This window comes from Ambystoma mexicanum, chromosome 2p (genome assembly GCF_040938575.1).
Source record: "Ambystoma mexicanum isolate Mex_15411 chromosome 2p, UKY_AmexF1_1, whole genome shotgun sequence".
In the NCBI taxonomy this organism is placed as follows: Eukaryota; Metazoa; Chordata; class Amphibia; order Caudata; family Ambystomatidae; genus Ambystoma; species Ambystoma mexicanum.
In genome coordinates this window covers 258924671-259068849 of record NC_090923.1, presented here as the reverse complement: position 1 = coordinate 259068849, position 144179 = coordinate 258924671, and positions in this window count along the sequence as shown.

The window sequence follows — 144179 nt, the reverse complement described above, 5'->3', positions numbered from 1 at the left end:
CCAGCCCGGTGGGGATCCCATCCCTGCCACAGTCGGGAGTCGGAGGTCCAGCAGGGGTGGACACCACAGCAACTGGATCCCAGCAGATGGAGGATGTGCCAGCATCATCGAGTGGGCACATGCACGACGGCGTCGGTGGATTCCATCAGCCTGGATGCCGTCGTGCTGGCAGAGGCAGGCTCAACGTGGGAGGCATCATGGCTCGGGGCCATCTGCATCAGAGGGGCAGGCATCGGCCGGAGGGCAGGAGGACCCTGGAATGGGAGTGTCTTCCGTGTGGCATCGGTTGGGCCAGCAGATAGATGTGGAGCGGCGGCGGGCGGAGGAGGCACGGCTTAAATGGTCAGGGCGGGGAACTCCATGCGCAGGGCGCTGAGGCGGGCTGAGTGCCTCGAGGGAATTCGCAGGGAGTTGGAGGTGGACATGGCGTTATCCCTGCGAGACCTCTGGGCCAGAGAACAGGCCCGCCTCCAAGACATTGAACAGGAGTTTGATGATGCCCTGGCCCATGACATCAACAAGTGAGCCATAATGCCTTCCACGTTGCCCGCCGCCATTGTATATAGTTCATTAGTGTTAAGTTTAATTTCTTTTTTCTTTCATTTTGGGCGCATGGACTATGCCCCACATTTTTGTATATAGTTAGTAATTAGGTAGGTTTCATTGTAGGTTTCATTTATGTAGTTGGGCACATGGACCCTGGATTTGCTATTTGTACATAGTTTTACAGTGGATTTGTCTCCTTCATCTTTATTTTTCTTCACCATGGAGCAATGGATATTACGCTTTTATTTCCCTTTGGATTTGCTTTGTTGGACGGTGACTTTGGACACATTTTCATTTGGATTAATTTGGATTCTCATTTTTTTTATTTATCATTTTTTGGGACATGCTGCATTTTGATTATTATTGGCATTATTGTGTGTTTTTATTTCATTCCCTTCAATTTGACTTGAATACAGTTTTGTTTCTTGCTTCAATGTGTGGTCTTCTCTCATTGGTTTCATGCATGTCACAATGTGGGTTTTCTCAGTCATTGTTGCCATTGTGTGGGTCTGACAGACTTGTACTCATGTGCATACTACTTATTTGTGATCTTTCATGTAGTGATGATTTCAATTTGGAGTGGATGTAAAGCTTGGTTGGGTGTTTGGACTGGGGTGCTGTGGGGTGGGATTTGTGTGGCCATAAGAGCCAGGGATCTGGATTATGATGAGGTGTTGGCTGGGGGACATGTGTCGGGGCCTGCTGGCAGGTGCCTGTTAATGATGGGGGGTGGGGGTGCAGGGGTTCATGAGTGGGACATGAGTGGGGGCCTGCTGGCAGGTGCCCTGCACTGCTGGGGGGTGGGGGTGCAGGGGGCCATGAGTGGGGGCCTGCTGGCAGGTGCCCTGCACTGCTGGGTGGTGGGGTCCAGGGGGTCATGAGTGGGACATGAGTGGGGGCCTGCTGGCAGGTGCCCTGCACTGCTGGGGGGTGGGGGTGCAGGGGGTCATGCGCTGTTGATCAGTAGTGCAAGGTGACATGTGGTTTGGCTGGGGGCATATGGTGGATGGGCTGCCTGCGGGACATGACCAGGGGTGGGGGGTAGTCCCCTGTGGTGTGGGCTGCCTGCAGGGTCCATGGAGGGTGTAGAGGGAACACCTGGGAGGACCCACACTGCACCCCTGAAATACACCTATCCTGCTGAAATTGCGTGTAAAACTTTCCGCACACCCCTGAAATACACGTATCCTGCTGAAATCGCATGTAAAACTTCCCACTCACCCCTGAAATAGACGTATCCTGATGAAATTGCGTGTAAAACTTCCCCGCACCCCTGAAATACACGTACCCCGCTCGTACAGGGGCAATATTCCTGGGGTGCGCGGGAAGTCTCACACGCCATTTCAGCAGGGTACATGTATTATGGGGTTCGCGGGAAGTCTCACATGCGAAAGGGCCCTGTGCGAGCGGGATACGTGTATTACTGGGAGCGCGGGAAGTTTTACAAGAGATTTCAGCAGGGTACGTGTATTACGGGGTGCGCAGGAAGTTTTACACGCAATTTCAGCAGGGTACGTGTATTTCAGGGGTGCGCGGGAAGTTTTACACGCGATTGAGCCTGGGAACGTGGGTTACAACTCACCGTCTGCCTTCCGTGTAGAAGAACGCGTAGCCAACACCCACCCGCTGTGAAGTAATAGTGCGTGAACCCCAACGCCTGGAAAACACAAGCACCGCACCCCACGAAAAGCACGTACAGAGCAATGGAAATCCACGTGGGATCTTCAAGCACTGCCAGGGCAACACCCGTGCGTGATACATCACAGACGCGCTTACGCGCTAAGGGCCTTTGGTCCAATGGAATAGCGTGCATGCACTGACGTGCTCACGTGCTAAGGGCCTTTCCTCGGAATTACACGCTGACGTGCAATTTTTTCACATGCCAAATCACTCCGTATCAAGCTGGCCACACGAAAACACATGGAAGACCACGCTCCTGCCTTGAAGGCCATTTTCCTGCCCCCAAGACCCCCGAGCACGCTCCCACCTGCCATCTGCTGCTGCCTGCCTGCTGCCCATGTGCCCTGCTATTAGCTTCCTGCACATCAGCCATCTGCAGGGGTGCAGTTGCTGTGACCACCCCTGCTGGAACTGAAGACTCCCGACTGGGATACCATCACTCCACAGCCCAGCCCCAGGACCCAGTTGCCCACCTACGCCTGCCTCTCAGGTTGCCATGTCAGGCACACCACCATCTGAGACCACTGGCAACCCCCAGCCAGAGAGGCAGAGGGCCACCAGCTTCACTGCCACCGAAGTTGGTGTCCTGGTGGAGCAAGTCCTGGGGCAGTATGATGCCCTCTTCGGAAGTTCACGCGCCGACAAGGAAGGAGGGACCAGGATCTGGACGGACACCGTGACTGCCATCAACGCGGAGGGGGTGGCAGTCCAAAAATTCCAACATGTCAAGAAGCGCTGGGAGGACTTCAGGTCCAGGACCCTCAACACGGCCCGGCGCCTCTTGAAGGCAGCGGCTGTTAAGGGGCGCCGGGGCCACCTGTCGGAACATCAAATGAGGGTCCTGGAACGAATATCCCCTGCGCTCCACGTCCAGGTCCTTGAGAGGCAGACCCGTCTGGAGTCGAGCGGTAAGTGCATACTAATTGTAAGATGTACGTGTGGTGGTGTGCCAGTAGTGTGCAGGTTGCACATGTGGTTTTGTAGGGCCATGTATGGATGTGTATGTACAGGGCCGTGAGGCTAACGCATGCGAGTCCTCTCATGTGTGAGACACATGGATGGTGCATGTGTGTGTAAGCTTGCATGCCAAATGCAGATATGTGAGCACACATGCTTGAATGACTGTGTATGTAAGTTGGCATGGTTGTGGTGTCACACATGGATGTCGGTTCCAGCTGCATGTATCTGCACCGTGTACATGTGCATATGTGTGTATTTCACAAGGGTGCAACAGTGATGCAACATGGATGCTTGGGAAACTGATATGTAGAAGACTGATTGCCAAATGTGACATGGATGCCGATCTCATCACTGCGACAGTTGGTGGAGGTGTACACATGCATGTAAGTGTGGTGGCGTGTGCGCATGTCTAGTGCACTCCCTGTGTTTCATGTGATGTCTGACCCACCTTTGGCTGCTCATGCTGTTGTATGTGTATGGATGGTGCTGGCTGTTGCCATATGGCTGTGGAATTGCTCAGGTGTGTGAGTTGACATGCCATGTGTGTTGGGGATTGTGATGCCATGTCTGAAGTTTGACACTGCCACTCATGTGCAACTGGCATGTGTTGTGTATCAGTCCATTGTACAGTGTCCTGATGCCTGTCTCCTATCTCTCCCTGTCTGCAGCGTCAACTGATGAAGAGGGCAGAGAGGGTGCTGTGGAGCACAGTGGTGGGGATCACACCACCAGCCAGAGATGCAAGGCCCGGCTCGAGTCCCAGGTTGTTATCTCGTCAGGGAGTGACGAGTCCGGTGCCGCTTCCCAGGCCGCAGCTGCCGAGGGTAGGTCCAAGAGGCAGAGGTCAGAGTTGGACTCCTCAGCAGCAGAAGGGGCAGCTGAGACCCCACAGGGTCCGACGAAGGAAGATGGCACGGAGTCATCCAGGTTTGTGGGGGTTTGGTTGGTGGAGGAGGAGGCCGCGCAAGGGACAGAGACGCTGTCTGGAGGTGGGGATTCCACTGGTGCCAGTGGTGCAGTGCAGGTGCAGGGACAGGAGGCAGCACAGGCCGCCACAGAGGTGCCTGTGTGTAATCCTGTCCCCGATCCTGTGACTGCATCATCCCGCACCAGCAGGGATGCCTACGTCCAGACCCGTTTTCAGGGAGGGGATCCGCTTACAACAACTGGTCTTCCTCTCCCTACGGACGTGGCTCTCTGGGGCTGGGTTGGGCCTATCCTGGGTGGGGTGGCGTTGTGTCAACGGGACATGCAAGGTGACCTGCAGTCTTTTTATGGGGAGACTGCACGTCATCCCGAATGGCTCGTTGACCATGTCAGCCTACTGGGACAGGTGTCATGATCTCTGCTTCCAAAAGCTCAGGGTTTTCCCAACTCCCTTGGAAGCAGATCCATAACCCAGGTTCCGAGTGCCAACCAGTCCCAATGGGGACCTTTTGGACCCAGTCCTGGCGCCAGTGGCACCAGGCTCATAAATATGCCCAGTCCCAGCGCTGGAAGCGCCGGGCTCATAATGCTTGGGTGGACTTACCTGCAGCAGACCATGCTGCTTACTTGCCTGCCAGTTGAGCCTCTGATCCTCTTCTGTTTGGAACTACTTTTCCTGTTGGGTGGGGCTGGAGCCACTCCCTAGATTCTGAACACTGGAACTCTTCTGGAAGGCAGGAACTCTTTTCTTACCAGGAACTCTTTTCTTACTTAGGCGTGGCTGTGGAAGGAGACACCTAAGCACTACAGGAGGCTATTTAAACCACACCCGGTGGATGAATCTTGCTTTGCGTTATTCTGCATCCTCTGCAGCAGAACGCTCATCGTGTCTTCTGCATCTGATCCTGGGCCTAAGGAAAAAGGTTTACCATCCTGAATCCAGTCTTCAGCAACACCTATAAAGACAAGAAAGAACAGGTTAGCATTCCGGCATCTGAAAGGCAAAGGCTTACCTACTCTTTGTGCGCTCTGGAGGTCTTCACACTGCATACCGGCATTTGAAAGACAAAAGCTTACCAACTCTTCGCACGCTCCGGAGGCCGTCGGCGCTGCATCCCGCATCTGAAAGACAAAACAAGGTGCGTTTAAAGACATTGGGGAACTTTAATACTCATGTGCCATTACTCCTTTCCACATCTAACCCAGTGGGTATCCCGGCACCCTGCAGCCGCTCCGAACTTGTACCTGCAAAATAAAAAGACAGTTAGAGCGCATTGTGAAGCTGGCAACAAGCGCTTACTTACGTGCTTCCAGGCGCTTCTATTCATCACACGGGCTCCATCTTCAAGGCACTTCAGCCCGTCATCCGCCATCGCCGGAACCCTGCAAAACAAGAGACATCATTATTAAAGACTTTAAAGACATTTGAGTTACTCGGCACTTACCGTTCGTGCAGTAAACGACGGACAGCAGTCCTCTGAAGTCAAGAGGCCTGCGCTACCTATCCGGTGAAGAAACTGGTTACAGCACCCTGCCCCGAGGCAGATGGAGAGCTCGGCATTCACTTACCTAAGGTGAGAGCGTTAACCTGTGGGGGTCTACAGGAGAGGAGAAGAGGAAAGAGATGGGGACACCCCAATAACCCCAGTTCATTAACCCCGTATTTTCTATCTGCAGACATCTTACTCTGCACGTCAGGCATACAGGGCACAGAGGTCCAGCCCAAAGAGCCAACCGGGTGCTGCACATCACCTTTGAAGATACGGTAGTCGCCCAGTCAAGACCGGCGCCTCTGCGAGAACCAGGTGAGCGTTACAGAACGCAAAGCCTACCGCAAAACTCTCGCCCAGGCGCTATGGAAACCTCGGATACTGACCACCTAGCCCGGTTACTTGGGGAACTAAGGGCAGAAGTGCATGCAGCTCGTCAGGAAACGAACGCTCTAAGAAGGGAACTAATTATTTCCAAGGAGAGAACAGATGATCTTGCTAGACAATTGCTACAGTCACAAGCCGGACAGACCCCGCTACCCGCATCAGGGGCAAATCTTCCTTCAACATCCTCTATGAATCCAGTGCAGATCAACCTACCTGGGAATGTACCTCTGGCTCCGCCCGAACGATTTTCTGGTGACCCAAAGAGGTTTGCGGTATTTATCAATCAGTGCCGGTTGCACTTCTTATGCCGGCCAGCAGCCTTTCCAACTGATCAAGCTAAAGTAGCTTTTGTACTTTCGTACCTTAGTGGCAATGCGGCAGACTGGTCGATCCCTCTAGTTAATCAAGATGATCCGGTTCTCCATGATTTTCAAGCCTTTCAGCTTAGTATGGAAAAACTGTTCGCAAGACATGCACAGGGGCAGGCCTTGGACAATGAGCTTCTTTCGTTGCGACAGGGTAATCAAGACCTTTTGGCTTATATTGCATCTTTCAATAGACTAATAGTGGAAACTCAATGGCCTGAGGACAAAAGGATTACGCTGTTTTATAGAGGTCTACGTGGAGAGCTCAAAGACGTTTTAGCCCAAGTAGTGAATCCCCCACAAGACTGTTCGGATTATATAGACTTGGTCGTTCAAATAGATCACAGACTGCAGAACAGGAAGGCCGATCGTTCCAAGTTTGATGCTCGAGTATTTTCCAAACCGCCAACTCCTTCCAAAGGAGTAGACTCCGGGGAACCCATGCAAATAGGGGGTCTGAAAGGTCCTCTAACACAAAGGGAGCGGGAAAGGAGAAAACAGTTGCAATTATGCCTATATTGCGGAAACTCAGGGCACTTTCTTCGAGACTGTCCGGTGAAACCTGCCAAGAAGGCAGTAGGAGCTGCAGTTACCACAGTTACAAACTCTGAGCAGGGAAACGACCTCGCCCGACAAGAATAGAGGTCCTCTTGCCGAGCGTGAAAACCAGTTCCGTGACCTCGCATTTCGTGATACCTATGGTCCTCATTAGCCCTGATAATCCGGATCGATTACATGCAATTGAAGCTTACGTCGACAGCGGTGCCATCGGCAATTATGTGGATCATGAAATGGTTTTGAGGATGAATCTAACTCTTTGTCCCAAGGCTGTAAAGGACGTCATTACTACGGTGGATGGTACGGAGATAGCCTCCGGGCCAGTAACGCATACCACTCAAGAGGTGACGCTAGTAAGTCAAGATGGACACCATGAGAAGATCGTGTTCGATGTGATCAAGGCCCCTCAGTTCCAGATTATTCTAGGAATACCTTGGTTAGAGAAACACAATCCTCTGATCGATTGGCGAGCAAGAACGGTCCAGTTTCCAGAATGTGTCTCTACTTGTCACCCTCCACCTGGTGTTGAACTGGCAGCAATTTCTTCAGAGACTCCCCAGTTACCTCCCGAATACCTAGAATACCAAGATGTTTTCCGGAAGGAGCAGGCTAACTCTCTACCTCCTCATAGGTCTTATGACTGCCAGATAGATCTGATACCTGGATCTACTCCTCCTTGTAGTAGAATTTATGCCCTCACCGAGCCTGAGAACCTTCACCTTCGACAATACCTGGATCAATACCTGGCAAATGGGTTTATTCGTCCTTCCAAGTCCCCTGCCTCTTCAGCTTTGTTCTTCGTTTCTTCGTTCCAAAAAAGGAAGTAGACCTTAGAACTTGTATCGATTATCGCTCCCTGAACCAGATCACCGTTAAGAATATATATCCGTTACCTTTGATCCCTGAACTCCTGGACCAAGTCAGAAAAGCATGCATATATACAAAGCTGGATCTTAGAGGAGCTTACCACTTGGTACGAGTAAAAGAGGGCGATGAATGGAAGACGGCCTTCCGCACCAAGTATGGGCTATTTGAATATCAGGTCATGCCCTTCGGACTTTGCAATGCCCCGGCCGCCTTTCAATATTTTATGAACGATGTCCTCAGAGAGCTCATAGATGTGTGTGTTGTTGTTTACATCGACGACATTCTCGTTTATTCTTCATCGGAATCTGAACATCGGAAACATGTGAAAATGGTCCTCGAAAGATTGCGTCAACACAAACTTTTCGCTAAGTTGGAAAAATGTGTTTTCAACGTGACTGAAGTTGAATTCTTGGGATTCATATTATCGCCTGACGGAGTGCGTATGGATTCAAAGAAGGTCGATGCAGTTCTCAAATGGCCATCACCATCTTCCGTAAAAGGTGTGCAAAGCATGTTAGGCTTCGCTAACTTTTACCGCAGGTTTATCCCTGAGTTCTCTCGAATAGTCCAGCCCATCACTGCCTTGTTAAAGAAAAACAAACGTTTTGAATGGTCTACCGAGGCGGAACAAGCTTTCCAGGATTTGAAGACTAAATTTATCTCTGCACCAATCTTAAAACACCCTCGCCCCGAACTCCCCTACATCGTGGAAACTGATGCTTCAAGCCTTGCCATGGGGGCAGTTCTATCACAAAAGGACCCGGTAACCAATCAGTTGCATCCCGTGGCATTTTGGTCCCGCAAATTCTCGCCTCCTGAAGTCAATTACACGATTACTGACAAGGAACTTCTGGCTATCAAGTCTGCCTTTAAGGCTTGGCGGCATTATCTGCTGGGGGCCCGACACACCGTTACTGTGATTACGGATCACCGAAACCTGCAATATTTGAAAACCGCAAAAGCCCAATCCTCTAGACAACTCCGTTGGGCATTATTCTTTGCCGAGTTTGACTTCATAATTACCTATCGACCTGGTACAAAGAACGGTAAAGCCGATGCCCTTTCTCGGATGGGAGTGGAAGAACACTTGATCAACCCTAAACCTGTACCAATCATTCCCGAACAAAGAATTCTGGGTGTAATCGCCACAGAATCCATAGAGGAAGTTAAGGATAAAGCCAGGCAACTTGTAACTCCAGCAGACATACAGAATTGGCATCTGCAGGGAAAGGACTTTGCAGTAAAGGACAACTTATTGTATTTCCAAGAACGATTATACCTACCCAGCACAGATTTACAGAAAAAAGTAATCTCTTGTTATCACGACTCTTTAATGGAAGGTCATCCCGGTATAGCCAAGACCTCAGAAAAGATCAAGCGCTACTTCTGGTGGCCGTCTTGGAAAAAAGATATCAGAGACTTTATAATGTCCTGTGGAGTATGCGCCCAAAACAAGAGTCAAAAGGAAAGACCAGCAGGCCTCTTACGCCCTATTGACATCCCACCTCGCCCTTGGCATATGCTTTCTATGGACTTCATCACCGATCTACCTCCATGCTCCGGATACAATACGATTCTAGTAATCGTGGACTTATTCTCCAAGATGGCGCATTTCATTCCGCTCAAAGGCTTACCAACAGCAGCAACTTTGGCCCGAGAATTTCTCGAAAACATCGTCCGACTGCACGGTTTTCCTTCGGTTCTAATTTCGGATCGAGGTAGTCAATTTATTTCTCATTTTTGGCGAAGTTGCTGTCGGTCGGCTCAAATTGATGTGAGACTATCGACCAGTCACCACCCTCAGACCGACGGACAAACCGAGAGGACCAATCAAACTCTGGAACAGTATTTACGCTGCATGCTGCAACAAACTGAAAAAACTTGGAAAGATATCCTTTGGATAGCCGAGTATGCCTACAATAACTCTGTCCATTCGGGAACTGGGAAAACCCCGTTTTTTCTTTTGTACGGCAGTCACCCTCGAACCTCGGAGTTGGATCCCCTCCAAGATCTTGAAACACCAGCAGTAGACTACCTGCATTCTACAATCACCCAAGCCTTTAAGGAAGCTGTTTCTCACCTTCAAAGGGCTAAAGAACAATACAAGAAAGGAGCAGATCAACATCGGAAGGAAGCCCCTCACTATCAAGTAGGGGATCAAGTCTGGTTATCCACCAAATATCTATCTCTAAAAGGGCCACGCACATTCAACCCAAGATACCTTGGTCCCTATTCCATCACTACCATAGTAAACCCAGTAGCGGTCAAGTTGGACTTGCCCCCGCACATGAAGATACATCCGGTCTTCCACGTCTCTCTATTAAAACCCGTGCAACCAAAAACCCGACTAACCAAATCTCCAAAACCTATCCTAGTTGATGGAGAACTCGAGTTTGAAGTCAAAAGCATTCTGGACTCCAAGATCTCCAAATCTAAACTATTCTACCTAATTGACTGGAAAGGCTACGGCCCCCAAGAGAGATCCTGGGAACCTGCTGAATATGTCCACGCTCCTCGCCTAATCAAAAGATTTCACCGAACATTTCCTGACAAGCCAAAACCCCCGGAGAAGCCCGGTTTGGGAGGGGCCTTGAGGGGGGGTACTGTCATGATCTCTGCTTCCAAAAGGTCAGGGTTTTCCCAACTCCCTTGGAAGCAGATCCATAACCCAGGTTCCGAGTGCCAACCAGTCCCAATGGGGACCTTTTGGACCCAGTCCTGGCGCCAGTGGCACCAGGCTCATAAATATGCCCAGTCCCAGCGCTGGAAGCGCCGGGCTCATAATGCTTGGGTGGACTTACCTGCAGCAGACCATGCTGCTTACTTGCCTGCCAGTTGAGCCTCTGATCCTCTTCTGTTTGGAACTACTTTTCCTGTTGGGTGGGGCTGGAGCCACTCCCTAGATTCTGAACACTGGAACTCTTCTGGAAGGCAGGAACTCTTTTCTTACCAGGAACTCTTTTCTTACTTAGGCGTGGCTGTGGAAGGAGACACCTAAGCACTACAGGAGGCTATTTAAACCACACCCGGTGGATGAATCTTGCTTTGCGTTATTCTGCATCCTCTGCAGCAGAACGCTCATCGTGTCTTCTGCATCTGATCCTGGGCCTAAGGAAAAAGGTTTACCATCCTGAATCCAGTCTTCAGCAACACCTATAAAGACAAGAAAGAACAGGTTAGCATTCCGGCATCTGAAAGGCAAAGGCTTACCTACTCTTCGTGCGCTCTGGAGGTCTTCACACTGCATACCGGCATTTGAAAGACAAAAGCTTACCAACTCTTCGCACGCTCCGGAGGCCGTCGGCGCTGCATCCCGCATCTGAAAGACAAAACAAGGTGCGTTTAAAGACATTGGGGAACTTTAATACTCACGTGCCATTACTCCTTTCCACATCTAACCCAGTGGGTATCCCGGCACCCTGCAGCCGCTCCAAACTTGTACCTGCAAAATAAAAAGACAGTTAGAGCGCATTGTGAAGCTGGCAACAAGCGCTTACTTACGTGCTTCCAGGCGCTTCTATTCATCACACGGGCTCCATCTTCAATGCACTTCAGCCCGTCATCCGCCATCGCTGGAACCCTGCAAAACAAGAGACATCATTATTAAAGACTTTAAAGACATTTGAGTTACTCGGCACTTACCGTTCGTGCAGTAAACGACGGACAGCAGTCCTCTGAAGTCAAGAGGCCTGCGCTACCTATCCGGTGAAGAAACTGGTTACAGCACCCTGCCCCGAGGCAGATGGAGAGCTCGGCATTCACTTACCTAAGGTGAGAGCGTTAACCTGTGGGGGTCTACAGGAGAGGAGAAGAGGAAAGAGATAGGGACACCCCAATAACCCCAGTTCATTAACCCCGTATTTTCTATCTGCAGACATCTTACTCTGCATGTCAGGCATACAGGGCACAGAGGTCCAGCCCAAAGAGCCAACCGGGTGCTGCACATCACCTTTGAAGATACGGTAGTCGCCCAGTCAAGACCGGCGCCTCTGCGAGAACCAGGTGAGCGTTACAACAGGTCACCCAGGCCGGATTCCTCCGTTTGCTGAACCTTGCTTCGACCCCCTCCTCACCTGAACCCCCTATGCGCCAGTCGTCCTCCGTGCCATCTTCCCACCCATGTATCACCTGGGTACCCTGTGGAGCTGCCTCTGACCGTGCGGCCAGGCTGGTGGAGGACACATCCCTGCCACAGTCGGGAGTCAGACGTTCAGCAGGGGTGGCCACCTCAACAACTGCACCCCAGCCGGAGGAGGATGTGCAGGCAGCGGGAGCCAGGGCACAGGCACAGCAGCAGCAGCAACAAGGTGGGAGCCATGATGGCTCGGGGCCTTCGACATCGGAGGGACAGGCATTGGCCGGAGGGCAGGAGGACCCAGGACGGGAAGTGTCTTCCGTGTGGCAGCGGTTAGGCCATGCTATATATGCGGAGCGGCAGCAGGCGTAAGAGGCACGGCTCACGATGGTCAGGGCAGAGAACTCCATGCAAAGGGCTCTGAGGCGGGCCGAGTGGCTCGAGGCAATTCGCAGGGACCTGGAGGTCCGGATGTCATCATCCCTGCAAACACTCGGGGCCTTAGAAGAGGACCGCCTCCGGGACATCGAGCAGGAGTTCGATGATGCCCTGGCCCGGGAAATCAGGAAGTGAACCGTCGGACTAGCCCGCTGCCATTGTATATAGTTAATTAGGTTTAGGTTTACTTTTGGTTTTCATTTCATTTGGGGCGCTTGGACAATGCCCCACCTTTTTGTATATAGTTGTTCATTAGGTAGGGTTTTTGTAGGTTTCCTTTCAATGGTTGGGCTCATGGACCCTGGATTTGTACTTTGTATATAGTTCTACACTGGATTTCACTTCATTTAAGTTTCTTTTTTTACCATGGATCAATGGATGTGTCTTATTTTTACACTTTGGATTTGGTTGGACGGACAGACTCGTTGGACCCATTTGCTTTTGGATTGATTTGGATTCTGCTTTCACACATTTTATTTGAATATTTTGGACATGCAGCTTTTTCTTCATTATTTCCATTATTGTGTGTGTTTTTTTTAAATTAATTTGGTTAATTATTGAATACACATTTATTATATACTTTACTGATGTGGTCTTATCTCTTTTGTTTTCTGCATGTCACAATGTTGATGTATTCACAGTCATGTGTCACCATTGCGTGGGTCTGAGGGACATTGATTCATGGCCATGCTGGTTATGTATTTTCTATCATGACTTTGAGAATTCAATGTGGGGTGTTTGGACTGGGGTTGGATTTGGGTGGCCATGAGGGGCATGGGTCTGGAGTGTGATGACCTGTCGGGGGGGACATGTGTGGGGGCCTGCTGGCAGGTGCCCCTGACTGCTGGGGGGTGGGGGTGCAGGGGGACATGTGTGGGACATGTGTGGGGGCCTGCTGGCAGGTGCCCCTGACTGCTGGGGGGTGGGGGACAGGGGGACATGTGTGGGAGATGAGTGAGGGCCTGCTGGCAGGTGCCCCTGACAGCTGGGGTGTGGGGGTGCATGGGACATGTGTGGGACATGAGTGGGGGCCTGCTGGCAGGTGCCCCTGACTGCTGGGGGGTGGGGGTGCAGGGGGACATGTGTGGGACATGAATGGGGGCCTGCTGGCAGGTGTCCCTGACTGCTGGGGGTAGGGGTGCTGGGGGTCATTTGTGTGGGGGCCTGCTGGCAGGTGCCCCTGACTGCTGGGGAGTGGGGGTGCAGGGGGACATGTGTGGGGGCCTGCTGGCAGATGCCCCTGACTGCTGGGGGGTGGAGGTTCAGGGGGACATGTGTGGGACATGAGTGGGGGCCTGCTGGCAGGTGCCCCTGACTGCTGGGGGGTGGGGCTGCAGGGGGACATGTGTGGGGGCCTGCTGGCAGGTGCCCCTGACTGCTGGGGGTGGGGGTGCTTTGGGACATGTGTGGGGGTCTGCTGGCAGGTGCCCCTGACTGCTGGGGGTGGGGGTGCTGGGGGACATGTGTGGGGGCCTGCTGGCAGGTGCCCCTAACTGCTGGGGGGTGGGGGTGCTGGGGGACATGTGTGGGGGCCTGCTGGCAGGTGCCCTGCACTGCTGGGGGGTAGGGGTGCTGGGGGACATGTGTGGGGGCCTGCTGGCAGGTACCCCTGACTGCTGGGGGTGGGGGTGCTGGTGGACATGTGTGGGGGGCCTGCTGGCAGGTGCCCCTGACTGCTGTGGGGTGAGGGTGCAGGGGGACATGTGTGGGACATGAGTGGGGGCCTGCTGGCATGTGCCACTGACTGCTGTGGGTGGGGGTGCAGGGGGACATGTGTGAGACATGAGTGGGGGCCTGCTGGCAGGTGCCCCTGACTGCTGGGGGGTGGGGGTGCTGGGGGACATGTGTGGGACATGAGTGGGGGCCTGCTGGCAGGTGCCCCTGAATGCTGGGGGGTGGGGATGCTGGGGGACATGTGTGGGGGCCTGCTGGCAGGTTCCCCTGACTGCTGGAGAGTGGGGGTGCAGGGGGACATGTGTGGGGGCCTGCTGGCAGGTGCCCCTGACTGCTGGGGGTGGGGGTGCAGGGGGACATGTGGGGGACATGAGTGGGGGCCTGCTGGCAGGTGCCCCTGACTGCTGGGGGGTGGGGTTGCAGGGGGACATGTATGGGGGCCTGCTGGCAGGTGCCCCTGACTGCTGGGGGGTGGGGGTGCTGGGGGACATGTGTGGGGGCCTGCTGGCAGGTGCCCTGCACTGCTGGGGGGTGGGGGTGCTGGGGGACATGTGTGGGGGCCTGCTGGCAGGTGCCCCTGACTGCTGGGGGGTGGGAGTGCTGGGGGAAATGTGCGGGGGCCTACTGGCAGGTGCCCTGCACTGCTGGGGGGTGGGGGTGCTGCTGGACATGTGTTAGGGCCTGCTGGCAGGTGCCCCTCACTGCTGGGGGGTGGGGGCGCAGGGGGACCTGTGTGAGACATGTGTGGCGGCCTGCTGGCAGGTGCCCCTGACTGCTGGGGGTTGGGGGTGCAGGGGGACATGTGTGGGACATAAGTGGGGGCCTGCTGGCAGGTGCCCCTGACTGCTGGGGGGTGGGGGTGCAGGGGGACATGTGTAGGACATGAGTGGGGGCCTGCTGGCAGGTGCCCCTGACTGCTGGGGGACGGGGGTGCAGGGGGACATGAGTGGGGGCCTGCTGGCAGGTGCCCCTCACTGCTGGGGGTTGGGGGTGCTGGGAGACATGAGTTGGTGATCATATTGCAACGTGACATGTGGCTTGGCTGGAGGGCATGCCCATGGTGGATTGGCTGCCTGCGGGACATGACCAGGGGTGCAGGGTAGTCCTCTGTGGTGTGGGCTGCCTGCAGGGGCCTTGGAGGGGGTAAAAGGGACACCTGGGAGGACCCACACTGCCAATTCACGTGTATGACTCCCCGTGCACCCCCGAAATACGCGTTCCCTGCTCTGACAGCAAAATTGCGTGTGAAACTTCATGCGCAGCCCAATAATACACGTACCCTACTCCAATCGCGTGTGAAACTTCCCGCGCACCCCTGAAATACACGTACCCAGCTCAATCGCATGTGAAACTTCCCGCGCACCCCTGAAATACACATACCCAGGCCAATCGCATGTGAAACTTCCCGCGCACCCCTGAAATACACATACCCAGGCCAATCCCATGTGAAACTTCCCACGCACCCCTGAAATGCACGTACCCAGCCCAATCGCATGTGAAACTTCCCGCGCACCCCGAAATACACGTACCCAGGCCAATCGCGTGTGAAATTTCCCGCACACCCCTGAAATACACGTACTCAGGCCAATTGCGTGTGACACTTCCCGCGCACCCCTGAAATACACATACCCAGGCCAATCGCGTGTGAAACTTCCCACGCACCCCTGTAATACACGTACCCCACTCGCACAGGACCTTTCGCGTGTGAAAGTTCCTGCGAACCCCGTAATACACGTACCCTGCTGAAATCGTGTGTGAAACTTCCCACAAACCCCAGTAATACACGTACCCCGCTTGGCGCCTGCTGTTTGGCAGCCCTGTAAACTGGTCCAGGGTTAGCGCAGCCCTTTGCGCTGAATTGGGAATTTTGATGGCTTTCCCTTGCACGAGGGCGTTCTTGGGGGCGTAACTGGCGCTGCTGCAGGGTCGCTGCACCACTCTGTGCCACGGCTGGTTTTGGAGGCTAAAATCCATGAATACGCTGAGCGCGGAAATCGATTTTAGCGCACGCGGCTGGCGCAGACATTCCCACGCGCACACTGTGCGCCAGCCGCGTGCACCACTTTTGTGCAAAATTCTATGAATTACCCTGAATATTAATCTATCCACAACAACTGGAATATGTCACTTAATAGAAGAAAAACTACTGGTCATATGGGTTAATATTATACTTCGCCATACTAATAGGTTTCATGCTGATACTGTCCAGGGTTTCAGTAAACAACTGTATGTTAATATTTAGTTACTCTAATGGACCTTTACAGGAGTGTGCATGAAGCTGCTCTCCAGTGTTCTATGAGCACATGTCTCCTGCAGCATGAATCTTACTTTGGAAATATTTACATTTTTCCTAAGAGCTGCTAGTTTATCAATAGACTGCACAGTAGTACGTATGTATAAGTGTCTACGTTATGGATATCAGTGATCCAAGTGCGTACTCCAAGGAAACATCGAGCAAAGAATGCTCACGCTAATACACACTAGTATTACATTTTAGGGACAGAACATTACATGAACGAGTAGGTAGTTTGGATGACCTAACCTTCAGTCCGACTCTTTGCAGAAAGAGCTACCGAAATTCAAAAAGAAATGGAAGAATTCACCTAGCATATGTCAATCCGTCATAGTGCCTCCTTCAATTCTCTTCCACTCTGCCTCTCCTCTCTGACATTTCATGTATTATTATTTTACCTGTTCTCTCTTTGCTCTCCCAACCATTTGGTCTCTCTTCACTCTTCCTTGCACTTGCTCTAGTTTTTCTCTCATACTATCTATTTTGTATCCAACCAATGACTCTCTCTCTTCTCTGTACAAGTCCCATGTGGTCTTTTGCCTTTTCCCATGTGGGCCTTTTGCCTCTACCTCCTATTTTGACGTTCTTTTCCCTCCACCCCAGGCTGTCTCCTTTTCTCAACTTTCCAGTCTTTCTAATTCTCTGCCCTGTTTTTCCTTTCTCTCCCTCTCATGCTGTTTCTTTACTCTACCTGCCATAGCCTATCTTTCCCTTCTGCCTATGTGTGTTTAACTCCCTTTTTTGTCTATCCTCCCTCTCTATTCCTTTCTCTCCTTTTTATTCTTTTTATTTCCATTTGGTTCCTTCCACTCCAACGTATTGGCCCTCATTACGAGTTTGGCGGTAGCCATGGAGCTATTAGCTCCATTGCTGCCACCAAACCGGCCTCATTTACCGGGTTCCTGCAATGGGGAATAACCGGGTCATTCCAACATTGGAGGACCCAGTAATTCCTCCTTGCAGGAACCATTCCCCATTCCCATTTGAGCCCCATCGGCTCAATGGGAATGGGGATGGAAGTAACAACAGGCACATTACGAGTGTCCCGTTGTTACCTCCCTTTTCCCGGGTCCCGCAATGGGAAGCTCGTAATCGGCTCTGACGGAATGAAGGGGGCCGGTCCCGTACCGGCCCCCTTCATTCCGTCAGCACCAGCCTCGTAATGCGGCCCATTATTGTCTTTCTCTCCACTCTCCTAATTTCTCTTCCTCCCTTTATCACACACTCTCTCTCTCAACCATGTGGTCTCTTCCTACTTCAGTCTATCCTCACTCTCCTCCATTTCCTTTTCTGAACTCGTTCTGATCTGTCTGATCTGTCTCTCCTCACAACCACTACATCTGTGTTCATCTGTCTTTAACCTCGACTGTGGGGGGTCGACATGGCCTGTAACTGATCACCAGCCTGAGACTAGATTGACCCAAGAGTACAGAGGATCACAGCAAGTGCTGGGTGTCATTAAAGTCTATTTCTGCCACGCACAGTAGGAGTGAAAGCCATTCACGCCCCGCGGTATATCCGGGGTGCAATGGTTTCTTTTTTTCTTGTGAGATTGTCTGCGCAATCGGCACCAATCTCCAGAAGAAAACCAAAAAAATAAGAAAGCCGCCACCACATGAACAAGGGACTAAGACCCTTTTTAAATTTCTATGGCAGCAGCGTTGAGTGGAAGGAGTGCCGGGACCAGAGCACTAAGCTCTGGTCCAACAGGTAAGTTGGGAGGGAGGGGGTGAGGACGGGGTTTGTTTTGTTTGTAGGGGATCAACAGGGAGATGCTCCCTGTTGCCCCTCCCCTCACATACAAAAAAAAAGGAAACGTTGCACCACCCGAGGAAGGGCCCTGAGTAACTAGAAATAAAGGGCAGAGAATGCTCTTGTTGACATGTTTCCTCTTTTTCTTGCATCCAGTGTGGTTCCAATTCACTTGCTCACTCTTTCAGGCAGTCTTTCCTCTCCCCTCCCACCACCCCCCCTTCTCTCACTCTAAAACACAGCCCATTTAATTTCTCTGCATGTTTGCCTGGTTTATCTCCCTTCCGTTATATCACCCCACTCTGATCATTCTGTCTTCTGCTGTTCGATCTTATTTTCGTCGTTTCTGTTCTCTGAACACATATTCACTCAATTCCCTTCTACAAAGGAGAGACTAGTAAATGATACCCTTTTCCATATATCTCCCCACCCCTCTGGAACATGCTTCCAGTTTGTATTCATGTCTTGGAACGTTTATCTCCCCGGGGCACAGTTACAGTAAGCAGTGAAGAAAATCTCATTTTAGTAGGGCTAATGCTTCATTCTTTATAACTTCCATTACTATTTTATATTAGTTGTTTTGCTGTTGGCAATGTGGTTACAATTTCTTCACATCTACATTGCTCCCTGTAGACTAAAAATGTGTATAGAAAATGTATGATTATTCTCTAGCTGTATATATAAGTTCACGTGGCGTGTTCACTATATTGGGTGGTAAGTAGAATGATTTTACTGGTCCCTGTTATTACAGCATTTAGGAACTGAATCAACTTATAAGACACAAGCAGGGAGACCGGTACATGCAGGGCGGGCGCTCCCTCAATATCAGCTCACTGGGGGAGATCACTGTTGCCCCAAGAAAGAAGGGAGGATATAGGAACATGGCATCTGAGATTAGAGGCTTCTCATAGACCACGTGGGGGCACAGGGAGTAAAGGGAATCTGATGGGTACACATGGACATTTCTGACAGACGAACAAACCATCAGGGAATTGTTGCCAGCTTCACATTGATCTATTATAGCTTACTGGGAGTTCACAGTACTCTGTTGGATATCAGTCCACTGGTCAGGCTATCATGTTACTTCATGGCTTGCAGACACATATGTATTGCAGCTGATGAGGAACGTGTTCCGTGGAGCTCCAGCCCAATCACCAGCCTGGACACTCCAGCTATGGCTAACATATGCCCGAGTCTTCCCTTACTTGTGTTATGTGTTGGAGGTTTCAAGAAGCCCCCAGTGCTACATGTGGAAAGAGCATGATGCATTAAAAACCACATGTAGCTGCTTGAGTTTTGTGCACGGCTGTGCCGAAATGGGGGTAGGTCCTTTATTCAACAGTACACCGTATGTACATCACCAGCAAACAGATTGACATTTGCCACACAAATGCCTCATGCCAAAAACTCCCTTTTCACACATGACAAATAATCTTACAAGCAGTACATCTTTTTTTGTAATATCATAAAATGTTGCCACCATGATCAGCAGTCTTCATGGTCTGGGTAGCTCTGTGCAGTAGTGGTGGGGGAGGCAGGGCGGAGGGAGTTGCACCGGTGTAATTTAGCCTTTTTCGTCCACCGGGTCTGCAGGATTATTACCTACCATGGGATAATCATTGGTTTGTTCCTCTGCAAATGCAGCATCATGACTCACATTAAAGACACCTTTATGACCTGCCAGGATATGCCTAATAATGTGCAGGTTCGTGCCGAGACTTCAAATCTAAGCCACTGGCACCTGAAAATACCTAATACCTAGATGTAAAAGAAGTGATTGGCCATGAGTCTGTATGCAACTGAACCTGATGATATCCCACATTGAGGATGTCTCCCTGCACATCCTCAATGATGTCATCTAGAGTGGTAGGGAGCCTGAATTCATGGATCCTGAGCTGCCAATCCCTTTAAACAGATAAATGTATTCCTGCAACAGCAACTCCACCCCGTCCTTGTGGATGCTGAATGCAAAGTGTACAAGGCTTGGCTATTTTGCTCATGGTGCAAGTCAGTAGAATGTAGTTTGCACCTGCAGTAGCACAATAGACTGCATGCAAAGTGCCTCTTCCAAGGAATACACTAGGAGAACCAAATGTGCACTACCATGTATGTAAAATTGTAATTTAGTATGTGCCAATTGAGGTTGTGATGTCAATTGCATAACTTTGTGAATGGTCATCAGATTAGTACACACTCTGTGTCCATGAGGAAAAGGAAAGTTTGTGAGTGTGTCTTTACGGGACATCTTGGTGGTCGGAGGTTTTCCTTTTGTTCTTGGCAGAGAGCTCAAAGGATGAAATGTCAGCAGGAGTTGCTTCCATGATTGTGCCACCTTGGCATGGCAGAATCCTGAGGGATTTGGAGACCTTCTCCGTGTGGATGGCTATGGTGCCCTGCCGACCTTTGAGAAATTATTTAGTTTTGCTTACTGCTACCTGCCTACCCAATGCCAGACAGCCTTGGGCATGGCCAGTGAGCCTTCACAGGTTTGGAAAATGAAAAATGATTAGAAATGGTGGGCACCAATGCGTGTCATGAAAGGTTAGGACAGTAAAGATAATATTCAGGAATGCCCTAGGCTTATCCAAGAGCCTTTGTAATCCACAACAGGGAACAATAATCTATATACAAATGCAGAACCTTCTGCAGTACTGGGGAAGTCTATGAGACTGAAGTCAATGCAGAGAAGACAAATAATTACAATATTAAACATTAACAAAACATAATTCTCATTTAGAAGAATATTTTAATGTGAATTACATAGGTCCAGAATCTTTCCAAGAGGAAACAATCAAACTTCCTTTTCATTCGAGATCTGCGATCATCATTATGGAAACAACAACTATAAACCATACACTCTATGTAAAATAAGCAACATACTGGGCCTCATTAGGAGTTTGGAGGTAGCCATGCTGTTTTTAGCGGCATGGCTGCCCCAAAACTGGGTACCGGGTCCGGGACCAAAAATAGGGAATTACCGGGCCATGCCAACTTTAGCGAGCCCGGTAATACCCATTCATGGGACCCAGACCTGGTACATCCCCATTCCTATTTGAGCCCCCATAGAGCTCAATGGGATGAGGAGGATGCTAACGGGCCCCTTGTTAGCATCCAGGTCTTTGTTCGGGTCCCGCTCTGCATGTCTGGTCTGGCCAGGCATATAGAGTGGGACCCGCTGCAGACCTCATAATGTGATGGGCCGGAATGAACAGTGCCAGTCCCTTACCGGCACCGTTCATTCCGCGGCCACCTACCTCCAATGAGGCCCATAGTATATATGTTGACAAGCATAAAAAAATGGTACCTGACACTTAATGGCTACTATCATCCATCTGGGTTTTTATGTATATATGGCTCAGCTTTCAAGATGTACAAATAAAGTGCGGGATCATGCATGATTTGTCACAAACTATATTTACAATTAGCCAACTATGCTCTGAACCATTGTAACAGAGAAACTCAAAATGCACAATTATAATTGAATGCAGACCATACTTTGTTAAATATTCCAGAAAACAAAAAATCTTTTTTCTGAGTGTGATGCTTATAATAAAGAAGAAGCCTTATCTTCAAAACAAAAGTGTAACCTGCTAGAAAGAAAAAAAAATGCCTGGAAGGGAAAAGATAAAACAAACAGTTATGGTAAAATGAACAACCTAATGTTCAAAAAAGGAGGAAACAAAATTCACTTTGTACGGCAAGTCCCACTTCAAGTAGTAAAAATCAATCCAAAAGAGACAAAAATGAATGCACTAGATACGAGGAAAACAAAAATGTATTAGAATAGAATAGGCAGAAATTATCCAAAAAGACATTCGAGTACAAAACATAAGATGGCCGGTTTTAAAGCAAATTACAGAAGAGAAAAGACAACAAGTGTTACGACGAATTCATATGTTCCAAGCTTCTGATTTCGCATTGTCATTTACACTATAGGAACTGACATAGCAAAAACAAAGAGGTGATGGCTGGAAGGTTTAGAATTAATCTTAACCACTGGCAATGCTCTGGGCAACCCTCAAGACCACTGTTCTTGGCAGGCGAAGAACGATGGTCTGAAGGGTTGCCCAGAGCAATGCCAGAGGTCAAGATTTATTCTAAGCCTTCCAGCCATCAACTCTTTTGTTTCACTATAGGGGCTTACATAAAAGTCCTAACTCTATTGGTTTATTCCAACCATGTGACTAAATTAAACTATCAAACTGTTAGCATTTGCATTGAGATCATCTCCTTTCACACATTTTATGATTGGATAACACTCTTTTAAACATGTATCATTCAAGCTTAACTTGTAATTGGTTGTTCCAGGAGGAGAATGTGTGGAGTGAATGACTGCATACATGTTGACCAATCCCTATTTGAGATGTGACAGTATAGCATTCAAACTATAACCCAACATCCTTTCTCATTGACCTAATCGGTTGGCACTGTCATACCATTCTCACCATTGTGAACTATTCATCGCTAGTCCACTTTAAAACGTGTTGTTGGAAACATTAATTGCTTGTCCCTTCTTTCTCATGATTTAATCTGTCCTGCCTTTAACCTTACGTACAAAGACTTAATTGTTTCAAAAACGTCACTGTCTTGCAATGATATGGCTTTATCTGTACAAATGTACCTAGGTGACTTGTGAATCAATACATTGGCTTGGGCTAGTATTATATATGTGCTATGAGGGTTATTCATGAATTTCATAAGAATCACAAATGACTAATGAATCCTACTTTATGGGTAATAGTGTTTTGCATGGCTTCCTCCTTAGCAGATTTGTTAGTGCAATATATCGTACAGAGGGCAGTGTTGCGCCACATTCATTCTGTCACAACAGGCAGGTTTTATCCGGCTTATTGTTTGGTTCCAACTGGTTTATAACCTTCATTATAATACATATTGATGTACTGCAAAGGAACATACATTTTTGTATCTCTTTTGAACACTGGCTTGGGAACTTGGCTAACCTATGTGATTTGCCCAATCAGTGTGCTGTGTCCTTTCCTTTAACTCTGGGGTCTGCTATCTCTCTTTGGTGCCTTTTCATGACCTCACTACCATAATTCAGTCCTAGGAAGTTTTTTGCCCCCCTTGACTTAACCAATCACACTGCAGTATTTGGTCTTTTGCTCTGGAAAGTTGTGAACTGGGATGTGTGTTTCTCTTTGCAAGGGTCTGGCTTATGTTTTCTGCTGGGTGCATGGGGGTTTTCATTCTTGTGTGGTGTCTAACTAAATCTTGAGGCCTACATGTACTGATTGTTCAGTTATTGTAAAGGGTTATGGTAATTAATTATCATTATGAAAACTGTTCCATATTTCCCTAACTAATGTTACATGCTGCTGTTTCTATTAAGGACACAGGGTTATGTTCAACTATAAAGTGAATACACTATGGCTCGCTCAAGCATGGTTACTGATGCTTTGTTGGGCCTACACAATGAAATCTCTCTGAACGGGGCTGCTGGCTTCCATGTTGTGCATCTATTGTGCAGGGACTTTCGCATCTTGTACTTTAGAGTACGTTTAGCGTGTTGGATGTATTCTCCAACATTACTGTACTCCCCAACAACACTCTCTCCTGAACTACAGATCAGTGACAGATGTAGTTCTGATTTTATTTAAGTTGCGAACAAATGTCACTCATCCCTGCCAACATCAAGGGCCCAGTGGTTGCCAGCGCGGTTATGGGCATTTTGGACTACTGCGATATCACCCTGCTGGATCAGCCCAAATTCCATCTTTAGAGACTGCATGTCGTTCAAAATACAGCAGCCCGGCTAGTGGAAGGCCTTCCAAAATCTTCCCAGCCCCCCCCCCCATTCTTAATAAACTCCATTGGCTCCTGGTGGAAGGCAGAGTGAAGTCCACAGCTTTGGTCTTATTCATCATGCATTACACCATTAGGGGCCTTGTACCTTCAAGAAAATGTATTTCGTTTGCCCCTGATTGTTAGGACAGTTTTTCTGAAGTCCAACTAAGGGCTTAGTAAAACCATTCAACTGATGCAGCACAAGGCTTCACTCTTAGTATAAGGTTGTGCCACCTGAGTTCAGGGTAGCGTAGACAGAGCAACCAGGCTTATCGTAGGAGGGAAAGAAGGCTGTAGAATTAGTGCAAATGAAATGGTAGTACAAATGGTCCAATGAAACACTGAAACACTATGTATTGTAAAAATAAATGGTTTATTTAAACACAAGTAGGCCCAGATAAATTCTGTGGGAAATAAGTACTGTCACAGATCATATAAACACATTGGCCCTCATTACAACACCGGCACTAAACCATGGCGCTATTAGCACCATGGTTGGTGCCGGTGTTGTAACAAGTCCGCCATGGTGAAACGGGGAAGTACCGTCCCATTCCAAGGTTGGCGGGGCTGTATTTCCCCATTTCTCCATAACCCTTCCCCATTCCCATTTTTGCCCCATACGGCTCAATGGGAATGGTGAAGGCGGCAATTACGGTACCGCAAATTGCGGTAACGTAATTGCTTGCGAGGTCCCTTTGCGGGTCCCTACTTTAACGGCTGGTCCAGACCAGCCGTTCAGGTCGGGTCCCGCAAAGGGACCTTGTAGTAAGGCGGTAAGTGGTTAACGGCGCCGCAGCCTTTTACGGTGCCATTAACCACTTAGCGCCAGTGTCGTAATGACCCCCATTATAGAAAAACAACACTATGCTTGAAGCTACACAGACCAAATCATATAGCCTTATTTGGAACACCTAACAGGAGTTCTATGGAAGTCAAAATCAATAGTTACTTTTAGATTAGTTTTGGTAATACCATGGTAGTAGACCTATCAGTTGTACCGTGACGCTCAGCAAGAGATCACACAGTAATATCAACTGGACGATATACTTTTCTGATCTTGAGAAATACAGATACGAGGAACAGTATAAACCTACAACTCTGATTCAGGATAACACAGTTATTCTAGTGGAGTTGGACCTTGGGGTGTAATATTCAGTTACAGTAGCATTTCAGTTCACAGACTAAGGGAAGCAATAACTCTAACTGTTTTATGATAACACAGTTATACTCAAGGTAAGTAAACCCTTTTGATGAAATATTCAATAAGAGTTGCTTTTCACTTCACAGACTAAGGGAAGCAATAACTCTAACTCAGTTGAGGATAACACAGTTACACTCTAGGTAAGTAAAAACATACACGTTTTACAAGGCAGACTTATTCAGTACAGGCTAACCGCTAGTCAGGGGAAGCAAGACCCAGTTGGGGACACTCATACAATTATCCTAACAGGAATAATAAAGTGAAACCAACAGCATTACTTTTGGGGAAGCGGCACATCCAATTTTAACTGTACTCTCAGAGTTACAGTTACCAACCGACTTATTTTACAAGTGTGTAACTTTTAAACACACATTCTCTTTTCTAGGCAAAAGGCCCAATCCTTTAAATGTCTTTCCCTTATTCTTAGAGCATGAGTGCTCTCAGTGGCAGAAGGGGAGTCACTAGGGTCTAGTGTCCAACCGGCAGGTCAGGATAGGATTTTAAGTAGCGTATGTCAGAATACCTAGAGAAGATTGTTAGAAAGAGTAAGTACTTTATTTTAGAGTTAGTTGAGGGTCCAGGGGCTTCACAGAAGACACCCTAGGAGGATTTCAGCAGGGGCCTGGGTGAACTGGACGAGAGGACTCCCAATCACAAAAACACCCAAAACTAGACAGTAATCACAAGAGACTTAAGGTAAGTAAGTACCCAAACCAGCAAGTAGCTCAGCACAGAAGAAGATTCTGCAACAGGAGAACTTCAGGATCTGAAGCCAAAAACCCAGTTGGTAGATATGTCCTTATCGTGGTGACCGAAAACAGGACCATGGAAGGGACTTTGCAGCAGGGATCAACGTGGAAGGCTCTAGGCAAGGTTTTACTCTTGGCTGAATGTGGCTCTGGGGATTTGGTGCCTTTTCAGGAGCACAGAAGAGGACAGAATAACACAGTCGGATTCTCATTGTTACAAAGGTCCAGCCCTCTTGTGAGGGGAGTTTTCAGACTTTCTTCGTGTCTCTGGAAATCCTGCAGGATGCCTACAAAGTTTCAGCGATATTCGGAATTCAGAAAACCTTGGACCACACAATGACTCGAGTTCTCAGGGTATTGGAGTATTGCACAGCATAGCGTGGGATTGCTCAAAATGCAGATTATCTTGAGTCTAGTCGGTCTCACTAAGCTCTAGGTCAGGGCTGTCATTTTCCAAGTCCTCATGTCGATTGGAAGGAAGAGCTACAGCAGACTCTGGTTACAAGGCAGGCTCTCCGGTTGCTGGAAATTGTCTCAGCTGTTTTTCCTTCATCTTCTTCTTTGGTTTTGGTTTCAGTAGTCCACTACCACTTCAGTTTCCAGGTTCTGACTTTTATGCCGAAACCCAGCCAATCAAACAGCCTTGCAACATTCAAACTTGGGGTTGGCAATCCTTTCAAGAAAGGCAGCCTTCCCATTTGAACTGGTATCTCACATTCAGGCTGGAGGACAAAGTGCTGCAGAGTTTTGGACTCCTCCCTTGCTTCCTGCCTTCACAGACACTCTAGAGCCTGGGATGGGAGTCCACAGGACTCCCACCAAAGATAAAAATCATACAAAGGAATTTCCCACCGCACATGTCAGGGGAAGTAACAAGAAGGGACACAGAACACTAACATGTCAAAAAAACAACACAGGAGGCATTTTGGTGAAATGGCCATCCATGGGTGCCTTTATCAGGGCTGTGCACACAGCCCGCGGTAAAGGTGCACCAAATTAATAAAAGATATCACTGACACCAGCCATTAAAGGTAAGCGTGTCCCTGTAACATAAGTGTTACAGTTCTAGTGTGAAAGAGGATACACTGTATCTCCCCAGTACTCCACATAAGGTGGGGTGGGCTGGTTTCACCAAATAACATGTAAAATGGATCTAAAGATCCTTTCCCCCCTTGGGAACTGTAGTTCTCTAAAGGATAGCCAGAGAAAGTTAAAAGGGGATCCCCTAAGGCAACCCAGCAACAATAGGCACTTATTGCAAAACATTTGTCAAAGAGGATACCTTTTAGAATACACTGTGGAGAGTCTTTAACATGACACCCATAAAAAGAGTAAACCATTCTGTGAGTGTGGAAAAAGATTCCCACTCACTAAGGTATAAGGACAAATAATCCACCAGTAAAATCAAAAGCTTCTAGGGTGGACACCGGTCAGGAAGATTTATCATTACTATGAAAATCTTACCTAACACTGGTAGGGCATTGCTCTCCGGCTGGACACAGACACCTATGTGTACCTGTGAGGGAGAATTCTCAGAAATCTGATAATTCCTCTCTACCTTAGAGACCCCCAGCAACTTTGCTGGATTTTGAGGACTTGCATTTTTAACCTGGAGTGAGACCCTTTTTCCCACTATAGCATGTATTTTAATGTGATTTTGAACACTGTGTTTCTTTTGGTTGACAAATTCCATAGGCATCCTCTTGTACATTATGTCACACAGCACATTCCGTGCAGTGACACAGGGAAGTCTTTCAGATTTCCCCAAGGTTTAAATACCTTCTCTTGGATAAACTACTGTTTTCAAGAACAGTAATGTGAAATTAACTTTACTTACATTTGTAACTTTCTAGACCCAGAACACACTATCTTCCAATAGGGTGATGGAGGGGTTACTTAGTATGCCCTTTGTCTAGCTTCTCATGTAACAATTATATGTTACCCTTTCCTCAATGAATGGCTGGTGCCACTGGTTTACCTTTTACTACTGTGGTGTACATTTACTGCGATCTTCTTTTTTCGCCATTTCTTTGTAGAAAGGTCCTTCTTGAGATCTGTGCGCCAAACCTTGTTTGTTTTGCCTTTGACAGGATACATGAGTGAAGCCCGCCTCTGGCTCCAGGGTGTCTGACGGGGGCAGGAAGTGAGGGAGGTGCCCCAAACTCCCTGTGCTTAGTCTGCTAGGAGACAGGAATGCAATCTTAGGTGATTGGCTGACTGGCTGTTCGGCAAGCACAGACACCCTGCTGGGTGACTGACAGCTGGGCTGGAATGAATGGGAGAATCCTGCATAAAAGGCAAGGCTTTTTGGCTTGGAAGGCAGAGTCAACCACTGGACGAAGGAATCTGAAGAAGAACTTGAAGAGGACACCTGCTGCAACTCCTGGACCATTGGTTTGCCCAGTGAAGCCCTGCTGCTGTGCTGAAAGTCCAAATTTGTATTGACAGAGAAGCCCCTGCAAGGACAACTTCTCCCTTTGAATTGGTGGGACCAATCAACTCCAAAATAAGCCACCTGGACATCCTCTAGGAGCTGGTTGAAATTCCACTGTAGTTGCAGCTGGTACCGAATAGCCGGGGAGAGGAACACCCTCTCGGCAAAATCAAAATAAACTTTGCAAAAACATTGGAATCTTTGTCTAAAATCGTTTTGAAAACTCGTGTGAAGATTTGCCATACACTACCAAATGTATAAGCTTTTCAAATATTTTCAACCCCCCCTCTTATTTAGCCCCCTGTTGGTAAAACACCACCACAATTTGCAGAAGCATTCAGGATCACGTTTAAAATACACATTTTCAAGCAGATTCTTTGAGTGGCACCAAAGTTATAAGCCATCCAAAATCTCCTTTTCACCGACCCTATTACACAGAAATATGAATGGACGCCCCGGCCATCTGAGATGTTCTCAGACATCTTAGAAAAAACACATGATTTCGGACTTTTTACAGCCATATCCCATCCCATCGTCATCACCCCTCACCTCCCCAGACATAGTTTCTTTGTTTTGACAAGTGCAATCTTGGCTTTTTTAATATATTTTTATTGTGATGTCCGCGGACACCAGCGGCTGTCCGTCGATCCAACATGGTGACAGTTTTAAAATTTTTTGACGCACCTCACATTTTTTATTAACCAATCAGAGGGGGTGTTCGATGTCCGTGGACCAATCAGGAGCCTGTCTTTGGATGAAACAGGGAAGTGAGTCCGCGGACCGAACCCAGATATCACTAATTTTATTTAACGTAATTTGTAGGCTGTTTAAAAAAATAAAACTACTGGACAGATTTACACCAAAAGTACAAAAGCACACTTTCGGGACCAAGCTGCTGCTACTGGCGCACATTTGGTGAAAATCCATCCAGCGGTTTAGGCTGAAGGCATGAGTAACATTTATTTCCACACATTTTGGGATCCCCTATAATTCCCCCCTGGATGAAACCTCACCAAACTTTGTAGAATCACTCTGAGGGGGCCATATGCGTTTATCTCAAAGATTGCTGAGAACTGGTGGGAAAAGTTAAAAGCCGCCAAAAAAGTTGTCATTGAGCAGCTTAAACATAACTACAGGGCTGCTACTGCAGGCCTTTAATGCCAGTAATGAAAGCATTACCAAACATGTCAATGATTTCTGCACGAAAATATGACCAATATCCCCAACTAAGAACACAAATGTTTGTTTTCCCTATAATGGCAGTAAATAATACTGCCATGTGACTGTAAAATAAGGGTAGTATCCTACCATACAAGCACTCCTCATGCTAAGTTTGCCCATAATCCAAGTAAAATTTAAATTGAATGCCACTATAATAAAACTGTTGTAATGTGCTTGTGAATGTAGGTAAAAGCTGGCGATATCATTTAGAATGTTATTGTGTAGATTAGAGAATGTTGGTGATGAGAGTTCCTAGCCCAGGAAGATAGAGAGAGCCCGGGCTGGTTGATGGGAGTCAGTGTCTGTTTTATGTGACCTATGTAACTGTAATTTAAGAACATGCTAATAAAGCCAAGAAGAACTTACCAAGAAGACTGGAAGGCTACTTTATTTCAAAAACATGTCAGAGCAGGCCACTATTCTAATTTAAGAACACATCATATTTGATGACTTCATCCATAAAGCCGATAAACAAAATATGCCAATATTCAAATTTGTGTTGTGGTGCCAGCATCTATACAAATCATCCCCCACGCAATAACCAACCCTCCTCCCACCAGCCGGCACAGGCATTCATTCACATTCACATGTCATTCACATAGTCACACCCAAATGCAACAGCATATATACTGTACTCTCATTCCTATTCACACATTCACCCATATACTTACATGACGCAATCTCTCGCATGTACTCATACATGCATATATAACGTTGTTTTTTCTCCACCTGATCAACGCCTCAGCACCTCCACAGCTCAGTTCTGCTATTGCCTCATGCATGCTGCAGTGAATAGCTCTCCACACATACCATACAGGCAGAAACTGGAAAGCAGGGGACGGTGTCAATCGAACACAACTAACTTCCTGTTTTTTTTAGATCAACGGCGGGGTCAGAGTGCCATTAATTCAGTGCAACAGTCCCTACATACGAGTGCAGATGGGATGGAGTGCCCCTAAAAACATTTTAGCACAGTTCCCAAACATGCAGGACCCTTGAAGTTAAACACACTCAGCCTTGCATCTTCTACTGAACTTTATCAGGTGAGGTACTTTTGCCAGCGAAAAACAGCTCCCTAATTGCAAATCCAGGGCAGTTTCATTCATTCTCCTGCTTGCAGTGGCTGAAAGAGCACTCTGTGTTTTCACTGGATTGGCTTGCCTCCTCCATAAAGGATTGGTGTTCTGACACCCATTTTTGATCAGCTACCACTGGATTTTAGATGTTTTTTTTTCCAGTACATGCAACAAAGAGAATTCCTTCTGCCCATCCAGGCCATGGCTGATGCATTTTCTGCTCTCCGGTGCTACTAACGCAGCATCATAATATATTCATAAGCTGACTTTGCTGCTCATGCAATGAAGAGAATGTCTGAAAAGAAGAATTGTTCAATTTAATATAAATGTTGCAAACGCTGCAGAGAACATTTATTAGCAAACAGTTTCCAAGACCTAAATTAGGGGGAAACGATCTCATTGCACCTTGATGCCACAACCTCTGCTGCTGAATGGTTCTGAGAAACGGGGTTACTTCTTTGCAATGACATACGATCTCCCCGATACCGTGACTGACACCTTTTTTTTTTATTTTTTTTATTATAAGTAAAAGTGTTTTTTCTTCTTGTCTTTGTTTGATGTTTTATTGTCGTGCTTGATCTGTGTTAAAGTTGTGGCGTGAATGAGATCTTTTTTTCATTAAATATTTGCCAGACTCTTTTATTTAGGTGAAGATAATACTGTAGTCATGTTGTAAAAAAAACTTCACAAAATGTTACAAATACAAAACGATTATATAGACTATCAGAGTGATCGTGATTTGGAGCTTGTGTACAAAGTGAACAAACAACGGACAATTGAATCATGAATAATGCAGATGTATTTTGAAACCAGAGAAATAAACATGTCCATATAGAATAATAAGGTACTCCGTAAACATTGGTAAACATGTCTTGCTTTATTCTTAGCTAAATAAATAGCTCAGACATTTTCAGAGTCAGGGAAAAAAATGAACGAACAAACAAATGAATACATGATATAATACGAATACATACATGGATGTGTCGAGTCTATCGTTACGAATATAATGGTTTTGAAGGGGTAACGTGGAAAAAATGTCTGAATAACATTTTTACAGATAATATTGACACCAAAAAGGTCGACATAAAAACATATTAAGCAGAGTGGAAATGGTTAAAGGTATACACACAAATAAACACATTTTGCTAGGGGTGGTGGGTAGGAGATGGACCAGATGTGTTGAAAGTGACCTAGTTGGGTGGATCTTACAATCAAAGATATTATTCAGGAAGACATTATATAGGTCTTATTACCAAAGATATTGTTCATGAACACATTTTCACATGAAACATTTAAAGGCACTTCCTGGTAAGAGGGCTGCCTTCCTAGTAGGAGGGATGGTATGATGACTTGATTGAACGTTTGAGCTCCTAGCTTTTTTGTATTTTTGTTTGGTTTTACTGCAGATTCTATTTTATTTATTATTTCATTTGTGACTGGTTTGTCAAAAAAAATACAGAAATACTAGATTAATAGAATAAGTTCCATATTTTCTATCGATGAAGGACAATTGGTTGGTTACATTTCTTACCTGTATGGCTTGAAACTAGGTCTTGGGGAGAAGTGGAAACCCATGTATGTCAGACTCAAAACCTCTTCTAATTCCTTTGACTGAAGCAGTCATTTACCTGGGTTGTATTTTCTAGACCTGGACAGCACCATCATTTTGTCTTCTGTGGATTAATCACTAGGGCGTTCTCTTTTGCATAGTTGGTAAATGCTAACAATAGCCTGCACATCCCAATCTTTGCTTGATCAATTAGCAAAAGAACATCTGTGTAGGCCATCCATGAATTTTTTAAAGTACCAAACTTAAGAGGAATTAGCGTGGCTGAGTTGAGGAACTCGCCAATGTCAGAAACATATAAGTTGAAAAGACAGGCATCTAACACAGAGCCATGTCTTAGGCCTTGATAAATTGTAATAGTACATTAGAGGTTTCCAGCTTGATTTAATCGAATACAGATTGATGTCTTGGAATATAGGCAAATAATTAATTGCAGGAGACCTTCGGGTACGCCCCATTTGGCTAATTTGCATTCCACTTTATCAAATGCGGCAGACAAGTCTATTGACGCGACGTAGGTTATTTTATTTTGAGTGCTCCAGGCTGATTATCATAGAACAGCTCCACTTATATGAGTGGGATGACTGCGGTGAAACCCAGTCTGGACGCAATCTAATCTGCACAGCTTCTTTGTGCATTTTTCCAGGTGACCTAGCAGGACACCTGCAAAAAACTTTACTTTCGACATCTAGTAGAGCAATCGAACTGTAGTTCAGAGGGTCGAACCTCTCACCTCTCTTGTAAATAGGAACAATGTGCAAGAATCAGGAACCACTGCTTTGTCAATAATGCTTTCAAATAGAACAGATAAAATAATGGACCAAACATATGGGACTTTTTCCAAATGAATAATGGAAAGACCAATGAGGATTTTGCTTTCTTAATTAATGTCGAGATCTCCTCAGCATCTGGTTTTGTGATGGACAGGCAGAGAACTAGGGCATCCTGCATCTCATAAAAGCATGTCATTACAAGAGTATTGCTAGTGTACATAGTCTCAAAGTGAGATACCCAGGAACATTCAGAGACAGCATTAGCAGGTAGCGAGATTGAGGGTTAGTCGCTGCATTCAAAGTTTCCTAAAAGTGACGAAAGTCTTTCCCCTTGTGTCCTCGATTTTCTGTGTGTTTCATGGTGTGTGTCTGTTGCTGTGTCTACCTTACACATTCTGTAACTTACATGGCATTCTCCAACATAGTTCTCAAAACCTGTCAAGCTCGTCTGTAACTTGAACCTAACAGTTCAGGATGTGAGTGTGGTTTGGATTTAGGAGTGAGAAATTAGTTGATTGAATGGAGTAAGTGAGTATGTGTATTGAACTTTGGGAAATGTTTGTATGAGAAAAAGTATGTTGGTTGCTTAGCTTACCATAACTGGCGAATTTCAATGGTTTTTCGATTTTACTTGTAACCATAGAGTCCCTTTAACAAAGGTGTTTCACTGAAATTCATAGGTTTTTTTTAATTAGTACAACATAACCATAATGTCTATTTAACAAACCTTTTTCACTGAATTTCATAGGTTTGTATTAGTGCAATGTAACCGTAACGTCCCTTTGACAAAGTTTTTTCAGTGAATTCCATAGGTATTTACCAGTGCAACTTAATCCGCTACAAGTTCTTTATATTATACTCACCCCTAATGTAGCAGCTGTAGAATTTGCACACAGTACGAAGGTTCGCAGACATCAGGTAACATTCAGAAAACCCAGAAGCACAGGGGAGAACAGAAAATATTCTACCCATCAACCAACAAACACGTATAGATAAAACCATGTTACTTATATTTACTGCAACCAAATATACATTTTTGTGCAAACGATTACTTCAAAATGTACAAATTATTTTTTATTTATAACACACAATATAATAGAATGCACCAAGCATAAACCAAAACTGTACACCTCATATTATAATTTTAATACAACAGTTCATAGAGACTAACATACACCAAGCGTTTGTATTTGTATTTTGTTTATTTGTATAGCGCGCTAGGCCCGAGGGCAACCAGGCGCATATCTTAGAGGCACAGGGTACAATACTGGCATTGATACAGTTACAGATTAATTTCACAGGAGTATAACTTAGGTCGCGAGGTACACATTAGGCATAAGAGCATAAAAGCAGGTGCAGGCAGAATTAACTATTCATGCAAACAATACCAGTAGTTCAAGGGTAGTGAAACATGTGGCTAGGCTGGTAGTGGGTGAGAAGTAGAGGATAGCCAGAGCTTGGCTTTGTGTTTGAAGAGCGTGGCGGACGGGATAGTTCTGATGGACAGTGGCACGGAGTTCCAAAGTTTGGAAGCGAGGACTGGGAAGCTAACGCCTCCAGCAGTCTGTAAGTTGTATTTAGGAATGGTGAGCGATTGTGCTTGGGCAGATCTTAGAGTCCGTGCAGGAATGTACTGAGAAAAGCGGGAAGTTAAGTAGATAGGGGCCTGATGGTTGACACATTTGTGGGTGAGAGTCAGTGATTTGAGCGATATTCTTTGGGCTACCGAGAGCCAATGTAAGCTCTTCCTAGTGTCGGATATGTGCGCTGACCTAGGAATATTGAGGGCTGCTCTGATAGCATTGTTTTGGGAGATCTGCAATTTGTTAAGGTTACGTTGGTTGGTGCCTTGATAAAGTGCGTTACAATAGTCGAGTTTTGACATCACCAGCGTTCTGGCAAGAGTGATGCAGTTCTGGGTAGAGAGGAATGGGCGACAGGCTGTAATCAACTTACAAGTGTAAGCCGAGGCTGCGGCGACTGCATTAGTTTGTCGATTTAGGGATAGGGTGGCATCAAAGTAGATACCTAAAGTTTTGGTCTCTTTAGCCACTTTTATGGAGTTACCATCAATGTTGAAGGTGCTGAAGGATGGGTCCAGTTTGCTAAGTTTTTGTTGGGTGCCAAGGATGAGGAGCTCTGTCTTGTCGTCATTAAGACAGAGCTCGTGGTGAGCCATCCAAGCTTGTACAACTTGGTATACGTCGTTCAGAGCTTTGGCATCTGCAATGTAGTCACCAGTGATGGGGATGAGTATCTGGGTGTCGTCCGCATAGTTGGTATAGGTGACACCCAGATAGTCAAGCACATCAAACAATGGTTTGGTGAAAACATTGTAGAGCGTAGGAGATACGCACGACCCTTGAGGGACTCCGCATGGGACCGGCGATGGGGTCGCAGATGCAGTGGGTGAGAATACTCTCATTAGTCTATTGTCCAGGAAGGATCTGATCCAGTTGGTGGCGTTTTCTGAAAAATGGGCAGCCGATTTCAGGTGTTGGCATAGGATCTGGTGATTGACCAGATGGAAGGCTGCAGAGAGGTCCAAGAGTAGTAGTAGGGCTAGTTTGCCATTATCTTTTAAGTCCTCTATTTAAGTTTTCAGATCTAATAGAGCTGTTTCTGTCCCCTGCCTGGGTCTGAAACCAGATTGTCTTGTGCCAAGTAAGTTGTTAGTGTCCAGATACATCTGTATCTGGAGGTAGGCCGTTCTATCTAAGATTTTTAGGAGGAACGGGACCGTGGTGATCGGTCTGAAGTTGGTCGGTATAGATGGATCAAGTGTGGGTTTCTTCAGCAGTGGGATGACCCATGCGTCCTTCAGATTGTTGGGAACAGTTCCGGATTGAAATGAAGAGTTGATGAATGTGGTAATGAAGGGAGCAAGGTCGTGTTCGGATTCCTTGATGATAGGTGCCGGAGTCCCCTTGGCAGTTGGAAGGTTTGAGATTACTGATTATTTTTTCAACCTCAGGGATAGTAAGAGGATGCAAGCTGAATGGAGGCTGGGAGAAAGTGGTGGACGTTTGAGGTGCAAGTGGTTTGGAGAGGAGAGAGTTTTGTTTGGCATTGATTTTGACTTGTAGGGTGGTTATTTTAGAGAGGAGAGCATTTTGGATACTATTGCACCAGGTGCTATCTTTGTTGCAGGTATCTGGTATATGTGAAGGGGATTCTAATTCTTTGAGAATTTTGAATAGCTCCTTCGTATTGGATTCAGATTGCGAGATACGCAGGTTGTAAGTTTCTTTTTTTGCCTGTATAATCGCTTCCTTGTAATTAAGGGATGTGATGAAGAGGTTATCTTTGTTAGAGGCACAAGGTAGACTTTTCCAGAGGGATTCCGCCTTACGTTTTTCTTTGCGCAGGGCTCTGAGGTGTGGAGTGAACCACGAGTTCAGGTGAGCTCGTTGTTTAGCTTTCCTGAGTTTAAGTGGGGCTATGGTGTCAATAGCTTTAAGCAGAGTTTGGTTAAACAAGTCCACTAAGACCATAGGGTCATTGTATGCTGTGGAGCAGTTGTTTAAAATAGGTAGGATGAGCGGGAGTAGCTTGTCCCTAGTGATGTCCTTTTTATTCCTAGTGGGAATAGAAGGGGCTATAGTAGGTTTAGAGCTGTGAGAGGTGGCTGGTAGCTGGAAAATAATGACATGGTGGTCGGACCAGTAAGTAAACTGTATTCATTTATTTATTTATTTATTATTAGCATACATGTATTATAAAGAAAAAGCACTATTTTTAATTTTGACAGAAATGGCAACACACACTAGAGTTGTTAGAGGAGAACCTACCAAAAGAAGAAATGAGTGACAATAACTTCTCTAATGGTATACAATACATATTTTGCTGTAAACAACTAATGTACAGACTTCATTAAAATAATAATTTATTTTTTCTTACAGTACATAGTTTTCTTGAACAAACCATGCCCCAATTTAATTATACACAATCCCAAGAATCACAAAGAGAATCCCTATCCCCAACAGTACATAATCAAATCATGAACTTGTCTGCAAAATTGGATGAACTAAGTAATGATTTTAAGGAACATTTACAATATGTGAACAATTATGTCATTAAAAATGTTCTCTATGAGGCCACCAGAGGGCATGCAAATGAACACAGCTGATCGAGCACCTCCGACCCCAATGGCCATAAAGGGGACAAGCCCCCACTGTACCCCCCCAGAAGGTGCCACTGCAGACCAGGCAGCCCCAGAAACAATGGAGTGAAACACACCGGGTGCCCAAGATAGCCGAGCTGCGTACGCCAGCGGGAAAGAAAAAAGTATTCCCGTAGGCGTGAAGCTTGAGGAAGACGGGGTTGGCAACAGCGGGTCTTCTGAGATCAGCCGGGAAACGAGGAGGCCCAGGGGAAACAGGCCCTAGTGCCTGCGGTGACCGGCACCCCCCGCACCCAGCAGAAGCACCTCCCGGAAGGTGGGAGGCAATGAGGAAAGGAGACGGATCTTGCACTGGGAGTGCGGGGAGCCCCGGTGGGTCCAAACAGGTGGAAATCTTGCCCACAGAGGGCCCTGACAAGAGGAAAGTGCAACCTGGGAGAGCTGACAGTGAGGGACATGACCCCATGCCCCACGGTGCAACAGTCACCCGTGAGGGTCCTGGATAAGGTGTTTGGCCCCAGATAAGAGCCTGCGACGAGTTCCTGCCAGGAAGAGGATTCCACCCCTGTCCCCAGCAGCAGAGAACCCAGAAGGGGAGTGGAACTGGGGACAAAATACTACACTTTGGGGAGCCCACAGTGGGGGACTTAGCCCCCCTGCCCTATGGTGCTCCAACCAAACCACAAGGAACAGAGAGAGTGTGAGGGCCCCCAGGTCAAAGCCTGGGGCATGTGCCCACCCAGAAGAAGATTCCCCCACAGCCACTAGAGAAACTGAAGTGGGTGCGGAGTTGGGGATAGAACACCACACTTCCCTAGAGAGATCAGCAAGCACAAAGGTGCATTCACCGAGGCCTGAGGAGACCTGGAACAGAACTGGCCCAGGAAGGGGGCCTCTCGACTGCTGGAAAACAAGTGGAAGAGGCATAGACACTCTGAAGGAGAGGAGGGGTGTGTGCCTACCCTACTCCACCCCCACCACTTAAAACCCTTGGCCTTGGGGCAAGAAACAACAGCAAGGAACCGTGATTAGGTGTAGGCCCCCTGGGTAGAACCCGTGGTGTGTGCCTGCCGGTGAGAAGGTCCTGAAGAGGAGCGAACATGCGGTAATGGTGCTCTGGGATAGGTGAAGAAACCAATTAAGGTCCCAACGTACAAAGAAAACAACAGACCACCCCCTGTGGTCCTGGGTGGAGATATCCCAGGAATCACGGGTGCAAGGCGGTCCGAGTTCACGGCCCCCACCTGGGCAATGGTGTAGGTTCAGAGGAGACATGGAGGGGCACAGTTAGTGACCGCAATGGCGCAGTGTGATGTAGGGCCTTGGGCACAAAGGCAAACCCCATCTACACTGTGGAGGGTCACCAGCGATCCCGGTAGAGGTGAATCAAGAACCCAGATTAGAGGGCCCCACCCGTGGGCCCCACCCACCCATGGACTGGAGGGAAAAACTGACAATTCGAAATCCAGAAGACAAAGTCAGAGAGTGACGAAAGAGACTCCAACATGTCAGAGGTGGGGGTGACATGATGTCCACTAAGAGAGATATTGCTGCCCTTCTGGAGGAGATAATGGGGATAAGGGCCAACATTGGAGGAAAAGTGGATATAAGAAAGGTCAGAATTGACAGAATGGATGAGAGACTCCAAGTAGCCGAGAACATCCAGGCCTCCCTCAAAACAATGTAGACTCAAATATACATGAGGTTGGCGGAGTTGGAGAGAAGAGAAGGAAAGGTGGCCCTGAAAATTGATGATTTTGAAAACCGTGCAAGAAAAAAACAACTTGAGATTTTTTGCAATCCCTGAGAAGGAAGAGGAAACAGAAAAAGACCTTAGAAGGACTATCCATGAGGCAGTGAAAGTGTTCGGAGACGTGAACATGGATGAACCTAAAATCAAAAGGGTGCACAGAGTGGGGGCAGCCAGCAGGAGACCACACTCAGTGCTTGCCCGGTTCCATAACTACCCGGATAGGCAAAAAATCCTGGAAAAGGCGAAGGGGCAGAGCTCAGTGAACCTGGGACATGTGAAAACAGTGTTCTATCAGGGTCTGTTCTCACTTACGCTAACAAAGAGGCACCAATGCTCCCCCCTAACGGACTGGCTCAATGACAAGGGGGTGAGATGTAGGTGGGGCTTCTCCTTTTCCATATCATTCGAAGTTGACAGCTATAACTACAAGCTGGTAATGGAGAACAACATACAAAGAATCACGAGAGAGCTGCTGGGGGGGTGTATCAAAAATGGAAGGAGAGGAGAAGAGCTGCGAGCATAGGTGTTGGTGCATAAAGGGACCAAACAGGTGCAAAGTCCCAGGTTTGAGGAAATTCATGAAACTCAACTATCCCCGGCTGGTCAGGCCTGGACTGGAAGATTTTGACCGGTCAGCTGGATAAGAGTTATAGTGTGTCCGACATGGGGGGGGGGGGGCAGTTTGGTTTGTTTATGCTGTGTGGAGAAAGATGGGGCAAAAAGAGGGGGGCTCGAGAAAAATAACTTAATTACTCTGGTCCTTGGTTTAGGAGGACCTTGGGTGATTTAATCACGTAAGAGGTGTGGGGATTGGATGCCGTTGGGGGGTGGCACTGGGGAGTTTATGGGGCCTGTTGTTGGTAACATTCAGGGGGTGTTTGTTCTCATAGGTTGGTACAAGGTAGGGGCCCAGTTAGCAGGGGCTCCACCATGGAACCATCTCGGAGGTGGGGGTGGTAATGTGAAGCCTCGGAAAAGGGGTGATGCCTGGCCTGGGTGAAATGATCATTGGCTCCTTCAACCTCAGGGGGCCTCAACTCACTGAGAAAACAATCATTGGTTCTCCGTGAGTTCAAGAGGGCCCAACTGGATTGGATGTGTATTCAGGAAACATATTGGCAGAAGGGTGTGGAACCAAGATTACACTCCCAAGAGGTGGGGGAAGTGATTGTGGCCTCTGATGTCAAGAAGAGGCATGGGTTTGCAGTTTTGTTCTCATCCCGACTGGGCTTCATGGTATAATCGGTATTAGCTGATCTGAATGTGAGGTATGTATTTGTAAAAGGTATTGCATGGTACCAGGCTGACGTTGGGCTCTGTGTATGCTCCATATGTGGGACAAAGTGAATTTTGTGAGCACAGGGACAAAATCATTGAATTTGCAGAAGGGAAACTGGTGATCAGGGGACACTTTAATATGGTGTTAGACCCAATAAGGGACCGTAAGAGGATGGGAGAGCGACAGGTAACCAGGGTAAATGTGGGTGACTCTGAACGCTTTAAATTGATAAATGATCTGTTGGGCTTGTGTGACTCTCATCCTCACTGAAGGGTGATATGCCATATACATTTTACTCTATGGTGCATGATTCCTTTTCACGTATAGACCTGGTCCTAGTGAACGCGACCTTAAAGGCACAGGGCTTGAACTCCCAAGTCGCTCCAATCCCATGGTCTGACCACAATATGGTGAGAGTTTCAATGGAAATGGGAGGTCACCGGGCTCCGGAGGGAGCTGGAGATGTAATGACTCCCAGTTAAAGGATAGGGTCTTGCAGCAGGAACTGCTGATGGGTATCAATGAGAATGGGAATCAATGAGTACTTCAATGAGTACTTCCTCGCATTATAAATACCATATCATATCATAACAATACTGGAGAAGTGGGGATTCAGTCAGTCTGGGAGGGCTTTTAGACAACTATCCGGGGTTCTAAGAAAAAAAAGTAAAAAACAGGGAAAAGTAGAAACGGAGAACTCGCTCTATCAGAAATTAGGATATGTTGTGAGATTGCACAGGAAATATCAGGCGATAATTTAAGTAGAAGTTATTGGATTGAAATGGGGAGAAGAAATGTATTTGTAATGCAGATTTATGGGCTTGGATTCTGGAGGGGATGGGTCGGAATGCACTATGTAGGGGGGTCATATACTCATGATGAATCTGGAATTTGGTTTCAGATTGTACAATGGTTTAGTATTTTTGAGGATTTATGTGTGTGCTTTTTTGTTTTTGTTGGTCTGCAGTTTTGTCTTTGTGTTTCGTTTACTGTAGGGAATCCTCGATATGGTATGGTGGTGGGTTGGAATTGTCAGTTCTTGGCAATTTATAACATTGCCTGGCTTTACTGCTTTCTTGTTTAGTAGATGGCACAGCACTATAGGATACTGTTTTGGGTTGTTGTTTGGAAATTGGACATTTGAATAGGTTACTATAATGTGATGGGTACACTAATGGCTTTGACTTGGAATTTCAAAGGACTGAGTTGCCCGCGTAAGCGAATGAAAGTTTTAGCGAGATTGTGGAGAGCAAAAGCAGATGTTGTGTTTTTGCAGGAGACACGTTTGGTGAGTGAGGACAGTCACTTTTTGCTTAATTCAAGATATCGTAAAGAAATTTTGAATTGTTATTTGTCTAAGTCGAGAGGAGTCAGCATTTTGTTTAGAAAAGGTTTACAATTCAGTGTTGATAAGGTGGTAATGGATGGGGAGGGTCGGATGATTTTTGTCGACATCCAATATAGTGGCAAGAAAGTCACGTTGGGGTGCATTCATGGCCCGTGCTCTCCGGGCAAGTTATTGTTTGATGCCATATATCGATTACTCAGTGAAATGCAAGGGGAGACGATTATTTTAGGGGGGGATTTTAACTGTGTTCGTGAATACAAAATTGATCGGACCAGTCGATATAGGTACACACATTTTGGTGTATGTAAGGAGTTTGATTTTTTCTTACAGAAGTTCAGCTTGGTGGATGTTTGGAGGGAACTTCATCTGTCTTCAAGAGAATATACATTTTATTGTCCAGTGCATGATACATTTTCTAGAATAGATTATGTTTTAGTCACTGATAGATTGTTTGATAAAACAGTTAATGTGAATATTAGGGAAAGAGAGATCTCGTATCATTCTCCTGTGGACTTACATGTGGTTATGGATAGGGAGGTTCCCACATTTATGAGGTGGTGTCTTAAAGTGAGGATTCTGGATGATGAGGGGGTTCAGGAAAGCATTCAGACATTAATGGAGAGGTATTTCAGGGAGAATGAGGGGTCGGCTGACTTTAGGTTGGTGTGGGATGGCTTTAAGGCTGTAGTGAGAGGGGAATTTATAAGTAAAACTGCATAATTGAGAAAGAAGCATTTATGTGAATTGAAATCAATGGAGGATAGGCTATCGTATTTGCAACAGAAATATGCACAGTAAGGTAGGGTTAAGGATAGATTAGAGATGTTACAAACTCGCAAATTGTTGGCAAGTAAGACTGACTTATTAGCTGAGAAAGGACTTTTCTATACGAAAAAAAATGTTTGGAGTATGGGGATAGGAGTGGGAAACTACTTTCTAGTAGATTGAATGGAATGACAGAGAAACCATTTTGTTCACAGTATTGTGATTGAACATGGGGATGTGGTGGTGAAAAATATTGATATTTGTGAATCTTTTAAGGGTTTTTATGAGAAATTGTATTCAGAGGATGTGTTTCCTTCTAAGGTGGAGTTGGAGGATTTCTTTGTGAATTTAGATATTCCTAGGTTGACATTGGAAGAAAGCAGGGAATTGGAAATGGAAATTAAGGTGGATGAGGTTTTGCGGGCTATTGAGCAGCTTGGGGTAGGTAAGTCTCCGGGGATAGATGGTATTCATGTGGAGTTTTATAGGAAATTTAAAACTTATTTAGTTCCTATTTTGTGTAGGTTGTTTAATATGTTCGTGTGTGAAGGTGATTGGTGTCAATCAATGTGTGAGGCGAAGATTACCTTGATACCGAAAGAGGGGAAGGATCATAAGAATTGTAGTAATTATAGGCCCATTTAATTGCTGAATGAGGATGTGCAGGTATTTGCGAAGGTCATGGTGAATAGGCTGGAAACATGTATAGGGAAATTGATTCATGAGTCTCAAGTGGGGTTTATGAAAAACAGGTTTGGGTATGATAACAGAAGAACTTTGGTTGACACAATGAGTTTGCAGCGGAAGGAATTATTGGATACAGCATTGGTTTTTATGGTTGCAGAGAAGGTGTTTGATAGGGTGAGTTGGAGAAATTTTAAGTTTGCAATGGAAAGGATGGGGTTTGGGAATAGGTTCCTGGGGATAATTAGTTGCCTTCAGGGTGGTGCTGAGGCAAGGATTTGGGTGAATAATGTATTGTCTGAGGCCTTTATCGCCCTAGTTGTTCAATCTCATTTTTGAGCCATTATTGGCATATATTCATGGGGAACAGGGTATTAGAGGTCTAATGTTTGGTCACATTAAAGTCCTTTCATATGCAGATGATATGGTGGTGGTTCTCGCGAATCCTGAACAGGGTAGTATAGTTCTAAAAAATATCTTTGATAAAGTGGGTAAATTGTCAGGGCATAAGATTAATTGGGGTAAAACTGAGGTGTTTCCGATTGCTAGGACTTTTCATTGGGGAGTGGGTCGGAACCCTTTTGGGTGCTAATTGAAAGGGGTAAAATGAATTGTTTTCAGTTGAATGCTATTACTTCCATGGGCAAGCTAACCTGGGAGAGATAATAAGCTACCTACTGTTAATGTAACTAGGGACATTTTGATTTGGTGGTTGAATATTTTTCAGAGGAATATATATCTCCATTACGGAGCCTCATTTGGCTTAATCCAAGCATGCAAAATGCCAATAAGCCTTTATACTGGAGGAGCTGGGTCTCAAAAGGGATTTTGTGTATTAGTGATGTGATACGGAATGGTCATATATTGACATTTGAGGAGTTGCAAAGGATGTTTCATTTAGCCTGGAGGGAAAAGAGTAGATTTGTGACATTGGAAGCGCTGTTGAGTGAGAGGTTGACAATGCTGGCGAGGCCATTGGACGAAGTGTCGTCGGGTAGTAAGATTCTTATGTCGTCTCCATGGATGGTAAACACTTATATTAACTTGATGCCAGAATTTTCTGCAGTTGCTGATTCTGGGAAGAAAGTGCTGGAGAAGGGGAAACAGGAATTAAGATGTGAAATTACAGAGAAGGAGTGGGAAAATATGTGGAGTGTGGGATATAGGAGTAAATTAGATCTCAAGTTGCGATTAATTCACTTGAAAATATTGGGACGTCTGTATTGGACTCTGTTCCAAATGTGTACATTAGGGCTAGCAGATGATGATTTGTGTTGGGGATGTGGGAAGGAGAAAGGGACTCTGATTCATATGTTGTTGGATTGTTCTCAGGTGTTGGACTTCTGGGTGGGAATATTGGATAGACTGGATGCAATTTTGTCCGTAAGTATTCCTAGGATGTCTATGCAGGTGTTGCTTTTATCAGGAAAGGGATGATGCGCGGTTGCTTGTAGATATGGGCAGTGGATTGATAAAGTGCTTTTGGTTGCGGTGAAGCAGGTGTTGATGGTGTGGAAGACGAGGAAAAAGCCTAGAGTGGAGAATTGGATTAATGATGTATTAATATTATCTGACTTTGCGGGTCATGTTTGTGAGGCAGGGCAAAAAAGATAGATATCTAGCTCTTTGGGCACCATTTACTGATTTGTATGGTGGTTGAGTATCTGGGTATTGGTTACATTTATAGGGCCCAATTGACTGGTAATGTGCATGAGTGTTGATTGAGGATTCCCCAGCCCCATTGCTGTTTTGTTTTGTTCAATCTGTGAAGCATCTTTGTATCTTTGTGTTGCTCTGTGTTGGAGTTTTATGTACAAGGAGTTCTGATTAGGTATTTATGCCTAGGAAGAAGTAAGAGTTGTTTCAGTTATCTACGATATGGTAGTGCTTCTTCAAGCTTTGCATTGCTTTTCATTTATTTGCCTATGTAATGCAGAGTGATGTGTTATGTATTCTGTTAAACTTATGGTAATGCATTGTTTAGATATTTGAATAGAACAGATACAGCCTGAGGGTTCCCAGGGGAAGATATAGGTCACCCGCAGAAGCGAAGGAACTTTGACACTATAAAATACAATTAGAGACCATCCTGCCCCAGGACATGGAAAAAAACCTCCTGTTCTGAAACAGAAATATCACGAGAAAGGGGATACGGTGGATAAAATCCTTGCCTGGAGATTGAGGGAAGTGAAAACACGGAGGACCATAGGATTATGAAGACTAAGTACTATAGTACCCTCTACATCTCGGAATGTACTGGGAACGAGGCACAGATAGATTAATTCTTGAGGGGCCTGCCCCTACGGGACTCCCCAGGGAAATAGCGGAAAGCCTAGAGAGCCCCATTACGGTAGAGGAGGTTCTGCGGGCCATCATTGTTAGCCCCATGTCTAGTCAAGGTGTTTAATGCATACCTGAGAGGAGAGGCCCTTCCCTCAACGATGCTGTTAGCAATGATCGTAGCAATCTCTAAGGAGGGGAAGGATCCTACCAGGTGCTCCTCTTACCACCCATCTCCTTCCTAAATGGGGATGTAAAGATCTTGGCGAATGTCTTGGGAACAAGATTGGAGATAGGATTACCACTTCTAATACATGGAGGCCAGGTGGGCTTTATCAGGGGAAGGCAAGAATCATACAACATTCGGAAGACCATGAATCTGATTCATGGGGCACAAATGAAGGGGCAAGATGCATGTCTAGTCTTGTTAGATTCAGAGAAGGCCTTCGACAGGGTCGAATGGCCCTTCATGATGAAGGTCCTGGCGGGGATGGGGTTGGGAATGAATTTCCTGAGATGGGTGGCAGAAGTTTACAGTAGGCCAAGGGTGGAGATATGGATTAATGGGGACTCACAGATAACTTCAAACTAGCCAGAGGTACAAGACGAGTATGCCCCCTCTCCCTACTGCTATACGCCATAGCCATGAAAGCTCTGGACATTGTGATTTGGGCAAATGATAAAATCAACAGCATGGTGGGGGGAGATTGAGTTCAAACTCTCACTCTTCGCAGATGACATATTGGCTTACCTCTTAAACATTCATGACTCCCTCCCTAAACTCATTACCCAGATTGCGGAGTATGGCCGCCTCTCGGGGGTGAAAAACCAATGTAGAGAAATCAGGAACAATGCTGATACTGGACTTGACTCAAAAAGGAGATATCAAGGGATGAGGAGATGGTTGCGGCCAACTATGACCCCCTTCCCAACCCAACTGATGACAAATTTAAAGAGATGGGACTCCCTGATATTGACCTGGTACGGTAGGATGACATCAATAAAAATGAACATGCTCTCTAAACTGCAGAGCTCCGTAGATTCATTTGGAAAAATAAGACACCAAGGTTAAAAATGGCAACCCTGACCCTCCCAAGGTGTAAGGGGGAATTTGGGATATCCACCTGTACTATAGGGTGGACCAATTTACGGAGATTATTGAATACATGAGTGACGACCTGAGGACCTGTTGGACCTATATGGAGGACCTAGTGGCATACCCACTGAAGGTGAGGGACTATTTTTGGTCTCCAATCAGTGCAATCCCAGAACGACTAAGGTCCCACCCCATGCTGTTTAATTTTTGGACAGTCTGCCGTGATTCCAAGTTTACACAGGGGTACACAACGTGGCCCTTTCCTATGTCATCAATATGGAGTCCCCCATTTGACTTTGGACACCAGGGACTAGCCCACTGGCATACATGGTCAGATATGGGCCTTAAGCGGGTGGGGCAATTGTTCAAAAAAGGAGGCTTCCTGGAGTTGATACCGGTTCAAGAGGCACTGAGCGGGGATTCAATTTCAGTATTTGAATATCTCTGAGGAATGAAGGGTAAATTAACAGACCCCAAGTCGGGTGGATTGGTGGCAAGAGAGTTAACAGCAGTGGAAAAAGTCATCAACTCATCCACAACAAGGAAGGTTGTACTGTCCAATTTGTACAAAGCTATGAATGAGACGTGTCTGCAGGGGAGAAAAATATTCCAGAGATACTGGGTATATATAGTGGGGAGGAGATTTCTGAGGAGGACTGGGCAGGTATTTACAACATTGTTTTTTTGGGTGCTCTGTTCACTTCCATGATAGAACACAACTTCAAAATGTTAATAGACTGGCATAGAAACGCCCTGAGATTGTCCAGGATATTTGCAGGAGCTTCGCCCATGTGCCCCAGGGGTTGTGAGAGTCGGGGGTTATTAGCCCACATGTGGTGGCATTGTCCCAAGGTACAAGTGTTTTGGAAAGAAGTATTGAGCTGGATGGAAGAGATCACAGGAATAGGGTTGGGCCTGGACCTGCTGCAGTCTCCATTAAAGGTCCCGCAAAATAATAGTGAAGAGTACAGATTCCCTAAGATGTGAGAAGCAAAGTTAAGGGCAGGTATAGTGGCCATAGCTCAGTGTTGGAAAAGTGCAACGCTCCCCACAAAAGAGGCATGGGAGGGGAAAGTACAAAACATGGAAAGGCTGACAGAGGCAGTGAATGACAAGATAGGTGAGTTCCAAGCAGAGTGGTGCTCTCTGTTGCTCAAATGGGGTTTGGATGGAGGAAACCACAGGGGTCAGTTAAGCTAATGAGTGGAACTTGAAGAGGGAGGGAGTGGGGAGAGGTCCCTGAGGGAACCAACAAGAGTAAAAGACAGACATAATGAGGAAGAGTTCCTCTGAGACATTGATGAGGGAGAACTTCACCACTGAACGAGCTTGGGCCAAGAAGGGGGGTTGAGAGAGGGGGTAGAAGGAGGGGGATAGAGTAGGGGCAGGAGTGGAGAGTTTGGGGAGAACTAGACTGTTGACAGGGTGGTGGATTACACCTGTGATTTCTGCTTTTTTGAAAAGTCTTGTTCTCTGTACAAATGCAAATGAAATTAAGTTTAAAAAATGTGTTTGCCTATCACGGTCCTTCTTGCACCTGTCCCCACCAATCATCCCCATCAAATTCCCAAAATTCAAATCAAAGAAGCTTTGATGAAACCTCACTCTCTTGCTCCTCTGATCATTATTGTACAGAAATTCCAAACTCTCCCATTTATGTTTCCCATTCTGATACCCCTATCCCTTTAATAAATAAATGTATTTTTCTATACTATAAATGTGTTCTATATTGTTGTGTGCTATGTCCACACTCAAAATGGAGGTGCCCCGGACAGTCAGGATAACCGGACATGTCCGTTTTCTCATGGCGCACTTTGATTAGTCTGCGGACACCACGCCTGTTCAACAGTCACCCACGCGCATGCACCCTGCGATTCCCATCCAATGGGTGTCCGCAGACATCCATTAGGGCCATAGATGTCCCCGGGTGTCATCATGTGACTGCACCCATGCAGTGTGACCTTGTCTCTAAAAATGGTGGCCGCAGACATCTTCAAACTGCATTTTCAGAACATCTCGGGTTTTTCAATTTGAACCTTTACCCTTGCAGAGCTGCTAGACCCATTCTTGATTGACCTGGCAACTTTTTACAACTTTTCATGGCCTATTTGTGATTTGGTAGTCCACAGACAGCACAGCTGTCCGTGGGCGTTCCTCAGAAGGAACCCACCCATTACTTTTCCCCATTCTCAATCTGGCTATCTAAGAGAGAGCACCTGCTTTGCTGCTTTGCAGATATGTTTTGCAGATCTTTTTCTAGACTATCATGGCATCTGTTATAGCCATTGCTCCTTCCCAGCCACCCCTGCCCCCACGACCACCACAACAACCTGGAGGGCCTAAACAGGGGAACAAGCATGGTGATACGGATGTTGAGGATCAAGAGGAAGATGAAAATTAGGTGTAGGAAGTCCCTGTCTCCAGCACCGGAAATGTGTCAAAAGCTCGTACAGCCAAGGTTTGATACACTGAGTGCAAAGTTGTTCTCACTCGTGGAAAACATGGGGTTTATTCCTATGGCACCACTTCCATGTGGCACCACACCAAGTCCAACCACCCAGGTGCTCTGAGTAAGGTGTTACCTTTCGCAGGGAAAAGTAGGCTCACACCCTCTACCCCATGTTCTTCAACTGCTCCGGTTACCATAAAGGATACTCCTTTGGGGCAGAGGATCCCAGCGGCAGCCTCACAGGCCATAAAGAATGCTGTTGACCCATACCTTGCGACGGTCACAGTGCTATGTTTGTACTGTGAAGCACCAATCTGTAGGGGGAGCAGATTTGGAGTGCTTTTGAGGCATTGGTCAAGGAGCAGATGATACACTGCCACCTACCTTGATTAAGGCCCGCCCAACATCTTCCTCTGTCCACCTGCCCTTTCGCCTCTGTGGTCGGTGCCCCTTCCCTCCTTTCCCTCCCCCACATTACCATGCCTCTCCTGGAAAAAAAACACAAAAGCCCAGAAATATACAAAACCAAAAATATATATATATACATTTCCTTTAGGAGCCACCTTTCCCAGTTAAAAAATAGAAGTGAAAACAAAGTCACAGGCTCCTTTGCAGTATACAAAGTCCTTGGACAGCACGGTAGTCCGCAGACACCAAATAAATTCAAGGTGTGGGTTGGGGGCATGGTAATCATTTTAATAGTTTATCACACAAACAGGGTGGCTCTTAAAATAACCTTTTTTTTGTCTTTTTGACTTTTACATATTTTTTGATTATTTTGTTTTATATATTAAACTAACAGATATTCTACACAACATGATTATTATGTGGTCACCAAAACTGTTTCAATGTATTTTGAACGTTTTCCAGAACGAATTATAATGTTGACAATATAAAATGTTCTCATTATGAAAAGATGTCATGTCAATATCTTGCAAAAAAGCACACACAGCTTTATTCACATTGCAGCTTGCTTTTTCCATCTGTGGACAGAACAAATTTGAATGCATCCACATTTGTCTCTGAGTAAAAATAACTTTTGAATTTGGAAACATTTCCATCTACTTGTCAAATGTCCCCTTCATTGCAAACTGCAATGCAATTCCAGTAACATACCCCAAAGTGTTCCCTCCATAATGAAGAACAATGATGTCTAGATGGTTTAAGTGAAACATATTCTCACAAAATGGGAGTAACATTCATGGAATCCAAGATTTTCATCCAATCCACAATGCTCAACATAGAACTTCAGCCAATGGATCCAAGAGTCCCCCAAAATCCATACACTCTGCGTCCTAAAGACATAGCCATAGCCAACTCCTGCAAGCAAAACTCCTGCTACCCTCTCTTCCTGTGCACCACACCCAGGAAACCTGATTGGTAAATCCCCACAGTCCCCTTTCTCTGGAAACCTTAAAAGACCTAGATGTGCACGTGCCGCCCGTGGATTTCTGCAGTGTCCGCAAACGTCGTGGTCACTCAAAGGAGTTGGGGGGATTTTAAACTTAATTTCAGTTATTCATTTTTTAGTGGTGGCTCTCAAAAGAACCATTGTTTATTTTTTTTGGGGGGGGGGGTTAGTTAACAAACAACTTTTTTCGTTTGTTTTTTTGCTTTTATGTACAGTCGTGCTATACATGCTTCATCTTGCTTTACAATTTTCTTGCAGGAACCTTTTAAATGCATTCCTAACATTGTAAAGAAAAATCACATTTCCGACACCTGAAAAATGAACTCCAGTTTCATGAAAAAAATTCACATCAGGGTTTATATTGTCATTCTCAAAAGATGCCATTCCTGCATCTAATAAAAAAGCAGATACAGCTTTATTGACATGCTTCCTCAATATTCCTTTAGTGGACTGAAAAATGTGGACATCTCCATGTTTGCCTCTGATTCCTTTCAGAAAAAATATTCTTTGCATCAGGAAACAGTTCCATTAGGCTTTTCAAGAAATCCTTCAGTGCAACCTGCAAATACATTGGAGTCGCATTCCCCAAACTGTCCCATCCACAATGCACAATTACAATGTCTGAACATTTAAAGTGAGCCATACTCTCACAGAATGAAAGCACACTTGACCAGTTTAAGCCACAAACTGCATGCCACAAAACATACACTTCTGACAATCCAATAATTCCAAAGATGCCACGACTTTCGGTATATACTTTCAATGACTGAATTGAATAATCCCCCTCAATCCACACACTCTGCTTCTTAATAGCCATAGACACATCAATTTTCAACTGCACAGAACATACAAAACACCTGCTAGCCTGTCTTCCTTTAAACCACAATACCTCATTGGCTACACCTCATTGGCTAATCCCCACAGACCCTTCCCATGCTAGGCATCCTCAAAAGACTCAGATGTGGAATATGCTGTCTGCAGACTACCACCGAAGGATCATCCAATTGAAGGGGGTGGGGAGGTTTTACATTTAATTTAAACCATTTATTGCACAATGGAGGCTCTTAAAAGAGCCACATTTTGTTTTTTTTTTCATTTTTGAATTTGTATTGCTTTTCTGATGTTTATTTCCTAGAACTACTTACAAATGTTTTCATATGTATTGTACATCTTTTTCAAATAAACGTTCTCAGGGCATTTTGAATATTTACAAGAAACATCTGATTCACAAAATCAGCACAAATTCATTCCATTGCTCCTAAATTGTTTCCACTATCAAACTTGATGTTTTCATTTTCAAAAGACACCATGCCTACAACATTCACAAAAGCACATACACCTTAATTTACATGGTGCCTACCTACTTCTTGTTGTGCACAAAACACATTTGGGCATCTCCATGCTTCCCTTCAAAGTATGTGTGAAAAAATAATCTGTCCACATGGAAAATGTTCCAGTAAACTTTGCAACATATCTTTTAATGCAACCTGCAAAGATAATGGAGTAACAGTGCCCAAACTATTTCCTCCACAATGAACAAAAATAATATCTGGGCATTGAAAGTGAGCCATAGTCTTACAAAATGATTGTAAACTCACCTAGGTTAGACAAGACACTGTATACCACCAAATTCCCCTGTCTCCAAACCAGAGTTGCACAGAACTGAGTGTTCCTTTTCAAATTATTCATTCAACACTCTCCCAACATCCACAAAGAGAGCGTCTTCCTAGCAACGGCCACATCCACCTTCCCTATTGTGGGAAACCAAAGGGTGTCCCATTGACCAGTCCCTTGGGATCTGTCATCCAGGTGGCTGGGGCACATCCAACACTATTGGATCCAGACCCCAGGGCTGGACCAGTGTGGGAGAATCACCTGGATGAAATGTCCCTGGGGAGTGACAGTGGGGCATCCGGAGGGGAGACGCAGTATCCACTTTCCCATTTTCCTATAAACCCTCCCTCCATGTTTCATGTATTAGCTAGAAACTTAAATCCTGTCCCCCTTTCCTACACACACTCTGCTGCATGGACAAAGTGCTTCAGAGAAAGACAGACTCACACACAGCCCTCACACACAGCCAGTCCGTTTGACATGTCCCAACATCAGGGTCGGCCAGAGTCAGGCACTTGATCCTATTAACTCACACCTGAATCCTGTTACCTTTCCCCACTGGGATACAAGGTGGAGTATGAGAACACCTAGAGACCAAGGCAAGAAGGGCATCCGAAGAAAGGAAGACCAGCAGAACGGAAGGGCGGGAAATCCTGGGAAGGCAACGTGACGAGACCAGGAGGCGAATGAAAGGCTGTGGTCCTAGCAGCTGTGGGGTGAAAGTCACTGCAGAATCCCAAAGGGGCGGTGTGAGGACATGAAAGAGTTGAGCCACGAAAGGCCAAATGCCTTGACTAGATGGGAGGTCTTGTTAAACTGTGTCAGCTGCTGCCGGTGAGTGTAATGGGAGACCAGTTTGTGTTGATAAATGAAAAGGACATTAACATTTGAAGTGCTTGTTGAGTTGTCGGCAAACCGCGAGTGAAAGCACATTGTAGCAAGAATGAAGAATGCCAAGATTGTACATTTGAGAGAAGCCACCAAAGAAATCTGAAGCACTTCAGAGTGTAAACGAGAGAGAAATTGAATAGGAAAAGTGGTCATACGGGGGTAAAGTCAAGGGTACAATCCCCCCTCTTGTAGAGTAGAATGTCTTTGACAAATGGTGAAACAAAGTATAAAGCTAGCCTAAGGAATTATTAGCCATGTAATGCTAACTAAGAATTGCAGATACCAGAAGGCCCCGGGAGAGGAGGCCAGTATAAGACTTTGAACTTAATCCAGTATTATGGGCTGCACATAGGACGAAGCCGTGAGAAAGATAAGTCTGAATGTTGAAAGTAAACACACTTGCTACAATATAACAGAGTGGCCCGGTGAGATGTGATCGCCTATCGGAAGTCTCTGTATTGAACTGGCAAGTACTTTGAAGTGAAAGCGTGAAAGACTGTAAAGTAAAAAGTGTGATACTAGCAGTTTGAAGGATTGCGCTCGATCATCGGAAGCCATAACTGCCTACATGGGAAGGTCTGAGCCAAGAGGAGAGTGACCTGAGTGAATTGGTGATAGTGTACCAAATATTTGTTCAAAAAGAGATTGAGAACTCCTGAGTGTTATAAGCTGGTAGAACTGGTAAAGTTAACTGAACTGTGATTCGAAGGCTTCAGTGAACCAGACAGAGGGATGCCAAATGAAAGCAAGGGTATGTGAATAACGCATTTTGATAAAGTGACTGAACAGTGATGTAAAGACAAAGACGAACCCAACAAAGGGGTATCACAAGAAAGCCGCGGAAGAGGGGAATCATGCATGGTGAGAGCTTGGGAAAAGTCTTGTGATGCCGAGCAAAAGACATTTATTCGAGGGAACAAACTGCTTCCTAAAGCCTATAGACTCAAGGGGTGCTCACAGTCATGCCAGTGTTCTGCCTTGTCCCGTGATGTAATGTGGGGAAGGGAGTGCGCTAGTTCAGCAGTCCTGAACTACTGAAACCCTTTTGGACATTTCAGTTTGCACTACACTCTGTTGTAATACATATCATTGTCCCACACCCTTTTGTTATACAGAGAAAGGATTTGGCAATAGGTTTATTAATATAGCCAATTTTGGTTTGATACAACATCACTAGGACATATTTTTCTTTACTTTGAAGGTCGTAGTTTGCTCCCATCTTAGATTTAGGTTTAGATTTGACGTTTTACTCACCCGTATACTGTTCTATTAACAACCTTGGAATATACTCCTTGTTTCTGTTGTACGTCTGATAACCATACCTTCCTTACACTACACACAACAATAAAAAAAACTACTACCCTCTCTTCCTGTACACCACAATCAGATCACCTCATTGGCAGATCTCCACAGTCCCATTTCCATGATAGGTATCCTTGAAAGACCCAGATGTAACATGTGCCCTCCATGGACTACCACAGTGCCCGCTGACTCTTATCACTGGGGCAGCCCTTCTACCCTTTCCACTTTCATGTTCTCAACGCTCCCTCATTGGGTGTTTTCAAAGAGTCACACATCCATCCACCAATCACATCCAAAAGCTCTACACCTAACCCTGTCATCTCAGTTCAACACTTCAGATGTACACTTGAACTCTGAGGGTTCATATCGCCTATTAATCACAGCCATCTGCATAAAAAAAAACTTCTTTGAAACTCTCCAACATTTCTATTTCCAGATTCAACATTTACATCCACCAATGCATAGTACTTGTATTCTTATATTTTCTGCAACTCTTTTACAAACATATATTGAGTGTTCCTCCTACTTACCCTCTAATAAGCTTTTTAATAAGCATATTCTCTTTGTCCAGCACTGCAGCAACATCCATACACTGCAGCATTCAGCACCTGCTCACATCAAGCAGCAAATACTAATAATGCTGTGAATTTAAAAACATGTCTTTTTAGGAGACATTTGATAAAAATGAGAAAAAAAATCAAATGTCAATTTATAGCAGCAGTCTATGTAACATGTTTCTAACAGAAAGTAAAAGCATATGCAAAACATTTGTAAAAACCTTCATGTGGCAGGTGTGTCCAAGTTTAATATGTTGGCATTACATGCATACCTGCCAACATGACCCCTTCCAATCTTTAGGTGCTTATCAAGTCTTCACTTCTCTCATTATACAACTCAGACTACAAGTCCCACAATGCAAAGAAAAAAGACATGACTGGAATGGAAAATTCAAAAGTGTGACATTTATATCTGATGAAAAATGTAAAATTATGTGTTTATAAAAATGTTTCTTTTTAGGGGCATTTACATGAAAGTAAAAAATGTATTTGTGCATTTATAGCAGCACTGTGTGTAACATGTTCCTAAAATAAAGAAAAGGCAGGTGCAAAACATGTTTACAACATGTGTAAGTGGCACTTAGCATGTGGAAGCATAATATGTTGGAAGTACATGCATCGTTGCTAACATAACCCTTTTGAATCTTTAGGTGCTTATTCAGTCCTGTTATTTTGTATGCAATCAACAACTTGAAGTCTAAGTTTTATAATGGGAAAAGTGGACCTACGTGTCCGTGAGGGCAAACAAAAAAATGATGGTGTTTGCAAGTATGCATGTACTGCCAACATGTTAAACTTACACACACACCAAGTGCTACATATCTTTTCCATCTGCTTTTATTTTCTTTTACCGAAAAGTTGCAAACCGTGCTCCTATAAATGCAGATATAAATGTTTTAACTTTCATGAAAATGCTCCTAAAAAGACATTTGTAAATGCTCAGCAATTTCCATTTCCCATTCCATAAATATGTCACATTTTCCAACCTCACTCGTTACATCCCTTACACTGCCACCATTGTCTGTCTGCTCACACATATGTGTATACCGCCAAAGTATCTATATACAACACTTCACCTTACATATAAAGTACTCTTCTTTTCCAACCTCTCCTATAATACACCAAACAGTGCTGCAACAACAATCCGTCTTTGCATTACCACTGGGCGACATTTCCCTATTCTTAAAACAACACTGCAACATATTACAAATACATAGCCCCACAGACACAGCACTTCTTCCATTAAAATCAGCAGCACTAAAGTAACCTACACATGCAACTTTTTCTTACACCCATGCTGCCCTGTTCTTTCTAATCCACCAACACCACTACTCATAATGCAATTGTTCTAACAACATACTTTACATGCACCATCCATAACACAACCTTATTAACTCTTTTTCCCAACAACTCCTCCCACCTTCATGAACAACAACCTCTATTACTTAAAGTACTTGACCATTACTATATATGATTACAAGGAGTAAGGAGTTTGGTGTCGGGACAGCAAGGTCCCCTGCACAACTAGTCATCTGTGTTCAAGGTTTGGCCTGCAGCCTAGCACATGGTTTTGTCAGGGAACCAAACTCCAGGGTTCCCAGGAGGTTGAGGAGAAGTGGGTGGGTTGAAAAAACCTTGTTTGTTGGTGCGCTGGCAAGAGGATTGGTACTCCAGTACTGTTGGTAGTTATTTCACAATTCAGTCCTGAGTTTTGGTTGTGCATGGATTTTTATTGTTTCAAGTGCAACATAACACATGGGGCACAATGTACCAAGTTGGTGAACCACAAAAACAAAAAGACAGCCAATGCACGTTTCAACCAAAGTCTTTCTCAAGGCTGTTTGAGGTGGGGGTTGGTGAGTGGTGGGAGAGTGAGTGGTGCAGTGACACATTGCATTTAATGGAGTCATGGTGGAGAGAATCATATAGTAATCCAAGCATGGTACAGTCATGCAAAGCAGTGACATATTGTGTTTTATGGAAGTCATGGTGGAAGAAAACATATGACATTCAGACATTTTTGGCCACAGTAAGGCAATGAGAAGCAGGAGTAGAACATCATGATATGCACATAGAAATAATTGGTGAGTGGTGGATGAGGTGGTTTGGGCAAAGTGGTAAGGTAAAAATGCAATAAGTAACATCATGAATGATACAATAGGCAGGTATTGAAAAGTAGGGGAGGTCCATTCAGACATTGAGTACCAAGGAGAAAGAGACAGAGGAAACAGTGGAATAAAAAATATATAAAGAGAGAGAGTTAGAGGGCGGCTGGTTAAGTTGGAAGTCAATTAGGTAAGTCATAGTGCAGGGCGTAGGAGGCTGTGCTTACCATTTCAGTTGGGGTACGGGCTCACGTTAAAGCATGTGGAGAACACACCATGTATAGGGTACTGGGTGGTTGCTGGATAGCTGGTCTGGAAGAAGAGACAAAATATCAAAGAGGAGTTGCGGCAGGTTGCATGGACAAGGATCAATCAGAGTGGCATGTCAGAAGTGCGCGAGAATGGGCCAGGTGCGGCCAAGCTGGTGCTGGTGAGCATTGGGCTGTGCCGTGACAGGTTCATAGCATGAGTAAAAGGTGTGGTTAACCGGCTAGATGGGGCAAGGGCAGTGGTGCGTGCACGTTGCGTTGTCCCCGTGTGGGAGACCCCGAGGTGCAGGGAGGCAATGGGGGAGGCCTGTTGTCATGGGGTGTGCATGGCAGAAGAGAGAATCCCATGGCTAGGGGGCAACCCCTGGTGGTGTGCTGCAGATCAAGGAGAGAGTTGTCAGGCAAGTTTCTGGACCACCGGGGTTTGTTGGTGGCAACCTGGCGGAAGGCCGGTAACAAGCCCCGTGCAGCGGGAGTAACAAGTTCCCGAGTGGAAGCCCCTGTTGGATGGACCGGCGAGTTAGTGGTTAGCCAGCAGTTGCCATGACGGCGGCGGTAGAAACCCCCAGGGTGAGAGGGCACGACTTGGCTGCTGAGGGGCGGGTGCGGCGTGGTGCATGAATGGTGCACTCGGGGGAGGCTTTGGTGGGCCATGGATTTGTGGTGCTGAGGAGGGCGAGTAAGTAAGTGGCCATGATGGTGTGAACCCGATGGGTTGGGTCTATTGTGAAACCCGCGATCGAGTACAGAGATGTTCACGGTTGAAGGCATGGACGGGCGTTGGGTCAGGGATGGGGTAGCGAGGTATCACCTGAGCAGGAGGTCCATGTACGTCCGAGTGGTCCCAGTCATGGGCCAAGTGTATCTGACTGGAATAAGACCAGAGACTTCCAGGTTTGAAGCGAGCCACAATACCTAGGGGATCTACAGGGCTTATTTCTATTTAAATCGCTCCACCCTTACAGGGCCTCGTTGCTGGTGCGCCTCTCTGCCCTGTGACCAGCATTCCTCATCATTTAACACAGGATTCCCGCCCTGATTCACAGTTGCCGTTTTCACAACACGGAGCAGCAGGACTAGCCATGTCTGACAGCTCTCTCATCCAATCAGCCGGGTACACGTCATGACCAAGCCTACGACCAACCATCCAATCAGATCCCTCAGCCTCGCTTCCAACCCAGATGTCTCTGGTCTTATTCCAGTCAGCTACACTTGGCCCATGTCTGGGACAACTCGGACGTACACGGACCTCCTGCTCAGGTGAGACCTCACTACCCCACCCCTGACCCAACGCCCATCCATGCCTTCACCGGTGAACATCTCCGCACTCAATCGCGGGTTTCACAATAGACCCGACCCATGGGATTCACACCATCATGGCCCCTTACTTACTCGCCCTCCTTAGCACCACAAATCCATGGCCCACCAAACCCTCCCCCGAGTGCACCATTCATGCACCACGCAGGACCTGCCCCTCAGCAGCCGAGTCATGCCCTCTCACCCTCGGGGTTTCTACTGCCGCCGTCACGGCAGCTGCTGGCTAACCACTAACTTGCCGGTCCATCCAAAATGGGCTTCCACTTGATACCCTGTTACTCCCGCCGCACAGGGCTCGTTACCGGCCTTCCACCAGGTTGCCACATAACAGACCCTGGTGGTCCAGAAACTTGCCTGACAACTCTCTCCTTGATCCGTGGCACTCCACCAGGGGATGCCCCCTAGCCATGGGATTCTCTCTTCCACCATGCATGCCCCATGACAGCGGGCCTCCACCAATGCCTCCCTGCACCTCGGGGTCTCCCACACGGGGACAACGCAACATGCACACACCACTGCCCTTCCCCCTATCTAGCCGGTTACCCGCACCTTTTACTCATGCCGTGAACCTGTCACGGCACCGCCCAATGCTCACCAGCACCAGCTTGGCCGCACCTGGCCCATTCTCGCGCACTTCGGACACGCCACTCTGATTGATCCTTGTCCATGCAACCTGCCGCAACTCCTCTTTGACATTTTGTCTCTTCTTCCAGACCAGCTTTCCAGAAACCACCCAGTACCCTATACAGGGTGTGTTCTCCACATGCTCTAACGTGAGCCCTTACCCCATCTTAAATGGTAAGCACAGCCCCCTACGCCCTGCACTGTGACTTACCTAATTGACTTCCAGCTTAACCAGCCACCCTCTAACTCTCTCTCTTTATATATTTTTTATTCCACTGTTTCCCCTGTCTCTTTCTCCTTGGTACTCAATGTCTAAATGGACCTCCCCTACGTTTCAATACCTGCCTATTGTATCATTCATGATGTTACTTATTACATTTTTACCTTACCACTTTGCACCAACCACCTCACCCACCACTCACCAATTATCTCTATGCGCATATCATGCTGTTCTACTCCTTCCTCTCATTGCCTTACTGTGGCCAAAAATGTCTGAATGTCATATGTTTTCTTCCACCACGACTTCCATAAAACGCAATATGTCACTGCTTTGCATGACCGTACCATTCTTGGATTACTATATGATTCTCTCCACCATGACTCCATTAAATTCAATATGTCACTGCATCACTCACTCTCCCACCACTCACCAACCCCACCTACACAGCCTTGAGAAAGACTTTGGTTGAAATGTGCGTCGGCTGTCCTTTTGTTTTTGTGGTTCACCAACCTGGTACATTGTGCCCCATGTGTTATGTTGCACTGGAAACAATAAATATCTATGCACAACCAAAACTCAGGACTGAATTGTGAAATAACTACCGACAGTACTGGAGTACCAATCCTCTTGCCAGCGCCACCAACAAACAAGGTTTTGTCAACCACCCCTATTACCATATATACCTACTAAATTTCTTTTACAATTACAGGAAAGAAGAAAAATCCTGAAGACAGCTACCAAAAAAAGAAAACTCTTCACATCCTACAAAGTGCCAGTACATTGTTGATATATTTGTTCAGGGTTTCTGTTATCCATCCAATCCCGCTCAGGATGGGGCGTCCTTCAGGTACCTGGTTGAATTTCTTGTGCACTTTAGGGAGACAATAGATGGTCGGGATCCTGGGGTGTCTAGGCTACAGGTATTTTATTTCATCGTCTGACAGGAGACCACGGCGGTGCCATTTGGTCAACATTGTGTTTGCAGCAAGTGTCATTTCCTGGGTCGGGTTACTGCTCAAGATATCATAGCAACCAGGATGTCAGCTTGACCTGTGCTGCCCTCCAACCAAGTGTCATTCTCTCTTGCCCAGCCACAATACCTAGGGGATCTACAGGGCTTATTTCTATTTAAATCGCTCCACCCTTACAGGGCCTCCTTGCTGGTGCGCCTCTCTGCCCTGTGACCAGCATTCCTCATCATTTAACACAGGGTTCCCGCCCTGATTCACAGTTGCCGTTTTCACAACACGGAGCAGCAGGACTAGCCATGTCTGACAGCTCTCTCATCCAATCAGCCGGGTCCACGTCATGACCAAGCCTACGACCAACCATCCAATCAGATCCTTCAGCCTCGCTTCCAACCCAGATGTCTCTTGTCTTATTCCAGTCAGCTACACTTGGCCCATGTCTGGGACCACTCGGACGTACACGGACCTCCTGCTCAGGTGAGACCTCGCTACCCCAGCCCTGACCCAACGCCCGTCCATGCCTTCAGCGGTGAACATCTCCGCACTCGATCGCGGGTTTCACAATAGACCCGACCCATGGGATTCACACCATCATGGCCCCTTACTTACTCGCCCTCCTTAGCACCACAAATCCGTGGCCCACCGAACCCTCCCCCCAGCTTCCATTCATGCACCACGCGGCACCCGCCCCTCAGCAGCCGAGTCATGCCCTCTCACCCTCGGGGTTTCTACTGCCGCCGTCACGGCAACTGCTGGCTAACCACTAACTCGCCGGTCCATCCAACATGGGCTTCCACTTGATACCCTGTTACTCCCGCCGCACAGGGCTCGTTACCGGCCTTCCGCCAGGTTGCCACACAACAAACCCCGGTGGTCCAGAAACTTGCCTGACAACTCTCTCCTTGATCTGTGGCACTCCACCAGGGGTTGCCCCCTAGCCATGGGATTCTCTCTTCCGCCATGCACGCCCCATGACAGCGGGCCTCCCCCAGTGCCTCCCTGCACCTCGGGGTCTCCCACATGGGTACAACGCAACATGCACGCACCACTGCCCTTCCCCCATCTAGCCAGTTACCCGCACCTTTTACTCATGCCGTGAACCTGTCACGGCACCACCCAATGCTCACCAGCAACAGCTTGGCCACACCTGGCCCATTCTCGCACACTTCCGACACGCCACTCTGATTGATCCTTGTCTATGCAACCTGCCGCAACTCCTCTTTGACATTTTGTCTCTTCTTCCAGACCAGCTTTCCAGAAACCACCCAGTACCCTATACAGGGTGTGTTCTCCACATGCTCTAACGTGAGCCCTTACCCCAACTTAAATGGTAAGCACAGCCCCCTACGCCCTGCACTGTGACTTACCTAATTGACTTCCAGCTTAACCAGCCACCCTCTAACTCTCTCTCTTTATATATTTTTTATTCCACTGTTTCCCCTGTCTCTTTCTCCTTGGTACTCAATGTCTAAATGGACCTCCCCTACGTTTCAATACCTGCCTAATGTATCATTCATGATGTTACTTATTACATTTTTACCTTACCACTTTGCACCAACCACCTCACCCACCACTCACCAATTATCTCTGTGCGCATATCATGCTGTTCTACTCCTTCCTCTCATTGCCTTACTGTGGCCAAAAATGTCTGAATGTCATATGTTTTCTTCCACCACGACTTCCATAAAACGCAATATGTCACTGCTTTGCATGACCGTACTATTCTTGGATTACTATATGATTCTCTCCACCATGACTCCATTAAATTCAATGTGTCACTGCACCACTCACTCTCCCACCACTCACCAACCCCCACCTCACACAGCCTTGAGAAAGACTTTGGTTGAAATGTGCGTCGGCTATCCTTTTGTTTTTGTGGTTCACCAACCTGGTACATTGTGCCCCATGTGTTATGTTGCACTTGAAACAATAAATATCCATGCACAACCAAAACTCAGGACTGAATTGTGAAATAACTACTGACAGTACTGGAGTACCAATCCTCTTGCCAGCGCCACCAACAAACAAGGTTTTGTCAACCCACCCCTATTACCATGTATACATACTACATTTTTTTTACAATTACAGGAAAGAAGAAAAATCCTGAAGACAGCTACCAAAAAAAGAAAACTCTTCACATCCTACAAAGTAAATACATTAATACAGTATTTATCTTGCTACTATTGCAACAATGCAGTGTCACTATATATTAGCCTACAGTGTTCTTTTCAAATCAATAACATGTATTTCACTCTTACTCATTATATTGTAACATGCACAATCTTTCTATTCCCATCCCAACACCACCTGTATAACACACTGTTTTCTTCATCGTATCACAATGTCCCTACTTATACATTCACACCACCACTCTCTTACTCACTAACGCAAACCCATCACACCTGTACACACTCTTACACTTACAATCTTCCCAAGCACAACTATCATCCCACTACACAATCCTACAACACTATATTCAGCTCTACAATCACAACCACACACCCATGCACAATACATCCATATACATTCTATAACTTTCAAACCCAAACCTTCTTTATTCCAACGGACACAACACAATGCATAGTAAAAATCAACTCTGAAGAAAATAAAGACAAAATAGAGCAGGTACAAATAAAAGCAAGCCAGATACTCATCCACCTCTAAAACAATGTATAGAAAATATTCAAACAAAAAAGCGAGTAACCTCACTCAAAAACCTAAACCAGCTACGACTAAAGGTGAAGCCTCTCTTGCAAAAATAAAAAGAAACAAAATACCTAGAAAGAAAATCAAACATAGTAATGAACCTAAAGCTATATGCACCAGTTTTAACATACCCGCTATAAAGCAATCCAGAAAATGTATGTTACAAACATTTTTCCACCATAGAGTTCTTCACAATCTTATCAAAAAAGCTGAAAAGTGATGATCTACCATTAAAAACAAATGCAGCAGACTAATCCTTCAAGCACTATTTGACAGTGCATTTGCTATTAAAGAGACCATTATTTATATTCATTTTAAACAGAATAAAACCACTAACTTAATGAATTAATACATTGCAAAAGGTACTTCTAAACATGCACAATGTCTATATAGATAACTTTTAAAATTTCTGTGAAGGTGAATGGATTCAAACAAGCAACACAGAACCATATTTCGATGAACAAAAACAATAAAATAAAATAACAATTGCCATAGACAGTGGTGGCTGAGGGTATGAAATGTTCGGAGACACCATTATGAAAAAGAAACCTTTATAGAAAAAACTTCCCGGAAAAATGTTCAACCAAATGTTCCATTCGCCCAAACCATCCAGTGTACAAATGGACATGCAGCTCAATGTGTAACGTAAGGCACCAATCCTTCAAATGTTTACGACAATTGCTCAATCACTATGTGAAACTAAAAAAAAAAGTAGAATTAAAACTTTACAAACCATGGGCTCCTGTCTAATTCACAGCCACACTGGTCTGCAAGGACATTCATTAGCCTGCATTTTGGGAACTGCTTGAGAAAGCACCGTCCACGACTTCAAAATGTTAGCAACACATCATTCTGCTATACCGAATCTTGTGTATAGACTATACTATTCAAAAAGTCCGTGCAAAATGTAAAAAACATTTTCCTCCATGGAAAAGCCAAAGAACTCCTTCAAAAAATAAGACTGCATCCAAAGTAAGTATGTTGTCCCTAAAGTTGACTTAGACAATGTACTTACTTCAGAAAACATGACCGGAAACCTCACACACACACCAATCTCCTAAAAAAAAACATACAAAAAAGAAATAGATACCAGACCAAGTGTGTTTGTTGTTGAACATTTTATTGAAAGAGCACAAAAACAGTAGATAAGGCCTACAAAATAGAGGATAATGAAGAATCACAATTGTTCCAATTAGCTTTATGTCTAACAGCGAAAATAAATACAAAAAAACTGACCCTTCAATACTGCACGTACTGCAATGCAAAGTTTGACAATAACCAAATACCATCACGTGCTATCACTAATAACTTTATTCCCGCTTCCAAAGTCTCTCCAACAATGTAACTAGAGCATTATAATACAAACACTACATCTATTTCAAGCTTATAATACGCCTTCAGCCGAAAAACAGCCAAATTACCACCATCTGAGTTACTAAAGGGCATCTGTGGCAAAATAGTATATTTTCCAATAAATCTTAAAGGAAATGTAGAAACTGTAGGATTCTTTGATTGTGCTAGTTAAGCTAGAGAGGGTATGCCCAGACGTGGGTCCCTTGCTCGCTGCGCCATAGGGAACCAAGCTGCACCTCACTGAGGAGGCCCTACAAGGCCGAAACATGTCTGGGGTTGCTTGTGTTTCCGTGCAGAGGGGACCTGGCCTAGCAGTTCGGGCTGGGCTGCTACCATTGGTGGCAGTACCTGACTGATTTGCATATGGCTGGACCCCTTTTGCAATGACGCAAACGGGCTAAAAAACGGTGGTGTGGAAGGTTGCCCAGAGCATTGCCAGTGGTACAGATTTGTTCAAAACCTTCCACCCATCAGTTTTGTGGTCACAGTTTGTCTCACTATGTGAGAGAGGGTCTGCCCAGATGTGGGTCCCTTGCTCGCTGCGCCATAGGAAACCAAGCTGCACCTCACTGAGGAGGCCCTACAAGGCCGAAACATGTCTGGGGTTGCTTGTGTTTCTGGGCAGAGGGGACCTGGCCTAGCAGTTCGGGCTGGGTTGCTACCATTGGTGGCAGTACCTGACTGATTTGCATATGGCTGGACCCCTTTTGCAATGGCGCAGACGGGCTAAAAAACGGTGGTGTGGAAGGTTGCCCAGAGCATTGCCAGTGGTACAGATTCGTTCAAAACCTTCCACCCATAAGTTTTGTGGTCACTAGTTAATGGTGTACCAACAAAAGACAAACAAATTTAGCAACAAAGTTAGACAAGACCGACAATATCGAAAAGAAAACAATGAATACTACAAAAATATAAACATAGAGGAAAACTTAAAACAAACCACCCACATTATTCAAGATTCACCAGCAACTGGCCAATTTGGATTGACATGTAGATACTGTTGCTGCAGCCAACATTTTAGATAAGTATACAATTCACCCACTACACTCCAAAGACACAATTGAAGATACATTAGAAAAATATCAAATTCATCAAGCCAAAGCATCCCAAATGAGTACATGGGAAAAAAGTTTAGAAGCACATTCTTTTCCTCTATGCTTTCTTAAAAGAAAAGGAGAAAGATATGATGAAAGGTGCACTCAAATTAGTGCATCAGAATATAGCTCTTCATGAATATATTCTGAAGACACCAGATTTAGACAAAATGTAGAATACATTATCCACCTCCATGTTATGGAGTTGCACACACATTAAAAACAGGCTCTAATATTTAAGTATCTCCGCTACCCAACTACTTCAAAAAATAAAAGACATGTATGAACTTTTGCAGTCAAGTATCACTAATCTGTTGGCAAACTTGCATGGTGCAAAAGAATACTAGTTCTGACATCACACTGATGTATCTTGTTTGCTAAGGAACCCATGCTCACCCACATCGTTTGCTACTTTAAGCTGTGCAGAGTACGAATGGGATGACTTGCATGACTTCTTAGGCACTGCAAACCAAAATAAAGATTTAATAGATTTTAAAACACCATGAGAACTCTGGTCTTTTGATGCTGTCAATGTATCAAGGTACTTTCACCATCGCTTCATTGCCATGCTGCAATTCATATGCAATAAAACTGTGCCTCCGCTCAGAGAAGTGCAACACTTCTTTTGGAGAAAAGAATATCAATCCAAAGCAGTGCCACACATCCACATGCTCTTTTGGATAAACGATGCTTCCAAATTTGGACATGACAGTGACACCACTGTTTTACAGATTATTGAAAAATACATAACCTGCAACATCGCTTCAGAAACCACAGATAGTGACCTACGTACACACATCTTACACTTCCAAAAAGATGTGTGGCAAATACTGCCGACATAGATATAAAATCAAAGGTAAATACTATACCAAATGTTGCTTTGGCTTTCCTAGACCAGTTTACAAAAAAAAAGTAAATAGTTTCATGTCTTCTGGAAGACATACCGTAAAAGGCATATCCCCTAATAACACATACAACATTAAAAGGCAAGAAGCATTTAAGTACAGCAATGATCATAATGCAATGGTTGCCCTCTTGTGGAATCCAAACATAAACATACAATACATTGCAGACAATCCCACTGCTGTTGTAAGATATGTCACAGCCTATCTTACCAAAGCTGCGAAAAAAAAGCTATAAGACCTCTTGGATGACACATCTTTTGACAAAACACTATCACACATATTATACAGCTTCGGTATGAACATTCTCTCCAATAGAGCATGCAGGTGCTACAAGGCTGCATACCGTTTAGCAGGTACAGCCTTATATGGACAATCAGACCACATTGTCTGGCTAAACCTTGGTCCAGCTTCATCCTGAAAAAGAGTAATACAATCCTACCAGAGATAGAAACAATAGCCACAAATCATCCCGAAAGCCAGCACATTTGATAAAACAATTAAATTGACACATATTACCAAACAGAAGAACTGTTTCGGAAAACATGTGCTTGTACGAAATAGCCCAAAACAATACCTACAAAAAAGATGTCACGCCAAATCAGACAACTGGCAAATATTCAGTCTCAACTTGTGAAGGAAGCCTAGTAAAATTGACCAAACCCAGACAAACTAATCATATAAAGTTATCATTTAAATCTCTGCAATAATGGGAACTATATCACATGGCCCTATTGCAACTTTTTAAACCTTGGAGAAAAGAAGACAAATTGTTAAGTGACTATGGGCCTCATTACAAGTCAGTCGGTCCGTAAATAACGGTGGTGGTAAACCCGCCGCCACCGTTGTTTCTGGACCAGCTGATCTCGAGTCCTGCAGGTGGGAGGTGTCATTCCCGCCAGGTCTGACCTGCTGGGTTTAACACCACCCGCCTGCAGGCGGACGTGGAAACACCGGCACCATTACAAGATGGTGCCAGTGTTTCCACTTCCCCAACCCCATGGAGTCCTATGGGACACCATGGGAATGTGGATTTACCGAATTCCGCCTCCGGAATTACCGGGTCACCGGGGTTGTAATGCCCCGGTGATTCTGGGAATCATGGAGGTGGAATGGTAATACAAGTCCGGCGGTAACCTGCCGGAATTTCCGGCACGGTTACCACCGGACTCGTAATGAGGCCCATTGACTCATTTGAAACTGCATGCAAAGCAAATGAAAGGATTATAACAATATCAATTTCAAACAATACAAAGCAATGCTGGACAAAGAACGCCAACACGAGGAAGAAATTGAAGCCCAACTAGATAAAGACTCTTATGAGGACAGTCAAACTTCCCTTACAGGAAGCCAAGAACCACATTGAGGACCACTCATTCTAAATGAAGCAGAAATAGACATGACTGAGATGGAAAACACTATGGGTGTCATTACGAGTTGGGCGGTTAGGGTTTACTGGCACCGTTAAGGATGCCGGTGCTGGGAAACCCTTACTGCCCTATTCCGAGGTCCCTAAGCGGGGCCCAGCAGGAACAGCTGGTCTGACCAGCCGTTCTCTGCGGGTGCCGTTAATGGACCTTGGAGCTAAAAACGGGCCTGCTATTTGCGGGCCCGTTATTAGCGCCTTCCCCATTCCCATTGAGCATTATGGGGGGTCAAATGGGAATAGTTTACTGAATGGAGACCTACCCGGTCTGCATAGGTCGGAATGTCCCGGAAAGTCCCCATTCAGTCAGACCGTACCCGGACCCGCTAATAGCGCCATGGCTACCTCCAAATTCATAATGTGTCAATATAAACAACCTGAAGAAGACTTGCCAGTGCTCAAATCACATCTAAATGATGACCATCTAAATGATGAACAACTCACCATTTGTGTAGAGGTAACTGAAGCAATTGAACATTGTTTTAACATGAAATTAAAATGCATAGCTGTAAAAATTATAAACGTCTGCTCCCGTATGTAAGTGGTAAAACTGGTTCCGATCAAAACATTCTTAATTAAAATAATCAGCACATTTCTACAAAGCTTAATAAACAACAACTTTTTGCTGTTGTAGCAGCCCCCACAGTTTAAGTTGTTACAACATAAGAGGTGTTCCAGTAGAACACCAAAATAAATTAGACCACTACAAATTATGTGCAGAGGCTGCTACTGAAGTAAGCAGAATTCTGAAACAAATGAAAGTGCTCCTAATAGATTAGGCAAGCATGGTTTACAACCTCAAGTTGGCTTTAATTCACCTCAGAATTCAAGAATTCCTAAAAACTGACTACGAAGAACTGTTTGGAGGAAAACATGTTATTGTTTTCAGAGACCTCCTACAGTTAACAGTTAGGACACAAACAATGTCACAACACACTCAGCAGCAGCATTGGAAATGTAAATCTCTGGCAACATTTTCAGTACAGGGAACTAACTCAAAGCATGCATCAGTCTTTAGCTCTTACCTATGCTAACATTTTAAAAAGCATTATAACTGGTCTGCTTACTATAGAAGCAAAATCTATCTTAAATATTAGACTAATCTATGAGCTATATGGCGAAACATATCTGCTCCTGATGTCATGGAAAAAATAACACAACAAAATCTAAAATGCATGCCCTTAACCCTTGAAAGCTGTAGTTGATTCAACGAGACAATGGTAAAAAAAGAAATGCACCTCATACTGCATATCAGCTCCACAGACAAACTAGAAGTGCATAAAATGACACTCCCATTGTGTAAACAAGCTACAGCACAACGAAACACCTTAGAAAAATCTATCTCCAACACAGCTGGATTGGAGAAAATATTAACTTTGTGCCTAAACAGCAGAGTAACCTGGATGCAGAACAATGTTTAGTTAATGGGGTAATTGGTACAGTTGTTGACTTCCAAACATATCCACATGACAACATTCATTTTGTCATCATCCACTTTGACACACTTGCAGAAGTTAATAAAATTGCCTGCAAAATAACATGTTTCCTTTTTTCAAAGACATGCAGAAATGCAAGAACAATTTCTCTATCTATTGCATATGCTGTCTCTATTCACAAATAGCAAGGTTTAACAATAGATCAGACATTGATTGTTATGTACCACTTTCATATATGCATACACTCAATGGTCTGTGTACAAACAAAGTCAACGCTGACATTCCTTGCATCCTAGAATACAAGAAGCAATGTGCACTGTACACCCAATCTAGATATGTACTCTGTACCTCAAAAAATAAAACCATTAAAAAGTAAACAAATGAAAAGAATCCACAACAGATCTCCCAACAATACCGCTAAAGAAACAACAACCAACCAACCAACTCCTCCATCAAATATTGCAACCACAAAACTGTCTACTACAAACACAACTATGCGTCCATCTGAAAAGAAAGCGACAACTATCTCTTCTCCCTAAAAATATGCAGGCCCATCAAAAGATGCATACACACAACTCTATGGACAATTTACATTCAGCAACATGATTGGTGTAAATTGTTATGCAAATGTAAAAAATCAATCTTCTCTTCTAATTGCCACCAATCGTTCACATTTACTTAAACTGCTTTGACCAGTTGTGTTTGCAAATGCTCATCCTTCATAGAAATAGCACAAATAATCCTGACAGCACTTACAGTGTCTCAGGTATAAGGCAAGAATTGGGCTTCTGTGCAGGAATGGTAAAATGTACCATAAACTCACAAGAAGATCCTCAGAATTCCTAATATACTAACTGCAAATACTGGAAACCAAAACATTCCTCTAAATGAAATCTTCCTGATTTTATACACGTGAAAACATACATGCACTCTCTGCAACCATTTTTCACCTAGATAAACAGCCCATAACAACTCTATTCAACTCCTGCACCCTTTCCAGACCCTCTTTCTGCCATCAAATAATTCAAAATGTTTTTTCCAGACTTTTTCTCCAGCACACAGTCCGCAGACGTCGGCGGCTACAACACGGCAGGCATTTCCAAAAATAAGACGCACCTCACACTTTTACCCATTAAATCAGCCTGTGTGTTCGATGTCTGTGGACTTCACGTTGGGCCTGATTGGTCTAGGTGGGTGTCCGCTGACCGAATATGGAATTGAGTCTGTGGACCAAACCCAGATATCATTAATTTGCTCGAATCTGCTTTTTGGCCATTTAAAAAAAAAAAAAAACTATTGGATGGATTATGCCTAATTTACAAAAGCACACTTCCAAGACCAAGCCGCTGCTCCTATCACAAATTTGGGGAAAAGCCACATTTTCTTTCCATTATGTCTATGAGGAAAACCACACATTTTGGGACCCCTAACCCCTGTAACATTAATCCCTCTGGATGAAAGTTCACCAGACTTTGCAGAATCAATCCGAGGGGGGCATATATTTCTTTTGCAAAGTTTGAGAGTCATAAGCCACCCAAATAGTGCTCTTCCTATAGGTTGAGAAATATAACCACAACCATGGAACTGCAGGCCCTATAATATATAAAAACGAAATTTGTAGATATGTATGTGTGTTTGTTCAAAATGTTCAGCAAATTTCCCAACATGCTACAAATCTGAAATTTGTCATTTAGGTAGGTTCCATTTTGTAAACAATGTAACAAGTATAAAATACAACTTTTTCAGGTCTATTTATTTTTTAAGTGGTCTGCAATGCTTACCCCTGCCATATGGCTTTTCACATTGTAGTTCTGCCGTAGTTCTGCGTTCATTGTTCCTAAAGTTACGAAGTCCATGAAAAATTCAGCAGTTCATTGTTCCTAAACTTTGCACACTCCCAGCATTCTAGCTGACATTAGCTGCACTTACTTTTGAAGCCAAACGTGTAACACAAAGCAGTGCTTTTGTAGTAATGCGGGTAACAGGAAACAGTGCGTGTCTCTTCAATAGTGTCTGCAATTACGTTGTCTGTCACATCGTGGCAAATCTCTCATGATAATTACAGAAACTTAATTTTCCAAGTGTTGTGTCATGAGTGAAGCAGCCTGCGCAGTTTGACTGCAGTCGTTCTACTGTTTATTTGAATTCTGAAGGCAGAGCTTACCTGGAGTTCACCCAGAAGGCTGCATAAAATCCCCAAAACACCACTGAGCGAGCAGCGGAGTGTGTCGTGAGTGAAGCAGTCTGTGCAGTATGACTGCAGTCTTTCTCCTGTTTCTTTGAATTTTTGAGGCAAAGCTTACCAGAAGTTCACCAAGAACGCTGCAGAGTGGGCCGTGGAGTGTGTTGTGAGTGTTAGTTTGTAGTGTTTGTAAAGTTCTCTGTTGTCTAATAATAGTAGAGTTGACTGCTTCTGTTTGTGCTGCCTCCTCGACCTGTTCCCTGCCGGCTGTGATGTGTGTCTCTGTGGAATTTTGAAGGCTACTCTCTAACACGTCTGTCCTTGGCACCTAATCATCGGCATTATTCCAGGGAAAACTCAACGAAAGACCACATACAACCTGAGAAACACCAAACCCTATGTAAAAGCACAGGGATCCAAACGTGCCAGGAATTCGGAGGCATGTATTGGCTTCAGACATGAGGTATCCCTGCTACAGCATGAGCATGAGACTCCAAATATTGCTGAGCCGTGGTGTGGACATATTACCTCCTATATTAAAGTGAGCAATAAAGAGAGAAAGACTGATAAATCACATGAAGATGTGTCCAATCAGACTGAGAAACTTTCAAAGGCTAACAGCTTGCCTCTAGCTGATGGTGACTTAAACTTTACCCATGAGGAAGTTGATCACATTGACAATAACTCACTGCTTGAGATGTGCTACTCAATGTGTCAAGTTAATTTGTGTCCTGTATCGGAATTTCATGATGATAATAATAAAAACCTAACTAACTCATGCACTCAGACAAATGAAGAAATAACTATGAATCCTAGGTTGTCTGCATCACCTAAAATGTTGATGCCAAATTGCACTGAAAACGAGAGTTTATTGCATGCTGCTCCTGACACCCAAATTGATGTATCTAATACACGTTCAACTGCTAAATCATCAATTGGGTGCAACTAACTAAGCGATGACCCCACATGGGGGGGTCTTAATTTTGCTATACGATTTTGTTGGAACTTTGTGGTTGCATCCATGAAGATGTTAAGAAGCATGGCATAACTCTTGCACAACGTCACTTAAGAATAATCCAGCACAATGTATGAACAAAAAAAATATATCTAATTATCCTGTAAATGATATTAACATGTCAAACCAATCGCATGAAGTTGTAGATGTAGAGAGTGATTCTATCTTAAAAGAAGCACTGGATTCGGCCTCTTAGTTATCCTACCCATAAACAAAATTGCAGGAACAAAAAGTCTGTAAATGTGGTGTGTGGATTTCCCATTGTGGAGTCGTCTGAGGCAGTAGCAGTTGAGCCACTGAATTCGACTATTCTGATGGTGATCTTGCAGTGTCAAATGACAAAAAAAGCTAGGAAAAAGGTATTAAGGAGGAGAAAACTTTGCCAACAATATGCTGGTATTCTTACCTGCTGGTTATTGCGAGAAAATGAGACAAATCTCTCATTTTCTAATAATAGCAAAACACATGTTGATGTTCCAATGGTTGACCCAGTGAGTGTGACACAACCTCTGATACCATGTGCACTTGTTGCTGTGGTGAGTGGATGGGGCAGTTTCCTCTGGTTTGTTGTCTCTACTTGACACCACGGGAAAGGTATTTGCCGGATTTCTGCTAGAGCATCCACAGGCATGGGTCTCTGACATATCAATATTTTACACCCGTACCGGACGGGATTTCGTGAGGGCTCCAGCACCACTCACAATATCCGATTGTTAGATGCTGTGATGGTGAGGGCCAAAATGAAGCAAAGCCCTTCTGTGTATATCACTTTCATTGATTTCTGGACTGCGTTCGATTAAGTAAAGCACACGCTGTCATGGAGAAAACTTCAGGCTATTGGTTGTCCTGAATGGCTTCTCCAAATCTTAGTGGCATTACACACTAGGACCTTTGCACATGTACGGCTTAGTGATAGTGGGCTCTTATCTGGTGAGAACTGCATAGATAGAGGGGTAAAGCAGGGATGCATACTTATAACCAATGAGTAGAATAACCCCTATATCTTCTATATGTATACAATTCCCTTAACCAATCACCATATCCCATAAGTTTGTGTAATAAAGACTGCAGTATGACGTGAAATGTGACATATCTTTGACTTATAATCCACTGTTTTACATGAGAAACTTAGAGAGTGAGCAAGACCCGTAATGGTTTCAGGGAGGAACAAAAAGACAAAAGGAACGTGGAAGCTAGGTGGCGTACATTCCCTTCAAAGGCAAAGATAACTGTAAAAAATCTGAAAAGATCTATAGATCTACCATATTTGAGGCTAAGGGAAACTTCTTCAACAAGCAGATCTAGGAGGTGAATAACAACTCAAAAAAATTGTTCGAGATGTTCAGAATGCGGGAAAAACAGAATATTCAAACTCCAGCTAGTTTACCCACCAACCAAGATGATGTCAGGATACAAATGGCCTTTGAGACTAAAATACTAAAAGCTTGCGCTAATATACAAAAGAATCTTAAGGATTCTAAATCAACCACTTCTCCCGTTCTAAAAAAAACCCATTGATGAGTCAATTATAAAATTTGAGGATGTTCCCGTTATCATCCCGGAAATGATAACAACTATGACTTCAATACATCCCTCTTTCTGTCTAGAAAATATCCTTTCTTAGCTGATCCTCAGCCATAAAGAATACTTCGCCCCATTTTTAGTTAGATTTATGAACTCCTCTTTCCGTCACAATTTTGTCCCTGGCTCCATTAAAAGAGCCACTATAGTGCCTGTAGTCAAAAAACCAGGCTTGGACCCTAATGACTCCAACAACTTGAGACCCATCACAAATTGTGATTTATTGCTGAACATTTTGGACAAAACAGCTACTTTACAACTCCTGGGATTTGTGGAAGCCTCTAATATACTGCACCCCAGACAATCTGGTGTCAGCCTGGCTACAGCATGGAAACAGCCTTGATCAATTTGCAAACGCATCTTTTAGATACCCCCTTCAAAGGCAATACCATCCTACTCATCGTCCTGGACTTGTCAGCGGTGTTCGATCTTTTAGTCCATGAATGCCTCCATCACACCTTGAGCAACATGGGTCTATTTAGCACACAAACCAAAAACTGGGTGCTATCCTTCTTGACTAATTGGACCTCTAGAATATGCTGGGGAGATGCGTCCTCCCCCTCAGCTGGCTTGCATGTCCACTATCCTCTTCAACTTTTATACTAAACCCTTATTCAGCCTCCTCCAGGAGTCGGGAGCATTCAGTACTAATTACGCTGACGAGCCTCATCTGGTTCTTGAACTCCTTGGTCACTATGATAAAGACATGGCCAGTCTCGAACAGCTGTACTCCCTGGTGGAAACTTGAATGAAACATAATTGTATGTGCTTGAAAAGGAATAAGACAGAGCTGTTGATCTGTGGTTCCTGCCAAGAACAAACCAAATTGGACTCCAGATACCAGTCGTTTAAGATCCATGACTGTAGTGTCAACATTTCCCATAAAGTTAAGACCTTAGGCATACACCTCGAAGTCTCACTCAAGTCTGATACCTATGTCAACCAGGTTGTTCCTAACTGTTCTTACTATCTTCGCCTCTTCAGGAATACTCATCCCTTTCTCTCAGAGCCAAACTGAGCTTTCATCGCACGTGCAATAATATCACTGAGGCTTGAATACTGCAATGCAATGCTAATAGGGACGAATAAAAAGAGCATACATAAGCCACAGGTGATTCAAAACGATGCTGTATGTATCATCAAATGGAAAACCAGTAAAGAGAATATATCCAGCTGCCGTCAAGATATGCACTGGTTGTCAATTCCCACACAGGTGCAGTTCAAGTCAGCTACATTGGTGCATAGATGCCTTTATGGCACCATACCCAGATACTTAAAAAAACAGATGCCTTTACGAACCTACAAGAACACTGTGATTATCGACATTATCACTGATCAGGAAACCAGATTTCAAATGGGCCAGAAGCCTAGGGAGATCATTCCACGTCACTTCGGCTACATTGTGGAACACCTTACCACTAGGGAAAGGACAACCAAATGACTGCAAAAAATCCTTAAGCAATTAAAAACTCGACTATTTAAATAGGTCACTCTAGGATCCCTGCTCTTTTCTAGCGGCGTTGTCCCGTTGTCCCTTTGTTGTCACCTGTGCTCATGTCACGGCGGTGTGATGCCTGTAGGCTTGAACGTCCTTCAAATAAATAAAAAATAAATAAAACATATGTGTATACTGTCCCTGCTTTATGTTGATTGTTAATAGAGTGGGTTTTGACATTTACTTTGACTATTTCCATTATTCCCCAGCCTGTCATTTCTGCTTAAACTGGGTTTCTCCAGACAATCTTTACATATGGCAGGAGGTCGGATGATTGGCCAGGTCACTCGGATTGGTCCCTGGCGTGGCTGAAGACTGCAAGGTGACCTGTGGAGCCCAGTATCAAGTGTGAACTGAAAGAGGTCGACAGGAGCTCCCTTGGAGAAATTCCTGTCCAATCCCCACAGGACACCCTACAGGTCTAACGCGGCTGGATGATTGAGGGAAGTTTGATATTAAAGGTATTCGGTTGGACCACGGATGTGTGTATATAGCATCAGTTTGGCAAAATGGGGGAGGCAATTGTCAGTCAAACAACTTTATTTGTCCTGAAAGGCCATCAAAATGAATCCTAAAAACACAATTGCAGTACATAGTTGCAACAACCACAACAAAACAAGAACAGCAAAGCCATGCAAAAGGCTGCACCCTCCATGAGTGCCCACAAACAGATCTTTTGGCAAATAATCAGGAGCCACTGTCCCCTTGCCTCTGATAACTCCCATAGCACATTGGGACCAAGGCAGTAGAATTAGCCCCTGAGAGGGTTCTGTTGCTTGAGCTGTCTCCTCTGGGACACACAAGGACAGTGATGAGGGGTAGACTAACTGTGATACCACTTTCCATTGACCATCCGAGTCCATTGCATTTTTCCAAGACGTCCCTTGCCATGCGAGCGTCCCCAAAGAACAGTTTGACAATATAAGTTTTAGCTGGCAGGTTAGGCAGTCTGGTGCACTTCAACAGGGAGCACCTGAACACAAACCCACACTATCCCACAGCCTGCAGCCAATGAAGATATTTGTTCTGAAGGGCGGTTCTCTTGTGTAGGTGGGTAGTTTTGGGACACCATGGAGAAACACCATGGAGAAACACCATGGAGCTGCTGCAGCCTTCAGGTGTGTGGTGCCCAGACAGAGGCCTCCCCTGACTGGGGATTAAAGCACTATCCACCCTCCCCACTGGACACATGTTGCCCTGGGCTCTCTCAACAGGGTTCCGCAATAGTAGGGGCACAATCCCTGAGGCTCGGGACTGGGTAGTCTCCCTGCGTAAGGGTGACACTGGGGGAAGAACCACCTCTGGTCGACTCCTCTAGATGGGGGATACCTAGCCACAGAAGCAGGGGACGTACAGGGGTGCAAGGGATATGTCCCTTTATTGGAGTCAGAGTTCGGCCCCCCTGACCCAGCCCCAACAAAACCCTCTCCTCCCCTCCCTGCACCGCCTTCCCCTCTGCCCCCAGCAACCTCTTGATCAAAACTAGTAGGAGATTTTTGATCTCCGCCATCTCAGACAGCAGATGGTGACAGGGACAATTTGGCAAATTAGCAGATGCTGTGTAAGATTGGGCTGGAGGCCAATGATCTCCTTTTCAAGGAGGTTTAGGAGCCCAAAGAGGGCTGAGATGAAGGAAGGAGCTGACCCCTGAAGGAACATCAAATGTGGGCTTGCTCCCGATGCTGGGCAGAGGACTTGACTTCTCTCTCACACTAAAACCAACTGGGACCACACCCCCAGAACCCAGGTACAAGGGCACAAGAGAAAGAGGGGAGTGGGCTTCAGTGGGGAGTGGGCTTCAGGGAGAGTGAGTGATGTCTGCAGGACTATAAGGTTGAGGTTTAGGCCAGGAGAAAGGGGCCTACTCCAGGGAAGGAGCCAAATGAGGTGCCAAAGATGGAGCCAACGGTACGTGGCCTCCAGTCAGCTTCAGAAAGCCTACTGAAATCCTCTCACAGCTATTGCCCAGGGTATCCAGAAGGTCAGCAGGGTTTGACATGGGGCACAAGTTCATCCAGAAAGGGGATTTCCAGAGGGTCGTAAGGAGAGGAATTGAAACAAGACCACAGGTGGTCCCAGAGGGCCATAGTGGGGGCCCCAACTGCGAGCTGTGGGTGCAGGGTGACTTCGAAATGAACTCCCTGGAATCTCCCACTTTGTTGCAAACAGTGGCCGAAGACAGTTGGGCGGGTGCTCCATTCACGCAACAGCTCCCAATACAAGCTCCATTTCCCTGTGAGGCCCCCGGAGCTTTATGTGACATGCCCCCCTCAGTCTTCTTCCCATAATTGTCTTCCGGTGCGCCAATGGGGCGGGGGCCTTGTAGATTCGATAGGAGGATTTGGAGAGGTAGCGGGGGGAGAAAGCGAAGGAGATGTCACCTTCTTCCGTGATTCTGGTGGCATCATCATGCACGCTGGGCAGGGAGAGGCCTTGGGGATCAGTTCCAGGAGGAAGAAGACTCATCACCACCCCACGGGAATCATGCTGAGGGCTGCTGCGCCGGACCTCATGCACCTGTTGGCGAGCAGTTGACTGTCCCCCCTGAAGTCTTTTGCCCTCCCAGCAATAGCAGCTCAATCTCACCTCAAAGTACGGGTGGTGGACAGACCTTTCCATCGGGCCCCAGTGGGTCCACTAACACCCACAGCGTGCCATCAACACCCCGCATACTTGACCCAGCTGACTTCACCCTGCTGGGCTAGTGTCAGCTGTAGAAGAAGGCAGGGGTATGGAGTCCCTCCTGGGACAAACGATTTGAAATTGCAGGAGCGGTCTGCCACGCCCCGCGCCCATGGGGGAGAGAATTTTTGCATATTGTGGAACTGTGAAATGATAATGGATTTATTACAGTGGAATACCTGTGACAAGGTCGCAAAAGCCATCTCACTAAAACTTGCACAAGGTATTATTAATGGTGAGGGGATTTCCTGAGACAAGGTCCCGGAAGAGTACATTGGAAACCCCCTTTCAGGTGTATGATAAAAGGAGACTGTTAACTCACCAATTGATGAGAAGACCGCTTATATTGTGGTGTTTTCATATGTGTAGTGATTGAAGATGACATTTATAAACGAGTACGCTATCCCAGAGTGACGGCCAGGAACACCACTCATGACGGAGCTCCTTTTAACAAATGTAGGGCTGACGTGTATAGAGCACATAAGGTGTAGTATCCCGATTCATCAGACATGAGTGTAATCAAAATGTGTGACAACGAAGATCTGGTTGCTTATATTCAAAGATTCAAGAGCAATAGCGGTTTCAAACAAGAGAGGGAGGGACAAAATTATATTTATTTTTTATCACATATTGTGTCAGGGGGTGCCTGAGGCAGTGAAGAGACAATTGAAAAAGATTGTGGGAATGGAGGCAAAAGCATAGTTCACCATAGTTCATTACTGTCAGTTGAAACAAGAGAAAGCTAGAAAGAAACGTGCAGAAAAAAAGCTGGAGGAGGCACAACTAGTTCAGATGAAATTTGCAAAGTTTTCAGTGGAAGGAGCAGTGTTAACAAGTGGACAGGGGGTGATTACACAGGAAGCACAGCAGGTACAGCCAATAGCTGCTGGAAAATTTGCAGGAAGTGGAGAATATAATTCTATCCTGCAAGGAAGAGGGGTGCACCAAGAGGTAGAGTGTTCAGATTTCAGGCTCCAGAGGGAAGAGGATATAATGGGGCAGAATCTAGGCTTGGTGGACAGGCCCAGCAATGCTGGACATGCAGAACAATGGGGCAATTTATGGACCTTGTAGAAGAAGGTGAGGGATGCAGCAGAATTGGCAATATCAAAGAAGGGGGACAACATATCCCCCCCATATAGCGTGGAACCACCTGAATCTTATGTCCAAGATCACACACAGTATCAAACACAAGCACCACAAATGTAACCTGCACAACAGGGAAGACCAATGCAAATGCAACAAGCACCAAAGCAAACACAGAAACCCCCCATGCAGACACAACAGCTATTGATGCAATCATAAACACCCAAACAGCATCATGGAACGCAAACTAGTGCCTCAGACGCCTACACCCAGAATAGGGGGTATGACTGTAGTGGATGGAAATCCTTTCACCGGTACAGGGATGAAATTTGACCTACAATAGTACAGCCCACAGAAACACTTTTTTATTTTTTATTTTTTTCAACGTTATTTATAAAGGTTCACTTACACAGGAATATACACAATTTGCACAGTAATGGCGTACAGCGTGATAGGAATCCTAAACATCCCTTGCAACATTTCCTACCCAGCGAAGCAAAAAGTCCAGTGGAGCCACTCCCCTCCTTTCCACATGGTCCCTCCAGGCGATCACACACCCCTCCCCCTCCCTTACAATTCCCCAACTTGGTCCTTAGCTTCCCTTAATGCCAACATAGATCGCACTGGGTCCCAAATGTCTCTAGGTCTAGAACTAGAGGGTTGTGGCCTTCAAAATTTCTGCTCAATGTCACAGCAACACGCCAGGTCCCTGAGCCATTTCGAAAGTGTTGGTGGAACAGGGTTTGACCACTGCACCAGTATACATTTTTTCACCAATATCATACACATAGATAACAAACATCTGCTGCCGCTTGGGGCACCTGGCAGCCAGCCAAACAAGCAACAATGAATGTTCAGTGGAACTGTACAATGAATCATAGACCCTGTCACTTCAGCAACCAGCTTCTAGAAATTAAATAGGTGTGGGCAGGATCATAAGACATATATGAAATTATCATCCCCCTGCACATCTACAGCATTTCCCATCCGATGTCCTGTCAAAACTCTTTTGGTTTGCCGGCGTCATGTATGCCCGATTGAGAATTTTAAGCTGTTTAATTTTAAACTAATTGCCACCTTCCTGGAGTACGAACACATATATTTCCATCTCGCCTTGTGCAGTTCCTCTCCAAGGTCTGCTTCCCACTTCCCCTTACAGGCTAGTCTTTCCATGGGGGCAAAGCTTGTAGCCATACTTTAAATTGTGGAAACTACCCGCCTAGAATTAACAGAGTTCACTAGGAATTTCAAAAGGCGGACTGTAGCCAGCTCTTCTGGGAATGATTGTGACCAGCCCTTAGATTCCTCCCGTATTCTATAAAACTGGAACTCATGTGTCACCCAATTTAGCCTTCACTAGTTCCCAGGAAACAAATCTCCCTTCCGGAAAGAAATCTGACAACATTTGTATTCCATAACCTGCCCATTCTGCCTTAATTCTTTCATCACACATCGGCACCAATTCCTGTATACCCCAAGCTCCAAGCTCAGGAGCAAACGGAAAGGTCACTGACTGCCGTCGACATTGCGTCCTCCAAGCATGAACCGTGCATGCCGCTGGGTCGAACACTACTCCTGTATTTTCAGCGAGTGTAGGAAACTTTGCAAAGAGTAAGTGGACCCTGATCACCTTTCCAACTGAACATGAAGAAATTGCTGGGAGTCTGCCATCCAGTAGGACGCAAACGATACCTCGTCTACCCGATGGAAAAGTTCCAAGTCTGGAAGACAGACCCCTCCCTGCTTCCACGCTCCCAAAAGTGTTTCCCAAAATATCCTCATTTTTTTCAGGCTTCACACCAACTTGACCATCAACAATTTCAATTAATTAAAGAAGTGAGACCCTGGCCACGCCGGGACATTAAGAAACATATATAATAGTTTAGGGAGAATAATCATCTTTATAATTGCCAAACTTCCAAGAAGGCAAATTGGGAGTAGCACCCAGCGGTCTATCCTGCACCAAAGGTCCTCCATGTATATCCCTTAATTGTCCTTCAACAGCTGAACCCGGACCCTGCTTACCCAAACATACAGGTACTTTGTTGGTACTTTGGTGGTACCTGTTCCCCTCAAAATCTATTTGTGCCCATGGAGCACAGGGTACTCCAATTCAGCGGGAAAATAATAGATGTGGACCAGTTTACTCTAAGGCCCGATATTTCCCTGAAGGCCTCTATTTCTAGAGCCAGGGGATGCAAATTGTTCCCTGTTTCTCTGATGTATAAAATTATGTCATCTGCATATAGCGATATCAGTTCGTGAACACGCCCTATTGCTAGTCCACAGTGAATGTGAAGCTTCCTCAGCCATGAGTCCAACGGCTCGATAAACATAGCAAAAAGAAGTGGAGATAGTTTAAACCCAAGCGCTTTGGGTATAACAATTGATACCCCTCTCGAATAAGAACAATAGGACGTAAAGAACCTACCGTCCCCACAGGACCTTGCAAAACTACTGTTGAGGCTCCTCTTCAGGTGTGTTTCCTGGTGGAAAATGATATTTGCACTGCTCCATATGCCACAACGATATGCATCTTAGTCTGATTATTTTGGCACCACACATTCCAGCTAATTTGTGCAATATTCAGAGCCCATAGTTTTTGTCCTTCTTCCCTCTGCCATACCCAAGCTCCCTCTCCGTTGTATCGCAGTGCATCAACCTTCCTGTGAGCATAGTACATTCTCTGCTAAACACATGAACCTTATTTTCGTGAACCTTTTTAAACTTTCCAAACACAACCTTCCCCAAAAGGCCATCCCTCCACCCACCACTCACGTTCACCCTCCCCCACCCCCATTGCCTTACCCCAACCCGCAGGGACAACTAATCCACCCCAATCCCACCCAATGAACTCTCCCTGTTAGGCTGCCTACCCGGGGGCACCGGACACAGCAACCATGCCCAATCCACTCCCTCAAGCTCCTATCTAGGAGGAGAAGACCCATCTTAAACAGAAACTTTATACAGTGACTGGTCCATTTTGTTACATTATACACCAGCTTCAGTAGTGAATCCTAATGCATCAACTGTAGCAGGTTGTTACACCTCCTCGCCCCGTATCCGATCAGCTGCGACCCTGCAGCTTTTACCCCTCAAGATGCTGGCAAGTAGATTCCACAAAGGAGATCACCTTTGCCGTGTCTGTAAAAAACAAGGCTTATTGTCATATACAGCCCATAGTTTAGATGGATACAGCATTGCATATTGTATTTGTCTGTCCCGCATTAGGCTCTTTGCTGCCAAGAAGGACAGCCTTGCCCTTTGCACTGACGGAGTAAAGTCTTGGCAGAATGAGACCCTAGCCTCCTGGACTGCAGGTCACATAATTCCCTTGCACTTCGCTGTATGGTATTTCAGCAGCCTCATTATCGCAGGGTGCAGGTTTTGACCCAGCCTTGCTGTCTGTCCTGCGATCATGTCGTCCCTCTCCACAATAAACTGAGGAGTTAGCGGGGGATCCTGTAAAACCTACTTAATAAAATACTCCATAAATTGTTTCATATTGCGTGTTGGTATGGACTCTAGAAGTCCGACCACTCTCACATTGTTACGCTTGGACCACACCTCTACATCTTTATGCTTGTCTTAAATCCCTTTCACCTCCTTCTGCAAACCCTGTATAGCTGCAGTCACTTTGTTACTTGTGTCTTTGAGCACTCCCATTCAATGCTCACCTTCTTGCAGTCCAGTGCTCTCCTTCTTTATTCTGCCCTGAATCCTGTCCATTTTAAACTCCATGCCATCTAATTTCGTGTTCACCACCGCAAACCCACATTTAATTTCTGCTAGCACCAAACTCAGTTCAGAGGGCAGCCCTCCAGAAGCCTCTGAGTACTCCTATTCAATCTGGGCTCCACCTCCTCTTCATTCCCTGGTGGTTTTGGTGAGGCATGGTCGCTTTATGTAGCTCCAGACCATCTCTCTGTGTGGACACCAGGCGTCCCTGTCTCTTGTTCCCTTTTGCCATCCAGTATCAGCACTACTACAAACAGCAGCCTTCGCCCCCCAGGAGGCTTTGTTAGGGAGAATTTTCATAAATGTGCTAATTTCCTTCACCTTAGAGACCTCCAGCAACTTTGCTGGATTTTTGAGGACTTGATTTTTTTAACTGGAAAGAGTGTGAGCCTTTTTTCCCACTCTTTCATCCATTTTGATGTGTGTTTTACATTTGTGTTCTTTGATTATGGAGTTTTAGATAACTCCATAGGCATCATATTTTCATGTGTGTCAGACAGCACCCAGCACCCTGCAGTGACACAGGGATATCATTTAGACTTCCCACAGGTTTAAATAGATTGTTTGGGATACACTACTGTTTCCCAGAGAATGTAAAGTGAAATTGACTTTAATAGTCTTTCCAAATTCTGAGATCCAGCACACACCATCTTACAATGGAGTGCTGGAGGGGTTACATAATATCCCCTGTGTCTAAATACTAATGTAGCAGTCAAATGATACTCTTTCCTATTGAAAAGTTTGCTGGCAGTGGTTTTACAACAAACTACCATGATTTTTTCCGACCGCGAACACCGGTAGCTAAAAATCATGGGAGCCATGTTTTTCAAGATGGCACCTTATGCCCCCTTTTTTTAAACATGTCCCGGTCTTCTTTTTTCGCTGTTTCTTTTTGAAAAGGTCCTTCTAGTGTTTGTTTCTGCGTGCCAAACCAGGTTTGGTCCCTTTGTTTGTGTGCCTTTGGCGGGCTTCAGGACTGAAGACCGCCTCTGGCGTGTGAGTGTCTGGGGTGGGCTGGAAGTGAGGGAGGTGCCCGAAACTCCCTGTGCTTAGTCTCCTAGGAGACCCATATGCACTCTGGCATGATTGCCTGGCTGACTGTCCGGCAAGCACCGCCACCCTGCTGGGTGAGAGACAGCTGGGCTGGAATGAAAGGGAGAAAACTATTTAAAAGATGAGTCTCTAGAACTGGAAAGCAGATTCGACCACTGGAACGAAAGAAACGAAGACGAGCTGGATGAGGACTGCTGCTGCCACTCCTAGACCGTTGGTTTGCCCGGTGAAGCCCTGCTGCAGGTCCGAATTGCCAAGCTCATTCAAGGAAGGCTTCTTCCTTTGAGTTGGTGTGTCCAATCAACTCATAAGACACCTGGATATCATTCTCAAGGCTGGTTAGGATTAACCAGGTAGAGGGACACTAGTTTGTGTTATTGAATCTACAGCTACTGTAAACTGAAGTGACTCAATCTTGTTTGCTTTCTTCAATGATCCCATGCGTGCAGGAGTCCCACAACGTCCTCCCTCTTGTCCCCATGACTGAGGCTCAGGAACAGCGAGATCTGCAGGACCTGCCAGGAACCGCGACTTCAGCAGCATTTGTTTCTTCATACAAAGGTACTGTGCCAACCCCGATTGAGAGAATGCCACTCTCACGGTGAAAGTTTGTGAAACATTCCCAACTTGCAGGCCTAATCAGCTTGTGACCCGACATATGATTCTTTTTCACCTAAACTACTTGTAAGAACTTTTGCAAAGACTTTAACGTTTGATACCAGAACTGCTCCTTCTTATCCAGAACACTAGCCCATTGTCTTTGACTTTGGCCTATTGACTTGAATTGAACTTTTCTGGTGAACTGAAACTATTTGCACTGTCTAAAAAGTATATATGATCTATTTTACTTACCTTGTGCCTTTTGCTCCTTTTTAAGTAACTGAACTGACATTTGGCTCCTATTTCAGGGGAGCTCAAACTGTCTCAAAACCTTCGAATTTGGTATTGAAGTGTATTGGTTTATAATAATAAGTTGTCTTCTGCTAGTGAAATGTTTTCTAAATGATTGTGTAATAAATTACTAAGTGTTTTTACCAAGAAACCTTGAGTATAAGTGTCTACTTGAACCACTGTGACTGAAAATCCTCTGTGTAATTACTTGTACTGCTCACATTCACTCTTGAGATAAGCCTGGCTGCTCAGCTCGCTACCAAAAACTGTGTGATACAGACTTATACCAAAGGTTGGTTTGGCTAACACCTGTAATCCTAATTGTGTGTAGTGGTCCCAGAGGGTACTGCCTGCAATTCTGCCTAATAGGCTTCCTACAGATCTCCTCAACCTGCCACCTCTTCTGTACAAATATGCCTCTCGCCCCGCCTTGCCATTATATTCAGAGTGCCAAAAGCTGTGCGGCCGGCACAGACCTTTCCAGCCACACCTCTAGGGCTTCAAGCCACCAGTGTGCTCATGCATGCCCAAGTCTGTTCCTGCATGGTGGTGTTCCACTGACCCAGCTCTTGTGCAGTTGAGGGTACCCCCTGGGGTAGGGGCTGACAGCAGGTCCCTCACTTAGAGGTTGCAACACCAGGCATCACCCTCATCCCCAAGTACAGATCAGGGGCCCAGAAACCCAGCCCAGCTCTTATACCGCATCAGAGGCCACCATAAGCAGGGTACCAGTTTACATATATCTGTGGCCAAGGTCCCGGGGCTGCCACCTCTCCTGTTGGTGCACCCAGGTCTGCAGTATTTGGCCATCTTGGTCACTGGCTCTCAAGCACCCCCCTCCAGCCCACAGAAAACCTTGATGTGTTCCATCCTATCAGTTACAGCAGGCCCACAAGAGGAACAGAGAGTCGGACTAACTAAAGGGAGGGAAAGTACCCAATTTCAGGCATTGCCATGAATGCACAAGGTTTTTATGGGGCCACAAGTATGGTTCCTTACACTGACGTCTTACCTATTGCTGTAGGCAAACATGAGATTTCCCTGCCATTATTGTTTTTTCACAATACACCTATCAATATACTGGCAAGAGATTTGATGAGCAAACTGAACATGACAATATCATTCAATGACCAGGGAATAATATATTGTACGCCGGAGATCCATTGCATAAATGCACAAGAATTTATATCAACAATTTATTGCCATAAAACATACAGGGGCGTGCCTCTAGAACAAGAATTATTCCTTTATTGAATACACATAATGTTAGCATCGCTTCCAAGAATAAGAGGCAGTCTGTTGCGACTACCCACAGAGCTTTTGTTCAGATCACTTATTCTGTGTGGGCAGAGCCCAGTAAGTATACTGCAAGCCCTTTTCTCGTGGGAAGCCTACATTAATTTGTGGATCCCTTATCTTCCTTTTGGCTTCCTTTGTAGCAGGCATCCAACTTCTCTGTGTTGTGCCTGCCATCCCTTGATCACATTGGTGCAGCTAGTTGGCCCCGTGACCATAAAAATCTGCTCACAACAGAGTGTTTAAATTGCTCACTCTGGGTCATCTGCAACATTTCTGAGTGTGCAGAGCCCTGTAAGTATATTGTTAGCCCTTTTCTCTTGGGAAGCTTACATTTGTTTTTGGAGACCTTCTCTTCCTCTTGGCTGCATTTACAGCAGGCATCTAACTCCTGTGTGTTGTGCCTGCCCTTGCCTGATCCCATTGGTGCAGGTAGTGGGCACACCTCACTGGAACACACCATTTCAAGGGAACCCGCAGTACAGCCCCACTGCCGTTGCAATCTCCTGTGGTGAAGGACCACGAGGCAAAGGACAGCTCCCCCTGATGCAGCTCCTGATGGTGTCTGCCGGTGTCAGCCAGGGAAGCAAGAAGCCTGCAGCCGCCAACCTGCTGTGACCAACCAGGTAGGTGTGTTGCAGTCGGGTGGGGCAGCAATCACTGCACCCGACTAAACTGACCCACTCCTCTAATTATTCCCATGTGGCATATCAAACCCAGTAAATTTTATTGATTAGCCATCCCTCACTTCTCCCTAGGAAAGTCTAATTTTTTCATTGTTGCTGTGCTTAAAACTAGGCCTTTCCCCCTCTATTTAGGAAAGTCGAATCTGGGTGTTTTTCCATTGCTGTTGTGTAAAAACTAGGCCTTTTCCCTCTACTGGGAGTTTTGGATCTGGGTGTTCTTGCAGTATGTTGCCCCCCCCAGCTTCCCTCCTCGCTGGTCCTGCTTTCCACTGGTGTGGTACCTTTTGTGTTACTGCCCCCTTCTGTGTGAACCCTCCCTTTCCAGTGCTTACTGTGGTGGTGGCTCTAGGCTGTGCTTCTTCTCCTCCCTCACTCCCCTGTCTTGCCTTCTCGAACCCTAAATGGTGCTCTCAATCTCTCCCATCTTCTCAAACTGCTACTCTATCTCCTATCCTATCCCTCTCACCAAGTCTGGAAGAAAAAAAAAGTTCAAGAGGGACATGGTCTTCATATCGCTACACCAGCTCTTCCTCCAGACAGACTCTCACTGACATTCTTTTGTCATTCCCTCACCAGACCTACATATCCCTCATATGGTCTCTGTTTCTCTCCTTTCTCCTCCTATTACCATTTATGGTGGTACCCAGTGGGTGGCCCTCTTGGCCTACTTCCATTCCTCTAAATCCATCATCAATGTCTATCCAAGTGGTACTGTCATAGTCCAGGGACCTCAGCCCAATCTCCTCCATATTAATAGTTATGTTCTGTGTTTTATCAACTTCCTCCCATATTTATTTATTTTTATTGTTTCGTATTTGTTATATGCCCAAACCCAGATGTATGACAGCGTAGATTACTCAGAGCAGTTATCTGGGTAGAAGTTGGGTTACAAATAGAGGCAAAATATACAGGATACAATAGTAGAATACATGAGCAGAGCGGAGAGGGTCAATCTGGCCCTGGCAAAAAAGTTGTGGTTGAGATCCTACTAGTTAAATGTGTTAAATAGCCATGTTTCGATGAGCCTCTTAAAGCGCTAATGCGAGGGCTTGTATCTGATATGCATAGGCAGAGTGTTCCAAATCCTAGGTGCCGCTACTGGGAAACTGGAGCCTTCTGCCCTAGGGCTCTTGAATCTGGGGACAAACAGGTGTGTGCTGGACCCGGAGCAAAGGGGTCTGATAAAAATGTTTTGGGTGACACAGTAATTCAGGTAGGATGGGGCCTTCTTAGTAATGCATTAATGTGCAGTGGTCAGTGTCTTGAAAAGGATTCTAGCTTGGATAGGGAGCCATTGTACTTCTCTCCTAATGTGGGAGATGTGGCCATTTCTTTTTAGTCCAAAGGCTGCCCGTAGGGCTTTGTTCTGTAGCAGTTCAATTTAGCCAGGTTAGAGCTTGTAGTGCCTAATCGGAGGATGTTGCAATAGTCTAGTTTTGAGAGTATAAGTGCACAAGCTAGGGTGAGGCAGTTCTGTGGTGTGAGAAATTGGTGGCTAAGAGAAATTAATGTGGCTGTGTAGGCAGTGGAAGAGGATAGGGTGCTGATGTGTTTGGTCTTTGTGAGGTTGATGTCTAGATAGACGCCCAATGTTTTCACTTCTTTGAGTAAAGGGATAGAGGTCCCATCGATGTTGATAGCTGAATAGTCGACATGGAGAGTTTTTAATCGGGTGTGCTAACCTACAATGAGGATCTCTGTTTTTTCATCATTGAAACACAGGCTATTGGTAGCCAACCAAGTATGTATGATGGCATAGATCTTATCGATGGAGATGGAATCTTGTTTGTGGTCACCCGTGATAGGGATGAGAATCTGTGTATCCTCAGCAAAGTTGGTGTAGATAGCTCCCATGGTGTTGCGTGCTGCAAATAGAAGCTCGGTATATGCGTTGTACAAGGTAGCCAAACGGCAGGAGTCTTGAGGAACCCCTAGGGGTACTGTGATGGGGTCTTCAGCCTCATGACCAATAAAAAGTATAGAGGTGCGTTCAGATAAGAAGGACCTAACATAAGAGGTGGCATCAGAGGAAAAGTTAAATTTCTCTGGCAGGGCAAGGCAAAGCTTTTCATGGTCTACCAAGTCGAACACAGCCGACAGGTCAAGAAGGAGGAGAATAGCCATGTTACCAGAGTCTCAAAAGAAATCCATCTGTATTTGAAGGTCTAGTAGTGCTGTTTCCGTGCTATGTTTAGGCCAGAAGCCTGATTGTCTCTCTCCCAGCAGATGGTTATTCTCTAGAACTTCTTTGCATTTGAGTATAGGCTATTTTGTCCATTATTTTCAATAGGAACGGGACAGTGGTGATGGTTCTGTAGTTAGTGAGGGTGGAGGGGTCCAGTGAGGGTTTTTTTTAGAAGAAGGGTTACCCAGGCTGCTTTGATGCTGGTGGGGACAGAGTTGGTCAAGAAAGAGGCATTTATAAAATTGGTGATGATGGGTACTAAAGCAGAGGCACAAAGTTTGACTAGTCGAGCAAAGAAGCTGTCACCTTTGATATGCTATGATACGATATGGCATTTATAACACACCTATACACAAGCGCTTCACGGCGCGACATGGCAAGGGGGGGCAGAGGGAAGACAGAGACAGCAATCCTACTAGGCCAGGTGACATTCAGATTGCGCAAGTGCAGGGGAGGGGGAAGGAGAAAAGTGCAGTACATAGGATAACAGTACAATAAATAAATACAATAAATAAAAGTGCAGCCAGCTGGTGACAAGTGCAAGGGTAAGTACAGATATCTGGTCTCAAGTGCGTGTAGGGGATATAGGGGCACAAAAACAATCCCCGGGTACAAGGGTTGCCAGGGAGGTGTGCAACTGGCAGGGTGGGAGGGATCTGGGCCTGAGATCAGAGGGTAGCCAGGCAACCAGTGCAGTTTCAGATTGAGCCATTTCAGCCTTTACAATTAGAGGGTTTTAGAGTGGAGATGGTGGCCTGCACCTGGTCCTAGGAACCCATATTCAATTTGAATTAGGGGGTGGTTTTATTGCAAGTGGTGTCGGTCATGATTGGGGGCCTACTTTTGCCAGCCAGCTATTTCCTTTTTTATAGTATTTTCTCTTGTAGGATAAGGATTTTAGAAGCTAAGTAATTTTGGATATTGGTGCACCTGTCTTTTCCCGAATTAGTGGGGGTAGCAGCGGGGATGGGGTCTTCCAGTTCTCTGAGTATAGTGAATAATTCTTTGGTATTAGAGGATGCATTCTTTATTCAAGTGTTAAAGAAATTAGCTTTATGGGCTATCACAGCTGATTTATAAGTTTTGATAGCTACCACTAGTGAGTTAGTTGTTGCAGTGGTCGGGTTCTTTTTATGCGAGTATTCTAGCGCTCTTTTGTTGTGGCAAAGGATGGTGAGCTCTTCAATGAACCAAAAGTTAGTTCATTTTAAGTTATGGGGTATTTTGGACGTGAGAGGGGCTACAGCGTGAATGGTAGATTTGAGGCCATTATGGTAGAACGTGGAGATACTGTTGGCGTTAGTGTTTGGATAGGTCTTAAGAGTATCAGTGAGAATCAGAATAAGATTTTCAGCTTTAAGTTTGCGGGTGTTTCTCATTGAAATAGGGCAAGATATGGATTATGGCGGACCCTGGGTTTTAGTAGCTAGGATGTCGAAGCATATTAAGTGATGATCCAACCAAATGGTTTCAGAAATGGATACTAATGTTGTGTTTACATTCAGTGTCAGAATCCAGTCCAGGATTCTTCCTTTGGAGTTGGTGGCAGAGTTTACAATCTGATTGAAACACATTTCTTGGAGCGCTGCGGCAAATGCTGTGGCTTTGTGGTCCAGATTATCATTATATCCGGGGTTAATATCACCTGAAATGATACATTTAGTGTTAGACTTAAGAAGCGGGGTGATGAGTAAGGGGATGTCAGATTCAGGGTGGTTAGTATTGTTTGGTGGTCTATAGATGATGAGGAAGCTGATAGTAGTTTTGGGGTTGGTTGCAAGTTTTAACAGGAGGGGTTTATAACCTAGTACCGGTTCTAGAGGCAGGCTCTAAACTGTAATGTGGATTTTTCTAAAAGAGCTACTCCACCTCCTATGGAGTCCTGGTGGTCAGCCATAAGGTCAGTAAAGCCAGGTGGAATGTCTAGAGAGAGTAGGGGGCCTGAAGCGTGGTGTAGCCATGTTTCTATGAAGACTATTAAATTGAAGTGATGATCAAGGATTAAGTCATGTATATGAGTGGCATGCACTCCTAATGAGCATGCATTTATAAGTGTGCCTTTGAGGCATACGTTAGGGTCTGATGGCAGTGAGGGGAGCTCAGTAGGATGGGTAGTGGGGGCATTTAGAGGGCATTCCTCTCCTGCTACTATTTCTACCACCTCTCTGACTCCTCTGCCACCTGCATCCTCGTCCTCTGCCTCCGCTTTGGCAACCCCCACTATGGCCCCTATGCCACCTCTGTCTACTGCCTCTGCCCATTCTCAGGCCCCTCTACTGTTGGGTGTACCTCACCTCTGTACCCCCACAATAGAAGTGTTTCAAAAGAGACAACCTGCTCCACATCGCTACTCTAGTTCTTCTGTCAAACAGTGCTCTGACTTCAGCCACCTCCTTGAAGACCTTCACCTAGATGTCCTCGCAATCACTGACTCTTGGTTCATGTCCAGCTCAGTCACACGTTTTGACACTCCAAGAGATGGAGTGGCCCTGATCTTTCCTGATTTGGGCCCTGCTTCTGTCATTCCTATGCAGGCCTATTCCTCCTTTGAATGCCTGTTTTGCAGGCTCTCTATCTCTCCTTGCCTCTCTCTGACTGTGGCCACCATCTACAGGTCACCTGGCCAGATCAAACTCTTCCTCTCAGAATGGGCTGTCCTCTCCTCTTCTCTATTTGCCTCTACCTCCCACCTTCTCCTCCGTGGAGACCTCAACATCCCCCTGAATGCTTCTTATCCCTCCTCCAGGCTCTTCCACAACCCTTGCGACTCTCTCTCCCTCTCCATTCTACCCTCTGGTCCGACATACTCTGCAGGATACACCTTGCATGTTCTCTTCTCCTCAGACATCCCACTCTCTAACACTCTTACTACTTCTCTCTCGTGGACTGGCCCTCTGTATGGCCTTAGCATTTCATTTCACCACTAAAACTTTGGACATCTTGTCCTCGCTTTCCTTCTCTACCTCTACCAGGCCCCGTTTCACCACCTCTCCCTCGCCTATTCCTTTCTCCCCCTTCTCTCTGAGAACACTGGACAATGTTTCTAGACAAGTCCAAACTATGAAAGTGTCAACCAAACAGGTGCTCCCCTGCTCCTCCAGAACTATTAAGGACCACCTTAACACCCTCATACCAGCCTTGGCTGATTTCTGTAATCATTCTTTCGCAACTCGATATTTCCCCTCTCTCCTAAAGCACTCACTTGTGCAACCCTCCTAGAAAAGCCTTCTGCCAGTCTTTCCTGTCTGGCAAACTGTCACCACATTTCTATAACTCCTTAACTGGCCAAACTCCTGGAAAAGCTGGCATCTCCCATATTACCCTACAAACTGAATCTGCTGGTAGTCTTAAAGACCATCAGTCTGGCTTCATAGCAGCCAGAGGAATGAAAACTGCTCTCCTGAACACCCATGAAGATCTGCTCTCTAGTCTTGATTTCAGCTGTCCTCATCCTCCTTGACATTTTCTCTGCTTTCGATAAAGTCAATCATGCCACACTGATCAATGGATTGCATGAAAACATAGGCATCACAGATCAGGCCCTGGCATGGCTGACCTCTATCATCCTGGGCCAATCCTCCCAAGTCCAACTTGGGTAATTTCTCACTACCACCTCTCTCTCCACATGTGGTATCCCCCATGGCTCTTTCCTCTCAGCCTGGCTCTTCAATGTCTATCTGGACCCTTTGGCCCTCCTGATCTCTACCTTCTAACTTTAAGTGCTCTGTAGATGATGCTCAGCTCTCTTTCAGGCTTTCCTCAGCCTCCTCTCCTTCCTCGTGCATTCCTGATTGTCTATCCACGATTCAGGATTAGCAAACATCCAATGAACTCTGCCTTAATGTCTGTAAGACTGAGATCCTTCTCATTGGGACCACTGATCCCGCTTTCCCCCTCTCACTCTGGCCACCCGCCTTGCACCCTCTTCCCTTGCCTTCCTGTAAGGTAAAAAACCTTGGTGTCATCTTCAACTCCACTCTCTCCTTCTCTCCTCACATCACGGACCTTGCCAAGTAGGCCCACTTCCAGCTGAAACCACTCAGAGGCATTCTACCTTGTCTCACCTTACCCCAGAAGCTCACTGTCTCCAGAGCACTGGTTCTCTCCAGCTAACCTATTGCAACAGCCTCTCTCTCAATCTTCCTAACTCTACTCTTTGCCCCCTGCAACTAATCCAGAACAGGACTGCAAGACTTATCCTTTGCCTCAAGCCCAGGGACTGCATCTCTCCTGCCTTGACATCTCTCCACTCGCTCCTGGTGGCAGCAAGGATCAAATTCATGACCCTTTGCATTGTCCACAAGGCTTTCTGGGGCCAGGGCCCTCACTATATCCAATTCGCTCTGCCTAAATACCTTCCTTCTAGAGCTCTTCGCTCAGCTACCCCTAACTCTTTGTGGGTCAGATGCTTTTACAAGCATAGAGTGGGGGGTAGGTATCGTTCTTCTGCAGGTGCCTCCTTCTGGAATAGCCTCCCTGCCCCTTTCAAACTTCAGCCGACCCACCTGAAGTTCAGAAGTGTCACAATACCTTCCTTTTCTCCTATGCCTTCTCTCTCTTGTTTCCTTCCTAACTTAACTGTCTGGGTGCCCACTGGTTGCTTGGTACCCTCAGAGTCTCACTGGGCAACAGGCTCCTCCATGACCAGTCTTCCTTGCAATGCCTCCTGATCTACCGAACACATAGGGACTGTAACTGCAACCCCTACAACCGCCCTGCCTCCTTTCCCTTACCCATAGCCACGCCTCCCTGACTGCACTTACTCAGTGCCATGCTGCCCTGAGCACACTCCCCCCTCTACCTTTCCCCTGCACTTCTTGTTGTCGCACTTACACAATCCCAATTTCACAAGGCCTAGTCGGATTGGTTGCCTTTTCTCCCCTCTATCTCCCCTCCCTTGTCTTGTGGAGCCTAGAAACACTTGTGTACAGGTGCGTTATAAATATGTCATATCATATCATATCAGAAATTCCTATGGATGAGAAAGAAGGGCACGTTATTACAATAGAGTTAGAAGCAGCAACAGTGAGAGAAGTGATCTACATGGAGTTTATGATGAGTGAATAAACTGGAGGACAGTAATATCTCTTGACAAGGGACATAGCTTGACTGATTTGACAGGTGGAGACTTGTTTACAGCTGATGAGGTAGTGATTAACATATGCCTTACCTACAAGCTAAAAATTACGACGTTGGCCTACTAAAAGGAGTAGGGGGACTAAAAATTAAATTGAGTTAGGAGCGGTTGTGCATTGTGGAAGACAGTACCCAAAGTCAAGAGAAGCAGATGGAGGTATTTATGACACCATTGTCCCTCTAGTGCAAAAAGGAATATTAGTCCCATCAGAATCACCATGCAACACTGCAGTGTACCCAGTCAAAAAGGCAATAGTGGGGTCATGGAGATTTAATTAGAACTTACCCCCCTAAACAACATTGTTGAAGCAGAGTTCCCATTGGTTCCAAACCGAGCCACAATATTGTGTAATACCCCCTCCAAAGTCTTTGATGCAAGGCGCTCAATACATTTTATTAAAATTCAAATACAAATACAAAGCTAAACACTTTACCATGATTGATTTAATGAATGCATTCTTTTCAATCTCCCTCAATGAAGATTCTCAAGACTTGACTTAATTATCTTATTGCTAGACAGAGTGAAAACACACAAGGCTAACTCAGGGGTACTGTCAGTACCCCTCAGTCTTCAACCAAGTACTCCAGAAGGACCTAGGAAACATACACCTTGATAGTATATTGATACAATATATAAACAACATTATGACAGAGGAACAGTGCAGGAAATACTCAATACAGTTGATGACAGTCTTGGCAGAGAAGGGGTACAAAGCAGACAAGGAGAAATGATAATATTGCCAGAAAGAAGTCCTGTATATAGATCAGTTAATATCCCAAGAACAAATAAAGGGAGCCCCTGAGAGAGCTGAAGTGATTATGAAAACAGCCAGCCCAAAGAAAAGTGAGATGCATCACAATTTGTGTCTTTGCAATTATTGCAAAACATGGGTCTTTGACTACAGTACGCAAGTCTGACCACTGTTAAAAGGACTCAAGAAAACATAGAAGGATAATTGTGACATAGCCTCAACAGGTGAAATGATATAAGCCTTTGACGAGTTAAAACTGCCAATAAGCTCAACACCTTCGTTAGGGATCCCTGATTACAGTGCAGAATTGTTTGTATTGTCCCCTTCAAATGGAGTTGTAATGACAGCAATCCTCTCACGAAAAACTACCCTGGGACACAAACCACTCGCATTTTACAGTGAGAGTTTAGATTCAGTAATGAGAGCTCATTATCCATGTGAACAAGCATTGGTGGCAGCAGCCTTTGCAATTGAAAAAGCTGCTAATATTTCAATGTGCTATATAGTAACACTGTATGTCAAGCATGCCCTGTTTGCAGTCCTTGAAAAGCCTAAAAGCACATTAACCACACAGGGTTATGAGGCCATTATATCAAATCCAGCAATCAAAATTGTCCGGTGTAAAATAGTGAACCCAGAAGAGGAGGGAGCCAATAGAACAAAAATGGGGGAGTGTACCAAACACAGCAGTCAGCGGGACTACAAACATACCATCACAGTGAAGTCCAAACTGCTGGTAATATGATTTCTAAATTATTTTGGAATAGTGATTTAGATATAGAGCGTATCTTTTACGATATTATTTGGACAACAAATTTGTGGCTATGTCAAACTCTGAAAGCAATCGGGACGGTTGCATAAAAAAGGGGAACACAATTTATTTTGGCAAGTATTGTGTTTCAAAGTTCAAGATTTTAAACAAGAAACATAAAAAATAAATAAATAAATGGAAACAATCTTACAGTTATTGAACAAATCTGGAATTAAACAAAGATGCAACAAAACAATAAACAATAAATCAGAAACAATCATCAGTTAGTGACAGCAAAATAGAAGACAGTGGGCCTCATTCCGAGCCAGGAGGTAAGGGAAAAACGATGCCGGTAAAGGATTACCGGCATCGCTTTCCGCTATGGGCTATTCTGACCTATTTACGGCACCATAAACTACAATGCCGTAATTATCGGTCTCGGGTCACGCGCGCGCCCCACCATGCCGAAAGTAGCAGCATGGCGTAAACCGGAGCTGATCCCAAGTAAGGAGCACACGTAAATAACGGCCTCCGTAAGACCGTAAAGTACCTTACCGGCATGGAGTACATACAGGCATCTCAGAGAAGGAGTAAAGAACCCTGAGCAGTGGTACCCAGAGCCACAGGTGCACACAATCAGCACAGGTGGAGGCAATGGAGTCTGCCACAGCAGAAAAGGAGCACACCCATACACCACATCCCCTCCCACATCAAGATGAGACCAAGAGTGGTAGCAGCACATGAAGCAGGAGGCCCTGCCAGCAAGGGCACAACCACAAGAACTACACCAACAACACCAGACCCCCCCCACTGAGGAGACACAGAGGGAGAAGGAGGGGGAGACAGGCCCAGCATGCAGCACCAGTGCAGACTCCGTCACCACACCAGCAGCCCCCATTCCAACGCAGCAGGTCCAGACCCTCAAGGAAGCCCCTGAGCAGATACACAGCACCTACCAGCTCGACTGTGACACCATCACCACCGTATTTGGGCCACGAAATAACGCGATAAGCGAGCAGCATACAAATACACACCGCTATCCCGGCACAACTGAAGGTGTTGCCTGTGCCCCACACCCATGCCACAGGCACCTACCAGCACACAGTGGGGCCCATGCATGGCATGTCACAACCGTCCATTACACGAACGCAGAAACAAGTGCTGGATCACCTCCCCAAGCACACAAGGGGCTACAAATCCCTTCTTGCATAAAAGCAGGGCTTTGGGGACTGGAACTTCAGAAGTCGCCACAGGACTGGATGAACAACATAAGTTTGTGAAGAAATACCTCCACTATCATTTTTATAAAATTTTATATTTTGACTTTAAACAGGTCTGCCACGTGTAAGTGTCTTTACATAAACATTTTTCAAAACGTAATAATAAATGTCGATAGACATCGGGGACACGTTTCGGCAAATGAGCCACCTGTCTGGCAATTAACTCCAAAAATTGCCTTCCTCAGGGCAAAAACACAACAACAACTGGACCCTGTGGGGAAGCAGACAAAAAAATAGTAAAAAATCTATGGTTTGGGTGCTAAATTCTGTCAAGATTGCTTGCAGGGTAAGTTTAAGCCATAGGGAAAGCTGCCAGAAAATATGAATGTAACTTAATTGGAACAAACAGATGTGGTGCTTACCAAAATAACCGGGGCAGAACATCTGAGAAAAGTAATTGGAGCCTTTGTCAATGTGCAATTAACAACACGTTATTACTAGAGAAACGAATGTGCTGTTTATTAAAAATGCCGTCTGGCAAAATAACGGCAAAAAAGTATGCAGGCAAAAAAATATACCCGAAATACCTGGCTGTCTGGCTTTGCTTTCTCCAGAAAGCACGGTTCATACAGTGCCGGATTGGGCAGAGAATTATACAGGTGAAGATGCTGTGAGATGAGTGGTGACACTCTTAACTTCCGTGTTGCCGAACCTTAAAGGTAAATTAGAAGAATGCATGAAGAATCATGCATATATCACTGGTGACCGATATTTCAAGTTTAGTGAATAAATCAAACAGACAATACTGTGAGGTAGTTGGTAATTTAAATCCGCCTACCTCAATTCATGCTTTGAATGTCCAAAATATTGTTGGATGGTTCTCTCTAATGTAGGTTTAAACCCGGTTAGACCCCGAATTCTGGTGCAGGGAAGAATAGGAGTCAACGGTCTACCAGGCTCACATCTCTTGGTTTGCTTTCCTGAGAATGTCTGGAAAAAAGCAATGGAACATGGGCAAAACGCGCCTTGTATTGAAAGGTGGAAGGTTTGAGGAACGTAATCAGCTGGGTAAAAAAGACAGTGAAATTATCCTTCTTACTTTGTTTCAAAGTAAATGTGGCAGGGTTCTGCAAACTGGCAAACAGTGCTACGGCGACTTGTAAGCGCACTGTGAGAGTGAAAGTACAAAAGAAGAAAGGGGCAGACTGCATGGACGCCTGTGATTGGGCTGAGTGTGAATCGTGCTGTGATTGGATAGCAGGGAACGTACCACTCAACGTCTGTGTCCATATTGGTTAATGGCACAAAGCCTCTCAGTGTTGACGTATCTCTCTGTGCTAACAAGCCAATTCAGAGCGGCCGTGAAGCTCCGGCCTCAGTGAATGTGAGCCTTCTTACATGGTAAACGCTTGCTCTGTGTTTTAAAAGACAGTAAAGATTTGTGCAGGTTGCGCTACATGCAGCCTCTATGTATGCCTCTAGCGCTAAGTATGACCTTAAATGAAAGTCTTACTATGAGGCAAGCGTACACTCTACGTTTGATGGCAAAGGGATGGGGAGCGTGGAAATAGTCAAAAGTTGCTAAAAAAATAGCTAAACGTGTGTCAGACCTGTTGAAAACTTGATTGGAAAATGGAAAAGGTTTAAGAGGCACATAAAGGGAAATTACTGATACCAAAATATGTTGTGATGATATTGTGCAATCTGCATATCTGCAGAAAAGTCTGCCATGAATCTTGGGGCGGGAAAGAAGCAAGAACATAGAATGTTAGAAACATAAACGGCATGGATCAGAGGCACAGTTCAAGTAGTAATGCTGCAAAGGACAAAGACATATTTCAACAACTGGATAAAAACGGAGTAAAAACTGAGTAAAAATTAAATGAAAACTAAATGAAAACGCATCAGCTTTTTTTTAACCGCCTGAAAAGGCACACCTAGCCGAGGGATCAAGGACAAGAGATGTGGAAAGGAGAGGCTTTTAAGATATTGGAAAAAATTCCTCATTAAACTTGTGGGTATGGGTAGATAATCGGTAAATCCATCTTGCCTCTTTCTGTAGAAGACTGCGGGAAAGATTTGTGAAACTTTTGACGACATCTGAAACCCTCCGATGAATGTCATTGGCAGAGTGAGGTGATTCAATATAATGGTTCACAAGGGGTGCAGATTCCGTTTTGCACCTTATTCTGAAACGGTGCTCAGGAGTCCTGATGTGAACAGGACGAGAAGTTTGTCCAACGTAACGGAGCCCACAGGGGCACTCGATACAATACACCACCTGTATAGTTTTACAGTTGGTCATGGTGGAGTTAATTGCCAGGCAGGTGGCTCATTTGCCGAAACGTGTCCCGATGTCTATCTACATTTATTATTAAGTTTTTTAAAATGTTTATGTAAAGACACTTACACATTGGCAGACCTGTTTAAAGTCAAAATTTTAAATTTAATACATATTATAGTGGAGGTATTTCTTCACAAACTTATGTTGTTCATTCACTGCATCCAAGGTAGATGAAGACACTCGGGGTCATTCTGAATTTGGAGGTAAGTAACGTCCCTTACCAGCATGGCACAAATAGCCTGTCCGTGTTGGCACCAGTCTGCTAATAGAGGACTATTACGACTTTGCGGGCACGAGCTTTACGTCATGCCGGTAATGTATCTAGCGTCATGTCGTAAAAGGCTCCCAAAAAGCCCTTACCGGCATCAAGCATAGCGCAGATTACACTACCGACATTGTTCAATGCGTTATTAGTGGTGACTGTAAATAGTGGTGACCGTAATTAGCGGTCACCGCTATTTACGGTCACCGCTAATAAGCAGAACCGGAAGTAGCGTCATCGCACAGGAACGGCACGGAGCAAAGCGGCCACCTTTAAAAAAACAATCCATTGCCATCCTCACCACACAGGTCCCCTGGGACACTGCTGATTGTTTAAAAACATCCACCTCCAAAACCACAATGCCTAAGGCCCTGAAGAAGGGAGCTGCCCGCGTGAGAAAAGAACGTTTCAACGAGGATGAGCTCCAAATGCTTGTGGACACTCTGCAGGAGCATGCTGCCAATGTCTTCTCTAGCAACATGAAGAGAGAGGCAGTGCTAAGGAAGAGACGACCTGCGACTAAGGGTGCGCAACATCCTCTCTGTCAATCACAGCCAGGCCATGGGAAAAGGAGGAGGTCCCAGTTCCCCTATAAAGCACACCCCATGGGAGGACGTATGCACAAGCATGATTGGGGTGGAATCCATCAAAGGTGTAGGCGAGATGGAGTGTGGGGCCACAACATCGGGCGATGGAGGTGAGTGTTCAAAGTAAACACTGCTATGCCAAATCTGATGAAAGTCAACCGCAATGTCAGTTCTAAGAGTAAAGCTATGGTTGACCACACACACACACTCCCCACAAAGTAGGCTGATGCATCACAGACACATGCAGATGCCTGGTGCAAGGCAATATCGTACATGACACATACCACACAAAGTAGGATATTCCACGAGTCAGACAGCGTGCATGTCCAAAATAGTATGCATGTCAGACAGCACTGTTCCTGGCCAACATGAGTGACCACCCATGTATCAAATGACGTGCTCTTCCAAACACAAATGCCTATTACCCACAATTGTGTGGATGAGCATTTGTCCAAATGCATTTATGATGCCTATCAAAACATCACTCATGCCGTCCCTCTCTTCCACCCCCACAAGCACTGACCATGACAGCGATGGGCAGGACACAACCCCTGCAGAGGCCACACCCTGGAAGAGGTCCCAGGATGACAGCAACTAGGCGTCAACCTCGAGGGGACAACCCAGGGGGTGGCATGTAGCAGCATCCAAGCCACCGCAGGTACCCATTACACCTGTGCCACCAAGGCCCCTGGAGGGCAAAGCACCACCACCACCTCCACTCACTGGTCAGCCTGATGACACATGCGAGGCACCACATTCGAAGGAGTCGAGATTGGCTGGGGAGGTGGCAGCCACGGCACCCCTGACTGTGGATGACACACATGAGGACATCTGGGTCCCCATGGAGGACGATCTTTCCAATGTGGTCCATACCCCAACTCAACTGGCATCCCCCCAATTATCGTAGTTCAATATGGGGAACGCCACCACCCCAGAGCAGTCTGGTCATGAGTACACAGAGGGACACTTCAGTCCAGTTTCCAGGGCTCGGGAGGCTGAGCAGGCTGGGCATGACAGCCAGGGGCCCAATACCTCCACAGGTGCACCCTCAGGGCCACAGCGGGCTGACCTGCTAACTGCCTTTGTGTGTGAATTCATCCAGGAAAACAGGCTGGCCAGAAAGGAGTGGCGTACGGACTTAGCCGCACATTCTCTTTCTCGGACAACACCAGCCACCTCTGCAAGGAGGTCTCTGCCCTCCGGCAGGTGTTAGGCCGCATCGCGGATGAGATGGAGGCAGGGCATCCCGCCACACAACCACAGCAGGCGGCCACACCATCGTCCTGCAGTTCCATGCAAACAAGACCACTCCGCAGTTTGGCCTTTACACAGCGCCGACATTACATGCCGCCCCCTGGGCCAGGGAGTGTCGAGTATTTTTGTCATGACAGCCTCATGGAGGCTTCGGGACTCAATGGGACTTGTGTGGGGGAGTTGTGGGGGAGTGGAAGGGGGGAAGGGTATGTGGGGGAGTTGTGGGGGGACAGGCAGGGGGGTGAGGGTGTGTGGGGGAGTTGTGGGGAAGCGGGAGGGGGGTGAGGGTGTGTGGGGGAGTTGTGGGGTAGGGGGAGGGGGTGATGGTGTGTGGGGGAGTTGTGGGTGGAGGGGGAGGGGGGCGAGGGTGGTTGAGGGTTTTGTCACTTACGTTTACTTTGTTAAATTTAACACACCGGTTGCGTGAAAAACAAGACCTGAGTGGACATTCATCATTGCGCATGTGTCAATTATTCAGTTGTACCCCGACACCCAGTGCCCTATGTCCAACCATCATGTCACCCACTGCTGCCATGTGTGTCACAAATATTGTGCAATTACTGACTTGCGAACAGTACAGCCCTCCTGTGCATCGCCACTGCGATGATGTCCAGCCACATCTTCTTCCTCCCCTTCATCATCACCAGGTTGTAGCAGTTCAATGTCATGGGGCAGGGGCACGTTCCGGCCGATGCACATATCGTGCAGCTTGACACATGCCATGATGATCTTGGCCACCTTCTCATGCATGTAGCGGAGTGCCCCACCCAACCGGCTGAGGCTGTAAAATCATGCCTTCAACAGGCCAAAGTTCTGCTCGATGTCCACTGTAGGGTATTTTGTGTAGATTTGGGGCCTAGCGGTATTTTATTACCACCAAGAATAAAAGTAATTTAGCAACAATCACCCCTTGCATTCAGATTGGGTTTGGTATTATAGTGGTATTGTGGCTATGCATTATTTCAGTACACAGATACATTTAGTTGGTATGCATTTCATTGTGGTATAGTGATGAGCATAATTTCTTTGTTTTATTTGTGGCCCCAACATACAAAACCCCTTTCTTTTGTTTAGACTGTTCTTGTGATCTCTAGAGGCCTCAGGCTTCTACATTATTCAAGAACACCACCTTTTCATATGGAGTGCCAAATATGGCTGTTACCATTGATTTATCTACACCAGTGAGCTATGCTTCCATAAAGTATTCACAATAACATGTGGTATAATCACTAATTTATTTACATTAGTGAAACTATTTCCAGAGGCCTCTTTCTCTGCTGACTCATGAACGTCCAACAGACTATCAGATTGTGTTCCACTCAGAAGTCACACACACATACACTGAGTGGAACCACGCACAAAGCTATTTATAATTACTCCTAACATAACTTTTTCCACATGGGATGCTTGACATATATTACTTAATAACCTCCCCTTTTATCAGGGGTATATGGGCTAACTGTACCAGCGAAAAACAAAAACAAATAGAAGCCTTTACACGGATTGTGATTTACATCAATTTCATTTCAAAATCATACATTACCAGTTTTGCGAAGTAGTCTTTTCTAGAATAAACATAAGAGAAGCAATTGCAAAATACATGGCATATCATTAGATTCTTTGCAACAATAAAAAGAACAGTGCATCCGTTGACTTGCATTTCTGAATAGCAACATTACAACGCAGCTTTCGCTACGCTTCCTGACTGAAATAGCTTTCATTCACACACCGCATTATCGCTTTGTGTAAGATAACTACCAGCAAAATTGTAGAAGATCAGCACGCAAACTCTCTGGACAGGTTGCTTTCTTTAAATGGCTCGGGGCTTCCCTTTGTAACACCCGGCGAGGACATGCAGTTCCAATCTGCACTCTTTGGTCCTCAAACCGGTGCCAATTGACTGCAATCTCCAGCCTGTGAAGGTCAGCAGTACACTGGAACGACGCCCCTCAATCAGGCAGCCCCACAGCAACTCCCCTCAGGCTTCTCACCCAAGCTATGTAAAAATGTCCATTGCCTTTTTCCCTCCCCGAGATTCTTCAGGAAAACTTCGTTATGGCCCTTAAGGTGAGGTGTCACCAATCAAAATACACAATAATCTATCCTCCTCTTTCAACAATGGCTTGGCTTATACGGTTTAGAAACTGTATCTACTCATTTCCTGGCATGCAGATTTCGCATCCAGCTAACACAGTGAACAGAGAAGAAAAAAAATGAATCCAAGTGCACGTTTAAAATGACTTTCAGAGCCTGTCTTTTCCACCTCATTTTGCACTGGAGAACACATTATGATGTTATTTGATTACAATCATGTTAGTACTGTTAATTATATTAGTTCATTAATCCTCTAATGTGTCTCCTGCAACAGAGGCATTTCAGGTGAGAGAAAAAACAATTGGTGCATTTCTAACAGCGAAAAAAATGATGTGTTTTTTTTGACTGAGTAGCCTGTCTTCATTTACATATCCATATGTTACACCGGCAACACATGGCTTGCTGTACCACGTCATAGCAATACATTGATCCCATGCAGTGGTGCTGCACTCCAAAAACACGCTATATATTGACCCCATGTAGTGGTGCTGCACTCCAATAAAATGCGCTAAATAATCCTACATATCCCCTCCTTTTTTCTGAGAATTTTGGCCATGGTCCAAGCCACAATTGAAAGAAATCCAACTTGCCCCCTTTCTTCTTTTAACATGTAGCAATCCAACAAAATCAACACTCATATGTGAACAAATTAAACTGAAAAGTCACTGTTCAATCATCATAATCTCAAAATGCATCTTTGAGTCCATCAGTTCTTATAAAATATTTTCCATTTATCTTCCCAATGGAAGTGACAATAGTCCAGTGTTTTAATTTTATACTTGAAGTTAATCACAAAACAATAAAATAAAACAAATAGTTAAAATAAATAATTAACATAACAGCTTAAAATAATTAATTAAAATAATAAATACGTGGAACTCCATATTCCGGGACACTTGTCTGCCTCTGACATGTCCTGACCAGCGATGTCACATCATTTGGTTCATTCGGGTGCTCTTCCATCTTGGCACTCTTGGATCCTTTTTCCATAGAAGTCATCTTTTCTTTGTCATTCCAGTTATTTTGTCTTCACCTCCACCCGGTGGCAGGCATCATTTGATCTTCGTCCAGGGGACTCCAAGACTCCATCGTCTCCCATGTCCTCTGGTCCCGTGTCCTCCAAGTACAAATATGTTAATATTCGAAATCAAATAGAAAAGAAACAAATTAAGTATATAGCACAATATTTACTTCACCATTTTGCCAAAATTAAAACATGCTTTGCAAAACATTTCGCCCATTTTCTCTCGCCTTCTGAAATTAAGCACATGTTAAAGACAGAACAAACATACATAAAACAACATTCAATATATAATACATTTTCATTTTGCACACCAACTTCATAAAGTTCAGCTTTCATTTTTTTATATATATATATTTACATATATTACAGTGTTTATGTGCCATTATTATAATCAACCATCTTTATTTAACTTCTCTGCCACTTCTATTGACTAGACCCCTTCACTTTACCTTTTTATGTTCAAGGGACTTTATCTGCTTCTACACGCTCAAGTTGTTTAATCTCATGTTTGGGGTGACATGGTTTAATTTGATTCACGTGAACAAACTGTTCTGTTGCTGTTTCACCTTCAGTCTTCAAAATTTTATAGACCACAGGAGAGACCTTATCTATAATTTGATATGGCCCCTGCCAGGCTGCTCGAAATTTGGAAATTTTCTGTTTACCTTTTCCAAAATGAAATGTATACACCTGATCGGCCACACAATATTCCTTTACTGACGTCTTTTTATCATAATATGACTTTGCACTGTCAGCAGCTCTTTCTAATTTTTTTTGTACAAAAGCAAATGCATGTTGTAAATGCTTCCTCAGTTCATCAATGTATTTATGAACTGTGGATGTGCTCACAAGTGTTTGCTCATATGTCCTGTATAGCAGGTGTTGTGGTAACACCATTTTCCTACCTGTTAAAACTTCATAAGTACTAATACCTGTTGCTTTGGCAGGAGTTGATCTGATTGCCATCAGAACCAAAGGTAAGCGTAAATCCCAGCTGGAACCTGCGTCTGCCACAAATTTCTTTAAAATGTCCACAACAGACCTCTTGCTGCGTTCAATTCCACCTGAAGAAGCCGCCCGATTTGCAATATGTAGCTTTCTCTTCACACCCAGTATTTGCCATACCTTATTCATTAGAGCACTTGTAAAATGACTTACTCTGTCTGATTCTATTCTTTGTGGCAACCCAAACCTTGAAAACACATGGTTCACCAGCAATGTGGCTGCTGTTTGCGCACCACAATCTGGTGCAGGAATACACTCAATCCACTTCGACATCAAACATACCACACTTAAAATATAACGGTTCCCCCTGCTCGGCCTCTTTACAGGCCCTACATAGTCTATTTGCAAATCAGACCATGGAAGATTTAGGCCTCTTTTCATTAATGGAGCTCTATGCATTGGTGAAGCAGGTTTAAATTGGGCACATACTAGACATCCTCTAGTATACAATTCTACATCTTGGGACATATGTGGCCAATAAGCATAATCTTTTAATATTTTCATTGTTTTCTGTGAGCCTCTGTGGCCTGCAGTATAGCATCATGTGCATCTTGTAGCATTAACCCTCTGAAGGAAAGGGGTACCACCCACTGTATCTGTCCTGTTATGGACTCTCTAATCATGAGTCCATCTTGTAGTCTTATTCATTTTTTATTCTTTAATAGCACCCTCAACTCTTCTTTTCCCATACAATCATTTTCTGTTAAAGGGTTTTGTTCAGGATCTGTCAAATGATTATAATAGATTCCCAAAATTCAATCATTCTTTTGTGCCTCAATCAGATCTTGGTCTGGTGTATCATAACTCCACTGTACCACTGGTTGATCTGTCTCCTTTGGTGCTTTAGAATGTGTAACTGCATCAATTTGTATTTCACCCAGTAAATGTTCAATAGGTAGCAATTCTCCCATCACAGCCCCAATTTTAGCCAGGTGATCTGCCTTATCATTTACCTCCTTATCCTCTCCTGGAGTTTTTAAATGCCCACAAATTTTCTTCCAGTATATTGTTAAATCATTTTCTGACACCAATTTGTCTATGGCTTGTATCATTTTTCCATGTTTAAGTGGCTTTTTATTGTATGTAATCATGCCTCTCCCTTTCCAGCCAGGTAAATATTCCACAAAGCTATTTTGTGCGTAATCAGAATCAGTCACCAGGACAATTTCACTAAATTTACTGCAGTAGCAATTGCTTTATAAATGGCTGCCAATTCCGCTACCTGACTGCTCCTAGCACCAATTCTCATCCCTATACTCGGGATACCTTCACACTTCAACCATACATTCCCTATTCCTGACACTAAGGGCCTCATTACACGGATGGCGGTAATGATTTACCGCTACCGGTAAAATACCGGTACCGGTAATTCCTTAATGTCTTACTACGGGGTCCCTTTGTGGGTTGGGGGATTTAACGCCTGCTTTTTGCAGGCGTTAAAAACCAACCCGCAAAGGGACCCAGGGAGCTAATTACGATACCGCAATTTGCGGTTCTGTAATTAGCACCTTCCCCATTCCCATTGAGCCCTATGGGGCAAAAATGGGAATGGGGAAGGGCAATGGTGGAAGGGGGAATTACCGCCCTGCCAACCTTGGAATGGGGCGGTAATTCCCCTTTCTGCCAAGCCAGTGCCGGTATTTCACCGGCATGAACCATGGCGCTAACAGCGCCATGGTTCTCCGCCATCCGTGTAATGAGGCCCTAATTGTTTATCAAAATCATTTTCAATGTGAAAGGCACAACCATCAACATATACAGTTGGCAAGTCCTTGCATGTTTTTTTTATCAAAAGCTTTGTGCAGTGATTGTTCAAATTCCTGCAAATTATGTTCCATTTCCATTTCATTTGATACTGGTTCAGCTGCACAGTCATGTAAATCTGCTAAACCTTGAGCAATTGGGCTTCTTTTATTTTGGCCATATCTCACTTCTACAGGAAAACCCTGTAATGCTAGCGTCCATGAAGTGATTCTGGACTGCGCTAGATTACCTGACCTAATTCTTTTACTCTCTAAAAACTGAAAAGGTTGATGATTTGTCTCAATAATCACCTTTTCTCCCTGAACAATGGGGCTGAAATGTTGTAGCGCCCACACAGAGGTTAATAGGTCCTTTTCACATTCATTGAATTTAATTTCAACTTGGGAAAATGCCTTACTTGCATATGCAATGGTTTTGTGATTTAAATCATGTTTTTGTGATAACACTGCTGACATACAATGTTCAGAGAAACCTATTTCTATAAAGAAATCCCTGTCCTTTATGGGATATGCTAAACATGGCGCCTTTGCAAAACATTCCTTTAATTTAGCCACTGCCTCAGACTGCTCTTTTTCCCATTTCCAGGGTGTATTCAGTTTAAGCAGTTTAGTCAATGGTTGAGTGATTTCAGCATAATTTTCAATGAATTTTCTGTTATAGCCTGTCATTCCTAATAAACTGTTTACCCCTTTCACATTTTTAGGATCTTTTAGTTTCTGTATGGCCTCTATTTTCTTCTTTTGTGGATTTAGTCCATGTTCAGTCACTTCATGGCCTAGAAAATTCACCTTTTTCTTGCACCATTGTGCTTTTTGTAAAGATACTTTGGCGCCTGCTTTCTGCAATTGGCCAAGAACATGTCTTATTTCATCAAAATGGCTTTTCAAGCTATCATTTTTAATCAGGACATCATCCACATAAACTATGGTTCCTCTTTCTGCTGCATCAGGCGTAGCCTTCCTCAAAGAATATGCCAAATTCATTCCCACTATTGACGTACCCGAATGGAGTTCTAACCCATGCGTATTGAGTCTTATCAAATGAAAAGGAAAATAAATTCTGTATCTCCTCTGCCAATGGCACACACCAATATCCAGAGGTGAGATCTAATGTGGTGAACACTTTTGAACCATGTACCTGAGCTAATCCCTGATCAGTGAATGGCAGTGGCCATCTGGATACTGGCACTCTTTTATTTAACTCTCTCAAATCTGCACACAGTCGCCATTGACCGTTTGGTTTTAACACACCTAAAATAGGTGTATAGGATGTGCTATGAATGGGCCTGATGATTCCCCGCGACTCCAAATTTTTAATAATCTCTGCCAATGATTCTAAACATGCCAGCGGTAATCTATACTGGCGTACAAATACTGGGCTTCTGCTACACCCTTCCGGAAGTGTGGCCACATGTAAATTAGTTAGCCCGCAATCATAAGCATCTTTTGCAAATACATCTTTAAACTCCATACATATCTTCCTCAATTCATTTCTATCCTCCTCGTTGTCACATGCACCCGCGAATAAAATCTGCTCCTCTACCATTTTGGAGAATTCTGGAAAATGTTCCGGCATGGGAATCTCTGCGCTTCCTCTAATTGTGTGGCTGTGTCTCTTTGTAAAGCTGCCACATTTAAATGTTTTGGCATAACAGCTTCCACTTCAATGGGCTGATTTTCTATTTCATTTTCATTTAAGTTAAATGTTATGCAGTCCTCTTGATGACAGCACACTGTCTCGCTTGAATCATAAGTGTACACAGAATTAATTTTAAATATCCCTTTGGGTTGAGAGTCCAGGTATTCTGGCAATTCACACTTAGCATCTACATACTTTTCAGGGATATTTCCAATCACCATGTTATTTAGATCAGCTGTGTAATGTGATTTTTTTATGACCATTCCTACTGGGGAGTTTTCCTCTAAATGAATATTCTGATAACCTTTATTATTCACCATAAGTTTTACAGACCCTTTAGCCACATCTACCAATGGAATGTATTCATAATCCAGGCCTTGCTGTTTTATGAATTCATTCAGACATACAAATGCATCAGAATCTTTCATCTGCTGTCCAATATTGCATTTCAGTGTTATTGCAAACTGCTTTGTGAATGCAGGGATAACAGTATCTTTCCTCATTTGTAATTCAATTGCATAAGGGACCAGCTGTGCGCAATGATAAGCACTTCTTTTATCTTCAAATTCAGGTGCCGACCCACTTATGCGTGACCATATCTTTTGATTAAGGAAATCTAGCACCATACACATTCTGTGCATGATGTCATTGCCCATGTAAAAGTCATTTTGCGTTCCACACACTATCCAAACATTATGGTAAATTATTTTTTGTCCAATGCTAATTTTCAGCATGCATCTACCCGCAATTCGGTTTTCAAAGTCTGGACCGTCTAAACCAGAGACATACTGGTTTTTAATCCTAAATTTCGGGGTCTCCTCCCTTTCCATTATTTTTTGCAACAATTTATCTTTAATGAAGCTCCTTTCCTGTTCAAGTGCTAAATTGGCTTTTATTCTTTTAGAATAGTCATTTATCCCATCATGAACCCATGGTTGTTCATCTTCCATGCGTATTTCAGCAAGAGTGGTAATGTGTTTTTCTGAACCTGCTCTAGGAGCAGTATCCTGTTTGCATGTCTTCTCTTTTAAATAAAAACGTAAGGTGTGCTCATCTATGGCAGTTTGCCATTCTTTCGTTGGGTCTAAGTATATTTGTACAGGTAATTTTTTATTTTCACTCTGCATCTTGTCTTGACACATTAATATAACAGTGACGCTAGGTATGCAACTATTCTGGAGATACACCGCCACTGCATCATTTGTTTTTGCAACGGTGTGACATTCATTTATATTGCTGTTTTGTGATTTTAGTTTCTTAGGTCTCAATGTTTTTTTTGTTAAGGACCACAGTACTCCATTCACCCCATCTATGAGCGGAGATAATCTTTTCAGGCAATCTGTTCCCATCAGAAATGGAATATCACAAATGGATGTGACCAATACCTCCTATTTCATTCTGTGTTTACCTATCTTTATGTCAACCTTGGTGGCGCCTATAATAGGCACCTCCTCCCCGTTCAAATTATGCACTGGACCTTGATTCTCCTTTACTGTGATCTGATTCTGCGGGGATCTCCCTTCATTGATACTCTTTACTAATTCTTTAGACATAATTGTGGCCTGTGCGCCAGTGTCAATCATTGCAAATGTATGGCATTTTTCTTCCACAATGATGGGAGCATAATACCTGTCTTCAACTTCCTCTAACACACATAGGAAATGCGAATTCTTACTGATTTCAGGGCTCACCTTTCTCAGGCCTTTTTCACTTTTGGCTAAGCACATCGGTAAATGGAAAGACATTTTTCCCTCCTTTTTGCTCATTCCTGTGTGAGAGACTTTATTCATTTCTCCATGTTCAGAGGTTTTTTGGAGTGTGGCCACCGTTCGCCCATCCATCCAGGTATCATCAGAGGTCACACTACAACCCTCCAACTGAACATGTGTAACAACATCACTTGGCAATTTGTCATTGTCTAATTCTGTGCATTTGTGATTATTCAGTATGGTACCAGCCCTTTTAACCTCTTCAAAAATACATGGTTCAAAGAATTCTTCAGTTGATTGACCTGTAACCTCCTTTTTAGCATTTATTTTTCCTGCCTGTGTTTGGTCATTGTTTGGATTGCCCAGGGAAGGAGCTATAGCATCGCCACTTACTCCCGGTTCACTGGTATCCCCCATGCATGAGTCATTTTTCTTAAACCTGTCTCTTTGTTCTTTTGGATTTTCAGGTTTTCCTATTTCATTTGTACATATCGCCAATGTTTGATTTAGTTCTAGGTTAAACTGTACCTCTCTTTTAGAAGTATTTGCATTTTCTGTTACATGTTCATGTACTGGTATTTTCACTTTTAAATCATTAGGCATCTCAGAGTCATTATGCTAAATTACATCAGAGCAAACTGTCTTTTCCGCGCTGCAGGTATCATAAGTACTTAGTCACTTTTCAGAAGCCCCTGATCATTGCTATGGCCATCTTCCCCCTCCTTTGATGACTGTTTTTGTGTTGTGCAGAGCTTTCCTATTTGCTCAGCCAACATTTTCACTTGTGCCTCGAGGCACTGGAATCTTTCCATCTCTCTAGAATCCTCTCTCTGTGTCCTAGATCGATATTGGTTGTTTTCTCCCTGATTGGATCTATTCTGATACCTCTCAGGAGAATGATTTCTATTGGGATGGTTCCTGAACTCTTGATTTATTTGCGGAGGGGAGCGGGGTGCAGCCATCCTTTGGTTGTAGTCCCCTGGTGGGGAATCATTGTACTGACGTGAAGTGTAGTTCATGTTCTGTCTCATGTCTTGTCTCTCAGGTTGTGGGTACTGGCCCCTATGTTGATTCCCATTATCAGCAAATCGATCCACATATCAGGGTCTATCCTGATTACCATATATCATGGTATTGGGATCAAGTCTGCTTTGTGTCCCCAATGCCTGATAAGGACCATCATTTCTTTGATCCTGATTTTGTCTCTGGTTATTATTCATACCTGACATATCAGGTCGATAGCCTGCCTGGGGCCTATCTCCTAAGTACCTGAGGCTGATGTAACTCTCCCTATTACTAGGATCATGTGATTGGAACATTGGTGCAGTGTGTGATAACCTTTGTTGATTACCCCTCTGTGCAGGTGCCAAATTATTTTTAATTGGACTTTGAGCAGACTCAAGGGACATTTTGGCTGACCTGATTTCCATCACTGTTGCTGAGGGACTTGTCACGGTCAAATTCACGGACCAATTGGGATATGATGTCTTTCTGCAGCCCATAGAAGTAGGCAGTTTTAAACTCATTGGAATTGGGGTCAAAAGATACATCAAAGCGAGAAAATGCTCTTTTTAAGTCTTGTAAAAACTGGCGAGGGGATGTATTAGGCCCAGCAGTGACTGGAAAGGAGAAAAATGACGCCCATATCATATTCTGCTGTTCATTCAATCCTCTTATAATACTGGCCGTCGGGGCATCTAAAGTTAAATGAAAATATTGCCTGTACTGTTCCTTAGGTATCTGGAGTGTTTTAAAAATGTCATGAACCGCTTCTATGTGATCCTCAATGCAGCATTCCCCTCCTTTTTAAAATGGTTTGATCAGGGCTTTAATGGATTTCATTATCTTTGTGGGGCTACTTGTTGCAATGCATGGAGTTACACTACTTGGTGACTCAACCCTGGTTCCAGATGTATGGGATTGGTGGCGGCCCCCAATGGGAGTATCAAATCCCCCAAGGGCGCTGCAACCAAGTTCAGTCACCGGCCCAGTCACTGGGGCACTAGCCCTTTGGGTAGAAATAGAATTCACCTCAACTCCATTATATGTGGTACCCTGCCACCTCTCCTGGGACATGGGAATGCACATTTGCTGTTCTAAGTCCTTACACTTTTTAAGGAGCCTGTTTGCTTCATTTTGCAAATAGTTGTTTTCATCACTCATTTTATTAATTACCTCCTGAATGTCGCACATTTGCATTTGGCACTCATTAAATTCTTTATTCCTCTTGTCTCTTTCTTGAAGCATTTTAACCATTTCTTGTTCCGCATTTTGGAGGTCACTTTCTTTCTCATAATCTTCTTTTTGTAAAATCTGCATCCCTGACACAACCTCATCTTTATCTTGTCTAATGTGTTCCACCAATGCTTTTAAGTGTACCAATTCTTGTTCACTGTCCTCAAATTGTTTCTTGCTTTTGGACAATTGAACATCAAAATCTCTGCATTTTAACTGCATTTCTTTTTGGCATACATCCAATTTTGCTCTTAACATTTCCTGATTTTTACTTGCCCCATCTAAGTCAGTCCTTAACCTGTTAATTAGCTGGGTGTCATTTTCTTGCATTCGCAGGGACCTATTCAAAATAAACCAGATTTTGGCGCATAGCCGTATCAAACAGTCTTTCTCTGCATTTTTATCGGCTGCATTTAATAACCTTAGAAGGCATACCTGAATTATGCTGCCTTCTGCAAAAATATTGTCTAGTTTTTCTTTCTGCACCTCACCCTGAATGCGGTCATGCCATTCTGAGGTACTGTTTGATGACCACGTCCCATGTGCGAATAACTGTGCCTCTAAATATTGCACTAGGTCTGAGAATGTGGTTTCCCTTTGAGACATTCTGAAATTTGTTTTTAGTGACACACTGCTATTATGAAATGGGTTCCCTTTAATGTACAGATGGCGGTGTGAAACACACTTGCCATGCCCAGTAGGTGCTCTATGATCACTTTCCTGGCCTGCAACACACCATAAATATGTAGGCTATTTTGTGTAGATTTGGGGCCTAGCGGTATTTTCTTACCACCAAGAATAAAAGTAATTTAGCAACAATCACCCCTTGCATTCACATTGGGTTTGGTATTATAGTGGTATCGTGGCTATGCATTATTTCAGTACACAGGTACATTTAGTTGGTATGCATTTCGTTTTGGTATAGTGATGAGCATACATTCTTTGTTTTATTTGTGGGCCGCAACATACAAAACCCCTTTCTTTTGTTTAGACTGTTCTTGTGATCTCTAGAGGCCTCAGGCTTCTACATTATTCAAGAACACCACATTTTCATATGGAGTGCCACATATGGCTGTTATCACTGATTTATCTACACCAGTGAGCTATGCTTCCATAAAGTATTCACAATAACATGTGGTATAATCACACATTTATTTACATTAGTGAAATTATTTCCAGAGGCCTCTTTCTCTGCTGACTCATGTACGTCCAACAGACTATCAGTTTGTGTTCCACTCAGAAGTCACACACACATACACTGAGTGGAACCACGCACACAGCTATTTATAATTACTCATAACATAACTTTTTCCACATGGGATGCTTGACATATATTACCTAATAACCTCCCCTTTTATCAGGTGATATGGGCTAACTGTACCAGAGAAAAACAGAAACAAATAGAAGCCTTTACACGGATTGTGATTTACATCAATTTCATTTCAAAATCATACATTACCAGTTTTGCGAGGCAGTCTTTTCTAGAATAAACATAAGAGAAGCAATTGCAAAATACATGGCGTTTCATTAGATTCTTTGCAACAATAAAAAGAACAGTGCATCAGTTGACTTGCATTTCTGAATAGCAACATTACAACGCAGCTATCGCTACGCTGCCTGACTGAAATAGCTTTCATTCACACACCGCATTCTCGCTTTGTGTAAGATAATTACCAGCAAAATTGTAGCAGATCAGCACGCAAACTCTCTGGACAGGTTGCTTTCTTTAAATGGCTCGGGGCTTCCCTTTGTAACACCCGGCGAGGACATGCAGTTCCAATCTGCACTCTTTGCAATACATTGATCCCATGCAGTGGTGCTGCACTCCAAAAACACGCTATATATTGATCCCATGTAGTGGCGCTGCACTCCAAAGAAATGCTCTAAATAATCCTACACCATACAGGTACGGGAATGGCAAAAATTTCAGTCCTCTTCATACCTGTTCTGTGGGTTTCGGACAGGGGTGAGGAGCCACAGCTTCAAGGGATAGCCACTATCACCTGCATGCGAGGCAGTTAAAGGTATATGTCATGTGAATAATGATGGACAGCTGTACTAGTCACACATGCTAGCAGATCATCGTTGGTCACATGCACATGTCCCTGGTTGTATGCAAGCTATTTTTTGGCCCTCAATGTGTCCTGTGTCATGGAATAATGGTGTGGGTTGACTTTTCAAGATGATACACGGTGTGCTCTGCCCGTATTGTAGCTCATGCATTGTGTACGCATATTGCTGTGTTTGTGTGTATTTAGTCATTTGTTGTGTTTGTGTAGGATTTTCTGATGGTGAGCGTTGGCAGTAGCCTCTGCAATTTTTGGCATTCTGCGCTGATTTTTCCCATGGTGACATGCTGCATTCCTGTGGTTGATCAGGGATAATGGCCACCACAATGTGTGATGGTCTTGCTTGTGTCACCTTCCATTTCCACCTGTTTGTGGTGGTATAGTTTGTGATTGCATTAAACCACCTCCATGGCATGGAGGCCACCTTTTGTTTCTAGTATCTCCTAGGGAGTCTGTGGTAGAGATATGTATTCTGTTGTGTGCTTGAGGTGGAGCACCGACACTACCTTCAGTAGAGGGTGGATGGCGGTGCATATTTCAATGAGACTGACAGTCGTATATCATGTCCACAATGGTGTTGATGATGTCACGGTCCAGACGGTACAGGGTGTGGTTGTGCTGCGGGGTTGGGTTGGAGGGACTGGCTCTGATGTTTGGGATTGGGGCTGCATGCTGGTTAAGCTGGCTGCACTGGTGGGGCATGCAGGACCTGTCTCACCCGCCTTCTCCTGCTGTGTCTCCTCTGTGATGCCTGCTGTTGTCGTTGGTGTATGGGTGTGCTCATTGTGTAGTGGGGCAAACTCCATTGCCTCCACCTGTGCTGATTGTGTGACCTTTGGCATTTGAGATCACTGCACATGGCATTTTACGGTAGGTCTGCTATGCCGGTATTTACGGCATGCTGGTAGGCACTTTTAACGCCTTCATGAAGCCGTTATTTGCATGTCCGCTTACCTTCCAGTTTACGGCATGCCGCTATTGCCAGCATGGTGGGTTGCGTGCCCGCGCCCAGACCGCTATTTACGGCACCGTACTTTACGATGCCGTTAATAGCGGTCGGCTGGTCAGAATAGCCAGTAGCGGTGTTCGATGCCGGTATTCCTTTACCACCATCGTTGTTCGCTTAGCACCAACCTCGGAATGACCTCCACTGTCTTCTATTTTCCTGTCACTAACTAATGATTGTTTTTGATTTATTGTTTATTGTTTTGTTGCATTATTGCATCATTGTTTAATTCCAGATGTGTTCAATAACTGTAAGATTGTTTCCATTTATTTATTTATTTATTTTTATGTTTCTTGTTTAAATTCTTGAACTTTGAAACACAATACTTGCCAAAATAAATGTTGTTCCCCTTTTTTATGATACCGTCTCGATTGATTTCAGAGTTTGACATAACCACAAATTTGTTGTCCAAATGATATCGTAAAAGATACCCTCTATATCCAAATCACTATTGCAAAATAATTTAGAAATCATGTTACCAGCAGTTTGGACTTTATTGTTATGGTTTGGAAAAGGAGACAATGTGCATGATTGCAGCAAGCATACTGAAAATGGCCTAGGAGGGGGGACATTCCTCTTCATTGACGGGTCATTGTAGATTGATTAGCGCACTAGAGAAAGGCACACTTGGACTGCTGTGGTAAAAGCAAAATTGAATGGCAACTTTGAGACAGTGCCCCTGCATTTCTCAGCACAAGTAGCAGAATTGATAGCAATCATGTTGGCACTTCAAATGCATGAAGAAATGGTTACAGTGTACTCTGATGTCATCAGTACAGGCAGGACTGTCTCATTGGAAGAAGCAGATGGCACGCCAGTGCAACATGCATAGTTAATGGACAGGCTCATAAACGCCCTACCTTTCCCATCACCATGGTGAAGTGTGCAGCCCATACTACAGGAACAGATTTAATTGCAGGCAACAAGTCGCTGATCTAGAAATGAAAAAAGCTTAATGTTTTCCTGAAATATCTGAATTTGATAACGCACCAAATAAAATCACACAAGCTCGAAGCAGGATAACGAAGAAGGCTTTAATACACTACCTATAGCCCAAATTACTGAACTACAGGGAGGAGCCCACCAGTGAAGCAAGAATTGTGAAAAAGAAGGGGCTGGTCATTGTCCCCCACAGATGCAATGTGCTGGCAGGACAGCACCTGGAAACATTTATGCCCAGAGATTACTTGAAGTAGCCTTAGATCAACTACATTACCCAGCACATACAAAACAAGTGTTTCTTGCATGTTTGATATCGGAAGACTGGTTTGTACTCCAATATGGAATTGCAAATTGTTTGACTGGTCAACAGGATAGTGCTGGGCAGATACTGTAAACAGTGAGAGGAGCAATACCCCATCCTACTAGACCCTTTCAGCATTGGCATATAGAGTATGTCGATATGCTCCAAGATTGTAATGGCTACAGATACATTCTAGTATTCGTGTACCCTTTTCCCAATGAGTTGAAGCCGGTTGATGCACACATCCTGATGCCACATGTACTGCAAAGTTCCTCGTACATGAGACCATGACGAGGTCGGGGAGTGTGAGAGGTGCTGTCAATGGAGCACATTTTATAAATGAAGTCTTGGAGCACATTACAGTCTTGTTGGGTATTAAGCACAAAATATCTTCTGCTTACCACTTACCAATGTGTGATTACCTCAATGGCCTCCACAAGGAATGTATTGCCAAACTAAAAGTGACCCTGAAAAAAAGGATGGCTCCATTGCCTACATTTGTCCCTATTTGCATTATGTAATCAGCCCGGCTCAGACTATCACCTGACTCCTCATGAGCTGGTGACAGGACACTCTATGCATATACCTCTTGCTCCTTCCACTAGAGCGCAAACTGATGACCATAGACCATAGTGTTTCAAATATTTTGGGAACTGAAATGCATGTTTATTTAACTGCTATGACGGCAAGTGTTACTTTCATGTCTCAATAGCTTTGTGTGTGTCGGGGGGTTGAACAAGACTGATCAAGACAACAAACAAATTGGTATCAGAACAGTTTTAAAACTGCTGCTTTGTATGTGGTGAACAACGTATTGTGGTGAAACTTCACTAGGAACTGGAATAAGCCATAATTGAAAGGACCCTTTGGCACGGAGAAAGCTGAAAACAAACCTATTTACCTAACTGTCCTATATGTCTCTTGAATTGATGTTTCCATCTGTGCTAGGATGTAGTCTCTGCTTGTTTTGCACACTATAAATATACTGTACAATACAATACAATACAACACAAGTAATGCCAACACCGTAAAGCTGCAAGGAAGAATGGCATGGCTGCACCTTGGTGTAGTCAAGCCATGCAAAGGAGAGACTCCCCTGATGCAACCCCATGAATCTGAAAATGAAGAAGATGAAAGATGCATCCAGACAAGATCAACCACCAAAGTCATACAAAAAATCAAAAGAATAAAAGAGACAGTGTCTGTTTGTTTATATACAGGGATAGGAGAGATTTGGTGGACACGTTTTAAAATCATACCTGCATAAGACAAAAGAGTAGCACTTTCAGAAGAAGATAAGTATATACATTAAATGTTTCCTATAAAAATCCTATTTCTTATGACCTTGTGGTATTTAGTGAATATGACTCCTCTTTTAGGAGTGAGAAATATAACCCTCACTTCTATTCTAGTTAAAATCAAAACATGTTTAATTTTTGAAAGAATATTTCTTGCTGTATTGACTCAATAGTTCCTGTAAACAGAGACATTCTGACAAAACGACAAGAAAACAGACATTCTGAAAGAGGAAAATGTGGCTTTCGAATTTTGTTAGATATGTGCTTTTGGCTCATAGCCAAAATAGTACACGTGGTTATTTCCAAAGATTGGATATGTTGGCAATAATGCTTTTAGCAAAAAATTTACATTTTGCAATTTCTATTTTATCATCCACATTGCATTAAGAGAGTTAGCCCTGCATAATGTATCCAAACACATATACAGCAATGTAAGTCATATCACCATGACAAAAAAAATGGTCACCCAAGAATTTGAACAACTCTGCTCAAGTTATTAATAATTTGTAGTACCAGCATATGAACTGAGTGGGGAGACAGACGTCAGGAGAGAGCTGTTAAGTATGCTCTCTTATTCCCTATGAGCACGTCACAAGTACCCGCAAACACAGCACATTGCCTAACAAACCTTGCACTCTGTCTAGCTAAAGGACAATTCGAAGATCAGACTGCTTCATTGGTATGGGTGAACACAGCAAAATTCATACAGGAAGATAATTACATACAAGAGATGAAAATGAAGATAAAAGTCAAGACACGGCACACAATGTTAAGATATATATGATCTAAAACAAATGGTGCAGGGATTGAAGCAGAAGAAAAAAGGATGCTTCAGTGCAACGATAAGAATGGGAAGGTAATATGCGGATGTTGGAAAGAGGCCAAATGCAACTAAAGGGAACTGTGCTCAGACCTGAATGGTGGACTAAAGGAATAGTGGTATGCAGTGCACTAGCAGTCTTGTGGCAATGGGAATAGGTTGTAGTAAACACAAATGCAGAATGCATCGACCTACGGTCCTTAATAACAACATTACTTACCTGGGTCAAAAATGGGGGTGGAGGAGCAGTACAAATATCGCTCATGAAAAATGACACTGTATGGTTCAGAAATACTGGTACGCTAATCGATGGAAAAAATACTGGATACAAATGCATTTTTTGTACCAGGCATGAAAACAGTGCTGATGGACCACTATTGGGCTTGTGGTAAGAAAGCATACATGCAAATGCCCCCAAATTGGGGAGGCTTATGTTCCATAGTAGAATAAAGTACACCAGCTCTGGTAATACCCCCGAGTGACATATACATTAACGATTTTCCCCAACTGAATGCACAGTTGCAGAAAATGAGGTCCCTTACCCTCGAACCCAGAATAAGGCAACATGATTACTCAGGAAAATCAATAAAAGCCTTTAAGAACATCTGTTGTTCAGCAGGACAGAACTGATTTGTACATACATCCTTATGCCTGGGTTGCAAGCAGTTGTGAATGCAAAGTGGCTGCAAATAACAAGGTGGGAATTGTTGCAAACTATCAATGTAATTGTGAAAGCATTCAATGCGTAATAGAGTGGCTAAGAGCCATCATGCTTATGGCCCTTCAGAACAGGTTAGTCCTTGATTTAAGAATTGCCATGGAGGGGTGGCGTGTCCGCAAAGATATGACCTTCTTTCTGTATGTAAGAACCTGCCCATGACGAGGAAAAAGGGACCCACACAGAGGCCATAACCACTTTAACCAAATTACATGCATACATGTAGGAGGAAACAGATGAAACTGAAAATGATGACTGGTGGGACTTTCTGTTCTCCTGCATACCCTCCTTGCTGAATAATGCAGTTAAGATACTAATTGCCATAGCAGTACTCATACTACTGGCCTTCTGTGTTCTAAGAATAGTTATAAATGGGTGTAAAAAGGCAGCCAAAAGAGCAGTTGCAATGGAAATAGTAATAGATTTGTAATAGTAATGCTGTGGCCCATGAATATACCCAAACAGATGACCCACTTCATGCCCAAGTGAGAGAAAGCCCTATTAAACACCTAGGATCAACAATTTATTATCCCCCAGACCCACGCAATTATATTGGATGCTGGGTATTTTGCAAGTCACACAGGGAGTACTGCTGTATGACCTGGAGGGTGGATGAATGCATAAGACATGCAGGCAACCTGTCAAGGTTTTATTACATGGCACACTCCAACCAGGGACTCCTTCCCCGCTAATGACTGCGGCGTAGAATAAAGCGCTTTTTAATTTTAATAATCCATGGGTTTCATTTTTAGTAGGCCTCCAACCCGTCTTGCACCCAACCTCCACAAACACCCCATGTCACAATGGACCAGGAATCTCGCCGGTGTGTATCAAGAAGATATTTATTAATTTATTATTTAATGAAAAAGGAAAATCAAACAATTTCACAGCCCCCAATATTGTGGCAACACAAAATGAACAAATCTCTAAAAAACAATTAGGTTAAGGTATCCTATTACAATTCAGACAGTCTTTAATGGAAACACAGAAAAAGAACAATTTGAAAAGAGATAACACCAACGGTTTAGCACTCCCCCCGCAACACTCACCCCCAAACATCAGCTATTTGATTCCTTTGAATGGAAGGCAGTGGCAAGGAGTAGGAATAGAGAGAGAATATCGGATTTGGGGTAAAGCTCACCACCCCAGGATGGGAAGCCAGCAGAGAAAGTAAAAACCCATTTTTGGAGCAAAATGGCAGAATGGGATTTTGATTATTACTCACAACTGCTAGATGACAGAATGAAAGGAAATGTGTATTGCTTACACTTGAAGAGATAGGGAAGCTTAGATAATATTAATCAGCATACCAGGGCAAAGTAAGAATGAAATAGAAAAATCGGTTTTGGGAGACATAAAATGCAAAAAGGGAAATACAGTGGCAAATGGAAATTCATTTTAGACTGGATTTACTATGACAGGCAGCTCAGGCAAGGGGTTTTGCTTATAAAAGGACCATCGGTTTTCAATGACAAGGACATAGGCACATAACATATAGGCTTGTAGGCAAAAGGGATTGCTCTCAAACAACCATGATTTTGGGTTTTACTAGGACCGATGTAAATAGAAAATTGTGGGGTAATGCACACAATACACTGACAAATTTGGTTTTCAGTTACAAGGAGACTAATTCTTTTGAGGCACTACTTTAATGACTATAATAATTAAAGAAAGACACCAGGGACAAGAGGGTTAACTTTGCATTTTAACACTCTTGAACCATGAATTTCAAATAAGAGAATTAATTGATTTACTTAAAAATATGCTAAGGATTTACACAGACACTGAGAGATTTACCAAAGGCAATATGGTAACAGACACAGGTAAACACAGATTCTTCTATGGGAGGTGACTGAATTACGCCGGTAATTTGGGGTTTTCAATGTGGTTTAATGCTACAAAAAGGAAGGGCTTATACAATGAGGGCTGGGGTATTTGTTTACTTACAAAGTAAGCCTTGGTTTGGGATTCTGGAAAGCCAGCTGGACCTCAGGACACCCTGGACAGCTAGGCAAGGGTTCTGGTCACTGCACTCTGCCTTGGTTTGGGATTCTGGAAACCCAGCTGGATCTCAGGACACTCTGGAGAGCTAGGCAAGGGGTCTGTTCACTGCACACTGCCTTGGTTTGGTTCGGCCACCATTTCTCCATCCTCCTTCCCCTGTCTCCCCGGATTTTTTGTGTGTCCAGACCTAGTAAAGTCCCCCTTATATAGCACAAATTACATCACTCACTTTACAATCTAGGGGGAGTACTCTGTAATTACCCCTACCACTCGGATACGACAGTTTACCATTCCTCTCTCCGCCCCCTGGCATAATAGGTTCAATGGAAAAGAGCACCATCTCTGTTTGCATTTATTATTATCCTTTGTCCTCTGTTTGAAAAAAAACTGTTATGTCTCCTAGCTTCATAATTCTACTAGCCCCTGATATATGAACTAGATATGTGGTTTAATTGCAGCATAAGGAAGTAGGTAAGCCAATCGCCAACTCTGTACGATATAGCATGGCCCGGTGCCACATTTTTGTCCTTTTCACAAAATGTATAACAGCTGTAACTCTGCAAATGATCAAGCATGTTCATAATTTAATATTCCATCGTTCCACCAATTGTCATATTTGTCCCATTTTTAGATCAGCCAGAAAATTATCTTAACTGGCCATTTCAGTCTCCAAAGTCCTAGAAAAATGCACTTTATCTCTTAAAAACCGCCTGGAAATTACATAGAATAAAGCATAAAATGAAATAATTTCTCATTGAAAATAAAATCAGTCCTTTAATGTCAAATGGGAGGATCTGTCCCCCTCTGTGGGAGTGGTGCTTCCTCCCCCACAGCCAACTGTCTTTCCCTGGTTCAGCCGGTGACCAGAGATTTTTATGACCCCATTTGAAGTTGTCACTTCGTTCTTTGTAGTGGGTGCAGTGGGTGCAGGAAGGAGCTCACACCCCCTAGTCAAACTTTAGCCACACTTGCTTTCTTTAAAATCCCTGAGCCCCTGTCTGGCAGAGCAGGTTATTATGATGTAAATAGAAAATTTTGGGGTATTTGAAACCTCATATTTGACTGCAGAATGGTTCAGTGGGTAGCAGGGCTTATAATTGTGAAGTTTCCTGCCTTACCCCCAAACTTTTTTTTCCGGTATTGTTTGCCTCTTCAAAGGTGACTGAAGTCTTGTGTGTGGAAACATAATGGACATTGCTTTAGTCAACCCCCCAGAGCATATTTACCTGAAGCAGATCTATCTTTTCACTGTTGCTGTTTGTAGGACACAGGATTCTTTAATTTCTCCTTTTTGAGTGAGTTTGCATTTGATGTTAGTCCATTGACAATGAGGGGTAGGGCCCCTTTCACATGGTTCTTTGATTTGACTTGAACAGGAGAAAAAGCCAAAGCGTTTTATGTTTGCAGTGTTGAAAGGGCTGCTGTTCAAGTGAAAGGGAAAGCGAAAGCTGTTTCTGATTGTAGTGGTGACAGGTTTGCCTCTTATGTGAATTAAAAGTAAAACAAGACTGTTTTTGGATGCAGTGTATAACTTCTTGTCATTCAGGTGAAATAAAAGTAACAAAGGGCCGTTTATGGGTACAGTGCACAACTTCTTGTCGTTTAGGTGATAAGAAAGCAACGCAGGGCTGTTTTTGGGTTACATTGTTCAACTGCTTGCCACTCATGTGACAGGGAAAGCAAAGCACGGCTGTTTTTGGTGGCAGTGTTTAATGCAGTTTTTCAGGTGAAAGGGATTTCTGTTTAGGGCCTTTAAACACAGCTCACAAACCTGAGGGGGGTGTCCAAGATATGGACTCCCAAGGTGCCTTGTGTGGGGGACAGCAATAAAAGGGGTGTGATCGAGGACTCGGCCAAAGGGGGGAATGTTAACAGGCAAATAAATTCATCATTCATAGCTATGGCCCCTCCTCCACCCCAATATTGCAATGGTGACAAATGCTATGCACTAAGACAACCGTATCTGCCATATCCCAGACAGATACAGGAAGAAATGGACCTGATTTAACTAAAGATGATGAGATTAAGCAAACTCACTGTTAACTGACACACACACATGCCATAGATACGAAGCAAATATGCACTCACCATGAAGAAATACTTACATTAGGTTGAACGTGCATTTATACAAGAAGAATATCATGTGCAACCATAAAGACACAAAAAACATAATCTAAGCATTATAGAAGCTGAAATGAAAGGAAACAAAAGCAATACATATATATAGTTTACTAACATAGAAATGCAACAGTAAAAGGTAGCCATCATTTCCAAAATGGAAATCGCAGCATGCATTCAAAGAATGAAGGCCTTGAGGCGTCACAGCAGTTCAAATTGCTGGTCTTTGCACAACACAGACAGTAGCGGGCTGGACACTGCTGCCAAGGTTATGGAGACATTAGGGAGTGCGGGGATGGTTCAGGAAGATACATATATAATAATCTCCATGGTACAAGACATATTTCATTAAGATTAATTGAAGAACATCAAGCCTTTGAATGCCAGGTGCAGGTTAATTGCGAGCTCAAAACTCTACAAGGAATGGATACCACTTGGGCTCACATTAGCTACAATCTCAATAAATGCAGGGTGAAATAATTCAGAACATGGTCTACTCACACATGACCCATAACTCAAAACCACTGGCCATTCATTAGTCTAAGACACAGACAAGAACCTGCGTTGACTTCCCACATATTCTCAGAATCAAGGCTCTGAGCAAGGCTGACTACACTTCACTCTGGTTCATGGAATAGGAATAAGGGATAGCATTTTATTTAATGTAAAGGAAAGAAGTTCCTGGAAATCTCTTTCCCTACTCCCAGTTTGGCTCATGTGTTAATGATCTGTCAATTAATCAAGGTTGTTAAGTAAGGTGCCAATCAATAGACAATCGTAATGCTGTGCTGCCCAGTACCTGTTGCATTAACCAATCAAGTAATAAAGAGATGACTTGTATTCACCATTATCAATTTAGTGGTGGTCTCAGGTGGTGCCATCACATAGGTTATGACCAATGAGAAGACTAACAGCTAACCTCTTCTATATGTATACAATTCTCTTAAGCAATCCCCTTACCCCATATGTTTGTGCAACGTCAGTTGTGACCTATTTTTGACTAATCCACTGTTGTACATTAGAAACTGTGAGAGAGTTATGCAAGACCCGTAATGCCTGTATACTGTGCCTGCTTTATGTTGATTGTTGATAAAGGGGATTTTGCCATTTACTTTGACTATTTCCATCAATGAGTTCAGTTTTTCATGGCTTGTCATTTCCAATTAAACTGGGTGTTTCCAGACCATCTTTACAGGAGTCTGGATCTATCAGCAGCCTCTTTCCCCCAGCTACAATAACAGGGTAAAGGGCGAGTACAGACATCAAAGGAACTACCTCAGAGTGGAGGGTGAGCTCTGTGGGCAACACTGATCCTTGAGTTCTGGGAGAGCAGATCTGTGTGTACGGACGACTGGGAGCATGCCACAGTGAATTAAGTGGGCCTTAGGTTTACAGGTTCTCACTGGCCCCTGGAGAAACATCACAGGCATTTAGTGTTTCCTGCATTCAAATATATTACCATGAATAAAGGTGCAGTGAAAAAAGTGGACAGTATGGATCGCTTTACCAAGGCTACCCCTAAATGGGATGTCTTATCGCCATGTGGTGATCACAGCCAACAATACCAGCAGTCTCAGTCTGTAACGGAGCACCCCAAACTGTAACAAATCCTGGACTCCATGCAAAAAAGTTTTGCATCTGTAAATGACAAGCTGGATGACATCACTATCAACATGACCACCATCCGCAATCTACTCGAAAAGTAAAACCACAGTATAAATGTGGCTGAGGGCAGTATCAGTATGCCAGGAAACTCCATCCATGGGTTGTAAGATACTATTTATGGATGACACACAGCTCATTTTCAGGCTTCCTTCAGCCACCTCTTCTCCTTCTCTCATCTCTGACTTTCCGCCATCCAGGAGTGGTGTGCCGCCATTGATCTCTGCCTTAATGCCAGTAAGACCGAGATTCTCCTCATCGGCACACCTGCTCCCTCCTTTCCTGTCACTCTCTGGCCGGCCTCTCTTGGCCCTCTTCCTGCTCCGACCTGTGAGGCTAAAAACCTTGGTGTCATCTTCGACTCCACACTTTCCCTCTCCCCTCACATCTCCGACATCTCTAAGAAGTCACATTAAAAACTGCACCTCTTCAGAGGTATTCTTCCTTTCCTCTCCTTCCCCTAGAAGCTCACTGTCTCCAGAGCTCTGGTTCTCTCTAGACTGGACTATTTCAACAGCCTCTTTCTAAATCTGCCTGCCTCTACTCTCCGCCTTCTGCATCTCATCCAAAACAGGACTGCAAGACTTGTCCTTGGCCTCAAGCCCAGGGATCGTATCTCTCCAGGACTGAAATCTCTACACTGGCTCCCAGCAGTGGCGAGGATTATGTTCAAAAACCTCTGCATTGTCCACAAGGCCTTTTGGGGACTGGGACCTCAATACATTCAACTCTTTCTTCCTAAAAATCTTCTTGCCCGAGCTCTTCGCTTATCCGCCTCCAACTCCCTCATGGTTAGTTGCTTCTCCAAGCAGCGAGTTGGTGGTATATCTCTTTCTTCTGCTGGGGTCTCCCTCTGGAATAGCCTCCCTGCCTCTCTGAAACTTGAGAACCATCTTCGGTTCCAGAAGCACCTGAAGGCCTTGCTCTTTGCTTCTGCTTTCTCTCGTTCTCTCCCCTGCTGATGTCCTGGCTTAGTCTGAAATTGGACTGGTTTACCTGGCTACCCTCTGAGCTTGGGCCCAGCCCCCCCCACCAGTTGCACACCTGCACTGCCCCCCCCTGGAAACCCTTGCACTAAGGGACTGTTTCTGTATCCCTACAACCCCTATGAGCACCTGACACCTGATGTCTGCACTTACCCTTGCACGTGCCACTAGCTGGCTGCACTTTTATTTATTGTCTTATTAATTTTACTGTCATACTATGTACCCAACAAGGTGATTACATTAATTGAAACCAAGATCCCAGTGCCGAGTGACCTTGTATCTGGAGGCTCACTTTCTGGGTAGTTGGTGAGAGTCTGTCAACAAGGATCTTATGCTGCTCGCAATATCCAAAGTTGGTAACGAGGAATTATGTATGCTTGGATGTTAGATCCTTATGATCATACTTGTATTAGGTGACGTCCAGTTCATAAGTGATTAGCCCCTATGCAATTGCATAATTTCAGTTTGTGGTTTGGTTTCCGGGGAGGGGTAAAATAAACTATTGTAATTGGGAGGACATTGAGGGTGGGGGAAGGAGGGTATGGTTGTGGTATAAATTGGAAACTGCACTTGGTGGTTACAGGTAATTGTATAGCAGTAGAGTTGCAAGCTCAGTTACAAATGATGTTTATAATTGGGATCCGTGATGCCGTCACATGAGAGGGTGGGGTGGGTTCACGCTCCTCAGCTGAAATGTTCAGGGATTGTGTAATTCCAAAAAGGCATGAAATATTGTAGCCTATGTGAACAGACATGCCGCTAAATCATTGTTTCCAATGGAAACTCATAGACCAGAACAGCAAGCTAAGGCAACTGCACAAAGCTGGAGAGGACAATGCTATTACACACCCTACTCGACTCAAGCTAGAGGGGTGATAAGCCTGATACTTCGCTCCCTACAGTTTGTGCTTATAGACTCAATAATAGTTGAGAATAGTCACTTTGTGTTAGTACATGGGCTGCTAAGCAATACATCAATTAATGTGTATGGACCGAATAATTACTACCCGACATTTTATGATAGGATCTTCCTTCTCTGAGTTTCATACCCAACAGCTAAATAGGTTTTGGGGAGGATTGAAACCCGATTCTAGATACAACAAAAGACTGAACAGTGACAGAACATTGGACACTCACTAGATCAACACACACGATAGTCAGCAACATGACCACACATGGGTTGATTGACCTGTAGATGTGTGCTTCATGATAGGGGTACGGGAATATACTTATTATTTATCAGTCCACAATATGCACTCCCTGATCGATGTGCGGCTCAAATTGGCAGGCTGCTCCATGTGGTCTCTAACTGCGTTATAGTGCCCAGACCGTTTCTGTCCACTCCCCGGTGTCATTGGTGTTCAATCTGGCAGATGAAGGTGCCCAGAATCCACTGTGGCATTTCAAACTTGCTTTGTTGTTAGACCAGCCATGCTCAGTTAATTTGTATGACGATGTGACCTTATAGTTTGAAAACAATGCAGGTTTGGTGTCTTCTATAGCGACACTCTGTCAAGCATGCAAGTGGATAGCCAAGGCCATGGAATGTGGTGTTTTGAGAACCATTAGGAAATATATTGGCAGGATTGAGGCTAGGCTACAAACTCTCCATATCGCACAGACACAAAGACCATCTCCCAGGTTGCAGGCACTAATTAAAACTGAGATACAGATGCAAGCTTAGTTGGAAAAAATCAGTAAGTAATTTGTTCGGTAAACATGAACATTTAAAAATGAACACATGCTGTCCCACTGCCACATATAATGGAGTCCCTATTGATTTGCTTTATGGCCGAGCCTCTTGTTTGGGCCCCTCTGTTTGACTTTGTTGCTGGGATGTTTTTTTATTTTTTTTATAACAATCTTTATAAACATTTTCCCACTATATAAGAAGGGTGATAACAGGAGTCCTGGGAATTTTAGACCTATCTCACTCCAGGACGCTGTTGGCAAGGTGTATGCCAAGGTGCTGTTGACTCGTCTACAACAATGGCTCTTGAGGGCAGTATTATCAGTCACCTTCAAGACAAGTTTCGGCCCTCCCTTATTACAGCGGACCAATGTTTAGGCTGAGTGCAATTTTAGCTAAATATATTTTCTTACAGCACGTTAGAACCTATGCAATATGTAGAAATGTAGCCTTAGGCAATGTGACGTAGTGTTTAGGCATTATGTCGGAAGGTTACCATTGTCATGTCGCAGGCTCGTTCTCTGCCTCGCGCCCGTAGTGTTTACTTTCGAGTGGCTGGGGCGCGAGGCAGAGTAGCGGTTGGATGCATGGGTGAGCGGCTCCGTGCAGGCCTGTTCAAATAAACTAGAGTTGGCACTTACCCTCGCAGTCCTCGCTTTCTTTACATCATGGCGACGAGGATGGGATCCTGTGCGCTCTAGAACTGGCCCACACACGGGGAGAGAAGCGCTACGGTCCTGCCGGCCGCAGGCACTGTTGGCGCATCATAGGGGGGCCGTAGGCTGCTGCTTTCTGCGACCTGCATAGACCGACGCACCTTCCCTAATTGGCATTGCTGTGGTGCTGGCGACCTCCCCCTGCGAAGGATCGCAGGGAGGTACAAGTGCGTGGGACACACTTGAGCTCTCGACTCCGCCCCCTCTCCCCTCCCTTCTTCAGACGGTGCAGCCTTATAACTGGAGGCGAGGAGACGGTGCAGTGGGGGGAACCAGGAAGTGAGGAGGCAGGTTTTCCTTCAAGGCCATATATGTTAACCCTTCAGCACTCGTGTGGGTAACAGTGCAGCTCCATTGACTGTTAAACATTGTATACATAGGAGCAGCTGGAAGGCCAACCCTCAGCAGATTAAATAGCGGATATATACTGTTATGGAACTCGGGAACCAAATGGTTCCATAGTGACTGGCTAGACTCTCAAAAAAAATTAAAAAAAAGGAATTTTCTTTTTTTTTTACTCTTATCTATCCTATATATAAGCAACGTGTAACACTGTGAAGTGCAAGAAAACAGGTGTTAAATGAAAGCCTGCACTTCCAATGGACAATAGTCCACCCGAAGAGACAGTGTCCAGTTGTTTTGCTTTGGTGGCAATTTAAAGCCCGTCTAACCATCCACCATGGCTGCAGCAAGTATTGCTGCACCTCCTCATTCCTGCCTGAAGCAGGAGTACCTGTTATTAGTTGGGATAGGTGGAAAACACTATTTGACACATACCTAGTTGCAATAGGAGGAGAAAATGTTGCTCCAGCAAGAAAAGAGGCCATTCTTTTACACAACTTGGGTGCTGATGGGCGCAGTGTATACAATGGGCTACCTGAACCACCGCAAGAAGGACAAGGTGAAATGGATACTGGAGGGAGGTGAAGTGTGGTCAAAAGGGAGGCTGGCGAGAAACAATGAGGTGCGTGGTGTTGAAATGGATAAAATTATAGAGGACGACATTAAGGTCAATAATGGGCCGATCGACAGTCCTCTGTATGTTGTGGGGGTTGATGAGGAGAAGATAGATAATTTGTGCAAGGATGAACAAACAAAAAAAAAGGGAGAGTGATCAAGAACCTTTGTGGCTTGGAGACTATGTACACTCAATTAACAAGGTTGTTATTCCAAGGTTGTGTACTATGTTCATTTAGTACTTGTTAGAGTTATAAGGTATGTTCTCTGTGTTATTTTATGTTGTTTCTTAAAGGAGGGGAGATATGTAGAGATGTAGCCTTAGGCAATGTGACATAGTGTTTAGGTATTACATCGGAATGTTACCATTGTCATGTCGCAGGCTCGGTCTCTGCCTCGTGCCCGCAGTGTTTACTTTCGAGTGGCTGGGGCGCGAGGCAGAGGCGGAGTAGCGGTTGGATGCATGGGTGAGCGGCTCCGTGCGAGCCTGTTCAAATAAACTAGAGTTGGCACTTACCCTCGCAGTCCTCGCTTTCTTTACACAATACTTGTTGATCTCCATGCTGCATTTAACAGCGTTTCTCACTGCAAGCTATTGTCTGTGCTGAGAGATAAGGGTGTCCCATGGTCTCTTCTGTTGAACAGTCAATCACTCTATACAGACAAGAGGACATCAATGAGATGGGGGCTGGATGGGGATATAACAGATTTCACAGTCAAGAGAGGGGTTCACCAGGGGTGTGGGCTAGCCCCACCTCTTGGCTTGACTGTATATTAACATAATAATAGAGGAACTGTTGGCCTAACGTCTTGACCCCCCCAAAGCTTGGTAAGGGCACATTCCCTGTACTTTTTTACATTGATGACGGAGTGTTACTATCTAACAGCCCCATGGGCCTCAGACAAAACTTGCACATTTTTGTCAAGAAATGTCAAGAACTTTCAATGGCTCTTAACTTAGAAAAAACTAAGGTGATGACAATTGGTTGTAAAAGTTGTAAGAAAAGCATGCTGAGAATTACAGTTGATTACTACGTCCTAGAGCAGGTGTGTCACTATGATTACCTAGGGATTACATTTTGGGAAGATCTATCATGGTCGGCTCACCTCACTAAGGCTGTGGCAACACTGGAAAAGTACCGCAGCGGAGTTGGCTGTTTTTATAACAGTCATGGCAGGGGTGCAGTTTCCCCTGCTTTAAAACTATACAGAACACAAGGCTGGGCAACAACCATGTATGGGGCCAAACTGTGGCTCGTTTGTACATCTACTGAGCTGTATGTGGTCGATAATAATTTCCTGCAATCACTACTTATGCAATCAATGGGTGCTCCAATGGCTAGTTTGTGATGGGAATGTGATCATAAAACCATTACTGAAGTGTTAGCAAACAAGCCACTGTTGTATTGGTTCAGATTGTGGAGTGAAGTGGGAGAATGGAAGAACAGGCTCCCGCCCTTCCCCTCTCGCGCTTGGCCTAGAGGATCACGGCCTAGGCACCTGCCACGAGAGGAGTTTGCCTATCTACCAGACGACCAAATACCCTGGTACAGGAACATACGGATGTGCCCACCTACCTGCCCAGCAGCCCGCCCTGCCCATGCCGACACCTGCGACATGGATCAACTCGACTAAACCTACACGTCGTTAGAGATGCCATGACGACCTAGCCAACGGTCAGCACACCTGTGCACACATGCACACCGGACACTCCCACACCAATCCAAACGAAGAACATACTCAGTGCTATGACATAGGCGACAGACATACCCACGGACGTGCATCTTTATTATTTTCCACATAGGCTCTCAAAATGCAGAAACGCAAGACGCATAATGAACTTATCTAAAAAGGCTTGCTCACGCTTCTTCTAAGAACCATGTACCATAAAAAAGAATATAACGGAGACACAATACTGAGGATAGAGCAATATGATACCGTAACCTAAAGAGCTCTGCATCAAACGGTTCCACCTATGCACCAGGCCCAAGTAGGCCGCAAGCAAAAGTTTCCATGAACATTGAATGAGCGAGAGCTCGGGTGCTGACCCTGAAGAATGAGCCCGGCGAAAGCACACCGCCAAGGGCACGATGTTGCAATCTTGCACGCTGCAAGCCCACGCCAAGGTCGCACCTGCAAGATAAACCAGGCACACAGTGGGAAAAACAATATTAATTGTGCTGAATTCGGCCTCAAACACGGTCCCACCTCACGTGACAAAGCCAAACCTGACAGGATGCCAAGCCCAGGAGGAAGGAGACGCCTGAATCCCACGTTTCAAGACACAGGCAGATACAATTAAAAGACTCAATGGACATCTGCAGCAGTGAGAGTAGTCGACCTCCCAACATATGAATAAATCCTCACATTGTTTACACCTACCCATAGTAAAACATTGTTGCAAATGACAGGTGCACCACGAGCTGGGAACAGCGATAGTCCCAGACTGGGAGGCTCGCGAGTGGACCAATCAGAACATGGGGCTCTTATCATTGACGCCATTAACATTGACCAATCCTCAGAGGTCTTCATGTAACAATTTTCATGTATCAAATTGAAGGGACAGCCCAAGTATATCACCTGACTAACCCTCAACCACTAATACCGTTCTCTATATGTATGCTATATTAACCCTACCACTTGAGTAACCAATCCAGAGTGGAAATAGGTTTTTTGCAAAACTTTGTAAGATGACGCAAGTAGCGCGTCATACTAAGGTAAAAAGGGCCTGCGAGCCCCACGATTGTGTGTGTGTCAGGACGGACACGTACGATCCTTGACCCATCCCTGCCGTTTTGTCTAATAAACAGCAGAGTCACCTTGCTTCTTGCGTGTGTCTCATACTCTATCTCTTTTGGGATATACGGGAGGAGTTGGGGCCTCCCTGCCCGGAGGTCTACGGACAGCCCGGCTGACCCCAGCGGAATTTCCCCCCGACAGGAGCACACCAGAACTCGCAAAGTATAGAGAAGCGATCATTAGCTTGCAGAATGTACCCGGATCAGGTTCTCTTGAAGACCTTGATTTGGCTAATATTTGGGCTTATCCTGTGGAGTTATAACCTAGCTTCAAGGTGCTGGTCATAACAAAGTGTCTTGAGGCTACTATCAGGAACATGAAAAGGTCATGTGTCATGTTGAGGATGAATGCCTCGTATATAATGTTAAAGCTGTCAGTGGGCTTTTGCCATACTTACATTGTGTGGCCCCTGCATATGCCAAATCTTTATTTCTTCAGTTGCATACAACCACTCTTAGGGTGGCTACTTTTACAGCAAGGTGGTCAAGTGCAAATGACACACAGTGTATAGTCTGTGGTAATCCTGAGGAATTGATAAGACATTTATTGGTATTTTGCACAGGACACTCTGAACTGAGGAAACTATTTGTTGCCACTTTTCTGTTTGAAGGAAATCAGACAAGACAAAGCAGCTGTGATATTATGTAAAAGTACCACAGACGTGAACTTTGTTTGTTTTATCTCAAAGTTCCTTCATAGAGCTATGTTATAATGAGCAAACAATGTAAAGTAACAGTGTGTAAATATATTTGTCAATGGATTTTAGTATGTAATGATGAGGAGTTTAGATTTTACACTATTTCTGTCTGATTTTAAATGTGCTGAGTGTTGTATGTAATTGTTGATTATGGATTTCTTTTCTTGATATGAAATTATACTTTTATAGTTTTAAAGCCGAATAAAGTTATGGTTATCACAATGTGCTTAAATTGATGCAAGTTCAACCACAGTCTTTATAGAGAATGCAGACAATAAGCAACTAAATGACACTGTGTGGGGTAAAAGAGTATGTTTATGAGTAATAGAGGATAACAAATTGTAAACACCACGTGATTTTCTGTTCACAGCTTTTCACATCTGGGTTTCAATTCAAAAGCTGGAAATGAACACTGAGTCCTCACTCCTCAACAAAGAGGAGAGTTATTGATTAATAGGAAACATTTACGTTGCATTATCCTTTGGTGGATTATACATGTTGCCTGTTATATGTTAAAGGGCATAAAATGGAAGGAATAGACAGGTTTACAAAAGAAGCAGGAAATAAGTGTTGGCATCTAGAAATAGAGGTATTGCATCCTATCATTTATGATTAAAAGAAGACATAGTACCAAATGTATTGGTTTAAAAAAAAGTTTGGCTTTGGACAGAATGTAAAAAAATTGACCAGGCCTGTTTTTGCTCTGCAGAAATGGTACACAGGATCCTATAGGTGGATATACTGAGTATTATATTCACCCTGATGAAGGTTGTCACAATTTAGAGCACCACGAAGCCAGAAAGCCAAAAAACTGGTTGCCAACCAATATTATACAACTAAAATAATAGCCTACTGTACAAAGAATACAGGAGTAGAAATAGACATTTTTGTTTAGAAAGGTGGCTCAGAAATAAATGCTCAGAAACAAAGATCCTAAAATAAGATTACATTAGTCAGTCCTGTGTGTGAGAGAGAAATCTATAGGTAGACATTACTGTATGTATATTTTGTTTGTTAATGATTTATATTTGTTCATATGATAAAGGCACTGATGTATAGTTTGTGAATTCGTTTTTGTGTCAGTGTATAGAAAGAAAGTTTATTTTTGTATGTGTACCACACATCAGTGATATGTTTATAAAGTATCCAATGTTTTGAAACTAATAAACTCTCTGTAAATCGAAAGTGAAGAAATAGAGTCTAAGTTGTGTCTATCAAAAGCCTGTTCCCTGATAATTTGTTTATGAATATCAAGTGTAGGAAACTGGGGTTTAAGGCGCAATGCAGGTACCCGTTTTGCCTATATGTTTTAGATCAGCCAAAAGGGAAATATTGAGAAGAAAACTGTGGCAAATGAATATATGTATTGTCTTTCTATTGGATGAGCGATATAATAGGTAGGAGAAATAAGAGAGAACATACATTACATGGCCACGGTAGTGGCCATGTGGTTATGGTTAAGTTGCTGTTTCCATAGGAAGAGCACTTTTTGGGCGGCTTATAACTTCGCTCCCCCTGGACGAATCCTCACCAAACTTTGCTCACGCCTACAGCCCAAACCGCTGGACGGATGTACACCAAATTTGCAGCAGGAGCGGCGGCTTGGTCCCGAAAGCATGCTTTTTATTATTTGGTGTAAATCTGTCCAGTAGTTTTTTAAAAAAGGTAAAAATGTAAGTGAAAAAAAATTAGTGATATCTGTGTCCGCTTCGCGGACACACTTCCCTGTTCCTTCCGCGGACAGGATGGGGATTGGGCAAGAGACTTGCGTGATGTCCACGGACATCTGACATGCTCTCCCATTGGCTGCAGTAAAGTGTGCAGTGCGTCTTATTTTCAGAGACGCCCGTCATCTTAGTTTATTGTTCGTATATTGGCACCTGTGGTAAGCTCTGCGGTGACTTCAGACTTCACAAGTGATTATCACAATGTAACAAGCGAAAATTCTGATGCGATAAGATCAGAGGAACAGCGGGGCCTTCAATTAGGCTGTGTGAGGCTCATGTGGATTACACTTCCTGAATATCCCAGGCTGCTGCAGACTTGTAGGAGACACGCCATCGTACACGGTGGCCTGCGGAGGACCGAAGAACAGATATCCCGTTCCCCCCAACCCCGCTCATTACCCGTGTCTCCCTCGTGTATCCCCCACCCCCCGCTCATTACCCATGTCTGAATCCTGTACCCCCAACCCCTGCTCATGCCTGTGTCTCTCTCTTGTTTCCCCCCACCCCCGCTCATGCCCCGTGTCTCTCTCCTGTTGCCCCCACCCCCCAGTCATGCGCTGTGGCTCCCTGCTGTTGCACTCCCACCCTCCTGTCATGCCCCGAGTCTCTCTCCTGTTGCCCCCCCACCCCACGGTCTTGCCCGTGTCTCCCTTCTGTTGCCCCCACCACCCGGTCATGCCCCGTGTCTCCCTGCTGTTGCCCCCCACCCCCGCTCATGCCCTGTGTCTCTCTCCTGTTACCCCCCAGCCCCCTCTCATGCCTCGTGTCTCCCTCGTGTTCCCCCCACCCCCGCTCATGCCCCGTGTTTCCCTGCTGTTTATCCCCCACCCCCCGGTCATGCCCTGTGTCTCCCTGCTGTTGCCCCCCACCCCCTGTTCATGCCCCGTGTCTCCCTTGTGTTCCCCCCACCCCCCTCTCATGCCCCGTATCTCTCTCCTGTTTCTCCCCACCCCCCTCTCATGCCCGTGTCTCCCTGCTGTTGCCCCCAACCCCCCGTTCATGTCCCGTGTCCCCCTACTGTTGCCCACTACACCCCGCACATGCCCCGTGTCTCTCTTCTGTTACCCCCACCCCCCGCTCATGCCCTGTGTCTCCCTGCTGTTGCCCCCACCCCCCGCTCATGCCCCGTGTATCCCTGCTGTTGCCCCCCACCACCCGCTCATGCCCCGTGTCTATCTCCTGTTGCCCCCCACCGCCCGGTCATGCCCTGTGTCTCCCTGCTGTTGCCCCCCCAGCCCCTGCTCATGCCCCGTGTCTATCTCCTGTTCCCCCATCCCCCGGTCATGCCCTGTGTCTCCCTGCTGTTGCCCCTCATGCCCCACTCATCTCCCTTGTCTCCCTGCTGTTGCCCCCCACCACCTGCTCTTGCCCCGTGTCTCTCTCCTGTTACCCCCATCCCCCGCTCCTGCCCCATGTCTCTCTCCTATTGCCCCCCACACCCCGCTCATGCCACGTGTCTCTCTCCTGTTACCCTCACCCCCCGCTCATGCCCCGTGTCTCTCTCCTGTTACCCCCCACCCCCGCTCATTTCCTGTGTCTCTCTCCTGTTGCCCCCACCCCCCTCTCATGCCCCGTCTCTCCCTGCTGTTGCCCCCCACCCTCCGCTCATGCCCCATGTCTCATGTTGCCCCCACCCCCTCTCATGCCCCGTGTCTCTCTCCTGTTACCCCACTCCCCCCTCTCATGCCCTGTGTCTCTCTCCTATTACCCCTCACCCCCCTCTCATGCCCCGTGTCTCTCTCCTGTTGCCTCCATCCCCAGTCATGCCCCTTGTCTCCCTGCTGTTGCCCCCACCACCTGCTCTTGCCCTGTGTCTCTCTCCTGTTACCCCCCATCCCCCGCTCCTGCCCCGTGTCTCTCTCCTATTGCCCCCCACCCCCCGCTCATGCCCCGTGTCTCTCTCTCCTGTTACCCCCACCCCCCGCTCATGCCCCGTGTCTCTCTCCTGTTACCCCCCACCCCCGCTCATTTCCTGTCTCTCTCCTGTTGCCCCCACCCCCCTCTCATGCCCCGTGTCTCCCTGCTGTTGCCCCCCACCCTCCGCTCATACCTCATGTCTCATGTTGCCCCCACCCCCTCTCATGCCCCGTGTCTCTCTCCTGTTACCCCACTCCCCCCTCTCATGCCCTGTGTCTCTCTCCTATTACCCCTCACCCCCGGCCATGCCCCGTGTCTCCCTGCTGTTGCCCCTCACCCCCCGCTCATGCCCCGTGTCTCTCTCCTGTTACCCCCACCCCCATCTCATGCCCCGTGTCTCCCTCGTGTTCCCCACGCCCCCTGCTCATGCCCTGTGTCTCCCTGCTGTTGCCCCCCACCCCTCGCTCATGCCCCATGTCTCATGTTGCCCCCCAACCCCTCTCATGCCCCGTGTCTCTCTCCTGTTACCCCACACCCCCCCTCATGCCCCGTGTCTCACTCCTGTTGCCCCCCACCCCCGGTCATGCCCCGTGTCTCTCTCCTGTTGCCCCCCTATCCCCTGGTCATGCCTGTGTCTCCCTCCTGTTGCCCCCCACCCCCGGTGATGCCCTGTGTCTCCCTCCTGTTGCCCTCCACCCCCCGCTCATGCCCCGTGTCTCTCTTCTGTTACCCCCACCCCCCTCTCATGCCCTGTGTCTCCCTCGTGTTCCCCCCACCCTCCGCTCCTGCCCCGTGTCTCCCTGCTGTTGCCCCCCACCTCCGCTCATGCCCTGTGTCTCCCTGCTGTTGACCCCCCACCCCCCGCTCACACCCCGTGTCTCCCTGCTGTTGCCCCCCACCCCCTGTCCCGTGACTCCCTGCTGTTGCCCCCCACCCCCGCTCATGCCCTGTGTCTTCTGCCTGTTACCCCCACTCCCGCTCATGCCCCGTGTCTCTCTCCTGTTACCCCCCACCCCCCGCTCACACCCCATGTCTCCCTGCTGTTGCCCCCACCCCCTCTCCCATGTCTCCCTGCTGTTGCCCCCCACCCCCGCTCATGCCCCGTGTCTTCCTCCTGTTACCCCCACCCCCCGCTCATGCCCCTTGTCTCTCTCCTGTTACCCCCCGCCCCCTCTCATGCCCCGTGTGTCCCGCCTGGTCCCCCCTACCCATGCCCTGGTGTGTTCTCTTTATACACCCCGCCTTCCCTTTCCATGGTGTCCATCTTGGTAAAAGATTTTCCTTCCTACACCGGGACGCCGCAGGCCTTCCGGTTTGGGAAGAGACATCTTTTTTTTTTACCACCCCGGGTTCCCACTTTGAGAACCTAGGATGCTAGTGGTCTTCATCCATTGAAAATGACGTTATGGTTACATTGCACTAATAAAAAACTATGAAATTCAATGAAAAAAAGTTCTTAAAGGGACGTTATGGTTAAGTTGCACTAATAAAAACCTATGAAAATCAATGAAAAAACTTTGTTAAATTGATGTTATGGTAAAGTTGCACTAATAGAAACCAATGAAATTCAGTGAAAAAACTTTGGTAAAGGGACGTTATGGTAAAGTTGCGCTAATAGAAACCAATGAAATTCAGTGAAAAAACTTTGTTAAAGGGACTTTATGGTTAAGTTGCGCTATTAAAAACCTATGAAATTCAGTGAAAAAACTTTGTTAAAGGGACGTTATGGTAAAGTTGCACTACTAAAAACCTATGAAATTCAGTGAAAAAACTTTGTTAAAGGGACGTTATGGTAAAGTTGCACTAATAGAAACCAATGAAATCCAGTGAAAAAACTTTGTTAAAGGGACGTTATGGTTAAGTTGCGCTATTAAAAACCTATGGAATTCAGTGAAAAAACTTTGTTAAAGGGACATTATGGTTAAGTTGCGCTACTAAAAACCTATGAAATTCAGTGAAAAAACCTTGTTAAAGGGATGTTATGGTTCCAAGTAAAACCGAAAAACCCTTGAAATTCGCCAGTTATGGTAAGCTAAGCAACCATAACTCGCGCCACCACCGTGCACTGCTAAGCCTAACACCCAGAACATCAAAGATGACATCACAAATGTCATTGATGACATCACTGATGACATCACATGTGCATTTACCTTTCATGAAAAGTCTGTACAAGGGATTCTTAGTCTAATGTTAATAAAAAAAGTGTCAAAGATTATTGGAATAAATATCAAGTGCTAATTAGTGCATTAAGCTATGCATTTATATAAATAGCATTCTATTATTAACTTCAATCCAGTATACTAATGTACTCATGTAGAAACATAGGCATTGTGTGCAGCATACATGATGGAGGTGCAATATTTATAAGCTTGCAATGTTGAATTGTGAAATGATACCTGTTTTCATATTAGAGTTTTGCGTACAGTGAAACTTGTGATAAGTAGGTAATAAAACCCACTTACTACATAATTGCATTATTATAGACAAATCACAAAGAGACAACACCACATACAAATATGAATATATATGAGGGAATTGAAGTAAGAAAAGAACAGCAATAGTAGCAGAAAGATTACCTTTATGCAGAGAAATGATTCATCTGTTTCAAAGCTGTTACTTACCCTATCTATATGTATCACATGTTGGGTCTGGACCCTAAGGAAAATATATGTGAGTACAACATATAAAAATATGAGCACATACAGACATGTGATCTCATCAGTGATGTCACCAATGATGTTTGTGATGTCTTCTTTGATGTCCTGGATGTTAGGCTTAGCAGTGCACTGTGGTGGCGCGAGTGATGGTTGCTTAGCTTACCATAACTGGCGAATTTCAAGTGTTTTTTGGTTTTACTTGGAACCATAACGTCCCTTTAACAAAGTTTTTTCACTGAATTTCATAGGTTTTAAGTAGCACAACTTAACCATAATGTCCCTTTAACAAAGTTTTTCATTGAATTTCATAGGTTTTTATTAGTGCAACTTAACCATAACGTCCCTGTAACATTTTTTTTAACAAAATTTTAAAGGTTTTTATCAGTGCAACGTCACCATAACATCCTTTTCAACAGATGAAGACCACTAACATTTTATGTCCTCAAAGTGGGAACGCTGGGTGGTAAAAAAGGCGTCCCGGTGTAGGAAGGAAAATCTTTTACCGAGATGGCCACCATGGAAAGGGAAGGCGGGGTGTATAAAGAACACAACAGGGCATGAGCGGGGGGTGGGGGGGAACAGGGGAGACACATGGGCAACCATAACTTGCGCCACTGTGCACTGCTAACACTAACACCCAGGACATCATAGATGACATCACCAACATCCTGACTTTCTCTACTTCTGCCATCTTCACCACATACAGTCTCTTTCAACACAAATCCACAACCTACAGTCTTCTTTCCATGTTGGATTTCCTGGAAAAACCCGGATGTAGCACGCCCTGTCCACGAACAGCCGCGGTGTCCGCGGACGGCGTCCACTTTACTCTCTGTGCCCTTCCCTCATTGCATACAGCTAAGCAATCACACAATACGAATAACGTCCTCAGAAGACCCCCATTTTGTGAATTTTCGAACATTTCAGGACAATTATCATTTCATTATTCAACATATTAACATTACAAATATTATACTTTCATCTTGTACTCTGCACACAATGCTATGTTTCTCCATTAGTAGCTCAGTATACTAGATAGAATCCCATAATACAATGCTATTTATATCAATGCATCGTTCAAAGCACTAATAACGGTATGATATTTGTTGCAATATCCTTGACACTTTTTTTGCAACATTATAATAAAAATCCCTAGTACACAAATTCCATGAAAAGTACATACACACGTGATGTCATCAGTGATTTCATCAATGACATTTGCGATGTATGTCCTGGGTGTTAGCAGTGCACGGTGGTGGCGCGAGTTATTTTTCATAGCTTACCATAACTTGCGATTTTCAGGGGTCTTTCGGCTGTACTTAGAACCATAACTTCCCTTAAACAAACTTTTTTTAATATCACGCAAACAATATACAAACATGGTGTGCAAAAACCAACTTCTCACACATGGCTTTACACAGAATGTTGCAAAATAAGAATTTATGCTCGTTCACAGTGAAGGTCAGCTGCTTCCATTTTTTTCTCGGGCCCCGGAGAGGCTCACGAAGCAAACTGTAAGGTTGTATTGTGTTTTGACCTTGATAGACAGAGATTGTGATGAAAGACTTCTCTTGAAGGAGTGTTGCTAAAACGTAAGAGAAGATAAGGATGAAATTTCTGAAACGAAACCACTTTTATATATTATATCACTATGCGAAAGATCGTTTGCACACGCAGAGTCGTATTGTGGGACTGCACTACTCGTAGACAATGGAAATTGCAATTGTACTGTAAGTAACCTTTTAGATTATTTTATACCAAACATAATTACAATAGCGTAGCATTAAAGACCGCTCAAGTTGAACTTGTTCGTTGAAAGTGGCATAATGTTTTCTACCGCGCACTATCGCCAAATTGATCCCCTGTCGTTTAGAGGGCTCTGAAAAAGGCAGACGACACAGGGTGGGTTAATAGAAATAATTTAACCGGTTTATAGGCAGTCAAGCGCTCTACTCGCTGTGCCACTTCACTGTAGCCTGTCAAGTGGCACAGCGAGTACAACGCTCGCTTTGACATCCGTGCACAGCTTGCTAACGCAAATTCGAATCCCGGCAAGGCCAAACTCAGCCTTTCATCCTTCCGTGGTCGATAAATGAGCACCACACACCGTGGTTAATAATAAGCACCACTTAGATACCTCAAGATTCTTAGCGCTATATGGATGGGAAAATATTATTATTTTATTATTAACATATTCCGTTGCACTATCTTCGATAGCAAATAGTTTCACGCCCTAATAAATAAAATGATGATTTTTAATGAAGATCGGCTGCTGAGACTAATTTATGTTTTTTAAAACAGGTATGTGGCCCGATTTTGCCTATGTCACGATTTACAGACTCCAGCGGATGGGGTCTTCAACTGCCAGGTGCAGGTCTAAATATGCAATTTCATGACCCTCACCATTTTATGGGACAATCGCCAAGAACCAATATGCCCTTACGCAGTACTAGCAGCTACAAACAACATACCAACCAGTAGGGTGGTCTAATGGCTCGTTGTTGGAGCAACCTTCCTACTATCAGAACGACCATTTACTGCTTTTATCATAAACCAACAGCCTATCTACCGCAAAAGAACAACGCGTGGCTCAAAATAAACTTTTGCTGATCGACAGCAGAGACAATAGCAAATCGCTGAATATTCACTAAACATTTCATGTGAAATAAATGTACTTTACCAAATGTACAATCTTGCTGTTTGCTTTTAAATCACTGTTTCATATTCTGAATTGCGGCGCGCTGTGTTGTGACATAATATGTGTTGTCTTCCGGGTTCTGTGTAAAGTCACTTAGGACTGCAGAGGACTGGGTGCGTTTGATGACGCACCCTGTAACGTCACGGAGAGAGGCGGGGAATATGAATGCTTTGATAATATCAGGCTTAGGGGCGGGAGATATGATTTAGTGTCGCAAAAGCAAGTCAGCCAGGTCAATAGCGCCAGTCATAGGATTATCACATAATGTCGGCGCACACCATCCGGATTTATCGTTTCTTTAGTGGACAAAAAGTCGGTTGACGCCCATAGGAAATTGTACTATTAGCGGACAAAAGGAGTGGTCTTAAAACACTTTCACCCTGACAAGGAACAATACAAACAACGTTCTCAGAACACCCCCATTTTGTGTAAATGCAACCCTTTCGGGACACCGCGAGTGTTCTTAGAACACATTCAACTAGACAGATTACAATACGGACAGCATCCTGAGGACACCCCCAGTTTGTGTATTTACGAAGAATTAAGTACACCGCGAGTGTTCATAGCTCATTTTTACCTTCCTTGCGAACAAAAATGACAAATACTCCGTCCTCTAAACACACCATCATTTAGTTTATTTACAAAATCTCAGAACAGCCGTGTTCTGTGCGGACAAATCGAATGCAACAAAAACGTCTAGCACATAAAAAAACAAAACATTGAACCTATCTCATACTCCCCCACCCTCCCCAAACACTCTTACACACCAACACACGGCACTAAATACCATTTTTTATCCACGTTTCACTGCGCTGTACGCGGTCGACGGCGAATACAAGATGGCGAGCGCCACAGAAAATCTGACGCGCTCCACGCCCCTTGCCGTCCAATCAGCGAACACGTCGCATGTCCGCGGACATGACGCAAGGACATGGGCCAATCGGGGTGTCCGTCCGCGAAGCGAACACAGATATCACTAATTTTTTTGCCTTACGTTTTGGTCATTTTATAAAAAACTACTGGACGGATTTACACCAAATTTGCAAAAGCACGCTTTCGGGACCAAGCCCCCACTCCTGCCGCAAATTTGGTGTAAATCCGTCCAGCCGTTTGGCCTGTGGCCGTGCGCAAAGTTTTTTTCCCATTATGTCTATAGGAAAAAACACAAGTTTTGGGACCCCCCTATAACTTTTCCCCCCCTGGACGAATCCTCACCAAACTTTGCAAAACATTTTAGAGTGGGCTATACTTTTTTTTGCAAAGTTTGGTGAGGATTCGTCCAGAGGGAGCGAAGTTATAAGCCACCCAAAAAATGCTCTTCTTATGGAAACACCAACTTAACCATAACTACATGGATGCTACCGCGTCCATGTAATATATATATATATAAAACAGCTACATTTTTGTCTAGAAAATCAGATGTCTATATTCATAATAGGTATGCATTTCATGAATGAACACCCCCACCTCATACATCATAAATCAAAATACCACATATATTTTACTCATCATCATGCTTAATTCTCCTATTCTGTGGGTGTACATCACCAATGGTGTTTTAGTAAATTTCAGAATGCACAAAGGAAATCCTAATTGTTACAAGGCATTGCTGGATTTCTCTTAATTGAATACCCAGCCCCAGAAAAGCTCCCTCAACTTGGTGCTTATCTCTGTGATGATGATTTTAAGCATTGTACAGAATAAGACTAATAGAAAGCACAGAACCAGAAATACTCACTCAACTTTACCTTTATCTCTGGGGTGATGATTTAAAGCATTGTATAGATTATGAACAGTGCAGTGTATAGCCGGTATATAGCAGGAGAAGGAGTTTACAAGCTGCAAAGCAAAACAAATAGGTGTATTGCCATTTAGAAAGTTAATTTTTTGAAATGTAGTAAGGTGTGAGTATGAGGGGTGCAAAAGCCATGTTGAAATAAGATGTTTTATTGTTTGATAGAGTACAGTTTGAGCACAGCCAT